The sequence below is a fragment of the Trichomycterus rosablanca genome, chromosome 15 (assembly GCF_030014385.1).
Source record: "Trichomycterus rosablanca isolate fTriRos1 chromosome 15, fTriRos1.hap1, whole genome shotgun sequence".
NCBI lineage: Eukaryota > Metazoa > Chordata > Actinopteri > Siluriformes > Trichomycteridae > Trichomycterus > Trichomycterus rosablanca.
Genome location: NC_086002.1, coordinates 22,653,894 through 22,796,362, shown reverse-complemented (window position 1 = coordinate 22,796,362; position 142,469 = coordinate 22,653,894). Strand labels below are relative to the sequence as shown.

The following is a 142,469-nucleotide window of genomic DNA, read 5'->3' as shown; positions in this document are numbered from 1 at the left end:
GAACGGCGTTGATATCTCGAACTTTCAAAAAATGAATGGAAGTGAATGGAGCCGAAAACCGGGCGTGGCAGGTGGGCGTGGGTTCGAATCCCCATGCTGTACCGAAGTCGGGGTTACATCAGTGGGCTTTAAGATATAGAGTTGGAACAGCGTTGATATCTCAAACTTTCAAAAAATGAATGGAAGTGAATGAGGCTAAAATACGGGCGTGGCAGGTGGGTGTGGGTTCGAATCCCCATGCTGTACCTGAGTCGGGGTTACATTTTTTTTTTTTTAAGTGAGACAATTCTACGTTGCTGTGGCCGTTTAAGATCCTATCAGCAACATGTCAGGAGTTTCTCTTATTTTGTTGAGGCAATTCTTTGTTGCTGTGGCCGTTTAAGATCCTATCAGCAACATGTCAGGAGTTTCTCTTTTTTTGGTTAGCTTTGTATTAACATTTTGACCTAAGCTATTTCCCACCCTCCCAGAACTTTTCTTCACACTTTTATTTGGGTTGCTGGCGTCGTTTACAGTGTCATTAGGAACAATTTCAGTTGTTAAACTTTAAAGAGTTTTTGTTTTTTCGTTGCTGTGGCCGTTTAAGATCCTATCAGGAACATGTGAAACATTTTTAACAATCTTTCACAATGGCAAATATTGGGCTGTGGTAGCTGTAATATGATTTTAATGATCCTGATGAAAAGCACTTATCAGGCTGTGAGATAAAGATAAGATCCAGAGTTGTATTTTTTTCTGTGGTAGCTTCTTTTATCATCTGGGTGTATCCTCTTCTTGAAAATAATTCATTGATGGGCTTCGCATTGGTTGAAGTAGAGTCTTCATTGAAATCCCCACAGATGATAACAAGTTCTTCGACCATCATGTCGATGGCATCCAAAAGATTTCTGAGGTTTAATAAAAAGTTTTCCTTGTTGTAGCTTGGTGGTCTATAAATAGCAGCTACTACAGCTTGTACTGGATCACTGACTTTGAGAGCAAGGAACTCCATATCAGTGACTCCCAAAACATATTGTAGAACCTGGGCATTTAGATGGTTCTTTGCATATATTGCAACACCACCACCCTTCTGGTTTGCCAACTGAGGAAAGCTGCTATAAGACACTTGCCTGTTCCGTCTATACATGCTGTATCCTTCCAGTTGAAGCTCCCGTGGAAGAGCTGATCCGAACGTGTGTTTCAGTGAAGCACAAAATATCTCCCAAAGATATTTCATGATGTTTTCTCATGTCATCGAAATGACAGTGTAAACCTTCAACGTTATGATGAATGACAGTTAGGCTTTTATTGACCGTGCTTTTAGTATGCACCAGAAGTGGCATGACAAAGCTAATGTTTGCTTTTGCCATGTTTTCCAGTGACAACAAAACTTCTTCATTACAGAAAATCTTATTTTTGTTGAAGTCAATGATGTGAAGTCCTTGCAATGAGGTGGTTCTGCTGAGGGCTACATAAGCCATACCAGGTTCAAAAACCCGCCTCAGAGATACCACGGCTGATGATGAGGTCATGCCTTGTACTTTATGTGAAGTGCACGCAAATGCAAGTTTCAAAGGAAACTGGCACCGTACCAGTCCCTTTTTCTTGCATCGCTCTTCCACTCTCTCGATAAAAACAATTTTGTCAGCACCACATCTCTTGACTCCAGCAGTAGGGTTATCCAGCTCTAATCCAACTAACTCCACATACGCATTGCCTTTATGGTCAGTCTTACTGATGATTCGTGAGACTTTTCCAAAAGTCCCATTAACCAAACTATCTGCTGTATCCAAATTCCGTGTTATGACCACACGTGCACCCTCTGACAACAATAACGAATCCGGTAGATCTCCTTTGCGTCCTTGAAATGAAGCTGTTTGCCTTACCATTCTTCCTGTTCTATCGTCCTTTATATGGTTTTCTGCATCAATCCGAATTACAATAGAACTAAAGGCAAACAGGGTGTTATTGTTGTGATTATCCACTTCCTTGTTTGTGGCAAAGATGTGTAACACATCTGAGGGGCAATCATCCTTGCTGAAAAAAGTGCGTGAAGCTAGGAGGGCTCTATCACAATCAAGCAGTGGCTCAGCTTTCTTCTTAATTCTAAGCCTATTAAGCATTTCAGCGAATGCTTTGTCCTCTTTTTGCCTCATTATTTCTGTTAGGCTAATAATCTGAAAGCGATCTTGCCAAATATCCATTGTGTTGTCTTCATAGACACACAATGGCTTAGCCTTTCCCACTGGTGGCAATTGAAAAAAGTCTCCAACGGCAAGCACCGATACTCCTCCAAAGGTTTTCTTGCTACCTTTGACCTGTTGAAGTCTCAGGTCCACATATGCAAAAAGCTCTTTAGAAACCATGGATATTTCATCAATAACCATGATTTGCACATGTGAGAGAATGATCCTCATCTCATCCAAGGAATTTCCAAGTCCTTGGTATGGTGGCTTCAAGTTTTTTGGCAGCTTCAATATTGAATGCAAAGTGTTGCCAGAAATGTTAAACGATGCTGTTCCGGTGAAAGACGTTAAAAGAACAGTTGGCCTTGATATGCCATCCTGCTCATCTATAGTGGGCAATCTTCTCAAAATCTTCGTCACTTCATGGTAGATACACTTGATGAGATGGGATTTGCCAGTGCCAGCTCCACCAGTAACAAAGTAAAAGAACTGATCAGGCTGTTCACCATTTACAAGGCGTAAGCTCCAGTCCCTTACTTTATAAAACACAGCTGCTTGTGTTTGATTTAGCGATTGATACATCTGTCGAAGGACCTTAGAGCTTACTACTGGGCAGTGCAGCTGTTTTGTCAGCCTTTCTTTTGTACTCTGGCACATCATCTTGCTCATTTTCTTCAGCTGGATCTACTGGTTGACGGTCTGCAATTGCCTCGATTCGGATGAGCTCTGTATTTGGAGCGAAACTGGCCCATGCGTCCTCAATGGGTCCAGTTTTTACAAAATCCTCAATTGCACGGTCAATAGCTTCACTGTCATTTTCATGCCGTTTCCGGTTATCCTTCACAATATCAAACATCCTTCACAATGTCAATATCTCTGAACCAGGGAGCTTGATACAAGCACTAACATAGAAGGACTGGTAAGAATTGAATGGCGCTATCTTAAGTTGACATTCACTCCTGTATGGAAGGTAAATCTTCAGTAGAGTTCCATAAAACTTTTCAGGCTCCTTCTTCTGTGAAAAACCTGCATACCTGATGACTGCAGGTTTGCCTCTTGTCCTCTTCTGAATAAATCCCATTTTGTCTTGAAGCGGGATAACATTTTTACTATTCTTTTCTCTTCCATAGACAACTCTGTAATTTGATGCAAAGTCAGCCATGCACATTATTTCAAATTCAGTAGTCTGAGGCCTGGCTTTATACTTTTCTAGCAAGCCAGTCATCCACACTTGGTCTGAATCTGGGTCTTTCATTTCCAGATTTTTTAATGGCAGACTCATCTTCAGTGCATCATCGTCCGTGGGAATGAAGATTACATTGCGTGAGCAAGACTTGAGTTTTAAACTGCACACACAGGTGACAGCCTCTTGCACACTGACCTCACGGTTTTTGGAGTATGCTTGCATGATCTTTTTCATTTGGTCAAGGTCCGATGAATTGTCATGGCTTGATTCTGTCACAATCCGCTTGAGATAGTCACTCATCTCATGCTCTGCCTTAGTTATGTATGACAGCATGTACATTATGCAGCTATAGGCATCCAGCACATACTGAATGTCCATATTTGCATTCCATGCTCTCAACAAGTGCGGATTGTAGCCATTGACCCAACAGTCCTTGGGGTCACGTTTCATCATTACAGCAGTTTTATCTGTCATCGTCTCAAGATAACGGAGGAAGTTGTCGTAGGTTAAATTGCACTTCGCAAGGATTTCATCAATACTTCCAAATGAAGCTGCTGGGTCATGCAGCAAGTCCCAAACAGGTTTAAGCTTGGCTCTTGACTGTTGTTTCGGGCTTGGCTCATCATGTTCTGATGGCCTTGGTCTACTAATAAAAGTAGACTTCACTGGTGGCTTGGGAAACCCAAAGCGGCAATGTTTCTTTCCTTTTCTGCATGACTTTGTGTGACTTTTGCTGTGGGACTGAACTTCCTTCACAATGCTGAACAATTCAGGGTCTGTTTTTTCATCAGGCAGCTGACAGGATATGTACTTATCAATAAAAGCTGCAACGGTTTTATCTGGATCATCCTCAAACTTTGGTGCATCCTTAATCCAAAAAAGGCAATGTATATGGCCTGATCCTCTAGCCTGGAACTCCACCCTATAAAACCAGTCCACTACTTCACCTATAGGTTGAGCAGGTGATAAAATCAAATCTTTCATTAGGGCCTCCACCCTCTTTTCGAATAGTCTTATCACTGTCACGGGGTTGCTTCGCAGGATGTCACATTTAGTGGTCCAGTCCAACTTAGAGAAATTCACAGTTTCTCCCTGTTGCCTCTTGATTGCTCCAATAACTTCTGGCCATCTCATCTCAGCAGCACTGAAAGTGCAAAAAAATGTGGGCAAGCCTAATTGTCTTAAACAGGCAAAGAGGTCCTTCATTGTTTTCTCCCAAAAAGCAGGTGTCCCTCTTAGTGGCTGCATGAATCTTGTGGCCTCCCCATGTCTAACGAGTTTCTTAACCTCATGCTGGTCTTGCAATAATCTTGTTGTAATTCTTCATCCATCCTTGGTGAACACTTTGCCTTTGCGCAGCTGAATGGACATACTTGACATAGCAAGGTACATCTCAGTCACAAACTGTGCAAAGAATATATAATTAGTGTCCATGGCAAAACGATTGTCAGCACTGAACAGCCTTGCATTAAAATACCTGCTTGGGGAGATCTTTTTGGGTCTGTCTGATTCATCAAGTGTGTTCCTGCCAGTGTTAAACTGCACAGGAAATGCCATGGACTCCAATTTGGGAGTTTTGAAAAAGCTGACTGGTTGATTTCCTTCTGCTGGGGCAATTGAGTAAATATTGTCTCCAAATGACAATATTTCTTGGCCAACATCGGCTGGCTGCAGACAGGAATCAAAAGCAATGCCGTAGTTTTGAGCAACGCTGACCTCTTGTTCTTCAGGTGGGTTTCCAGAGTCAGAATCACCCTCTGGACAGAAATCTTCATTTCTGTGGTCAACATTGTCTGCATTATGCCCCCCTGGTGCACATTCCAGGTACTCAGCTTCTGCATCCTCTCTTAAACATATGTCTCTGTACTCTGAATGAATTTCTTTTAATTTCAGTAAGGCAGTTCTTACCTTGTTCATGTACAGATTCTGAAACTGAAAATGTCCTTTGTACTGTAAACGACGCTTCAGCTTTACTCTAAGAAATTGTGATTCTGAAGATGGTCTGGGCAAACACTGAACTGTTGACTCGACCTCAGATGGAACACATACCACTGCTCCATGAATTGCACGCTGTTGTCCCTTTGGAAGTGAGATAATCTTAGCAAAAGGTATGAATTTAGCAATGACGTGTCTCTCAAGTACATTCAGCCCTTGCAATTCATCTGGGACTGAGTCAAGCTTTTGTTTTTTTTGTTTTTTCTGGAACGCTGGGTCATTTCTGTAACGATCCTTAACGTGTTTTTTTTGTTTTTCCTGGAACGCTGGGTCATTTCTGTAATGATCCTTAACGTGTTTTTTTTTGTTTTTCCTGGAACGCTGGGTCATTTCTGTAATGACCCTTAACGTGTTTTTTTTTTGTTTTTCCTGGAATGCTGGGTCATTTCTGTATCGGTCCTTAAAGTGGGTTTTTTTGTTTTTGCTGGAATGCTGGGTCATCTCTGTATCGGTCCTTCATGTGGGTTTTTTGTTTTTGCTGGAACACTGGGTCATCTCTGTATCGGTCCTTAATGTACTGTTTTTGTCTTATTTGAAAAACAGGATCATTAAGATATCGGCTTCTGATGCTGGCCCTCTTTTTAGATGAACATAGTCTATATTGATTCTTACCAGCATCACTTTTCCTCAGCTGTTTTATTTTGCTTGTTTCAGTGGGTGACTTTTGGTTCCCTTTGGACATCTGTCTCTTTAGCTTCTTTGCAATTTTTTCTCGTCTACGTTTGTTCAGTTTAATTGTGACCTTAGACAGAAAAGAGGCTTGTTGCGAAACCTTACTTTGTTCACTCTCTGATGCACTTACTTCCTGGTCTTCAGATCTTACTGTTTCAAAGCAGACTGGTAGGAGATTATATTGTTGATCTGCATCTAGTTCCAATGAACAGTAGAAGAGCTGTATTAGTCGCTTTGCCAGATCAGACACAGTTTGAAAAGTAACCATCACAGCCTTCCCATTTTCCTCACAACACTGGCATTACGAGAATGTGGATAAAAAAAACCATAACGGCCATGTCGATCTTGAAAAACACTTACGCACAAAGCACCTATAATCAACAATGCTTGTGAATATCTGGTTCCAAGACCTTCAAGTTGGAGTGATAGATTTAAAAAGTCTTCCCAGTCTTGAGGTGCATCTTGCAGTAACATCCCACACAGGATCAGATTTCTTCACGATGTTGGAGCCTCTGTCAGATTGAATAGTGTCCGGTAACTCATCAAAATTCAAATGCACAGAAACAAACCTTTTCTCCTTCTCCAGTCTGCTTTGTATCAGACGATACAATCGGTCTCCTTTTGTTAAAACACAATCTAAACTTTTACTGTCCATTTGTTCTGTGTCCTGCAGGTGGGCTAGAAACATTAGTGAATTAGCCACACATTGGCTTCCTCTGCTATACTCTGAAAACCTGCAATCAGATTGGCTGAAAGAGGCGCTCACTGAAATCTCATTTGCTTCCTTATTGCTTCCTCTTTCATAACATGCAACCAGCATGTTAACATTGTCAGAAGCTTCCTTAACCACACACTGGCTTCCTCTGCTGTGCTCCTGTTATTAGACTTGCTGTTTGAGGCGCTCGCTGAAATAGTTTCTTCAGATTCAAAGTTACTGCTCACAGCTCTATCATCATCAACCACATGTTTTTCTGAAGCAAAACGTGATTTCCACTGTTCTTTTTTTGCACAGGCTTTTTTGTTTTTACGAGGCATTTTGGTAGGGGTTACGTTCTGAGCGTTGGTACAGAGAACAGCAAAAGGATCAAAGAACCTAAACTGAGTAAACAGATAACCTAGATATTTATAATGCTTACCAATATACTTACTGCAGCAAACTATAGTCTGTGAACAGCTAGGCCATACAATAAAACAACTTTGCAGTAAGGTTAGCACTCACCAATATGTATCCGACGGTACCACCCTAGTGGAAAAAAAGTGCATTAGTGTATTTAAAATATACTGTGATTTGTCTAAATATACTATAAATGAACTAGCATGTCTGTGCTTCTTATAAACATCTTAAAAATATCATACTTAAATCAAATAATTGCAATTACAATTTTAAAATACTTTTCAAATATTATCAAAAAGTATATTTTTAATAAATACTTTACCATTAAGTACACATGAAGTTAAATTAAATTTGGTTTAATTTAATATACTTCTTAACTACATGTTTTTAAGTAGATGTTTGGTATATTTTTGCAAAGTAGCTTAAATAACTGCTGTAGTAATTCAGGTAATTAAGGTACACTTTTAACACGTTATGCAAAGGTTTACTTAAGTGTGTTTTTTTCATAAATTTACTTTCATGATGAAAAAGGTACACTTGAGTATACTAATCTTTAATTTACTACAGTGCACTACAGGGTATTGATAAACTAATGATCATTACAATAAAAATGTGCTAAAATGGAGCTTATTATTATTCTTTATTTGTACATACATAATACAAAAGCTCAACTTAGTTGTATTAATTAGTTGTATTAAGTGAACTAAACTGTACTAAATTTACACAATTGTAACTATACAGTATTTAATTTAACTTTAGTATACTACAGCATATGAATTTACCTCCATGTTTCACACTCAAAGTAAAATTAAATCACATTTAACCAGTATTCCAAGTGAGTACATTTGAGTACATTAAAATATTTTTAAAATAGACTTTAAATATATTCATTTCCTGTCTTTCTAGACCTGATTCTTTGTAGTAGTTACCAATATATTTATTAATATATTTATTAATGAGTGCTGTAATAATGTATGTAGTAATATCCACCTTATATAGGTATACTTGTAAATATACTTTTAATATTTAATATACTTGTAGTAAATATACTTGTAATAATTACTTTTAATTAAGTTTCATTAAATTGAATGTAGTTCTCAAATACTTGTTTTCAAATAGATGTTTAGTATTTTTTGCAAAGTATGTTAATCAACTGCTGTAGTAATTCACTTAAGGAGCAAAATTTGTACAAAAGTTTACTTAAGTGTGTTTTTTCATAAACTGACATGTAAAATGTTTTTACAATTTTTGTTATATTCAAATATAAAAATTGTGTACATTTCAGTCTTAATTCTAATATGGAAAATATAATAATCATGTTAAAGAACACTTTTAAATACTATGTTACGTATTTTAACTTTGCATGTAATTAATAGATTTAATTTGATGCTGTAATTATTATGCTTGCAAAGAATTCACTACATAAATATTCATTTGGTGTAGTTGAAATAGTAACCTGTATGAACCTCATTAGATAAATGCTTTTAAAAAATAAAACCTATTATGTGTTTCCCTGCGTTTAACCCAATAAACTCCTGATTAAACTTTAGCACCTACATGATCCTAATTATGATAAGAAACTGATTAATGAACGAGTTAAAATATACACAGCTCACAGTAATGCTAAACAGTTCATGTAACATACACCGTCAGTATTATACAGATCAAATGAAGCAGATGTTAAAAACATTTACTTTAATAACAGACTGGTATTACTGCACATGCGATTACAGCGTTGTGGTGTGCTTTGGTAAACATGACGACGTAAGAACTGACATGTTAAACTCGTGCGCTCGAATTACGTCCCAGCTAGCACAATCATCTGGCCCAGTTCCCACTTTTCTATCGGCACAGTCGGCTGAGTGTCAGAATCGGCCAGAATCAATGTAGCCAGATCCAGCCCAGTTGTTACCACAGCTGGGTTTGGCTGGTGCTCGTAGAAACGCGTGCGCGCCGACGCTGGTTGTCCGGCTGTGGCCCAGCGACCAGTCTCTGATTCAGCGCCGGCAGAACAGCGTCACCATAGCAACAGTGCGACGCGAGCCGTTAAAAAAGAGGACTCGTTCGTTCGTGTGAGGTAAATAAACATTTAATCTTAACAACTTTTTACTTAGCGAAAAGTAAGCAGAAAGTATATTAATGAGTTTTGGATTAAGATAGAGAGCAATTTGGAAATTAAACTGTTAGGTAATGTTATCTAGTGAGTTTCAGGTTAACTGGTAGTCTGAACTGAAACACTTCAGGTAACGTTAGCTAAAAGGCTAACAGTTTCTAGCATTAGACAACAGCTGCTAAATAATTGAAGCTCATTGAATACTGTAGCTACAATAAGCAATAATAATAATAATAAAATAATAATAATAATAATAACACAATAATAAGCAACAGACAGAGGTGGAAAGTAACGAATTACATTTACTCGAGTTACTGTAATTAAATAGTTTTTTGTGTACTTGTACTTTTTAAAGTAGATTTTACAACCAATAATTTTACTTTTACTTAAGTATGTTTTGTATTAGGAATTGTAATTCGCTACATTTTAAATAACATCCGTTACTGAGTAAAATAAACGCTTTAAAGAAATCGCGTCTGGGGAAACTGCTGCAGTAAATTCTGCGATGGCGAGTCGGATCTTTTGGCTCGGTTCCTTTTAAAGAGCCGTTCAAAAAAATGGCTCTTAATTCTTTTGTTCAGGCAGCGAGAGGCGCTACTGTAACTATAATCTTCTTCTTCTTCTTTCGGCTTTTCCCTTTTTCAGGGGTCGCCACAGCGAGTCATTCTCATGATCGCTCATTGATTTTTTTTTTACGCCGGATGCCCTTCCTGACACAACCCTCCCTAATTTATCCGGGCTTGGGACCGGCACTACAATGCACTAGTGCATCTAGCGGCTAGGTATCTATAGGACAATTCAGTGTTTCCAATTAACCTGGTGGCATGTTTTTGGACTGTGGGAGGAAACCGGAGTACCCGGGGGAAACCCACGTGGACACGGGGAGAACATGCAAACTCCGCACAGAAAGGACCCGGACCGCCCCACCTGGGGATCGAACCCAGGACCTTCTTGTTGTGAGGCGACAGTGCTACCCACTAAAAAAAGATGTTGTCAAAAGCATACAAACTAGTGGTTATACAGTTTAAAAAAGATTTAAGTTCTGGTCTGTACTAAAAAAAAAACTACACATCCCTAAATGTTGTAAATGTTGTATCAACATGTTTTTTCTATTATATTTGAATAAAAAAAAACAACTATTGTGAGATTTATATCCACTTGTCACCCTCTCCTGTTAAAAAAGTAACGTTTACTCTGAGTACAATTTAAATGAGTTACTTTTTACTGCAGTAGATTTTTAGACTAGTAATTTTACTCGTACTTAAGTAAAAGTTCATTAAAGTAATAGTACTTTTACTTGAGTACAATATTTTAGTACTCTTTCCACCTCTGGCAACAGACGACCTACCATCTCTGACTGTACATCCACAAGGTGGACCAACAAAGCAGGTGTGTATAATAGAGTGGACAGTAAGTGGACTAACTTTAAAAAGTCCAGCAACACTGCTGTGTGTAATCCTTTTAAACCAGCACAACACACACTAGCACACCACCACCACGTTAGTGTCACTGCAGTGCTGAGAATGATCCACCACCTATAATACCTGCTCTGAGGTGGTCCTGTAGAGGTCCTGACCATTTAAGAATAAGATAAAAGGGGGGCTAACAAAGTATGCAGAGGAAATGATGGATGACAGTCTGCAACTGTAGAGCTACTATGGTTAGTGGAGCTGATAGAAAAAGAGTATACATACAAGGAGGTGGTTTTAATGTTATGGCTGATCGTATATAATTTTATAAGTTTATAAATTTCAAGTGTCCACTACCACCACTGAGCCACATTTGCTTATGTGTAGTCTTCACCATTGGCTTCCATTGCTCGTATTCACATCTCAAACATGAGTGAAAACTATGAACACTACTCTGCAGCATCTAACATCTGGCGTAGATCATCAGCCAAGGTCACAAAATTGCTACAAGCAGTCCAGGACGAGAAAAGACATATTTTGAACTCCTCTCAGTCTAATTGTTATACAGAGGTGAATGTTGAAATGGATGCCTCTTCAGGAGATAAAATGGAGGTTTCTGACCTAGATAAAATAGAGGATTCATCAGACAACAGCAATGAATTTGTTGGTTTTGTTTTTGATGATAGTGAACATGATTTCAGTGATGACGAGGATTCAGGTGCAAATGAAAAAACTGAGGAACATGAGGGTAAATGTCTGAAGTCCTGTTTAGTTGACTGGGCACTTGAATTTGGTGTAACCCTAGTGGCACTAACAGCACTGCTTTCCATTTTAAGAATTCACCATCCAGATTTGCCAAATGATGCCAGAACCCTTCTCAATACTAGAAGAAGTTACAACATTGAGAAGAGGGTTGCCGGAGGCACTTTTCATTATTTTGGAATTTTGAATTATGTTTCTAGAATGTATGAAAGACTGTGGGACAAAATACCAGATCGGCACACACTGAAATTACAATTGAATTTTGATGGTCTTCCCCTCTTCAAATCTTCAGGTGAACAATTGTGGCCTATATTAGGGTTATTTCAGGGCCTCAACATGAAACAACCCTTCTTGATAGCTGTTTTCAGTGGAATTTCCAAGCCAAATTCACTAGCTGCATACCTTAAAGATTTGGTAGACGAGATAAAAGTACTGAAATCAGGTTTCACAGTGAAAGAAAAGAGGTTGTTCCTTAATGTGACCTCATAAATATGTGATGCTCCTGTAATATGTGATGCTCCTGCCCATGCCTTTATCAAGGGTATCAAATCTCACACTGGCTACGCTGGGTGTGATAAATGTGTTGTTCATGGTGAGCGTGTTAACTATAAGATGACCTTTCCAGAAATGAATTGCTCCTTAAGAACTGATGCTAGTTTTATTTTGCAGTCAGATGAGGACCATCATAAAGAAACATCCCCCCTTTGTGATACTGGAATTGGCATGGTTTCTGCATTCCCATATGACTACATGCATCTTATCTGCTTAGGGGTAATGAGAAAATTACTTGAACTCTGGACAGGAAGTATAGGTCCACTGAAAAGCTGTTTGTCAGGTCATTTAACATCACAATTATCTAAAAAGCTTTGTGCTTTGTATGGGTTCATTCCTGCTGAATCTGCAGAAAAAGCCAAGAGCTGTTGAGGAGCGAAACAGATGAAAGGCCACTGAGTTTAGACAGTTTTTGCTATACACAGGACCAGTGGTTCTTATTGACATTTTGAATGAATCTGTATAGAATTGTATCAGAATTTCATGCTGCTGTCAGTTGCAATGTCCATTCTTGCATCTCCCACCCCTAGTGGACAAATGTGTGATTTTGCTAAAACTCTCTTAGTAGCATTTGTTAAACATTTTAGCCAACTTTATGGTAAGGAACATGTAGTTTATAATGTTCATGGTCTTATACACCTAAGTGACGATGTAAAGCTGCATGGAGAACTTGACTCCATCTCTGGGTTTCCATATGAAAATGATCTAGAACAGCTGAAGAAGTTCATTTGGAGACCACAGTTAACGTGCACAAATTGTACGACGCAAATCAGAACTTGACTCTAATCTGAAAGTCATTTAAGACACGTTATCCCCAGATGAAAAAAAGCCCACTCCGGAGGTCCTCTACCACCCTCTGTAAATGGCCCAGTTCAAGAATTTAAGGAAATTTATTTTCCAAAATTTAAAATTGCAGTTTCAAGAGGGGATGACTGTGTCAAGGTAAATGACAGCATTGGCTTAGTCAGAAATATAATCTTATATGAGGAAGTGCCACATGTTGTTTATAATGCTTTTACTTCAGTGTCAAGCTTTTACACCTATCCAGTGGACTCAAGTGAGCTAGGAGTTTTCTGTCTTGGAGGTTTGTCAGCAGAGTTAGTTTGTGCCAAGGATGATGACAAAATGTCATTCACAGACAACATTATTGGCATGTCAATACTTCATCTTACTAAAAGTTCTCAAACGTCAGTTTGGTTTTTACAATATGTAATAAAATGTACATACACAGAAAATTGAATTGTAAAACAATATATACTCTTATTTTTTTCTGATTCTTTTCTTTTTCTGCGTTCTGTTAGGGATTTAGCACTATATAATACAGTTCACTTTTGCTTTTTTCCATTGTCTACATATTTAGTAGGTCATACATCAGAAAATGAAATTTGACAGTGATTAGTTGATATTAGGTTTATTACCAAGGACCTTGATGTTATTTTTTGCACATCCTCTGTCTTTCTTGCAGACATCCATACCTTATTTTTCCTGCACTCCTTTACACAGTTACAGTCCTTATTGTCCTCTTTTCTGTCTTTGTTTTGATCATTTTTCAAGGTTGGTGGTAGATGATGTTACACCTATATTATATGTATGTATATAGTATAGTATACAGTATGTATACTGTCATGTTAATGCATTGATTTCTATTTACAGCAATAATTTTTTGATTATATTAAATACATAATGAGTATTACGTCTATGGTAATATTTGGTTTCATAAATGGAAGTTCATATTCTTTTAATAAATCAATCCACTGTTTAAAAACATTTTGGTCTTTTAGTCTTGTAAATTTGTTTTGTGCTCTGATACATACCAGTGTGACAAATGCAAAAACAGAGAAAATTGGAAAATGAGGTAAATACTTTTTCACAGCACTGCATTACTTCATGAAGGTAAAGTAATTAAGAATACATGCTCCACACGAAATATTCCCCCCCAAAAAATTAACAGTAGTTTCAGTCATTAAAGGTAACACAAACACAAGGTTCATTCAAAATCTCACTCATAATGTATTAGTGTTATTATTATTGCGATTATTACAGTCAGTAATAGAACTGCACACTTAATGTCCCTTTTCTCAAATATTTACAGTATCATCATCTTCCACTTTTCATCACATCATTAATTCAATCATCACTTTGTTTCTTACCATTTTGATCTATTGTGGTTTATTGCTTTAATTAGTTAGTTGGTTAGAATGTACAGTAAATAGAAGTGATTCATAATTTTGCATATAAAAGACTGCATTATAGATCAACCACCTCAGGAACCTCTACTGTTTGATGTCTATTTAGGTCTGTTCTGACTACACAACAAGGTCCCTTGGAGAGTTCCAGGATGAGAATCATACAGAAGAGACTTTCTTCAGCCAGTCCTCTAAACAAATTCTGGTTATGTAGAAAGACGTTCTGACCTCATTAACGTCTGTAATTTTCCAGCCTAACTCCTTTGAGATTCTCTGGCCATTCCAGACAGAATCTCAACATCTCCAGTAGCTTTAAACTTCATCATTACAGGCCAGATAGTGAACAGCATGCTAATCAGAACCTGTAGAAGAGATCAGACATGTTTTGGAGAGATGTTTTAGTCACCTATCAGACTCGACACAATCATAACCAGTATAAACACCAGCTCACACACACACCAGATTGAACAATGATAGTGCTTTTCCAGCAAAAGAAGGTTCTTAAAGTGGTTCTGTTCAGGTTTCTTTGAACCTTGGTGTTTTGTAGAGAACTGACTCGCGTTTCCACCAGTTTTTGGGAACCAAGCCAGGCGTTACACAACGAATGTAAATAGTAGTAATGTGATGGCAAAGTGTGTAGATTACCTGTGAGCATTTCTGCTGTTTGTCGCCATTGTTGCTTTAGTTCTTTGTCATGAGAAGCGTTCTGTGCTTCACTCTCACCGCGACCCTCGGCGCAAATAGCCGATATGCTCAGCTCTCGACTTGAGCGATAAAACATCACTAAAGTTTTCCTCAACACGAACATTCATTTGTGTGAAGTAACCATCAAATCTACTCTAAAACTGTCCACACGTATCTGTGTTTAGTTGGATTTACTTCACTGAGGTTCTGCAGCTCTGGGTTCTGAACATTGGATTCACGGGAGAGTTGTAAAAGCTTAATGTAAAAAAAGAGTAATGCGGCTGAATGTACTAAAAGTATGACATAGAAACACTACATTTCCTCTCTGCTATTACTGGTATTAAGTGCTCTGTACTGCCCAAATTAATCGCTTGTTGTTTTAGTACAACAAGTCATGTTAAGCTTTATTTTAACATGCTTTTTTACTGTCCAGGTAACTTTTACCACATCATATAACACAGTTCATCGCTATGAAAATATTAGATTAGAACTCTAGTTTTCTGTCTGGAACCTCTGTTTTTTTTGGTGGAAACATCAAGATCTCGAACCAAAACAAAGCTGGATCCACGTCGGTGGAAAAGGGGTATGATAGAACATTTTACATGATTCATTGTTCACTGAAGAACCCTGATACAGATAAAATTCTGCTAATGAGCAGTTCTGATTTCACAATAAGATAGACAAACTATTGCATACTATTACTATTATGTGTGTGTTTAAGTGTGTCTGTGTATAAATCAACAGTAAGTTACCTTAGTTTCTTTAGGTTACATTGTGGATCCACCTGTAGATCTTTGAGCAGTTTTACTCCTGATTCTCCTCGATCATTGCAGCTCAGATGCAGTTTTCTCAGACGTGATGATGGATTTGATTTCAGAGCTGAAGCCAGAGCAGTAAAACCTTCATCTGTAATACTGCAGCAATTTAACCTGCAGAAGAAAATCATTTTCACTCATCAACAATCGAAATAATTTATCATCATCCTCCACCTGCTCCTCCATCTCCTCCTTCCCCACCTCCTCCTCCATTTCCATTCAGACCCACAGCATCACTGAGAAATCTTCAACATGTAAAACTATTTTATTATATTAATGATAAAGTGTTTTATCTTGTGTGGGGTAAAATATCAAACTCATACACACATCAATAACAGTTTCTGTTTGATTGTTTATTGGGATTTTAACATCATTTAACTAGGTTATATCGAACATGGTCTTGGACAATTCAGTGTCCCCAATTCACCTCACTTGCATGTCTTTGGACTGTAACCGAAGCACCCAGAGTAAATCCAAGCAGACACAGGGAGAACATGCAAACTCCACACAGAAAGGACCCAGACCGCCCCACCTGGGGATCGAACTTAGGACCTTCTTGCTGTGAGGTAACAGTGCTACCCACTTAGCCACCGTGCCACCCGTTTCTGTATCTACAGTGTGAAAGTGAAGATCTTACTCCAGTATCTCCAGTTTACAGTGTGGATTCTCCAGTCCAGCAGAGAGCAGCTTCACTCCTGAATCCTTCAGTTTATTGTTACCCAGGTTCAGATGTTTCAGACTGGAGGAGTTTAAACTGAGAACTGAGGACAGAACTTCACAAATTTCCTCTGTTAGCTTACAACCAGCCAACCTAAAAAAAAAAAAATCACATCAAGTAGAGAAATAAAAGACGTCATCGTGCAGCAGTAGGTGGAATGCAAGTAGCAGATCTGATAATATTACCCAGACTGCAGTGCAGATGAAAGTTAAAGCAGTTGAATTGTTGATGCTGAAGCAACAATCATACCAACATGAGTGTAAAATGTGATTTCAGACTTAAAGTGGATTCCACATTTTAAGGTTTTCAGAGTTTAAATGTGGGATCTTCAGTAGATCTTTGTTAGCTAGTAGATCTTTTAACAACAATCACACTACGACATCTACACATTCAAATCCAAAAACCCTCCCAAACACCAACCAATGGAACCTGGGATTTCAGTTCTAGTTTAATTAATGATGCTTCATAATCAGACAGGAGTCTGAATCATTATCAGATGTTTTCATAGTGGTGTTCAAACTCCTAATATATCAGGATGGTGGGTGGAGCAGCTGGTAGAGCGAGTACTGCACTGCAACACAGCTCCTTAGCTCCTAGGTTCAATTACCATTTTTAGTTATTGTCTTTGAAGAGTTTTGCATGGTCTTTCAATGGTTTCCTGCATTTTGTGTCTAAAAGAGAGAGTGTGTGTGTGCACATGAAAGAAGACACACTCCCAGCTTTCAGGTGGTGAGGGTTTTATAGGAAAAGCAAATTTTCCACCAGAAGGCACCACATAAACCCCCTGTGTAATCAGAAGCTGAAGTCGGACAAATTGAAATGAATGATGATGCAACATAAACTGTACAAGTTTTGATGTAATCACTTTTTCCAACATGGCCAAACAATTCATCAAGTGTAGATATCAAATAATAATAATAATAATGTACAATATGTATGTTAATACAGTAAGTCAGGTGAATGAGTTTCACTTCTCAGAAATCTACTGCCAGACAGTGTTGCCAACTTAACTTTTTTTCAAAAAATCGACTAGCGACAAATCTAACGACCTTTTCTGGTGTTATTGGAGACTTTTGGAGACTCGGACGTGAAAGCACATATCGTTCTGCAGTTACTGTCCTCAACGAGCAGCAAGTGGTGCCATGACCCCCTTCCCCAATACCAAAGCACTTACAGGTGGTCACAACTCGCGTTTCCACCAGTTTTTGGGAACCAAGCGTGCGTCATAAACGGTGGGCGATACAAAGTAACACAAAAGAGTAGTAATGTGATGGTGGAGCGTGTAGGTTACCTTCAAGCATTTGTGTTGTTGTTACAGATGTTTATTTTTATGCAAAAAGCTTCGATTAACTATTGGTGATAAATGTGTTTGTTGCAGTTGATGTTTTCTTTGGTTCACTTTTTCCACCTCATATCACACAGTTCATTTCTTTGAATATATCAGCAAATATCAGAGGCAAACTGGCTCAAAATTTAATCAGATGAACTTTTTAAATATGAAAGAGCAGCGCAAAAGGGTTTCACAGTTTCTTGTGAAAGCATCCAAACCTCTACACTGTGACACGCCACAGGGTGTCACGGCCCGCGCTGAATACTTATGCAAAGGCGATGACGTCATTTAGCGACCTCTAGCAACTTTTAGGACAGCCAATAGCTACTTTCCTTACTGAGGAGTTGGCAACACTGCTGCCAGACTTCACTAGTAGTCTTTAGTCTACAAAGATCTTCTGTATCTACAGTGTGAAAGTGAAGATCTTACCCCAGTATCTCCAGTTGACAGTGTGGATTCTCCAGTCCAGCAGAGAGCAGCTTCACTCCTGAATCCTTCAGGTTATTGTAACTCAGGTTCAGATGTTTCAGACTGGAGGAGTTTAAACTGAGAACTGAGGACAGACCTTCACAACTTTCCTCTGTTAGATTACACTTCCACAACCTGGAGAGAAATAATAGATCAGTATTTTCTCTTTATTAATTACAAACACAAAACTGCAGTTTCAGCTCTGTATAATGTTTAAAATGCTCACTCTATACTGTAGAGTCTAATATGGAAGAAACACATTAAGTTGTTTTATTTATTTACATGTCAATCATGAATTCATTAAATAATTCTGAATCTTTCCATTGTTCACTGTACCCCAAGCAACCAAACATATGTAATATTGAACAATTATTTTTTTTAAAAAGGTTTCACTAACTGTGGCAAAATCATTTTATTTCTGAAAAGAAAAGAAAGTAAAAGAAACAATCCCACTGAGATGTGATGAAGCTAGAGTCCTAAACAACGTCCGCTAAATTCATCTTCTGAACAGATCTTCTGTATCTCCAGTGTAAAAATAAAGATCTCACTCCAGTATCTCCAGTTTACAGTGTGGATTCTCCAGTCCAGCAGAGAGCAGCTTCACTCCTGAATCATTCAGGAAATTATTACTCAGGTTCAGATGTTTCAGACTGGAGGAGTTTAAACTGAGAACTGAGGACAGAACTTCACAACTTTCTTCTGTTATCTTACAAGTAGCCAACCTGAAGAAAATGATCAGATGAATCAAAGAAATATGATGTCACCCTGCCGCAGCAGGTAGAATTCAAGTGTTAGGAACTTCTGGTTCAGTTGGGAGTATGCTGTGCACTTCTTGCTGCCACTTCTCATCAGCTTTCATCTTTCCTCCATTTTTTCTCCAGTTTCTATTTATTTGTTTTAGAACAGAGAATTTATATCTTTTTCCGTTGTTTGTCATTCCCGCTGTGTTAGACTTTTTTACGGACTTTCTCTGGCTTTCACTGGACTGCACCCGCTGTCTGCTTCGTCTGATGCTCCAATGCCAGTATATTTGCTTTCAAGCTACTGACTGTTCATTATTTATACATAAGTTGCTAATCGTTGATAGATCTGCCAGTGAGATTAAAGGACTCAGCTCCCATTCAGCTGGATTCTGAAACTCATCTCATCACTCGGTATCCTCCGTCGTCCGCGGTACATCCATAGATCTAAGTGGCGACCCATATTCCCCTGAAGGACTGCATCGGCTGCTCGCGGAATTAATCATGGCTTTCTCTGTCCACTGCATCTAATCTCTACTGTGACTCCACCTAATACCACTTTCACCACATACCGATATCAGTCTGGCTCTTCTGAACTGTCACTCTAAAACCGATAAAGGACTATTGATCTAAGATATTATCCATCACAGAAATCTGGATTTTATACTACTCACTGAAACCTGGCAACGGCTTGGCAATGTCTTTCATTTGAATTCTCTGGTTCCTAATGTGTCCAAACCCCGCTCTACAGGAAAGGGTGGTGGGCTGGCTATTGTACTACGCTTAGCTGGATCCATCACCATGCTCCTGCTTCTAGTATATCATGCTGGAAATTTTATGTCTGATCTTCATGACCTGCTAACTTTGGCCTCACCACACTGTTCTGCCATGGTTTTATTTGGTGACTTTAATATTCACATGGATACTGAGTTTCCGGCAGTGTTGGACTGTTTTAATCTTACATTAGACCATTCTTTGGACTTGATATGTTCAACTGGCTTTAAGGACGTTCCTACTTCCTCTACTCCTGTTGGTTTTTCTGATCATTACCTTGTTGAATGTAATGTCAGTGCTACCATGGTTAGGGGTCAGATAAACATTTTAATTCCTTTCGTAATCTTAATCTAACTGATCCTCATCTGTTCTCAGCCTCTCTCCAGACCTCCTTTTCTGACTCTTTCCTGACACCATGGTATCATATTAGAACTATTTTATGCTTCACAAGCTGAAAATCCTCAGCGGACATCTTAAACATTTGTCTAAAGAAAAAAAAAAACTGGCCTCACCATCAATCCAACTTTGTATAAAACATAAAACAGCACATCTTCAAGTACAGAGATGCCCTTGCTGCTCATTCTGCTTATTTCTCAGCTATTATTAAGAAAGCCTTCACCCACTGTTAGGAACCTCTGAGATATGTTCGATTCCCATCTTTTCTTTGAATCTCACATCAGTTCCATAACCAAGTCTGCATTTTTCCATATCTGCAACATTGCACGATTGTGTTCTATACTCTCCATTACTGATGCTAATACCCTGGTTCATGCCTTTTACCTCATACCTTTTTTTCAAGCATCGATTACTGTAATACTGTACATAGGTTTTCCAACTAAACTCATCAAAAAGCTTAAGTACATTCAAAACTCAGAAGCGAGGGTCCTCACTCAGAACAAAAAATCTGCCCACCTCACCCCCATTCCTAATAAACTGCACTGGCTTCTGATCACATCACACATAAAATTCAAAATTATGCTTCCTACATTCAAAGCTCTCCATGGTCTGGAGAGAGTGTGTATAAAACTTTGTGAAAGTGAAGATGTTACCCCAGTATTTCCAGTTTACAGTGTGGATTCTTTAGTCCAGCAGAGAGCAGCTTCACTCCTGAATCCTTTAGTTTATTGTTACCCAGGTTCAGATGTTTCAGACTGGAGGAGTTTAAACTGAGAACTGAGGACAAAACTTCACAACTTTCTTCTGTGAGATTACAACCCCACAACCTGGAGAGAAATAATTAGACTGCATTGCAGATAAAAGTGAAAGCAGTTGAACTGATGAATCAACCAATAGCAGCACTGCTCTACTGTACTGATTTACAAAGGGGCAGAGCTTCACATTTCTACACAGTCCAAAATAGTGGAAGCGCTAACTATAGCAGTGCAGCGACTGAGAATTAGAGTAACTCTGTCCGTTGACATCCATTCCTGCATTTCAGACCTGCAACACATTCCAAAAAAAAGTGGGGACAGTAATGCTTGGCAAAGGTTTGCCAAAGTAATCCCTTGCCCATGTGGTTATATCAGCTATTGTAAAGTGGTGGTTCTTGATGCAGTGCTTAAGCTTGCGCCTTTGGCCTTTACGCACTGAAATTCCTCCCGATTCATAAAATCATTTAATATGCAAATCCCTTTTAATATTTCTTTGTAGTTCATTGTTTGTAAACATTTCAATAATTCTCTCACGCATTTGTTGATAAACTGGAGATCCTCTCATCATCTTTGCTCATCAAAGACTCAGCCTTTCCTGGATGCTGCTTTTGTACCAAACTGTTGTTTTGTATCACCTGTTGACATCACCTGTTTGGAATCAATCATATCGTTTTTTTTACCTCATTACTAGTGCTAAATTGCCCCGTCCCAATTTTTTTGGAATGTGTTGCAGGTCTGAAATGCAGGGATAGAGTTACATTAACAAATGAAATGAAGTGCAGCAAACAAAACATGAAATATTTCAGATTTAAACTGTCTGCAATCAAACAAGTCCAAGTAAATGTAAGGAATGCTGAATTTTCCATATTGTCCCAGCTTTTTCTGATTTGGGGTTGTAGATTATAGTGACTGTGTGTGTGCGCATCACCAGAGTTTGTACCTACTTCCTTGAAAATGTTTTCAAGTAGCACTGGATCCACCATGGTCCTGACCAGTATAAAATGGTCCAATCATTTTATCTAAATTAAATTCATTCCATAATTACTCACTATTTAACTCTGTAAAGGTTTCACTCTCACTGCTGTATTACTGCACAGCACGACTGGAAATTTTGGGATCAGACTGCAACACTTTAGTTCTTCACCTTCTCAGTAAATCTGATCATTAGTGTTTTAAGTGATGAATCCAACATTTATCAATGAATTACTTACTCAGCTCTTCTAGAAGCTTTCACCACTGGCAGCATCTTCAGAAGACCTTCATGTGATGGATAATATTTCCTCAAATCAAACATATCTAGCTCCTGATCTGAGTTCAGCAACACAAACACCAGAGCCGACCACTGAGCAGGAGACAGACAGAGTTCATCATGATGAATGGAACCTTTTCTGTTCAGGTAATGTTGGACTTCCTGCACTAGAGAATCATCGTTCAGTTCATTCAGACAGTGGAACAGATTGATGGATTTCTCTGGAGAGTGATTCTCACTGATCTTCTCCTTGATGTATGTGACTGTTTCCTCTTTGTTGTAAAAGCTACTTTCTTTTTGTGGTAGTAGGCATTGTAAGAGAGTCTGATTGGACTCCAGTGAGAGACCCAGGAGGAAGCGAAGGAAAACATCCAGGTGTCCATTCTCACTTTGTAGGGCCTTGTCCACTGCACTCTTCAGAAAGTCATACATGTTTGTTTTGTGGAAAAGATCAGACAAATAAGACGTTTGGTTTTCTGTTTTATTTTTGCTGATGAAGGTGAGAAATACATATAAAGCAGCCAGAAACTCCTGAACGCTCAGGTGCACAAAGCTGAAGACCTGACCCAGGTAGAGACCAGCCTGCTCTCTAAAAATTTGGGTGCAGACTCCTGAGTACACTGATATGTTTTTGACATCAATGCCACATTCTGTCAGGTCTTCTTCATAGAAGATCAGGTTTCCTTTCTCCAGCTGTTGGAAGGCCAGTTTTCCCAGTGCCAGTATCGTCTCTCTGGTCTGGTGTGGATCAGGGTCAGATTTCCTATGGTACTTTTGTTCCTTGTGTTTTATCTGAAAGGTCAGAAAGTAAGTGAACATTTGAGTCAGAGTTTTGGGGAACTCTTTCCCCTCGATTCCATCCAGAATTCTCTCTAAAACAGAGGCTGAGATCCAGCAGAAAACTGGAATGTGACACATGATGTAGAGGCTTCTTGATGACTATGTGTTTGATGATTTTACTAGCCAGGTTCTCATCACTGACCCTCTTCCTGAAGTACTCCTCTTTCTGAGGGTCACTGAACCCTCGTACCTCTGTTACCTGTTCTACACACTCAGGAGGGATCTGATTGGCTGCTCCTGGTCGAGTGGTGATCCAGAGGTGAGCAGAGGGAAGCAGGTTCCCCTTGATGAGGTTTGTCAGCAGCACATCCACTGAGGCTGATTCTGTTACATCACAGAAAAACTTATTCTTCTGAAAATCTAGAGGAAGTCGACACTCATCCAAACCATCAAAGATGAACAAAACTTTATAAGCATCACAGTCTAATGATGGCAGACCTTTTACTTCTGGGAAAAACTGATGAAGAAGTTCCATCAGACTGAGGTTTTCCTGCTTCATCAAGTTCAGCTCTCTAAAAGGCAGTGGAAATATGAAGATGACATCCTGGTTTGCTTTTTCTTCAGCACAGTCCAGAATGAACTTCTGCACTGAGACTGTTTTTTCAATTCCAGCGATTCCTTTAGTCAGCACAGTTCTGATGGACGTGTCTTTAAAGAGGTCGTTGCATTTGATGGGTTTCTCCTGTGTTGCCGGTCTCCTGGATGCTGCTTCAATCTGTCTGACCTCATGTTCATTATTGACGTCTCCACTCCAACCCTCTGTGATGTAGAGCTCTGTGTAGATCTCATTCAGAAGTACTGAGCTTCTATGCTGGGAGATTCCTTCACTGATTCTTTTAAATTTCTCTCTCAGGTTTGATTTGAGTTTTTTTTTGATATATCAGTTCTAGTAAACAGAAAGTTACTGCATGATCAGTAAACACAGTATATAATTTAAGATTTTATTAAAGAGCAGATTCATGAGCTGATGTGGCCCAATGATTACAGCCATGTTGTTGGTAACAGACTGCCAGACTTATAGGGGTTGAAATCCTGGGCTGGGCTTACAAATACAGAAAATGTTACTTGAATCTAGCATTTGGAGGACACATATCATTGCACCCTTAATACCAGCCCAAATAAATAGGAGGGTTGCATTAGGAAAAGCATTCAGCATAAAAAAAACTTGGCTAAATTAATAATGTGGAGATAATTATGATTAAATTACAGGTTTATCTTGGAATTATTTTCTATTTGTAGAGATGTAGCAGTGGCAAACCACCAGAGCCATCTAGTCCCTCTACAAGGGACAAATATAAATCTAAACAAATAACTTGTCCATGCGGATTTATATGTGTTTGTTCTATTTGCTTTTGAATGTGAAGCACTGGGTACAAAGAAAGTTAGGCCAGTGATAACATCTCACAGGCTTTGCCATGTCTTTTTCTATTAGAGACCAATTTCAAATGACAATAAAATTGAACAATCATCTTCCCCCAAAAGGGTGGCCATTAAAGAGTCACATTTCACTACTGATATGTAGCGATCTAAACAATAGTTACAATTCTCATCACCTGGTACTCTTTATCCATTAAAATCTGATAGGCTGAGAGTTAATAAACATGATTTCATGGTTTAAATCTCTTACTGTTCTGCAGGGTGTCAGCGACGTCTCTCTGGTTCATGATCTTCAAAACTTTCAGTGTGATCTTTAACACTCCCTCTCTGAAACTCCTTAAATGCTCTTCAATCTCCAGTTCCTTCACAGAGGATTCCGGGTAATCATAATTTAGTAGCTGTTTGAACTTGTTTAGCTCATTCTTTAGTATGGTATGACTTTAAGCTCCAGTTCCTGTTGAGGAATTCTATAAATTTTATTCCTGTACTTGAATAACTAGAACACAGTAATTAATTCAATTATTTAAAAAAAAAGTTTGTTAAGTTTTTTTTATTATTATTGTGACAACCTTTTAAAAACATATAAACTAGTTTCTACACCACCAACTTAATCATGTGTAATATTATTTAACTTAATTGGCATGGCTTACTAATTCCTCATTTGGTCATTGTCATGGACTTCACTGAATTTCATTTACTTTGTAATTGATTCAGTCAATCTAGCCCTTTAATTTCTTCTTTTGTTGTCTGTAAATAAAAAGACAAACAAACAATTGTGCAGCTTTTTAGTCTTTGTTATACAACATCAATTAATATACAGAACAGTCCATCATCCAGTTATTAAGACAGTTTCTAGCTGATTATTATTTATATAGATGAAATGATTAGTTGAGTAATAAACTTGATGAGTATGATCAGGTAAAACTGGAAGCACATGAACATGAAATTATACACAGTTGGGTTCGGGTGAATCTGGTCTTGTACCCTCCATCACACTTAGGTACAAGTAAAACCAAACATTAATAAACTATATAAATATATATATATATATATATATAAAGAACGTGTGTGTGTAGTATTTTGTCCACCGCCTGCATGTACAGTACAGGCCAAAAGTTTGGACACACCAGTCAAAAGTTTGGACACACCTTCTCTTCAATTTTTTTTCTTGATTATTTTTATTTTCTACATTGTAGATTAATACTGAAGACATCCAAACTATGAAGAATTATGTAGTGAACCAAAAAGTGTTAAACAAACCAGAATATGTTTTATATTTTACCAACTCTGCCTCTGCACAACCCAACTGATGGTCTCAAACACATTAAAAAAGCAACAAATTCCAAAAATTCACTCTAGACAAGGCACAAACATTCATTGAAAACCATTCCAGGTGGATACCTAATAAAGCTGGTTGAGAAAATTTCAAAGAGTGTGCAAATCTGTCATTAAAGCAAAAGATGCTACTTTGAAGAATCTAAAATATAAAACATATTCTGGTTTGTTTAACACTTTTTTGTTTACTACATAATTCCATATGTGTTCCTTCATAGTTTGGATGTCTTTAGTGTTAATCTACAATGTAGAAAATTTAAAAAAATTAAGAAAAAACACAGGAATGAGAAGGTGTGTCCAAACTTTTGGCCTGTACTGTATGTAAACACAAGCGCGCTGACGTCATAACATGGGTGTAAAGTTACATTTTAGTATCCAGACGAAAACAATGAAGCAGTTTTCAGAAATCTCTTTATCCTGTTTTCATTAATCGTGAGTTTGTGAGTTCGTGTAAATGAGAGAAAAACACAGAAGACTAAAGTGTAAAAACATCCGTATTGTTGTGGACACGCCTAAATAACGACGTTAAATGTGACATCTAATTTCTGACAGTTCAGAAAAGGTACAGAAAAAAGTATCAGGTAGTAAAAAGTAATCCTAAACATTTCTTCATGACATACAAGTTTATAACATTCACATGTTACAGTTTTACATTTAGATGCTCACCGCGATTCTCTCTGAAACCTCTTTACGTTTCTCTCCTCCACACTGAATGATCTCACTTTTACTATAACCAAATCGAGTTCAATGCCGCATTCAACTGCTCCTCCAAATCTCTCACCTTCTGAGTTCAAAACCGCGAGTACAATGGGAATCTACACGAGAGGATTTTGTGCTGCCTACTTCGCGTCTTTGTCGCTATACTTTGAGAGAATTCAGACCCCTCTAGAGACTCTTTTTTTTAAAGACAAAAAATAATGGAGATACCTCTGTACGTCTTTTATGCCACCGACTATAGGATAAACACAGTGTTAAGTGTGAACGCTGCATTTCTCTACAGTATTGTTGATTTATCTGATCTTCCAAAGCGCCCGGAGTCCCTGAGGCAGCACAATAAAAAAGACACAATTTCATACAACAGTAGAAGTAAAAATGACTGAAACATTTTAGTTAAGCTCAGTGTTTCACCATGTTTACCTGAAATACATTCATGGTCTGTTCATCCAGATGCAGTTCATCTGAGTAAGTCTGTACTGAGTCTAAATCAAATAGAGTATCAATCAACTGAGTATTTTCTCATCTAAATGTAGTTATACATAAGGAATGAATCACCTGCATTCTGTCCCTAACAATATCAGGGTTTTGAATTAGTAAGCTTGTTTAAAAGGTGCTTTTTTATTTAATGATAATAAAAGCTGTTTGCATGTATAAATAAATAAAGCTTTTTGTTCGTGTAGTTAAATACACGTATTATTAGAAAACTGTTTTATTACTTTAACGTTCATTGTAATAAACCGTGTTGTATTAAGCTATATAATATGTATTTAGTGAACACACCGTTTATATTTTGGTTACCTTCAGGATGAGTCTGGATCACTTCATCCTCCATCATTTTTTCTCCACTGCTGATCGGTGAAGCTGTTATGGAAATAATAAACTCCTGCAGTGTCAGTAGCGGCTCCGGCCACGAACAGCAGGGGCGCAAGTTCACCTCCCTCAGTCCAGCGGAGAGATTCCACATAAACACCTTCATATTTAATATAATAAATATAGTTTTAAGAGAGAGAAAGAAAACACAGTAAACGCTGCGGGGGGTCTCAACACAACTGATCCTTCACCCCTCTTACTCCCCGCTTTATAGAACACCTTACTGTGACGTCACAAAGCTGCTGTTTAAATATGAGCTCCTGAGTTTTAACTGTAATGCAGATCAGATGTTACTAACCTACCACTACTAGAGTTATCTGCTGACTTCACTCAACTTCTGCTGAGAGGTTTGCTTGTTTTTCATTTTACTTTTATTTATAAGGCCTTTTGATAATATTTTATATGAATATTGATAGTAGTACTTACTATTATTATTATTAATATTATTATGAATTATGATTCAAACCCATTTACAGAGGTGTGGACTTTTCAAAAAATACAATTATAAACTGAAAAAAACAATTCTTTGAATTGACTTGATTTTAATGTGTACAGAATATGGCCAACCTTGTCAAGCCAAAATATTTAATTCACATTTAAACTATTTAATCATGTTGATGCAATATATTATTTCTCATTACTGTAAAATCAAGTTATTGTGTAATGTTAAAGCAATTTCATCATGTCACAGGTACAAGAATTTAACTGTAATGTCAGCTACATTTTTATTGCCATTATTTAAAGGTATTATGTAACTCTGGAGCAATTTCATTGTGTCCATGGTACCATAATCAGGTCTGAAAATCTAACTTGTTTAATTAAAATGAACTCATTTGACCGTTTCATGATTGAGCTATGCCAAACCTGTAAAGGGCATGCTTGTCAGGTGCATTTCTACAGTATTTTTTGTTTGTTTGTTTTGTTTTGTAGATCAATATTAGATTATCATTCGTTCTTCTGTTTTGGTTGAACCAACTGTTTGGTTTTTTTTTTATGTTTTTATTTTTTATATATATTTTTAATGTTCAGGCGAATGTGGGTGTGGTGGTTTTGATGTAGCAGAATAGCAGCGTTTGTGTTGGGTGAGGTTTGTGCTGGTGTGATGAGTAGACGAGTGGAGTCACCGTGAGTTTGAACGGTGTGTGATTCGCAAGGTTATAATAGTTTTGGATTTTTCATTATAGTTTAGTTTTATTTCGTTTTGACTTTTTTTTCTCTAATTCAGTTAGTTTTAATTAGTTTTTAGAGTGGGTTTGCTAGTTTTTATTAGTTTTTATTATTTGTTTAATGCTTAGTTTTAATTTAGTTTTTATTAGTTTTAGTATTAGTTTTAGTTTTTTCATACTTTGGGTTATTTTTCAGGTGCAGGATTCAAAAAGGGCAGAGTAAGTATTGTGTAATAAAAACTCAACAAAAGATACCATTTAAAAAATTTATTCAATTACTGTTGAACAACCAACTGTCCACAAAAACTGTAACAGTCCACAAGATAGCAGCCTTAGGTGCAAAATGTGTGCAATACTGCTGCTGAAAAGGACACACATGAACATAATAATTAGGGCTGTCACGCGATAAATAATGTTGGGCCCCCTAAACAAATTGCAGATGCTGATAGCTGATCAGAATAAAGGTCCAAATTCCTGCCTCTGGTATTTTTACTGCACAGTTTCAGTTCTTTTAATTTTACTTAACGAAAATATTGTAATATAATAATAACGACCTGGCGAGTGCAGCCAGTGGGGGGGCAGTGAGGTGAGTGGTTGAGTTCATGTTGTGGAGGACCCCCTGCCATGGGCCCCAGTGCACCTTTTGTATCTGCCGTAGTTTTTCCTGCACTTGTAATTTACACAAGAACAATTCTTTCTAAGAAAATGAATGTTGTTTTCTAACATCTCACTGGTCATCACTGATGGTCTGTAACGCGTTACTTAGTAACGCGTTACTCTAATCTGACCACATTTTTCAGTAACGAGTAATCTAACGCGTTACTATTTCCAATCCAGTAATCAGATTAAAGTTACTTATCCAAGTTACTGTGCGTTACTATTTTTGTCATTTTCCTTAGTGAAAAGATATTTTTGCTTTCTTCTTGGCAGGGGCGGAGCCAGGGGGTGGCCAGTGGTTGCCATGGCCACCATAAAGTAATCTTCGGCCACCCCTCTGGCCCCCCCACCAATTTTTTTGCGGAAGCATTTCTGCATGCAGGAGCAGCGCACCTCAGATAAGTAGTTCTTCACCAAAACAGTGCAGTAATACACTCAACATAAATGTCAACCACCAACACCATTACAGAAGAAGTAGTACTATTTAGTGCTACTAGTACTATTATTACTATTTAGTAGTATTCATGGCGCGCTACGAGTAAAAGCGCCAGCTGGCTCTGCGCATTCCAGTGTTGCCAGATTGGGCGATTATCCGCCAAATTGGGCGGATTTTGTTGGAAAACAATTTAATAGCAGGTAAATAACACTTCTATTTAAAAGAAAATCTTCCGTTTTAAGAAGCTCCAGCATTGTAGAAGGCTATTAAAAGTAAAGTCAATTTTCATTGCTGATTTAGCGTAATAGTGTTGGTCAGTCTGTATCATATTCTTGAAAGAAAATTAAAATTTGTTTTCCATGCATTCATGCTAGCATGTTCTGGGATTCAATTGAGTCTCATCAGTACACACAAGTTGGCAGTCAAATAATAAAGTATTGCAAAGGAATATCTTTGAAATATTCCTCATTATATAACTAATAAAGTAACTTGTAATCTAACTTAGTTACTTTTAAAATCAAGTAATCCATAAAGTAACTAAGTTACTTTTTAAAGGAGTAATCAGTAATCAGATTACTTTTTCAAAGTAACTAAGCCATCACTGCTGGTCATGTAATGTGAATTACAAATATATTTTCTGGTCTTTTAAGAATGTTAAGTGTACTATAGGGCACAGGGAGCAAGTGTGTAGGGAAGGTCTCAGAATTGACCGTATCCGCCTGTGCTTATTTTTACATTTTCAGCATTTAGCAGACGCTTTTATACAAAGCAACTTACACGATGAGCGGAACACAATGAGCAATTGAGGATTAAGGGCCTTGCTCAAGGACCCAACAGTGACAACTTGGTGGTGGCGGGGCTTGAACCAGCAACTTTCTGTTTACTAGACCAGTACCTTAACCACTGAGCTATCACTGGCCATTATATTGTTCTTAATCAGCGTTCTGCTTCATGCACGTTTAAGAAATGCAATTAACCACAAAGACACACATTTACGTGGCACAAAGAGCCCAATAAAAATAGTTTGATTAAAATGTTTCATCTTGAGAATTTTTTTTTAATCGCGATTAAAAATTTAACGCGTTAATCGCGATTATGACAGCCCTAATAATAATATAAAATAATTAATGAGACACACATTAGGGAGCTCAATCTGAGAAAAACATGAACTTAACTTTTGCTGTGGTAATTTTGCAGCGTGGTGAGCAGAAAAAGAAACAGTCTTTTTGTAAACACGAAGTGCCGTCAGGGAGCAGCTCCCCAATCTCAATCCGCTCCTTACTCACTCCCCCTCTCCACTCCGCCTCCGTTTGCGCGTTCACGTGGAGGGTCCCTCTGTAGTGGAGTGTTAGTGAGGAGAGAGCGGATTGGGAAAGACCGGTAGCTAACGTAAAACTGCTCAAGTGGAAATAATCGATTTCATATCAGTTCACAATGCTCATAAATAGACAAACACGAAAACGAAGGATATTTTATCTATAATTTTAGTACGTTTTAGTTAGTTTTGTAAACGCAAAATGCAGTTTCAGTTAGTTATCGTTTTTTCTTTTAATTACCGTTTTTATTTATTTCAGTTAACGAAAATGTTTTTTCAATTTCAGTTTTCGTTATTTCGTTCGTTTTCGTTAACGATAATAACCCTGGTGATTCGGTGTCTCTGGTCGGCGGACCTCATACTTACCTGGCATACTTACCTTTAACACACACCAAAATCTACAAGCTCTTTCTTCACCAGCACAGAAATCAGGAGAGAGCAGAACGCAGTCCCCCACTATCAGAAATTATACAGTCGAGATTCCCACATTTGGGGAATTCGCAGGGGTCAGTACAACCGGAGTGTAATGACTGAGCCTCGCCCTGGGTGAACCACCTTCTTGATCATGGTCTCGCTCCTGCCAGGTAAGTATGAGTTCCAGAAGCACCGCCGAACAGAGACACCGAATCACACACCGTTCACACTCACGGTGACTCCACTCGTCTACTCATCACACCAGCACAAACCTCACCGAACACAAACCCGCTATTCTGCAACATCAAACCCACCACGCCCACATTCACCTGACAAAAGAAAAAGAAACACCAGTCGATTTAACCAAAGTCAAAGAAAAAACATTTCACTGTAAAAATACACCCGCAAGCATGCAAGTGCCAAGGAAAATATTCCCTAAAATTACAAGGAAGAAACATTGAGAAGAACCAAACTGAACATGAACTTGTCCTCTTTGGGTGGTTTGGAGGATAATTTGAATGAATCGGAATTAAACAATCCATACATATAATAATTAAGTTAAAAACAAGTGAAATGCATGAATAATTTGATTAGAGATTAGAGAGATTCAGTTCAGTCTGTGGTAAAGTCTAATAGTGAGTTCTGGACATTGAGTGCAGATTCTCATCTTATTCAGCAGAAATGGCATTGTTGCCATGGCAGCCTCAAACGTGAAGGCTTGGTTTGATTTAGTTTAGTTATTAATTCAAGCTTTTCTTCTGCTGTTAATGGCTTTAGTTGAAGCTCAAATATGTTTTTGTAAAGCTAATGTAGCAGACTCTGTTATTAGACCAGTGACACATTTAATGACTACAAATTTAATGACTACAATGAGAAATCATACTGAAACAATGTTCATGATGGTTCTTAATTAAGCTCGTTAGATGAGATCACTCTATACTCATTGTACTTAAGAAAACTAAGCCCATACTTAGTGTGCCATCTACAGACCATTCTTGGTATTACAGGTCTAACTCGGTTAAACTTGTAGCCTGTACACTGTAAAAAATGAATCAGTGATCCAGTAGATTTCATACAAATGTTTTGTGTTAAATTTATTTAATGGAATTGAGTTCTTGAATTTATGGCTATTATTTGAGTAAATTTTACTTATTAAAAATGCTATAAAATCTACTTATTTTATTCGTGTGAATATAAAAATAATAAGTTATATAAATACGTTGATTTCAATTTACAAGCACTTCCGGTCTGTGCTCGCGCGTGTTTGTTTTTTCTCATCTAATCCTCACTGGTTCTGAAGAGCCTCAACAACGGAATCCAGACTGCACAGTTTGTGAGCAAATGAACTAAGGTAAATAATTCTGTTCTATTAATCTGTATAGTTACCACAGTTTATTACTGTAAACTTAGTATTAGTTTTAAGTTGAACGTGAAACTGTGTGTTGTTACATTTGCTTCAAATAACAGCATTACATGTTAGAGATGCTGAAGTATTCTTGTAGTTTTATTAATTACAACCTCTCACTTTTCTCATTTGAAAATAGGTTGAACTGTTCTTTAGGCTAGTCATTTTGTGAACTGAGCTATTTAGGTGGTTCATTTTGGCCTTTTTTTGTAACTTAGCAAATATCTCTGTTGGCTGAGGTAAGTTAGCTAGCTAATAAAAACTTTTCTCATTGGAATGCTTAGAGGAAACCACTTTAACCCAGCGTTGAGAGCGAAGTTAAAACATGATAACATACAGATGGTTCATCTGACATTTGATGTCTGCGTGTTGCATTTCCAAAAATGTAATGTTTATTAACTGCATGTTTTGACAAGACAAATTAAAGTATTAACAAATTACTTTTGACACTTTTCATACTATAATAATTGATGTTGCAGGACCCTGAAGGTTTAGAACTGGACCAGCTCTCATCGTCAGTAGTTATGTTGAGGAACATGGGAGCTTCTGCAGGTGACACACCAAAGGACATCATGATTATTATTGAGAAAGTACATGTCATCACAGGACTAAAAGATAATGCTATGGCTCATGCTGCCTTCCTTGGCTTGACCCATGTGCTAAACCTCAGTTATCCCAGCCGGCAGGCATTACAAAGGCATGGCTGTGGAAGAAAAGGGTCAAGTATTGGACCGGCCTACCAGAGAGAATGTGTGGAGAATTTTGTAAGAAATACGTGACTATGATAACTCTGTACTTTTGCACATCTTAAGACAAGTTTTCAGGAAGAATGGTACAAAATACACTGGAACACTTCATTCACCGTGCCAAAACATCTTTGTGTTGAGACAGAATGGCAACATTACAAAGTGGTAAATGCTTTACCATCCCAACTTTTTTTGGAAGGTGTTGCAGCCCTGGGGGGTATTCCAGAAAGCGGGTTAAGTGATTAAACCAAGTAAGTTAACACAGAATTAACGAAAACTCTGGGTTTTCCATTCCAGAAACCGAGATTAAAGAGAGCCTGTGTCAGTTACTATAACAACTTACGCTCTGAAGCTAACCTGCTCGCTGGCAGGTTAACTTAAACCTAAACCCGGGGTTACACTCACTTTTCTATTGTAAACCTGCCGTGTTCTTTCCTCCAGGATCCAGTGGATACAGACGCACTAATTATTCAAAGAGATCTTAGTCGGAAACGAGTCATTAACCTCAGATTCTTGTTTATCTGTAATAAACATCAAAGATGAATGCCACAGAATAGCAGGTTTGTCTTTAATAATAAAGATAAAAACTGAAAAGTAATATAAAATAGCTCTGCACCATCTTAAGGATTCCCAAGGGTTAGTGGCTGCATGGATGGAGCTCACATTCCCATTAAAGCACCAGCAGAAAATGAAAAGGATTAGGTGAACAGCAGACAGAATATCCCTCCACATACAGGTAGTGACCATTATCTTAAAAAATAAACAAATGTTTTATATAAAACAGTGTAACATTTAATACACATTCTGCAACTTACTGTTCTCCATCAAGATCTTATGTGATGCTACCCACATTACAAATATTGAAGCCAAATTGTCAGGCTCTGCGCATGATCACTGAAAATAAAACAATTCAACGAGTTAAATTCCTTGTCCTTATTCTTTAGTAAGAACATTTATATTTATACACCCTTAGCACCGACACCCATCTTAAATTCAAGCAACTAAATTTTTTGCCTTGTCTGTTTTATATGCTCCACCTGAGGATCACACTTTGCAGTTTGTTTCTCCAGATGGACCTTGTATTGATCATTTACACCCAACTTGAAAGAAAGAGGCAAAAATAGCATGTTTCGATCAAACAGCTTTTTGTGTTCTCAATATTTCAGATATTTGGTAAGACATTTTTACTGTTCTAAGCTGAGCTTTGGATGTGGATGGTCCCTCATCTGATTCGGGACTGCCCATCACATTCTGTTAGAGGACAGTCATACACATTACCATGGTAGATCAAATGAAATGCCATGCTCTATGTTCAACATATCCTGTACCTCTATAGGCCTGCCAGTATCATCCCACCTTGAGGCAGAGGAGATGGTTTCTCTATCATCATTCAACAGTGTTTTTTTTTTTTTTTTTTTTTTGTATTAAAGAACATTATTTATACTCATCAGGATCTAGGGACATTTCGATCACTAACAATTGCAGGAGGCTCAAAACCACCAATCACAGGAGAGACGGCAATAAAAAGTGTTCAGACTGTACCAATGCAGTTCTTAATGTTCCACAGTTTATGCTCTACAAATTGATGATTTACATGTAATGAACATGCCTTGAACATAGACAGTTTTTGTATTTTATTTTTATCTGCTGCTATGAGCATCTGATTCCACTTGGATTACGCCTAGATTGATTAAATGAAAGGGAAAAAACTAGGGCTGTCGAAGTTAACGCGATAATAACGCATTAACGCGACCTCAATTTAACGCGATTAAAAAAATTAGTGCCATTAACGCAAATTCTAGTTCATGTTGACACTTGACTGGTAGAACAAACGTTTTAATGTCGGACTTGCCACCGTTTTTCATTTGCGGTTTGTTAACATAATGTAACCGATCGTGGTAGTGATGCACTTGCATAATAAAGAAATAAATACACGCTATATTCACAAGTTGTCGGGAGCAGAACACTTTATTACACTTAATTAACTTCTTCTTCTGTACCGAATACCGGAAAGCTGAGTCGAGCACGTTAGTTCATGAACTATGGAAGCCCCAAAGGGTCAAAACACACTCACTTCGTGTAGAAACGTCCATCAAACCATCGTCACGATACAACCACAGACAAGTCTGTTACAATAACTACGCCTTATCCCACCTAAAGCACCGCTGATCTACAATGTTTGCTGATGGAGAAATTCTAACCTACAATCTGACATTTACTGCCTAGTATGTGAGTGAATAAAACTCCCTTACAGTTTTCTCTTGTCCCAGCAGTTTTTAACATCAGTACATTTAGCATAAAATGTGTTCACCATTTTAATTGTAACATTTCACTTAAAAATCCTTGTTTTCTATAACATTTACACAGATTTTTTTTAATGCGATTAATCGCGATTAACTATATGAAATTCTGAGATTAATCGCGATTAAAATTTTTAATCGTTTGACAGCCCTAGAAAAAACATGTAAAATCGTGACAAACTGACATATTAAACATTTTGCCCTAGCTTTCTGCTAAATGTTGAATTATGTTTCAACAAGTTTTTTTTATTGAATTTAAACTCACACATTAACTCACATTTAACTAACTTTTTTTTTTGCCATTTGCGACATCTTTTTTTACGGACACTGCTGTATTACTTTTACATTTAAAATATTTTCATGATCTGCACACGCAAACATTAAAATGAACAGTTCTGTTGGTGTAAAATATGACGCACTACTTTTTCTTTCATTCACGTCCATGATGAATCCATTTATCGCCACTCCATTGAGAATGCCTGTTTATAGTTAACCGTGAACGCGCTTCTGCTGGGTTCAATCTACTCAGAGTTGAGTAATCTAACACTGATCCGCTTTTCTGGAACAGAAAACTCCGGCTATGACACGGTGAGATCAGTCAACTCGGAGTTCAGGTTTAAGTTTGAAGTTTGTTAAACCCACTTTCTGGAATACCCCCCTGGTCTGCTATGTGTGATGATGGCTTTCTCTCTGATGTTTACCCTGATATCCTTTATGCTTATCTTTACTTATTTTCAGATAAATGCAGAATTCAAAAGAATCACCACCATCACACCTCCACTACACCTTTAAGGTTATCCAAAAGACTGGATGGAGCTACACTGTTAACAATTGGCCATAATTGTTTTGACTCAATTGATGATTCAAAGTAAATTCTAAAAATTTCTGCTGAATTTTGTATTTGTGGGTTTGAATCCCTATTACCAAAGCTTATACAGGGTTTACTTATTTATTTGTGAGTGTTGTCCAGCACATAGATACATACGAGAGATCTTCAAATAGTTTCCACACATTTAATTTATACTGAAAACAGTGTGGGAGGAGTAGTAATCAGTCGTGTCTGCAAGACTGAGAGATGCTTATAGTCTGGATTTAGCACCATCTGATTTCCATCTTTTTGGACACTCAAAGAAGCTTTAAGAGGAAGCGGATTTTCATGTGATGAAGTGAAAGCAGCGCTGCATCAGTGGCTACACACTGAACCAAAAACATTTTTTGCTGATGGCATTAAAAAGTTGCTACGACGCTGGGAAAAATGCATCAGAAGGTGACTGTAGAAAAGTGATGTTATTTGTTTTTTTATATTTTAAATAAATACAGTTTTAAAAAGTGCAGAAACTTTTTGAAGAACCCTTTTACATACAGACACACACTTGATTCTGTTAAAATACGGCTCAGATATAAAGTTCCATGAGCTGGTGGAGCTTGGTGTGTAAAGATGTTAAGTAACTGTAACATTTAGGGTGCAGGGTTGGATTGTAACAGATAGTATTGTGTATGTTCATGTTCTGCTTGGTATTGCAGGTGTGAACAGTTTAACTGCTCATGGATAAAAACTGTTCTTAAATCTGGTGGTTCTGGCTCGGATGTTACGGTACCTCTCTCCAGATGACAGTGGCTGAAACAGGAGGTGGCTGGGGTGTGTGGGGTCAGAGGATATATTGCTGGCTTCCCTCACACATCTCTTGTTGGAAATAATAATGAGTGAGTATTATGGAGTAATAATGAGTATGAGTGAGTATTAATGAATGAGTGAGTATTACATTTTCAGCATTTAGCAGATGCTTTTATCCAAAGCGACTTACACAATGAGCAATTGAGGTTTAAGGGCCTTGCTCAGGGACCCAACAGTGGCAACTTGGTGGTGGCGGGGCTTGAACCGGCAACCTTCTGTTTACTAGTCCAGTACCTTAACCACTGAGCTATCACTGACCCATTATTAGTGGAGTAATAATAAGTATAAGTGAGTATTACTGGAGTAATACTGAGTATGAGTGAGTATTAGTAGAGTAATAATGAGTATGAGTGAGTATTAGTAGAGTGAAAATGAGTATGGATGAGTATTAGTGGAGAAATAATAAATATGAGTATTAGTAGAGTAATAATGAGTATGAGTGAGTGTTACTGGATTAATAATGAGTATGTATTAGTGGAGTAATAATGAGTATTAGTGGAGTAATAATGAGCATGAGTGAGTATTAGTAGAGTCATAATGAGTATGAGTGAGTATTAGTAGATAAGCATAAAAGAGTTACTGTAAATGGCCAGAAAGCATGTGAGAGACTTCACTGATCACTGGTAGATGTGAAATAGGAACAGAGGAGGAGGATCCTCCAGCATCACACAGCTCGTATCCAGAATTAGCTGCAATCTCCCCGGGTAATGCAACTACTCTGATTGGTCAGAATCGGACAATTTGGAACTGGTAGTGGTAAAGCACCATTTCTGGGAGGGATTCAGATGAAACCAGTAACAATCTTATTGTTTAAGGTACAGAAAAGAGGAGGTGAAATTAAGGAAACTAGAACAGAGATCAGCCATATTATTATCAGGAATTTACCAGGAATTTACAACAGCAAAGCTAGACTGAACAATTCATGGTTAAAACACACAACCTATATACATTTAAGAAGAACGATATATGGACTTCCTACGTTAGCCTTTTTAGGAGTTTCCTGTATCAGATGTGTATTACCCCAAAAGCAGTGCAGACAAGATGGAACTGTCACCTCAATCCTAATTGTTCTAATTGTCTTTAACACTATAATGACTATGCTTGCACTTTTTTGCTTGCGCTTTTTTTTCCACTTTCATGTCTAGGCCGATTCCCTCTGTGATGGTTGTTGAATACTCATTATAATAATCCCTTTCAAGTTGGTTAGAACCTGTGAGAACTGTCTCTGCTGTTCTTGTTTCATGTGCTAAACTAAGCCAGGTGGTCCCCAACTTCAGGAAGAGACAACCTGGTATACACGTTTGATTATGATAATAATGCCATTGAGTGCAGTGGGGTTAACTAGTTATCATTGGGTCCATGTTGTAATTCTTACAGTCACCCCTTTGATGCTTTTGGCCCTGAAGCATCACAACTGCTTACCACACACACTTGCCCTGAGTGGCACTCAGTGGTCGACACCCTCCTGCCTTAGGTTGCCCCTCATTGGCCTTGAGAAGTCTTACCCATCTATGGAGAAGTGCCTCAAAACACACTGGTATCCACTCTCTCAACAGTCAAAATCATCATAACGGTTCCTGTACAAGAACAATCAAATAAACAACAAGGTTTCTTGGAGTCTTGTTCAACAACCATCACATCCAACGGGAATGCCTAAATTAAGTGTTTGAAAAATATTATAATGTGGCATTTCAACACGGACCACATACAGTGCAACATGACACAATATAAGTAAAACTTTTGTACAATGAAACATGTTCAATCAGTCACTTACAGTAAATACAAAAAAAAAAAAAACAGATGCAGAAATTGCATAAATTGTTTAACCCTCCTATTACCTTCAAATTTACTAACATCTTTTATCCTTGGGGTCAGTTTGACCCCAGCAATTTAAACCTCCATAAAATGATTATAATTAAAATTGTTACCCAAGTTTATGTCACATACTTGTTCACTGACAACTTTAATAGCCTCCACCCCCCCTCATACATCCAGAATACCTGTTGCGCGACTATGGAGAAATATGCAGATCACTATAAAATCTCATTGACTGACCTAAAATTGGACATAGAGATCTTTTTGATTTTTTAATGGCTTTATATAATTTCTAACATATTTTTGTTATCTATAACATTTGGTAGTAGTAACATGTATTGTGTAGTAACAATTTAAAACATTTAGAAGGATTTTATTTGTAAAACAGATCATCATCATCGGCATGTATTGTCTGAAGGGACAGAGCCCATGAAATGCAACCAGACCTTCATCCACAGTCACATGGGGGCCTGGATTGTAAAGAACGGGTAATCGCTGAACCCACTTGTCCCATACATCCCATATTGCTGCAAGTTTGTCACGCTCTCGTCGACCCTGCCTTGTTTCTCTGTCATCAAAGCATATGCCAAGGGAGAAAACATGGAATGTGTTTAGAGACATGGTGGCTGGAAATATTGCCCTTCCAGTGTCAGCAGCCCAAAGGCTTGATGTTGTTTCGCCTTTTGACTTGTACACTCTTGCCAAAATGAGCAACCCAGTGTAGGCTTACAGGTGGGTCACATCCAAGTCTTTCCAACTGTCCACATACACACACCTCCCCTTTAAATTTGTCATCTCAAGTATATCCTTTTCATTGATGGTGTTATGAAGAGCCCAAATGCTGATTATGCTGATACAGCGTATTTGGTGGGGCCTGGAACCATTTTGATGACATTAGCAGCACTAAGTCTACCCTGTTGTTCAAGTGGGGAGACAAACCATAATAACTTTTCATTTTTGGAAGGTAGTGTGTTTGCTGGTGGTTGAGAGACAAAAGAAGGGTCAACACTGAGGGTCTCATTCTCATCAGAGGAGGATGCCTCATAATCAGGGTCCTCCTCAACATTATTCTCTGTCTCTATTTGCAGGAACCATATTTTCCTGTCTCCACAGCATGGGAAATATAAAAAATCTCACGAGGATGATGTTTTCCCCTCCCCAATGTTGTGTAAACTATCAGTGGTTCTCGCACTGCTACAGTTATGGTTATGTTAGGTTAGGGCCTTAAAGTTTTTAAAAAATTTTAAATTGCATATCATAGTGACCTCAATATCATCCAAAACATCCAAAACAAATGTGTATAAGACAACATGTGTACAGGACACTGAAAACATATCATCATGTTAATTTTATGTTTACCCAGTTGTCCCCATTAAATTAGGAAAAGTCATTAAATATGAAGCAAAAAAAAAAAAAATGATGTCAATCATTTATTTAAAGACGTTAAACATTGAATGGGGTCAAATTGACCCCAAAGGTAATAGGAGAGTTTTAATTTGGCTTGTATTTTTTACTTGTTAATTTTATTTTACTTATATTGTAAAATATAAGCTTGGCTCATAAGAAACAGCATGCTAAAAAAGTTTGTTAGTTTGGCGAACCTAAGAGCAGCTAAGGAAGCATGTTCTAAAAATATTCTGATGATATGGTGATAAAGCGTAAAGATTTGAGCGACAGTTTGACAAGGGCAAATTGTGATGACCGGGTCAGTCTGCAGTGGTCAGTATCTATCAAAAGTGGTTCAAGGAAGGAACAGTGGTTTAATTCCATAATTAATTCCAGTCATAATTACCATCACTAATATCTAGCATGTGAAATATCTGGATCTGAGTCGCCCAACTGGCAGTGAGTGCTATGTCGAACAGCCAATGAGAATGCAAGATACGGTGTGAGGGGAAACGCAGGGGAGGAGTGTAAACAGGTGTTTTTACGCTGCACATCAGCACACAAACTTTGATCGCTCACTACTTGTTGACGTGCATGTTTGTTGTTCCTCATTCTCAGGTTTCTTCTAGGTCTAGTTCCACAACCTGCAAACCAATTAATTAAGTGAGGTTACAGTTCATCATAGAATTTACTAATTTTCACTCTAAAAGTTTAAAATTTTCTTAGTTTTGAAATTTTGCTTTTTGACTTTATATTAGTTAACAGATACAATAAACAATGTAAAAAATTTCAGACTGGTTCATAGAAGGTTGTTAAAGCAATAAGCCACGAGAGGCCGTACGTTACTGTGATTTTAGCACGGGGATGACGTTTTTGGCACGACTCGAAGCGGAGTGCCTAAAACTTCTTTCCCCGTGCTAAAATCATAACAGTAACGTACGATCTCGAGTGGCTTATTGCTTTTATAAAACGACGGTCAACATAAAATACAATAAATACAACAATTTTTAATCATAAATGTATTTATTGTGTATAAACTTACAATACAGCATTCTTCCGTGACGCAAGGTAATCCGATTAACAGTGTTGCTAGGCAACATGAGGGCGAAAATAACATTAACTTTTTCTATTCAGTGGCGTATTAATATGGAATAATGTGAGGTGGTCCTAGGTGTGCATTTATCGGGGATTTTACAACGGCTTCGAACGCAGCTCAGCCAATCAGATTTTAGGACCGGAACTATCCGTTTTATAAATTTCATTTTTATTAACCACTTTGTCCTGGTGAGAGCTGCAGCAGGTCTGGTTTCACAGACAGGACACAAATCTATCACAGGGCTCCCTATCCCCCTAACCCCAGACATAGCCAATCATGTCATTGTACATGCACGGCCAGCCGGTAGCACTAATGAGACTAAACAGATCTCAGTAGTGGTGGGCTAACATAATGAATTGCTCTGCTACCTGAGCAATACCTCTGGTTTTAAATTATGTGATCATGTGTTGAATGTTTGTCCATGCCAATGAGCTTTAATTTGTTAAGGCTTTGTTCATACATAAAATCACTTGCATAAATCTAAAGATCATTTACCATGAAATATTATGTTAAAGTTTCTGTGAATTATGCAACTTCACCTACTATTGGCCTTGTTGGAACTTTATGTATTATGTAAAAATGCCACATATAAAAAGTACTAATTGTCAGAGCTGATTTGAACTGGTACAACATATGACGTTAAATAGTAATCAATCTCTCAGGCTTTATTATACTGCAGTTACTGCTGATAATTAACTTTAGCTAGTCTCTTACTAATTACACATGTCTCTTAAGACATGCCTGTGTTTATTTATGTCGGTTTATTTGGAACATACCTTAAAGAATGAGGTAAATGATCACCAACCACACTAAAAGGGGGGAGGAGATTAAACAAGTTAAATGTACATCCTGCAAAAGAAACTAAATAAAAAAGCATAACGATTTTATACTTACTGATGTGAACTGTAAATGTGGATGCTGCTGAAACTATTTCTAGACAGAGAACAGAAAATAAAATATTTGATCTTTAGAATCCTTAGAACCTTTCAAGCCATTAACAAGAACAATACATTTCTCTAAATGTTGCAACCTTTATTAATTTAGCTGTAAATTATGACCTACAAAGGAAGTTAAAGGATTACATGAGTGACATGGCAGTCTTGAGATTTCAAAAACACCTCTAGCATTTTTTGTAGTGCAGATTAGGAATACATTCACATCTGATTTTCATTTCTTACTTCTCTAATAACAGTGGTGTCCAAACTTTTTTCTAGGAGGGCCAGATTTGATAATCTGAAAGTGCCCGAGGGCCAACAGTCCCTGAGGACATTATTTAAACAATAAAATATGCATATAATATGCTGTTATTTAATCATTTTATTTTTACACAGCGAAATTATTATTTTTGTCACCGTACTTACCCACCATCTGGTAAAAAAAGGGAATTACATCTTGAACTAGTATAATTTTTTTTCTGTTTGTCTGTGTTGGCGGGCCACAACTTATGCAATTTAAGAATGGGCTTTTATAATAGCAGATACATTTTTTCTCTCTCACTTATCAACATAATGTATGCATTTGGAAATATGCATGTCTTTAACATGCAGGAGGTGGTGCTGGGTTAAAATCTCAGCAGTGCAGTCAGCTGGCTGAGTGCCTACACTGAACCGAGGGGGGTCCTGAGTTTAATCTCGCCCATAAAACTAAACCTGTGGCGACTTTGACCAGGATAAAGCAGGCACCAACAGGTCTAAATATTTAGCATGATAGATATTTTTCTTGAGTCTGTGAGGGAGCAGCAAGCGATTACCCAGTCACTAGTCAAGTCGTTGTTCACACACAGCCCAGAGCAAACGTCAATTTGCCTCCAAGCACATCTGCCGGCAAACAAAAATGATGTTTGTTTGTATTTTAATGTCATGTTTAACACCCTACGACAGAAACGGTAGTTACAGTAATCCCTCACTATATCGCGCTTCGACTTTCGCAACTTCACTCTGTCACGGATTTTATATGCTAACATATCTACATATATATCACGGATTTTCCGCTGGTTTGTGGATTTCTGCGGACAAGGAGTCTTTTTCTTTCTGGTACATGCTTCCTCAGTTGGTTTGCTCAGTTGATTTCATACACAGGACACTATTGGCGGATGGCTGAGAAGATACCCAATCAGTTAAGTATCCTGGGTGCTTATTGGCTCAGCGAAGGAGCGCAGCATTAGATTCCGCTTTATGCTGTATAACTGTACGGGAAATGTTTGAGTGTGGGAGAGTTTATAAGGGCTTAAAATGTATAAAAATAACCATATAAACACATGGTTTTTACATCACAGATTTTCACCTTTCGCGGGGGGTTCTGGAACACAACCCCCACGAACGAGGAGGGATTACTGTACTCATTACACAAGATTAATCAGTTCACAGGGTTATATCAAACACAGTCATGGATAATTTTCTATCTCCAATTACCTCACTTGCATGACTTTTGGTACTGATACCCATTAATTATTAATATTGAAAAAAGAGTCCCAAAACAAGCCTGCAGTTTCAGGCACTCCAATCCCAAGAGCTCTACCCTGAAAAGAGTCCCCTGTGTCAGCTGGTCCAGAGACTGACCACCACACTGACCCCCAGCACTGCTTCCCAAACACCAATCAGAATCACCCAAATGATAAAAACACCCAGAGAGGAGAGACTGTGTGGTCACTGCAGGACAGGTGAGGTTGAGACAGAGGTGCACATCCTTCTAAAGTGCCCAAAGTACACACAGATTAGAAATAAATATTTGAATCAGTTTGAAAGAGAAGTGTGGCCATTATATTAGGAGATGGTGCATTAGCCTCCACTGCAGCCAGATATGTACACAAGTGTCACACAAGGTAGGAAAATATGCAGGGTTGCAAAACCTGCATGACTGATTATTTTATCACTGACAATAATGGAATACAGGAATCCTATACACATGCACAATTACTGTTTGTTTGTTGCATTTAATGGGGTCTACGCAGAACATGTATGTGCAAAATGCCTGTAATTATTTTTTTTTTTTAAATAGCATTTTGGTTGTATGGTTAATTTTTTAATTTTGCTCTGCTTTACAGAGTGTGGCTTAAATAACATGTCATACTTGAATTTCTTGTTACTTAATAAAGCCTATTTAGCCCAATGAATATTGTTTTTGAGCTGTCCCAATGTAAATATACTGTATTTATATAACAAGTTGGCCAGTGCCTCCTCCAAAACATGTAAAGGACTACTGTCAAGAGTAACCACTGCAGAGTGGTGAGAATTTGGCCCCATGTGTAGTAAAACAGAAAAACAAAATGTTGTAGAACAGGGGTGCTTATAACGAGTCAAATATTACTGTACCTTTAGGTGTTGAATGGGAGGCACTTGTACCTGCAATAACAAGTGCACAATGTTAAGTCATTATTAACACAAAACTAATAGGAGTCTTGGTGTGGTTCCAGATCTTTGTTCTACCTAAAAACAATGACATTAATAGCACATTTCAAAACATTTGTAAATTAACAGCTTGACATTGTTTTTATAAAAGTGCACTAAAATCAAACTACTTACATGAGCACTGAAGTGTCTCGATGAACTGCAACACAAAATGAATAAATCACAAAATCAATCATAAGAATAAAAGTAGCACTATGTATAGAGGACATTTATGAAAACATTTCTTTGCTAACTGTTATATCTTTGCTAACTAAGTGTCTCTGTCCACACCAACACGAGTCATTTTAAAAAATGTAGGATTTTTGTGTTTGCTCTGCATTTTTTCCCAATTTTCCTCCCAATCTGGTCGTATCCAATTACCCGATTGCATTGTGCTTCCTCTCTACTGATGCTGATCCCTACTTCTGATTGAGGTGAGCAGGACTCTCACACGCCCCCTCCGATTCGTGTGCAGTAGCCGACTGCATCTATTCACCTGCACGAGGTGAGATCCACACCCCATCCACATTAACCCTTGACTCTGTGCAGGCACCATCTACCAGTAATGAGGTCCCAATCCAGCTGTATGAACAACAAGCCATTGTTCATATAGCGAGCTGAGTTATCTTTTGTGTTGTCCCATATTTTAAGATACACACTAGAAAGTATTGTGCTGCATTTGTGACACAACCAGTGTTGTTCTTGCTTTGTCTCTGAATTCATTTTACTTGCTCACAGCCGATCTTGGACTGTGAGTTTTGCATAGACACATGGAATTTTAGATTTTCATTTTTTTTTTTTTTTGCATTTTAGTTTATTATTACTGTCTCTTATTAACTAAATTGCAGTCTGATAGGTTGTCATGTTCACATGTTTTGCCAGGTTTTTCTCCAGGTATATTATTTCAAGTATGATATACCTGGTATATGTTAGGCTGGTTTAGTTTTTCCTTTGTTTTTGAAGCTGTTTTGATGTATTTGATGGGTTTTTTTTTTTTATTAAAAAATGTGTTTGTTTGGGCTGTTATAATAAACCTACATCAGACTCAGTGCAGGTGAGGTCAAAGCTCAGGTCATGGCATCCATTTAGATTGACTGTATCAGAGGTGGCCGAGGTGACTGAGTTGACAATAGTGATGTTCTGTTTGTAATAATTGACCAGAACAGTCTTGCCCTAAAGGGAAAACAGAAACAGGGAGAAGAAATGAAGAAAATATTTGTACAAAATGGCAAGTACTGGATTGGTTATTATAAATAATAGCCAACTAAATAAATAGTGTATGGTGCCATGCAATGTATGTTGTTCCTGGTGTATTTCCACATTACTGTGTTTCCAGGTAGATTCTGGACCCACCTTGAATAAAGCAATTACTGCAACTAAATAAATTACTGGCATGTTTTCCTGTCTTTGGAAATAAATATAAGATGTGGTTATTTCAGTTTTCTCAGAAAAGTAGTAAACACTCCTTCAAACCAATCTAGCTATTATCTAAATCTATCTAGTTTCTAAACATTTGAACTTTGCACAGATGATTTTTATGCTATAGTTGCTTCTAGATAGGCACAAATGGAATTAAACGATACCCATTAGACCTCGTGGCCCAATGGATAAGGCATCTGACATTAAATCAGAAGATTGCAGGTTCAAGTCCTGCCAGGGTCGAATTTATTAAAATTAATCGAGTCAATGTTATAAAGACGATAAACTGCATGACAGAGTTAAAACCCTACCATGAAAGCAAATGAATAAAACCATTTATGATATTGCTCCACTGGGCCTCACAGCTGGTGTCATTCATTGCTTTTTTGAATAAAGAAGGCAGGTTGTAGCGAACATGACCGCCCGGCAGAACCGTGACTTTACACTGAATGTCAGCAGTGGGTGCAGCAAGTGACGGAAGGATCCATGGCAGCATAACCAGAACTAAAACAGAAACACACACGAAACACACATTTAACTTAAATCTACACTGTTTACACTTCATACTAATACTTTACATTTAATTAGCATTTTACATCAATTTCAGTGGATACTGTTGTGAGGGGAGATTAATATCCACTAGATGGCGCAAGTTTCACTTAGCCACAAGGTTGAATCAGTTCATCTGGACAAACTTGTGTGGATTTGTGTACCTGGATTATTGAGCATGCATCAACAAGTTTCACTTAGGTTGGAATTGCTGAGCTGCCACACCGCACAATATTGTCACAACAACGGATAAGTTTTACACTTACTTACTTGGCCTATAAACATTAGAACCAGCCTTTATCCAGAGCTTACAGCTGTGTCTGAATAAGACTAAAGTAATAGAGGGTTAAGGGCCTCCTCCAGAACCCAACAGTGGTGGTTTGGCAGTAGTAGTAGGGTTTGAACAAGCAAACGTCTGTCTATAACTAGTCACTAGTCCATAACCGTCTCTGACACTACCACCATAATGTATGACTGTTAGCGTGATACTTTATTGTGGAATGTTTTGCTAGAAATTTTAAGAGCCTTTCCAAAAGGTTTGCTTTTAACTTTTGAATGCACAGAACATAATGCCAGGTGTTTGTTTCTTTTCTTTTTTTTTTTTTTTTTGGTTAACAGTGTTTTTTTTACCCTGCATATCTTCCTTGCATTCCATCTTTTCCCAATCAAATCAGAAATAGTAAAATCAGAAAAAGTAAGGCCTGCATTTTCTTAGAATTTCTTTTATGATACAACGAATAAGTAATTTTGAACTGGCCCCATCGATTATTCCAGCGATTAGTCGAGTAATCGGATAAGAAACACTTTTGCTTTAATAAAGAGCAAAAATAAATACAAAATGATAAAATAAGGCAGCTCTTTTTTAAAAAATCAAATTTTTATTCTTTGCATACAGGACAGTTAAAAAAACCCATTTTGAACTGCAAAAACAAATACATCAAAATAAATTAAATTACTTTTAATTGAAATAATAATAAACAATAATGCATAAACATAAGCCTCTAATTTGTGCAACTTTCAGAACTAAAAGTTTCAGCTACAGCTGTTTTGTATAAGACCCTCTAGTAGCAAGTGGCTAATAATAGCGGTAAAGTGCCGCAATAACGGAAGTAAAAACAAAACAATAATTAGTAAGTAAATAAAATAACTTAAAAACAATGAAATATCAGAATACATGTCATCAAAATGCACAGTGAGTGTACAGCAAAGGATTTTGTTACATTATGTTAAATGTTACTATTACTTTACTATACAGCGGTGAAAATAAGTATTAAACGCATCAACATTTTTCTCAGTAAATATATATCTGATGTGGCTTTTGACATTTTGACATTTTGACAATTTTCACAAGATGTTGGAAACAACCCAAGTAATGCACACATACAAAGGAATTTAAACACAAGTCCATAAATTAAGTTATGTGTAATAAGGTGAATGACACAGGGAAAAAGTATTGAACACGCTTACTGAAATGTATTTAAATACTTAGTAAAAAAGCCTTTGTTGGTAATGACAGCTTCAAGATGTCTTCTGTATGGAGAAACTAGTCACATGCATTGTTCAGGTGTGATTTTGGCCCATTCTTCCACACAAACTGTCTTCAAATCTTGAAGGTTCTGGGGGCCTCTTCTATGAACTCTGATCTTCAGTTCTTTCCATAGATTTTCAATTAGATTCAAGTCAGGTGATTGACTGGGCTTTTATAGCAGCTTTAGTTTCTTTCTCTAAATCCACTTGAGAGTTTCTTGGCTTGGTATGGTGTTTTTGGGGTGATGTGCAGTGCCCTTTCTCATTCAAACATGGTGTGTGCTATGACATCCAAAGAGTTGAATTTTGGTGTCCAAATGTTGTGCAGTAAATTTTAAACAAGCTTTAACATGCTTTTTCTTCAGCAATGGATTCTTGCGCGGTGAGTGTACATAAAGGCCATGGCGGTTGAGTGCATTGTACTTATTGTTTTCTTCTAAACAACTGTACATGCTAATTCCAGGTCTTTCTGAAGCTTTCTGTGGGTGGCTCTTGGACAACTCTTCTGATTATTCTTTTGACTCCTCTGTCAGAAATCTTGCGAGGAGCACCTGGTCGTGGCTGGTTTATGGTGAAATTATGTTCTCTCCACCTCCGGATAATGGCCCCAAAAATGCTCACTGGAACATTTATAAGTTTAGAAATACGTCTACAACCAATACCATCAGTATGTTTTGCAACAATAAGGTTGTAAAGGTCTTAAGAGAGCTCTTGAGTGACACCTTGGTAATGAGAAACCTTTTTATAGGCCATCAATTAGGATTGCACTGATAGGGGCAGGATTGCTTCTAAATACTGACAGATTTCAGCTGGTGTTTTGGCTTTTCATGTCTTTTTGCTTTCCACACCTTTTCTTTATGTGTTCAATACTTTTTTCCTGTCTCATTCCATTTTATTACACATAACTTAATTACACATTAAGAAAAATGTTGATGCATTCAATACTTATTTGCCCCGCTGTATATATACAGGGGCGGCTCGTTCCTTAGGGCGAACGGGCGATGCACCACCAAAGGACAAAAGGAAATAAATTTTTCTATCACATATAACCAGTGTTAAACTAGCTGTGACTGTTCTGGACAGTCTGTCTTGCCTCTGAATTTCACAGTCCAATCAGCGTCGAGTTGTGTTCCATACAGTACCGCCCCTTTTGGTCATTTCAGTCTGATTGAAAATAGACTCTCATATTAAGGCTTTTTTTTTTTTTACTGTAAGCACTGCAATACAATCTGTATGGGTTCCAGGATGGCGCGCCACATGTATCCTGGTGTTTTATTGCATAAAATAAGTATTTGATACAATGGAAAAACAGAACTGGTACAGAAACCTTAACAGAGGTCAGATGTTTCCTGTAGTTCTTGACCAAGTTTGCACACACTGCAGCAGGGATTTTGGCCCACTCCTGCATACAGATCTTCTCCAGATCTTTCAGGTTTCGGGGCTGTCGCTGGGCAACAATGAGTTTCAGCTTCCTCTATTTTCTATTGAAGATTTTCTATTGGGTTCAGTTCTGGAGACTGGCTAGGCCACTCCAGGACCTTGAAATGCTTCTTATGGAGCCACTCCTTAGTTGCCCTGGCTGTATGTTTTGGGTCATTGTTATGCTCGAAGACCCAGCCACTGAGGGAAGGAGGTTGTTGGCCAAAATCTCGCTATATATGACCCCATCCATCCTCCCTTCAATACGGTGCAGTCGTCCTGCCCCCTTTGCAGAAAAGCACCCCCAAAGTATGATGTTTCCACCTTGATGCTTCATTGTTGGGACTCTTCCTCCAAACATGGCGAGTGGAGTTGATACCAAAAAGCTCTATTTTGGTCTCATCTGACCATATGACCTTCTCCCATGCCTCCTATGAATCATCCAGATGGTCATTGGCGAACTTCAAACAGGCCTGGACATGTGCTGGCATAAGCAGGGGGACCTTGTAAAAGTGTAAAACATGATGTTAAAATCAACAAACAAACAAACATTTCTGTACTAACTCACACACACACACACACACACGCCCGTGTACACCCATTTATCTCGTCACTCCATACCATACTTAAACCACGTGCACACATCTATTTCCTGAAGCATGTATGGACTTTTCCTTTGCAAGACCAGAGCACTGCATTTCTAGAGCACATTTTATACAGTATGATGCAACACTGAGATCGAGTTCCATCAAGTATCTTTTTGAAGGAAGTGGCTATGACGAAGTACGTTACCATAAAAAATAAATAAACCCATTAAAAATATTTGTCAACACAACACTTTGTTTCCAATCTATTCATATTATTATACATATTCTGTTTCCATACGGAAACTTAAGAAACTGGACAAAATGGTACGGGTTTTTAAAAATATGTCTTTTAGCACACCCTGGGATTAAACGGCTTTTGTTTCACTGTTATTTTGGAAGGTGTCTGTGACAATTTGTGCCTATTTAGTAAAAAAATGCATTAGTAAGGTCAAGAACTGATGTTAGACAAGGAGGTCCAACTCACAGAGGGTCATATACAATATGTGCATAACAATGCAAAACATTTACTCATTACATTTGTTTTTAAAAATTTACTCAATACAGACAAGGCATTTTTTTTCCCCAAATTATGGAATAAACTTTCCTTAGGTATCTACACTGCTTTATCTTTGGCTGTCATTAAAAAACAACTAAAAGTCCAATTAACACTACAATTACCACTAACCTAACTTCACTACCTTTTAAGAAGGTTTTAGCCAAAATGTATTTCTCAACTGCTTTTTAATTGCATTAAACATGGATAATTAAAAAATAACACATGTACAGTGTTGTTTATAATACAATTTGACCCTACTATGTGGAGTAGAAATAACAATTTCATAAATCAAACATGTTTAGGTTTTGAAAGCCTCTTCTTGGCTGAATGGAGTGAAACATGGTTTGGTTCTCTTTTGGTGTAGACCATATGCCTCAGGTGCTTTCTAAAATGTTTTTCTGCTTCCCATGATTGTAAAATGTGAGAAGAGAATTTGAGTTATATTAGCCTTCAAGTGTGCTTCAACCTGTGTGGCCATTCTCCTCTGACCTCAAGTGTTAATAGGGCATTCAAGTCACTTAATGATGTGTAATTTTGCCAGATAGTAGCACTTTTAAGCATGAACTGTCCATTTAAGGCCAAATGTAATAGGCTAAAGGTGTAGGTGAAAGGCCTAGACTCATTGTGTTACACTGGAGTTCCTCCACACTAAACGAATTCCTTAATAACCACTGTGCACATTTTTTTGTCATAAAGTTTTTGTTTTTTAGGAAGGTGATGTTGCCGTATATAGAACCAGTTTTTAAGGCAAATTGGCTAAATTTATCTTTTTTGTGCACGCAAAGTTCAAGTTAAGAGGTACTTAGTGAATTACGAATGGGTTAGACTACTCGTAATATACGAACGATTTTAAATACTATGTTAGGCTTGACTAGAAAAGTAATGCCATTTTTTCTGATCTCAATGCCAGGTCTTTTGTGAGCACAACGAGCCCTGATGTTGCTGGCAATACCCTCTTTTCTTTTTTTATTTCTTTATTTGTTGAAATTCCCAGTGCTTTGCTTTTTTTTTTTTTTCATCGAGCATTTGGAGTTCTTCTTGCAAAAAATGAACAAAAATGAACAAATAAATAAATAAATGTAAAAAAGTTATTAATAATTATTATAATTGTATGTACATGTTTTATTTATTTTAACCTTGTATTAATTTGTGCATATGTTCTTATTTTTTGTCACACTGTATCTAAAATCTATACAACTGTAAATAAAAAAACAAAATTGACAAAAGTAAATAAACGAAAGGACAAACCCAGGATAAAATGTACTGTGAAGTATTACAGTAAAACTGTTAAGTTTACAGATGAACCATAATAGTTCATTGTTTTACTGTCACACAACTGTGAACTCTTATGTTACTATGAAATTTATGGTAACCTCTTCCAGTGTTTAATAATATTGACTGTGAAGTTTACGGTTCAACTGTAAACATGATATTGTTGAACTGTGAAATTTAGTTACAGTTTAACTACACTGTCGCCTCACAGCAAGAAGGTCCTGGGTTCGAACCCCAGGTGGGGCGGTCCGGGTCCTTTCTGTGTGGAGTTTGCATGTTCTCCCTGTGTCTGCGTGGGTTTACTCCGGGTGCTCCGGTTTCCTCCCACAGTCCAAAGACATGCAAGTGAGGTGAATTGAAGATACTAAATTGTCCAAGACTGTGCTTGATATGGACTTGTGAACTGATGATCCTTGTGTAATGAATGACTACCGTTCCTGTCATGAATGTAACCAAAAAGTGTAAAAACATGACGTTAAAATTTTAATAAACATAAACAAACATTACAGTTTAACTAAGAATAGTTCATAGTCAGCTCTTCTAATGTTTGATGTTTACAGTAGTTTACAGTTCAACTACGATCATAGGTAGATAGAGGTAAATGACAAGATACAAATATGAAAGGCAAGAGAATATTAATGTATACAATATGCGTGTATTTATTTCAAGGAGGTATGTGAATGAGGGGTGTACGTGTGTGTGGGGGTGGGGGTGGGGGGTAAGTAAGTGAATTACTTAAAAAAGAAAATAAAAAGGATTCTAGATGAAGTTTATCAATCACCTCAATTGAGTACAAGGGTTTTCTTTACTCACGCCTTGATGCCCCAGCCTGCAGAAGGATGCTCAGACTGATGAAAAGTTCCGCTCACAGGAGTTAGTGAAGAGCTGGTGTGTGTGTGTGTGTCCTCTCACTGCCGTAACAACAGTCCCTCATTAACAAGCTCAGTCAACTAAATACCAACGAACGTCTGACTGTTCTAGTCAACTTGTGTTTTTACACTGAAACACACTAGCTTACAAACTGGAAAGCTAGGATACTCACGGGCAAAAAATACAGCAAATAAACACTAAACTACTGTACTGAACTAAAAAGTACTATAAAAGTAAAAGTACTGTAAAGTAATGAACTGCTTAAAGGTTATCTAGCCGACAACATTTGGCAGATACAATTGTTATCAACCCAGCACTAATAATTAGTTATCATACCGACAACTTAGGGCTGGTGTTTTAACTTAATTTACTCTAAACACCTTGTTATCATCGTATCTGTTACAGTACAGTTCCCGTTCCACACACACACACTTTCTCCGTACACACCCAGCTGCTTCTCCTCCTCCCGCCCCCTCACTGAGAACCAATCATAACGGGCTACTCCAGCCTGAACATTAACCCTTCCAATCAAGTGAGACATTATAGGGTTATAGACAGGCAAAAGGTACAATAAGCTCACTTTAAACAAGAATTCAAAAATAAACTTTATCAAAAATAAAATAACCAAAACAACTTCTGAATATCTATTTAATTAAAGCTTAATGATTAGAACTTATTGTTTATTTGCTATTACTTATTTAAGGGGCTACACGTGTATATGCCTCCATCTTTACTTTCGTTTTTATTTGAAAAACTGTTTAAAACAATTCTAATAAACCGTATTACTTGTGGACACAATGTTAAAACGCGTAATATACCAGAAAGTGTAATACATTCTAAATGTTTAATCATTCATTATTTTACGCAAACGAACTATTTTTAAATTTGCAAGCTCTTTAAACACTGACTGTTCTATTTTACTTTTTACAAGCTGAACAAAAATGTTGTGTGTATGTGAACTGGGTCATACATTTTTTGCTAGCTGGGATGTTGTATTTTAAGTAAATACTTCTGAAGTGAAATAAAAGGAAAATAATTTTATTATTCTGTCTGTTTTTCTATAAACATTTCTAATTAATATTTAAAATGTAATTAACATGAAAACTAAAAAGAAATCGATTTTTTTTTTTCAATTGAGCTCAAGATAATGAGTGGAATTATTGGGAAAAGCAGTTGGTACCAGAAAAAAAGAAAGTTTAATCAACTTACCTTTTAAGTGTAATAACTTAATGTTTTAAGTGATGCTAACTCAAACTTTCATTATACATTACTTTTTGTCCAGAGGTGGAAAGAGTACTAAAATATTGTACTCAAGTAAAAGTACTATTACTTCAATGAATTTTTACTTAAGTACGAGTAAAATTACTAGTCTAAAAATCTACTCAAGTAAAAAGTATCTTATTTAGAATTTACTCAGAGTAAACGTTACTTAGTAACAGAAAGAGGAGAATGCAAACAGGCAGAATATAAATCTCACAATAGTTATTTTTCATTAAAATATAATAGAAAAACATGTTGATACAACATTTAAAACATTTAGGGATGTGTAATGTGTCATTTTAGTACAGAACATCCCATAAAACTTTTTCAAACTGTATAACCACTGAAGTTGGCAATAATTGTGGATTTTATAGACCAGCCTTCTTTTCATCACCAACAAATACCAAACAACATCATACTGCAAATATCATAACTCAAAACAAGTCAAGGTTACAAGTGTTGTGACTTTCACTAAATGACCTAAAGAAAACCTTCGAGATGTAAGACAAAACTTCCATTCCTTGACATCAGACTATGTTATCAAATAACGAAACATCAAACTCCAAACATGTTAAACTGTTAAAATCACTCTTCCCTCCCTATTCTATACCTAGATTACAGCTCCTTTATTTTAGCACCAGTTTATTTTCCATCGCATAATTTACTGCAGCAGTTTCACAGATGTGATTTTTTAGCGTTTTATTTACTCAGTAATGGATGTTATTTAAAATGTAGCGAATTACAATTCTTAATGCAAAACATACTTAAGTAAAAGTAAAATTACTGATTGTAAAATCTACTTTTAAAAGTACAAGTACACAAAAAACTACTTAATTACAGTAACGCGAGTAAATGTAATTCGTTACTTTCCATCTATGTTTTTAACGCAAACGGTTTCCACAATTTTTTTTAAGTTAATTGAACTTATCCGGGCTTACAGTGTAATCAATTTAAACCACTAATTATTTTAGCTTACTAACCTATGTGTCTGTTAAAGGTATTCTATATTAATCCATAACATTTTATCCATAATGTTATAATTAATGTTATAACAAGCCTTTTTATTAATATTGTGATTATTGTGATCAATAGTGTTGCAACCGTCCCCACTCTCCCCGAGTTGACTGACTGTGGAAAGGTTCGCGGAGAAATTCATCGGCAGGATGTCTAATCTGAGTTTAATGACTCGTTCCCAACTAAGATCTCTTCGAATAATTAGCGCGTCTGTATCCACTGGATCCTGGAGTAAAAGACCCGCCAGGTTTGCATGAAAAAAGTGTGTGTAACCCCGGGTTTAGGTTTAAGTTAACCTGCCAACAAGCAGCTTAGCTTCGGAGCGTAAATTGCTATAGTAACTGACACAGGCTCTCTTTAACCTCGGTTTCTGGAACGGAAAACTTCAAGTTTTCGTTAATTCTGAGTTAACTTACCCAGTTTAATCACTTAACCCGCTTTCTGGAATACCCCCCAGCTGTATACTATACAGTAGCTCCGCCCTATTCCTCCTCTGTTGAATAAACCAGAACAATCCGGTTCGAGTGAAAATAGCAGTGCTGTTTACTGAAAAGAGGAATATAAAATTGTTCAGAAGAAAATCCCAGTAATAAACTGAATTCACTGATGTAATGTGTGAATGTTATAATTCTAAACTTCATAAAGAAGAATTCTGTTGTGCTGCACTGTTTCTCTACATGTGTGAGCAGGTAAAGCTTCAATCTGCCTGAAGAGACATGAGCGCTAAAATGAATCTTTCTGAGAGACTGAGAAAAGTCCTGAGGTGAGTGAATTTATTGATTAAAGTTCTCACTAAACTCTATTACTGATCTGAACTGAAAGAATTTACTGTGAAGCTTTTCAACAGGCAGCTCTAGTAATAATTAATAACCAGCTTAATAATAACAATAATACAAATAATAATAGTGTTACCTTGAAACTCACTGTCAGTTGGTTCTGGGAGTGGCGTTGAGTTTAAAAGGTGTGGGTTTCAAGGTATTTTTCCCATAAGGATGTATGGAAAATCAATTAATGTGTTCCATGGTCATTTTAGGGTAATGTAAAATAATGGGGTTGTTTTTGACACTTATCCACTAATAATAACACACATATAATATAAAAAAAACACTGAAATACAATAAAAACAGTAAAAAAAAAATACAATAAAACCTGCTTATTAGCTTTACTTCTCTATTGTTTTCTTATGCTTATTAGTGGACAGAACTTATGAGCAGTAATATAAGAGAAGTTTCTGTGTTGTTCTTTTTAGACGTTAAGTCACATTAAGCTTTAACTATACATGTTTTAGACTCTTGGAAAAGCTGATTCTCACAATTTCTCTGAACCTCGAGCTGTAACAAGTTTAAAAGTGAAACTGAGGAAAATTCAGATAAACACAGATACATGTGGAGCTTAGTCGTAGCTTATCAGTATAACTTCTTCATTGACAGTTCTATTGGCTCTATACAAAAATCTACTGTAAATAATATTGAAAAGGATTCAGGAAATCCAAAGAACTTTCAGTTCATGTAGGGCAAGGCTGGAAACCATGTGGACCCCTTAGACAGTTCTGCATACTTTGATAAATATAGTCACATCAGTTCTGTGCCAAAATATCTGTGAGTTTTTTGACCTAAGCTCAACTCAGATGAGCAGAAAGACAGTACATATTTGTGCTGTAGTCAGATAAGTTCACACATGTCGGATTAGTCAGAGAAGTTTACACAATGAGTTTACTATGCAAAGGAGGGGCGAAAGGGCTGCAACTCCAAAGCCATGTTGAGGCTTTGGGATGATTAGTTAATAGTCTTTTTACCATATAGTGTAAACCCCCATGAAGTCGATAATAAGACTCCTTTATTGATCCCCATGGGGGAAATTTGAGAAAATTTTGGCTTCATATTAAATACATTTCATATTTATAATAAATAATAAAATATAAATTTCATGCCTGTATTATGTTAATAATAAAACACGTATAATAAGAATAAAATTAAGCAAATGGTTGAAAATGGGCATTTCAAGTTTATAGTTCTCCAGATATTTTGTGTTTGATGTTGCACTTGTCAGTGGCTCTGTGGAGTTTAAGAGTGGCTTTATTGTCATTCAGCTATATACAAGTACATACTGTACGTTGCAAACAACGTTTTTCCAGGACCAGTGTGCAACATAGAACAAAAGTGCAAGACAATACAATATACACAGTGCAGATAAACAACAGTACAATAAATACAAAAGACATTTCAAAGGTTAAATTTGGTTTAATTATATTATTACTCAACTTATACTTTGAAGCTTGTAGTTTGTATCTGATCTTCACAGTGATGTCATCAGATTATTATTAGAGAGGTGAAAGTAAAACTGTAATATAACAGAAAGCCTGCAGAACAGAAATTCTTCATTTTTTTGTTGTATTTCAGTCTGATTCAGGGTGAGGTATCAGACTCACCTGAACCGAGCTGTGTGTCCATGAAGAGTGATCGGTCAATGGAAGATCCGCCAAATTTCAGTGATCGAGACCATTCTACTGATCTCAGGTGAGAATCATTTTAGGAAATGTGACTCATATTCCTTATCCCAAATGTAGGGGTTACTTGATCAGGTTTTACTGTTTTAATAAAGCTCTTGCCATTACAATTTCCACATGATTTCAATATTATATGCAATATAAGTTTGATAATCACATTTTAAACTTCAGTGATTGTTCTTCTTTGATTTAGATTGGTGGACAGTAAAAGATCAGACTCACCTGAACCCAGCTGTGTGTCTATGAAGAGTGATCGGTCAATGGAAGACCCACCAAATTTCAGAGACCGTTCTACTGATATGAGGTAAGAATCATTTTAGGAAATGTGACTCTGAAAAACTCATATTCCTTATTCCAAATGTAGGGTCAGGTTTTGAACAGCATTATGATGATGTTAAACTGCTGCAGGACATTTATTGCCGTTTGCTGTGCAAATGTATTTACATTAAACTTGATGCTTTTGTTTACAGAAACCAAGAGAAATTAAAGAAATCACAAAGAAGCAGCAGAACTGAGTTGGATTCCATATTTAAGGTGTGTATCTGAGTCTTTGTTTGAATTGGTGTGTGATGAGGCACATCTACAAAAATTCATTTGTCTTGATATTGCAGGAACTTCCACATTCATACTAGTAGCAGTGATGTGATAATTAATCAACAGTTTATCTATTGTAATAAACAATTACTCATCAGCCATCTACAGTCTGTGCCAAAATCATTAGACCATAATTTATTTGTGGTTAATCAGCTAGATCTTATGTAAAATGAATGTGAAGAAATGTATTTGTTATCCTAAAATATATTTAAAATATATTAAAAAAGCTTGAAGTATATATTTCATAAAATGGGACGAAATATGGTACACAGCTTCATTACCATGCTGATTCTATACCCAAGAGCCAAAAATCTGAAAAATGTTAGAGGCCAAAGAAAGCCAAAGGAAACAAATATTAGTTGCACTTAATTAAAACCAAACTATAAAGAAAGAATCTAATGACCGAAGGCAGAATGATTATACAATAGCTCTACAGTGTGAGTTAGAAAACACTACAAGTTGTTTAAAGTGACAAACGAGATCAGTCATCTTAAACATGTGTAAACTATTGAGATGAGAGTGCTTTGTTGGAACTGTGATCAAATATGATAGATCAGTTACTTGATCCACCAACACAATCTATCAATTCTTCTCTTTCTAAACCTAACTAGTTAATCGACTCTTGAAATCGATTCAGTGTTTCATTTAATGTTTGAATTTGTAACGCAGCTGGTTATTAATTTAGGGCAGAGATGTTCACAAGTCACAAAATACGAGTCCGAGTCAAGTCACAGGTCAATATTATATACACAAAACATATATTGAAAATGTAGGTAGAAATAAACAAATAATCTGTATGTTTAGATATAAAAACAACAACAGATTAGCGGTTGTATTTTGCCATTTTACTTAGTGCCTTTACTTTCTTAGTCATTGTGCAAATTAATGTAATTTCCATAACAAGAAGGTACCAGTTAAAAGCTTAAACTGATACGTTTTGTGTTCTTGCAAAATAAAAGTGTGCAATAAATCACGGCACAGCGGCCAAAATCCAAAACACAGCGAAAAAAATCATAACCACTGCTTACCTTAGCTTCTGTTCTTCCAAATGCTATTAAATTTATAAGCGTGTGTCCCATCAGGAATAGAATCTGTTATTTTGTAAATGTGCTTATAATTAAAAACCTCCAAACTTCTCCTGGTTGTGAAGTAAAACGCGAACTCATTAGAAAGCCAATCCAGCGTTTCATTGACACATCATCTTTGTGACTAAATTTGTGATCTTACTAAAAATTCAAATCAGAAGGTCTGATTGGTTCAGATTGTCTTTCAGCCATTAGCCCCAATTCTGTAAGAGCATTCCATTCACCCCAGTTGTTCTTGTGAAGTGCACTGCAGATGGTATTTCACCATTTTAAGTGAGATTACAATGTTCAAATGAAGTGAACTTCAAACTGTGTAGGGCATAGGGAGCGATACTTCATCACTACGCTGAAAGCTAGCAGTAACATTTACCCATTGTGTGCATTGCAGGTATATAAACATTTAAATAAGTGTTTGTGCCACTTTAAACATACGTCACTGTGGTAATTTGCGCTGCTTTAACACAGCAACTTTAACTATGAGACAAAATGAGAAAAAAAAAAATCCAGGAAATCACATTGTAGGATTTTTAAAGAATTTATTTGTAAATTATGGTGGAAAATAAGTATTTGGTCAATAACAAAAGTTCAACTCAATACTTTGTAACATAACCTTTGTTGGCAATGACAGAGGTCAAACGTTTCCTGTAAGTCTTCACCAGGTTTGCACACACTGTAGCTGGTATTTTGGCCCATTCCTCCATGCAGATCTCCTCTAGAGCAGTGATGTTTTGGGGCTGTCGCTGGGCAACACGGACTTTCAACTCCCTTCACAAATTTTCTATGGGGTTGAGGTCTGGAGACTGGCTAGGCCACTCCAGGACCTTGAAATTTTTTTACGGAGCCACTCCTTCGTTGCCCGAGCGGTGTGTTTGGGATCATTGTCATGCTGGAAGACCCAGCCACGTTCCATTGTCAATGCTGTCACTGATGGAAGGAGGTTTTGGCTTAAAATCTCACGATACATGGCCCCGTTCATTCTTCCCTTAACACGGATCAGTCGTCCTGTCCCCTTTGCAGAAAAACAGCCCCAAAGCATGATGTTTCCACCCCCATGCTTCACAGTAGGTATGGTGTTCTTGGGATGCAACTCAGCATTCTTCTTCCTCCAAACACGACGAGTTGAGTTTTTACCAAAAAGTTCCATTTTGGTTTCATCTGACCACATGACATTCTCCCAATCCTCTTCTGGATCATCCATATGCTCTCTGGCAAACTTCAGATGGGCCTGGACATGTACTGGCTTAAGCAGGGGGACACGCCTGGCACTGCAGGATTTGAGTCCCTCTCGGCGTAGTGTGTTACTGATGGTAGCCTTTGTTACTTTGGTCCCAGTTCTCTGCAGGTCATTCATCAGGTCCCTCCATGTAGTTCTGGGATTTTTGCTCACCGTTCTCATGATCATTTTGACCCCACGAGATGAGATCTTGACCCCAAGGGTGATTATCAATGGTCTTGTATGTCTTCCATTTTCTTACAATTGCTCCCACAGTTGATTTATTCACACCAACCTGCTTGCCTATTGTAGATTCACTCTTCCCAGCCTGGTGCAAGTCTACAATTTTCTTCCTGGTGTCCTTCGACAGCTCTTTGGTCTTGGCCATGGTTGAGTTTTGAGTCTGACTGTTTGAGGCTGTGGACAGGTGTCTTTTATACAGATAACAAGGTCAAACAGGTGCCATTAATACAGGTAACGAGTGGAGGACAGAAGAGCTTCTTAAAGAAGAAGTTACAGGTCTGTGAGAGCCAGAAATCTTGCTTGTTTGTGGGTGACCAAATACTTATTTTCCACCATAATTTACAAATAAATTCTTTAAAAATCCTACAATGTGATTTCCTGGATTTTTTTTCTCTCATTTTGTCTCTCATAGTTGAAGTGTACCTATGATGAAAATTACAGACCTCTCTCATCTTTCTAAGTAGGAGAACTTGCACAATCAGTGGCTGACTAAATACTTTTTGGCCCCACTGTACGTGTGGCATCTAGAAATGGTTCATATTAGTACCATGAGCACCTGTTTTTAGTTGCAGGGTTATGATCCTCACTTTTGCCAGATAATGTGAACAGACTTGTCATTTTAAATAACTGGCTGAAAGATGGGTAGCTGTTAACAACTGTATATAGGCATTGGCTGGCTTTCTAAAAATAATGTATATTTAATAATTGTATCATAATTTAAATTTTTTATTGGTAAACATGTTCTTGCAATAACAATGTGCATAACTATTCAAATTTACCTTAGTTATTTAGTTAATTTTGCAGTCGATTAATCACAATTAATCTCGATTAATGTGTGTATATATATTAGGGCTGTTACACAAATAAAATTTTTAATCAAGATTATTCACGATTATATATATAGTTTGGACTCCACCAATCCACAGTCAGACAGATTGTATACAAATGGAGGAAATGTAAGACCATTGTTACCCTCCCCAAGAGTGGTCGACCAACAAAGATCACTCCAAGAGCAAGGCGTGTAATAGTCGGCAAGCTCACAAAAAACCCCAGGGTAACTTCCAAGCATCTGAAGGCCTCTCTCACATTGGCTAATGTTAATGTTCATGAGTCCACCATCAGGAGAACACTGAACAACAATGGTGTGCATGGCAGGGTTGCAAGGAGAAAGCCACTGCTCTCCATAAAAAACATTGCTGCCCATCTGCAGTTTGCTACAGATCACGTGGACGAGCCAGAAGGCTACTGGAAAAATGTTTTGTGGACGGATGAGACCAAAACAGAACTTTTTGGTTTAAATGAAAAGCGTTATGTTTGGAGAAAGGAAAACACTGCATTCCAGCATAAGAACCTTATCCCATCTGTGAAACATGGTGGTGGTAGTATCATGGTTTGGGCCTGTTTTGCTGCATCTGGGCCAGGACAGCTTGCCATCATTGATGGAACAATGAATTCTGAATTATATCAGAGAATTCTAAAGGAAAATGTCAGGACATCTGTCCATGAACTGAATCTCAAGAGAAGGTGGGTCATGCAGCAAGACGACGACCCTAAGCACACAATTCGTTCTACAAAGAATGGTTAAAGAAGAATAAAGTTAATGTTTTGGAATGGCCAAGTCAAAGTCCTGACCTTAATCCAATCAAACTGTTGTGGAAGGACCTGAATCGAGCAGTTAATGTGCGGAAACCCACCAACATCCCAGAGTTGAAGTTGTTCTGTACGGAGGAATGGGCTAAAATTCCTGCGAGCCGGTGTGCAGGACTGATCAACAGTTACCGGAAATGTTTAGTTGCAGTTATTGCTGCACAGGGGGGTCACACCAGATACTGAAAGCAAATATGTAATATTGGATCATTTTCCTCAATAAATAAATGACCAAGTATAATGTTTTTGTCTCATTTGTTTAACTGGGTTCTCTTTATCTACTTTAAGGACTTGTGTGAAAATCTGATGATGTTTTAGGTCATATTTATGCAGAAATATAGAAAATTCTAAAGGGTTCACAAACTTTCAAGCACCACTGTATATATGTGTGTGTGTTTGTGTGTGTGTTACCCATAACTAATGTTAACACATGCTGACGCTAGGGACTGTTGTTTACAAAGTTATTTTTTTGCGAGTCTGAAGTTACTGTGTGTGCGACTTGTGTGCGACTTACGTGCGACCACATCTCTGATCTAGAGAGCTTTCTCAGAAACAAATAAAGCCAAATAGCACCTTCCATCTACATTACCAGCTGTGTCACGCATCAAGCAAATTCAGCTGAAGTGCATTAGTTCTAAGAAGTGTGAGAGACCCTAAAACAATTACTACTAGTGGTCCTGCGCACCTCCACACTGGTGGAAAAGAGGCAGATTTGTTAAAAGTATTTTACTTTAGGTTAGCACTTTTTTTTTTTTTTAAATGCATTTTCTTCCCTTTTTTTCCCCCTTTAGTGCGTCCAATTGCCCAGTTTGCATGACACATCCTCTCTGCCTCTGCCGATCTCTGCCCTGACCGAGGAGATCGAAGCTAACCCACATTCCCTCCGACACATGAGCAGCAAGCCATATGCATCTTGCCACCCACACATTGAAGAGTGTGGCGCCAGCTAGCGTTGCGTGTGGAGAGACACAACCTAAGAGCACTCCTACCTCATCTCCATGTAGGTGCCTCTAATCAGCCAGCAGAGGTTGTAACTGCACCATTCTGACAGAGAGCGACCCACTTCCAACCTTAGTCCCACCCATCTGACCAACAGGCCAATCGTTGTCCATCTAGCTGCTCAGCCCTGGCCGGTGAGGCAGAGCTGGATTCGATACGACGTACTTGAGATCCAGCTCCGGTTGAGGTTAGCACTTTTAAAAATCCACAGATGTTCCAATTTTATTTATTTTTTTATTGTACAGTGGAAGCTCGACTTACGAGTGACCCAACTTACGAATTTTTCGAGATACGAGCTGTCACTTGGTGGATTTTTTGCTTTGTGATACGAGCCGAGATCTGAGTTACGAGCTCAGCTGAGTTCAGTTCACCTGGTTATCTTGCCATACAAGCAAGTCAAAAAGAGGAAAATGTGACGAAAAAGCCAAAAAAGTAGGTGAAGAATAAGATTAAGTGAAGTAAAAAAATTATATAGAGCGTTATAACTGTAGATTATAGCGCGGGTTGCTTACTGAACGGTAGCAACTGGCGTAATGACGCTCGTGGCTTTGTCTCGCGATAGGTAAACAAGAGTAGCGCGTGGTGTCGTGACCCGTACAAGTTCTAGCACGCGAGACATATTCCAAATAAAGGTCGTATACCAAGCTAAATTTTTCACATCCAAACAGGACGTATACCAAGTTGGACTTATACCAAAGCTGACGTATACCAAGGTTCCACTGTATATTGTAGCATTAAGTGTGTAGCGAGTAAGTTAAGTGATAGAGCACGAAATGAAACACTCCCCCAACTTCCTCTGCCAATCTCCACCTCCGCCAGCATCTTCGTCTGATTTTTAAGGTAAATACACGTAATAAAACCAGTTTATTTCTTTACATTCTCTTTTATTATGTATTATTATTATTTTATACATTATTTGTTATTTATAAAGTACATTTTTCTTATTTAAAAACATGTAACAAAAAAAATCTGTGTGGTTTTTGGGGGGCTGGAACGGATTAATAGCGTTTCAATTCATTTCAATGGGAAAATTTGATTTGATATACGAGCAAATTGAGTTACGAGCTTGGTCACGGAACGAATTAAACTCGTAAGTCAAGGTTCCACTGTACTTGATGTTTAAATTCTTTTGTTTGACTGTGGTATAAATATACAGTTCTCTGACCTGAAGCCCCCCCCCCCCCAAAAAAAAAATACTGTAAGGTAAGCAGAAGAAGAGAATCCACAAGAGAGTAACTCACAACCTGGAGAATCTGGATCTTTTCACCTATTTCTATCCATGGTGCCAATCATTTTGGAGCTGACTGTACCAATGTAGGTTTAACATTTTTATATCCAATCTCTGTCAGGAGCTGGAGCAGAAAATCATCACTCTGTTGAAAAATGAGCTAAATAAATATAAGAAGATACTGAGTCCAGATTACCCAGAATGTTCTAAGGTGAAGGAGGAGGAGAATCAATGTAACTTCAGGGAGGAGGCACTGAAGATCACACTACATGTCTTGAAGAAGATGAACCAGACAGATTTAGCCAACACACTGCAGACCAGTAAGTGCTGCTGGTTTTTATTCCATCTTTTCATTTGAGAAGAACTACAATATGTTATTTTAATTACAACTACAGTAATTTTCTTTTAAATTAGATGTAGCTGAATAATAGTAGAGTGTGTTTTGCTGTTAGTTGTTCCATATTCAGTTTAGTTTAGATTTTTCTAATACTAATGAAAACATCTGCTATCAGTACTCTGACATTAAATCTGTTTAGAAAAACTATTAGAGTTTATATTCTGGTTCATCCAGTGATTTACAGGTCCTTCTCAAAAAATTAGCATATTGTGATAAAGTTCATTATTTTCCATAATGTAATGATAAAAATTAAACTTTCATATATTTTAGATTCATTGCACACCAACTGAAATATTTCAGGTCTTTTATTGTTTTAATACTGATGATTTTGGCATACAGCTCATGAAAACCCAAAATTCCTATCTCAAAAAATTAGCATATTTCATCCGACCAATAAAAGAAAAGTGTTTTTAATACAAAAAAAGTCAACCTTCAAATAATTATGTTCAGTTATGCACTCAATACTTGGTCGGGAATCCTTTTGCAGAAATGACTGCTTCAATGCGGCGTGGCATGGAGGCAATCAGCCTGTGGCACTGCTGAGGTGTTATGGAGGCCCAGGATGCTTCGATAGCGGCCTTAAGCTCATCCAGAGTGTTGGGTCTTGTGTCTCTCAACTTTCTCTTCACAATATCCCACAGATTCTCTATGGGGTTCAGGTCAGGAGAGTTGGCAGGCCAATTGAGCACAGTAATACCATGGTCAGTAAACCATTCACCAGTGGTTTTGGCACTGTGAGCAGGTGCCAGGTCGTGCTGAAAAATGAAATCTTCATCTCCATAAAGCTTTTCAGCAGATGGAAGCATGAAGTGCTCCAAAATCTCCTGATAGCTAGCTGCATTGACCCTGCCCTTGATAAAACACAGTGGACCAACACCAGCAGCTGACATGGCACCCCAGACCATCACTGACTGTGGGTACTTGACACTGGACTTCAGGCATTTTGGCATTTCCTTCTCCCCAGTCTTCCTCCAGACTCTGGCACCTTGATTTCCGAAAACAGTACTTTGGGCCACTGAGCAACAGTCCAGTGCTGCTTCTCTGTAGCCCAGGTCAGGCGCTTCTGCCGCTGTTTCTGGTTCAAAAGTGGCTTGACCTGGGGAATGCAGCACCTGTAGCCCATTTCCTGCACACGCCTGTGCACGGTGGCTCTGGATGTTTCTACTCCAGACTCAGTCCACTGCTTCCGCAGGTCCCCTAAGGTCTGGAATCGGCCCTTCTCCACATTCTTCCTCAGGGTCCGGTCACCTCTTCTCGTTGTGCAGCGTTTTCTGCCACACTTTTTCCTTCCCACAGACTTCCCACTGAGGTGCCTTGATACAGCACTCTGGGAACAGCCTATTCGTTCAGAAATTTCTTTCTGTGTCTTACCCTCTTGCTTGAGGGTGTCAATGATGGCCTTCTGGACAGCAGTCAGGTCGGCAGTCTTACCCATGATTGCAGTTTTGAGTAATGAACCAGGCTGGGAGTTTTTAAAAGCCTCAGGAATCTTTTGCAGGTGTTTAGAGTTAATTCGTTGATTCAGATGATTAGGTTAATAGCTCGTTTAGAGAACCTTTTCATGATATGCTAATTTTTTGAGATAGGAATTTTGGGTTTTCATGAGCTGTATGCCAAAATCATCAGTATTAAAACAATAAAATACCTGAAATATTTCAGTTGGTGTGCAATGAATCTAAAATATATGAAAGTTTAATTTTTATCATTACATTATGGAAAATAATGAACTTTATCACAATATGCTAATTTTTTGAGAAGGACCTGTATTTATCTTCATATTTCTCTTTTTATTAGAGCTGGTCCCTGTTCATCAGAGGAACCTCAAAACCAAACTGATTGAAAAACATAAACGAATTAATGAAGGAATCTCACAGCATAAATCACCATTTATTTTGAATGAGATCTTCACAGAGCTCTACATCACAGAGGGTTGGAGTGGAGACATCAATAATGAACATGAGGTCAGACAGATTGAAGCAGCTTTCAGGAGACCAGCAACACAGGAGAAACCCATTGAATGCAACAACCTCTTTAAAGACACGTCTATCAGAACTGTGCTGACTAAAGGAATCGCTGGAATTGGAAAAACAGTCTCAGTGCAGAAGTTCATTCTGGACTGGGCTGAAGGAAAAGCAAATCAGGATGTCATCTTCATATTTCCACTTCCTTTTAGAGAGCTGAACTTGATGAAGAAGAAAAATCTTAGTCTGATGGATCTTCTTCATTATCTTTTTCCAGAACTGAAGAAATTACAATTTGTAAGTTGCAGCACCCACAAGATGATTTTCATATTTGATGGTCTGGATGAGTGTCGACTTCCTTTAAATTTCCAGGACAATGGGATTGTGTGTGATGTAACAGAATCAGTCTCAGTGGATGTGCTGCTGACAAACCTTATCAAGGGAAACCTGCTTTCCTCTGCTCACCTCTGGATCACCTCTCGACCAGGAGCAGCCAATCAGATCCCTCCTGAGTGTGTAGACCAGGTAACAGAGGTGCGAGGGTTCAGTGACCCTCAGAAAGAGGAGTACTTCAGGAAGAGGATCAGTGATGAGAACCTGGCTAGTAAAATTATCAAACACATAAAGTCATCAAGAAGCCTCTACATCATGTGTCACATTCCAGTGTTCTGCTGGATCTCAGCCTCTGTTCTAGAGAGAATTCTGGATGGAGCCGAGGGGAAAGAGATCCCCAAAACTCTGACTCAAATGTTCACTTACTTTCTGATATTTCAGATTAAACACAGGGAACAAAAGTACCATGGGAAATCTGACCCTGATCCACACCAGACCAGAGAGATGATACTGGCACTGGGAAAACTGGCCTTCATACAGCTGGATAAAGGAAACCTGATCTTCTATGAGGAAGACCTGACAGAGTGCGGCATTGATGTCAAAAACACATTAGTGTACTCAGGGGTCTGCACTCAAATCTTCAAAAAAGAGGCTGGACTGCACCTGGGTCAGGTCTTCAGCTTTGTGCACCTGAGTGTTCAGGAGTTTCTGGCTGCTTTATATGTATTTCTCACCTTCATCAACAAAAACAGAAATGTGCAGGTGATGCAAAACACTGGATTTTTTAACATTTTTAGAAACTCTATGTCTGACTTTCTGAAGAGTGCAGTGGACAAGGCCTTACAGAGTAAGAATGGACACCTGGATCTTTTCCTCCGCTTCCTCCTGGGTCTCTCACTGGATTCCAATCAAACTCTTTTACGAGGCCTACTGTCACAAACAGAAAGTAGCTCTTACAACAAAGAGGAAACAGTCAGGTACATCAAGGAGAAGATTAGTGAGAATCTCTCTACAGAGAAATCCATCAATCTGTTCCACTGTCTGAATGAACTGAACGATGATTCTCTAGTGCGGGAAGTCCAACAATACCTGAACAGAAAAGTTTATGTTGATCACAATAGACTCCATCTGTCTCCTGCTCAGTGGTCGGCTCTGGTGTTTGTGTTGCTGAACTCAGATCAGGAGCTGGATGTGTTTGATTTGAGGAAATATTATCCATCACATAAAGGTCTTCTGAAGATGCTGCCAGTGGTAAAAGTTTCTAAAAGAGCTGAGTGAGTAATTTATTAATAAATGTTTGATTCAAGGGTTCATCACTTAAACACTAAAGATTAGATTTATGAAACTGAGAAGGTGCAGAACTACAGTGTTGCAGTCTGATTTATATAAAGTGAAGTAATAAAGAGAGAAATGTGTTAATAATAAACAATCTTTTTAAATAAAGACACTCATGTTAGCATGAATACTGTAGGGCGCTTAGATGATTCTGCTGTAAAGTACGCTAGCTTTTGCTGAGATCTGAGGATGTTAGTGTCAAGATGGGGGGCTTAGGACAAGACAGAGGGGCGGACACACACACACAGAGATGGGCAAAACTATAGGTTTATTAATTACAAAAGACAGTACAAACAGAAACCAACATGACTAAACAAGGAGAAACACAGCTAAACAAAACTAACAAAACTGAACAAGGCTAATCAAGGCTAAACAGGGCAAACTAGACTAAACCGGGGAAACTAGACTAAACCGGGGAAACTATACTAAACAGGGCAAACAAGGCAAACTAGGCAAACATGGCTTAACATGACAAACATGGCTTAACCAAACCTGGTACCAGATACCCAGAAGCCAGAACCAGAATCCCTACAGAGCCAAACAAAAGTCAAATAGTTCCTTAAGTCTGTGCTCCAGCACACCTCCTAAATAGAGGGCAGTTGGAGCTAATTAGTCATGGGGAATCTATCGTGAAAGGGGGTGTGGCAGGAGACTGAGGTGAGAAGGGTGTGGCACACTGGAGCACAGGAGCACACAGAGGCTCAAAGTGTTACAGTACCCCCTCCCAAAAGGCACGCCTCGTGAATTGGCTACAAAGAACCCAAAACAGAGGTCAAGGACCCTGAGGGGCAAATTTGAAGTCATTAAGGAAGTTCCAAGGCAGGCATGACATAAGTGCTGTAACGCGGGCTGCCGACGGAAATCCAGAAGCGCCGTCGGGGGGCACCAACGAGAGTTCAGAAACGCCCTCTGGGGGTACCGACGAGGATCCTGAGGCACCAACTTGAGGTGCCGACTTGAGACCTGAAGCGCCCTCTGGGAGCGCAGACTTGAGACCTGAAGCGCCCTCTGGGAGCGCCGACTTGAGACATGAGGTGCCCTCTAAGGGTGCCAACTGGAGACCAGAAGCGCCATTGTGGGGCACCAACGAGAGTTCAAAAGTGCCATCGGAGGGCGCCAATGAGAGTTCAGAAGAGTTATTTTTTTAATTATCTATTTTTTCCCACTTTTCCCCCCAATTTTTATCCCTATTCCAGTCATGTCCAATTACCCTGATTGTGTCCTCTATACTGATTCGACCCTTTGCCGCCGACTGAGGACGCCACTCAACTGACTTGCGCCCCCTCCGGCACGCAATCAGTACAGCCTGCATTTTTCACCTGCACAAGCCGAGTTCATACACCGAGAGACACTGCGCACGGAGGGTCACACCCACCTCAATGTTATTCCTCAGCCCTGTGCAGGCGTCGTCAGTCAACCAGCAGGGGCCGCAGTTCTATCAGTTATGAGGACCTATGCTCCGATTCTACCCCTAAACCCCTGAACAACAGCCAAAATTTTTTCATACTGCCACCCAACCCAGTCGGAAAGGCAGAGCTGAGTTTCGATACGATGTTTCTAGAAACCCAACTCTGGTGCACTAGCGTACTTTACCGCTGCGCCACCTGAGTGGCCGGGGGCGCCGACTTGAGAGCAGAAGCACCATCTGGGGCGCCAATGAGAGTTCAGAAGCTCCCTCTTGAGGTGCCGGCCTGAGAGCAGAAGCGCCATCAGGGGCGCCAACTTGAAAACAGAAGCGCCATCGGGGGCGCAAACTCTGGAACAAAAGCGCCATCGGGGGGCGCAAACTCGGGAACAGAAGCACCGTCAGGGAGCGCCAACGTGAAGACTGGAATCCCATCTAGAGGTGCAGACGTGGAACCTGACAAAGAGGCATCTGGAGTCATCTGCATGAAGCCTGGCGAAGAGGTTTCGGGAGTCAGCTGTGTGGACCCTGGAGAGGTGTCCGGAATCAGCTGCGAGAACCATTAAGAAGAGGCGTCCGGAATTAGCTGCGAGGACCCTTAAGAAGAGGCATCCGGAGTCAGCTGCGAGGACCCTTAAGAAGAGGCATCCGGAGTCAGCTGCGAGGACCCTTGAGAAGAGGCGTCCGGAGTCGGGTGCGAGGACCCTTGAGAAGAGGCGTCCGGAGTCAGCTGCTTGGAACCTGGGGAGGCTTCTTGAATCAGCTGCTTGGAACCTGGTGAGGCTTCTTGAATCAGCTACTTGGAACCTGGTAAGGCGTGCTGAATCAGCTGCTCTCTGCTTTGAAGAGTTAACTAGAGACAACTTGGCACTACTTGACTCTGCCTGGGCGGCAGGAGGGACCGACAGAGACAGACGAACACAGAACAGGACTAGAAAAACTAGAACTCATGGGACCTGACAAACACAGGACAGACTTGGACAGACAGACCAGGACAAGACATGACAGACTGCCTGACTGGACAAGACAACAAAACAGATGAAACCGGCAGAGAACTGACCCGAACCTGAGTACATGGAACTGGAGCCGGCAAACAGACAGAAGGACCCCTGGAGCCTTTGGAGTCATTACAAGGAGCATTACTAAACAAATGATCCTGACTGGCTCCTAACATGGACGTGGGGCGGTCACGAGCATTGGTAGTGGGCACTGGCACCCGGACCACATCAGCAGTGGGCACAGGGGGAAATTTAACATCCCCAGTGGGCACTGGATGCCGGGTATAAGCTGCAGTGGGTGCTTTGCTGCGTGGAGCGTCACCAATGGGTACAGGAGGTTTCGCAAACTTCCCTATACTAAAATCATAGGGGTTCCCTCCTGTAAATTTGGCTCTCATGAGGCCCTCAAAGACCTTAACCGAGTTCAGCTCAACTCCCTTCTTAGACCAGAGCTGCCTAGCCCATTCTCGAGCAGAACCTTGTGTGTTTCAGTTGGCTGAGGGTCAAGAAGGTTTTGCAGGTAGAGCTGGCTCTGAAGAAGGAAGCCTTCGACCCAAGGATCACTTCCATCATAGGGAGCTGGCCTACTGAGCGGGAAGGTCTGAGGGGACCTCATGGAGTCAAAATCGGGGAAGCATGGAACATAAACCATCTCGCTGTGTCCTTTAGAGAGGAAGTATTATGTCACGATGGGGGGCTTAGGACGAGACAGAGGGGCGGACACACACACAGAGATGGGCAAAACTAAAGACAGTACAAACAGAAACCAACAGGACTAAACAAGGAGAAACACAGCTAAACAAAACTAACAAAACTGAACAAGGCTAATCAAGGCTAAACAGGGCAAACTAGACTAAACAGGGTAAACTATACTAAACAGGGCAAACTAGGCAGACATGACAAACTAGGCATAACATGGCAAACATGGCTTAACATGATAAACATGGCTTAACCCAGTGGTTCTCAAACTTTTTCTGTCACGCCCCCCCTTGGAAGATGAAAATCTGTCATGCACCCCCCCCCCCACCCCCCCCAAAAAAAAAAATCCTGAAAAAATAGGCCGATTTTAACTGTGTTGAAATAACTTCAAACCATGTTTGACATGTCACTGAACTGCTCCTTCAATCAGTCTGCTGTTTCAAAAATAAAATAAAATTTGCAAACACTACAAAAAAAGATAACAAAGTTGAATATGTCTCAAAAAACTAATTTGTGAGAGTTTAAGTCTTATCACTGTATTAGTGGCTGTTTTTCTTTTTATCCCTGTCAAATACCTCTCTGTTCTGTACATCTAGACCAGGGGTTTACACACTTTCATGGCTTGAGATCTACTGTTTCAGTCTACAGGTCACCACCATCTACATTTTAAGGTCGGACTCATTATTAAAAAAAAAAAAAAAAAAAGCTTTGAAGCTTTTTAAATGCGCTTCAGTTCCTGTATTGATATTCAGCTTTACAGAGCAAGTGACTGAATCACACTGACCTTATTCTGATGATTTGCTCAGGAGCCGCTGATGCTCAAGCAGTTTTTGAGGTGTTCATCAGTAAGGATGGACCCATATTTAGACTTCATTATTTTCATGTGGGAAGTAGGTTGATGCGAAAAAGCTGTCAAATATGTGGCAGTCACATATGTGGAAGTTCCAAATTGTCCAGCAGGGACCCTTGACCATATGAATAAAGGTTAAAATTTCTCCATCAGAAAACGTTGAACAGGGTGGGCCATAAGTTTCCATACATTTATATAATATGCTCTACATGACTGCCATTGTTTTGAAAACACATTTCAATTCGTTGCTCTTTATTTAAACTCATTTGTTTTAGGGTATCTGAAATACAGGGTGGGCCATAAGTTTCCATAAGCGTTTTTTTAACATTTTATTTTTTATATTTCAGATACCCTAAAAATGCGTTTGAATTAAGAGCAACGAATTAAAATGTGTTTTCAAAGCGATGGCAGTCATGTAGAGCATATTATATAAATAAAAATGTTTTTTATAAATATATATATTTTTTTCTTATGTATGGAAACGTATGACCCACCCTGTAGATCAGCGCTGCTTTAGGTGGGCTGAGGCGTAGTCATGGTAACAAACCGCAAACAAAATAAACCGTGAGCACATGTCATGTCAGTCCCGCTGAGCTGTGTGTATGAGCAGCGCTGTACTGTACTGTACTGTACTGTACCAGCGTGTACTGAGTGTGATCGAGCGCTCCTGATCTAGACTCTCTGTTAGAATGAATACTGACACACCTGAAAACACGGTTTGTTTATAGTCCACCGTAAAAAATATTCCGACGTTAGAACATTGTTTCCGCACTTAATTTCAGTCGGGCGCGCCCCCCCAGTCATGCCTCTGCGCCCCCCAGGGGGGGTGCGCCCCACACTTTGAGAAACGCTGGCTTAACCAAACCTGGTACCAGAAGCCAGAACCAGAACCCCTACAGAGCCAAACAAAAGTCAAATAGTTCCTAAAGTCTGTGCTCCAGCACACCTCTTAAATAGAGGGCAGTTGGAGCTAATTAGTCATGGGGAACCTATCGTGAGAGGGGTTGTGGCAGGAGACTGAGAAGAGAAGGGCGTGGCACACTGGAGCACAGGAGCACACAGAGGCTCAAAGTGTGACAGTTAGCATGGAGTGAATTGATCTGACTGATGTGTAATCATGTTTTAGGAGAATAAATTTTACTTGATGAAAACACTGTGTAATAATAAACAGAGCTCAGTTTACATAAACATGACGTGTAAATTACATGTTTAGACTTGTGCACTAGTTTTATACAGAATGTAGAATTTCACCTTTGTATTTGTACTTCTAACCCTGAATTTTAGTGACAGCAGTTTCTACGACATTTCCAAAGAAGTAGGAACACACACTGGTGACACACACACACACACACACACACACACACACACACACACACACACACACTCATCTATCACTCTCATCTAATTTAGGATGGAGATGAAAATCAAGTTGTCATTTATAATCGATGGGTAACATTATATTAATTCTCAGTTGCTACATGGCTATAGTTAGTGCTTCCACTATTTTGGACTGTGTAGAAATGTGAAGCTCCGCCCCTTTGTAAATCAGTACAGTAGAGCAGTCCTGCTATTGGTTGATTCATCAGTTCAAATGCTTTCACTTTTATCTGCAATGCAGTCTGATCTGATTATTTCTCTCCAGGTTGAGGAATTGTAATCTAACAGAGGAAAGTTGTGAAGTTCTGTCCTCAGTTCTCAGTTTAAACTCCTCCAGTCTGAAACATCTGAACCTGAGTTACAATAAACTGAAGGATTCAGGTGTGAAGCTGCTCTCTGCTGGACTAGAGAATCCACACTGTAAACTGGAGATACTGGAGTAAGATCTTCACTTTCACAAAGTTCACACATTCATTCAGTTACACTAATCACTTCATCCTGAGAAACAATCAGTGTACACAAATAAACCATCTCTGTGACACACACACACAGTCACTACATGGCAGAGGAAATAATACAAAACATGAAACTACCCACCGCAATGAATACGGCAATCATTTCACTTCATTTAAAACCTGATAAGGACCCTAGCTTACTTTCCAGTTACCAACCATTATCACTCATCAATACAGACACAAAAATAAATAGCAAAACCTTAGCCATTAGACTAGAAGCAAATATCTCATCACTGATACACCTGGACCAAACTGGCTTTATAAAAGGAAGACATTCATCCACTAATATGTGCAGGCTACTTAATTTAATACGTCACACATCACGTAATAAATTGGATACTGCTATAGTCATGCTAGACGAAAAGAAGGCTTTTGATAAGGTAAACTGGAAATGTCTACTAGCCACATTACGTAAATTAACACTAATGGACTAATATCACAAAGTTTCATATTACACAAAGGTACCAGGCAAGGTTGCCCACTTTCTCCTCTCTTATTTTCAATGTTTATAAAACTATTAGCTGCTGCTATTCACCAAAACAAAAATATCAAGGGTATCCAGCCACTAAACCTAGAACATAAAATCAGCTTATACGCAGATGACACTCTACTCTTCCTTCATAACCCTATCTTTTCAGTTCAAGAAATTATCCAAACAATCAAGAAATTTTCCAAAATATCTGATTATTAATAACTGGGCTAAATCAGTAATCCTTTTACTTAACATGAAGGAATTGGACACCACTGCCCAGACTTTGCCAATCCCCCTGAACACGAAGCACATAACTTACCTGCAGTGGTGTATAAAGTACCTGAAGTCCATACTTGAGTAAAAGTACAAGTATCTTACCAGAAATTTACTTCGATAGACGTAAAAGTCACCTTTTAAAATATTACTTCAGTAAAAGTCTAAAAGTATCTGATGTTTAATGTACTTAAGTATTAAAAGTAGAAGTAAATGTAAATGCTGTTAGTATAAACTGAAGCGGTCAAAATTTTGAAAAATATGAAGATTGTTCTTTTAAGCCTGTAAACCACATAACAGTGGAGTCGACCTTCCATCTACAGAAAATCCAGGTCTTCACAACATAAGAATTTATAGAATTAAATACATTTTATTCCTTTATCTGAACATGATTTGTGCCAAATCATGATTATAATCAGCTGTTGACATTACCTGGTTGAAATCACGTCATTTTATTTTTTTACTTTATTACTAGCCCTAAATTGCCCTGTTCCAACTTTTTTGGAATGTGTTGTAGCTTAAAATGTATGTTTATGTATGTTAAGTGTTTAAATGAAGTTAACCAGACAAAACATGAAATATTTTGGGTTATGATGGAATAAGAGTCGATGTAAATGTAAGAAACACTGTATTCATTTCATTTGCATTTCCTATACTGTAATGTGTGTAACCACCGATCTAACTTTCAAGCGCAGATTCGCCAAACCTGCTGCAGTCTGTCACACATCTCACATCATTTAGCTTATTTATTATTATTATTTTGTAGTAACGAGTAACGAATATGCATACGTCAAATGTATCGGAGTAAAAGTACAAATTTTTTTTTTAAAATGTAGTGGAGTAAAAGTGAAAGTTGCTGAACATTTTTATACTCCAGTAAAGTACACATACTCCAAAAAACTACTTAAGTACTGTAACGAAGTATTAATACTTTGTTACTATACACCACTGCTTACCTGGGCATTAAAGTTTCCACACAGCTGTGAGTTATATAACAAACTTTAAACCACTTCTCAAAACTATAACAGATGACCTCCAATGTTGGATTAACCTCACACTTTCTTTAATTGACAGAATATTCACCATCAAAATGAAAATTCTACAAAAACTAAATGATTTATTCGCTATGATTTCTATCCAGCCCCCTTTGACCTGGTTCAAATCATTAGACTAAATTACCTCCAAATTCTATTGGAAAAACAAACCACCTAGAATTAAATGATCTACATTACAAAACCCCAAAACTCAAGAAGGCTTTGAAGCTCCTAATTTTCAATACTATCTTCTAACTAATCAGTTACAGTATATTATTAAATTGATGAAGCCCAATGAATTAGATCAGCCTTTGTGTGACATAGAACAAACTCTAAGCAGTGAAAAAAATTTCAGACTTACCGTTTATCAGTACAGCACTAAAAAAAACACCCATTTTATAAAAATCCCATAATAGCAGCTACTCTGACAGCTTGGTGGAAACTACACACAATTACTAAATCTCCATTATCTACCACAAAATACACACATACAGTGCCTTGCAAAAGCACCCCCCCCCCCCCCCCCCCTTGGCTTTTTACAAATTTTGTTAAATTAAAACCTGTTATTAATTTTTATAAATTAGAATTTTATATAATACATCTAAACAAAATAGTTAAGTTGGTGAGGTGAAGTGAAATGAGAAAAAAAAAGTATAAATATAAAAAAAATATAAAAATAATAAACTGGAAATTGGAGTGTGCGTATGTATTAACCCCCTTTGCTATGAAGCTCCTCTAAATGTCACATGATCTGTCAGTATATATACATTTTTTCTGAAAGGCCCCAGAGGCTGCAATACCACTAAACAAGAAGCACCACTAACCAAACAACACCATGAAGACCAAGGAGCTCTCCAAACAAGTTAGGGACAAAGTTGTTGAGAAGTACAAGTCAGAGTTGGGTTATAAAAACTATCCAAATCTTTGATGATTTCTCGGAGCATAATCAAATGGAAAGAACATGGTACCCCAAACAAACCTGCCAAGAGGGGGCCATCCAGCACAACTCACAGAGCCGGCAAGAAGGGCAATAATCAGAGAGGCAGCACAGAGACCACAGGTAACCCTGAAAGAGCTTCAGAGTTCCACAGCAGACTGGAGTATCTGTCCATAGGACCACAATAAGCCGTACACTCCACAGAGCTGGGCTTTATGAAAGGGTGGCCAGAAAAAATAGGAAATAACATTTTGAGTTTGCCAAAAAGCATGTGGAAGACGCCCCAAATGTATGGAGGAAGGTGCTCTGGTCATATGAGACTAAAATTGAACTTTTTGGCCACCAAGGAAAATGCTATGTCTGGCACAAACCCAACACATATCACCTCAAAAACACTTTCCCACAGTGAAATGTGGCAGCATCATGCTGTGGGGATGTTTCTCAGCAGCAGGGACTGAGAATCTGGTCAGAATTGAGGGAAAGATGGATGGTGCTAAATACAGGGATATTATTGAGCAAAACCTGTTTCAGTCTGCCAGTGATTTGAGACTGGGACGGAGGTTCACCTTTCAGCAGGACAATGACTCTAAGCATACTGCAAAAGCAACACTCGAGTGGTTTAAGAGGAAACATTTAAATGCGTTGGAATGGCCTAGTCAAAGCCCAGACCTCAATCCAATTGAGAATCTGTAGTTAGACTTCAAGATTGCTGTTCACCAGTGGAAACCATCCAGCTTGAAAGAGCTGAAGCAGTTCTGCCTTAAGGAATGGGCAAAAATCCAAGTGGCTAGATGTGGCAAGCTCATACAGACTGATCTAAAGTGACTTGCAGCTATAATTGCTGCAAAAGGTGGCTCTACAAAGTACTGACATTAGGGGGGTGAAGAGTTATGTACATTGAAGATTTCTGTTATTTTGTCCTATTTGTTGTTTGCTTCACAATAAAAAACTAGTTCACATCACATCTTCAAAGTTGTAGGCCTGTTCTGTAAATGAAATGATGCAAACCTTCAAACAATACATTTTAATTTCACGTTGTGAGCCAACAAAACATGAAAAATGCCGGGGGGGGGGGGGGTGAATACTTTTGCAAGGCACTGTATATGGCACAACCCTGATTTCCCATCCACAAAAAAGGCCCAGATGGATAGAAAAAGGTGTAACACGTTTCAAGCATATCTTAAAGAATAAAATAAAATCATTGTCACATCTAACTAAGACACATAGCATTAGGAGTAACCAATACCTGGAATATCTACAGCGCAAATCAATTATATCCTTAAAAAACAAGCAAAAAATACAAACATATCACCTTTCCCCCATAATCTTAGACTTTATTAACATGTCATCTACAAATAAAATCTTAGCTAAAATCTGTAGATTAATATCCAAATCGGACCCGACAATAACTATACCCTTTGGGAAATGGGAAGAAGATCTCTCAATTAACCCTACCTCTGACTGACACACACACACACACACACACACCTAAACAAATAACGGTGTTACAATCAGATTTTATATTAATAATCAATATCCTCTATCCTTCTGTCTCCCTCACCTTTCCCTCTTGAATTATCATCATCATCTATTTTCTCTTGTTCTTCTTTTTGTTACCCTCCCTTGAGAAGGAAAGGCCTTGAGAAGGGGAGGGGGGGGGGGGGGGGAGTAGTGAGTAAAAAAAAAAACACACCTTTGATTTTTTTCTCTCCAGGTTGTGTCTATGTGATCTTACAGAGAAAAGTTGTGAAGTTCTGTCCTCAGTTCTCAGTTTAAACTCCTCCAGTCTGAGAGTTCTGGACCTGAGTAACAATGAACTGAAGGATTCAGGAGTGAAGCTGCTTTCTGTTGGACTGGAGAATCCACAATGTAAACTGGAGATATTGTGGTAAGATCTTCACTTTCACACTGTAAGCTGCGTCCGGAATCGCATACTTCCATACTCAATAGTTCGCGAAATGAGGACGTGAGAGCGGTTAGTATGTCTGAATACACAGTATACACAAAGAGGTACGCGAGAAGTACCTGAATGGCCTACTTATTGGGCAGCCATGTTTGAGTATGCAAACAATGCACGCTTGCGGTCCGCTAATGTATCCCATAATGCAACTGGAGCTGCGTAGGCGATCAAAGTGGAATAAGAAACAAAAAAGTCCTCTGTTCACAAGTGTAAGTAAGATAAATTAAAAAAATTTTTTAAAGGCGAATAAATAACAAAAAGACAATAAATATCCAAAATTTTGGTGAATGAGTCTGTAACTATGGTGATATACGTCATCGCGTCCCCACGTCATCACTTGACGTTGGTAAGATGGCAGACGTAGTATGTACGGGTGTTGTGTGCATACTGCATACTTCTGTACTGAAAGTATGTACTTCTTTACCGGCCGAGTAGTGCATACTTCCTCCAATCTAGTACGTACTCTGTAAGTATGCGATTTCGAACACAGCTCTAATCCACTCTGATGCATCATTCTAATAATAACAGAAGCTTAAGATGTTTTATGAAATTTGTCATCATATCCTATCATGATTGTTTCTTTACTGTAGCTCACTAACTTACCTGAGATTAGATCCTAAACTAGCAGCACCTGAGTTTCTGGTGCTGAATCTGCTGTAGGAATTTATCATGGATGAAGAAAAATGTGATTCAGCTTCAAAAAGTGCTATTATAACTGCTATTTTTATCTTCTCAGTGTTCTTCTATACAGGAATAAAATGATTTTTGTGGATTAGCTCTTTAGTTAGTGAGGTGTCTTCCGTAGCGATGGTGTAGATGAGGAATGAAAACTTCGTTGACACAGCTTATTTGTACTTAGGAAGTTTATTACATAATAAAAGCAGTGTCGAGCGTGAGCGTGTGTTCGGATCTTCTCTCTGACTCCAATGAAATTTGCTTCTCCTTAAATACTTGAATATCCATACAAAAAACATATGGAATGTATTGGGTGTGTCATTTTCTTAAAACTCAGTAGAGGTTCCCACAGTTCTGCTGACAGCTAGGCCTCTGTGTGATTGATATTTCTTCTATAGAATAACAGAACTGTTTGCATTAAGAATGGATCCCAGATGTGGATTTGTAACAGAATATCACCCTTGCCTTCTTCTGGAATGTGGCCCACCATCTCTAAAATATACATTGAAAACAGTTCTCACGAAAGTGTGGGAACGCTCAATGAGGCCTCCTTCTACAAAACGCATTCTACACAATAACCCATATATGAGATTATGAAAAAGGGATATCTGAATAAAATATTTTGTGTGTAACTTCCAGATACATCATTAGCAACATTCACAGAGAAAACAGTGACATTTTAGCAACAAACCAGTAATGACCAGTTTATATTCATCAATTCAACAGCAGCATGAGAACCAGAAAACTTCTACTGCTGGTTCAGGATCCTGAGACTGATAGTGCTTTCCCACCAAAATAACCATGGTTCTTGAACTGGTTCTGTTTTGGTTTCTTAGAACCTTGGTGTTCTGTAGAGAACCAACCCGCGTTTCCACCAGTTTTTGAGAACTATGTCTGCGTCATCAACGGTGGGCATTGCTTAACGAAAGTAAAGAGCACTAACATGATGGCGAAGTGTGTAGATTATGTGCGAGCATTTGTGCTTTTGTTACAGATGTTCATTTTTATGCAAAAAGCATCGATCAGCTATTGGTAATAAGAAGACGTAGACGTGTTTGTCGCAGTTGTTGTTTTCTTTAGTTCACTGACATTTTTTACATTTTTACATTTTCAGCATTTAGCAGTCGCTTTTATCCAAAGCGACTTACACAATGAGCAGAACACGATGAGCAATTGAGGGTTAAGGGCCTTGCTCAGGGACCCAACAGTGGCAACTTGGTGGTGGTGGGGCTTGAACCGGCAACCTTCTGTTTACTAGTCCAGTACCTTAACCACTGAGCTATCACTGGCCCCTAAGACATAAGAAGCGTTTTGTGCTTTGCTCTCACCGCGGCGCAGCGATAAAACATTTCTAAAGTTCCACAACACGAACATCCATCTGTGTGAATTAACCATCAAATCCAGTCTAAAAGCTCCACATGTATCTGTGTTTAACTGTATTTACTTCACGTGTGTTTATGCAGCTCCGGGTTTTGAATCTTTTTGGGAGAGTCGAAAAAGCTTCACGTAAAATACAAAGCATAATGTGGCTGAATGTACTGAAAGTACGACATAGAAACACTACATTTCTCACTGTTATTACTGGTTATAAGTGCTCTGTACTGCCCAAATTCATCAGTCATTGTTTTAATACAAGAAGCCACGTTAAGCTTTATTTTTCACGTTAAGTGTTTTTCATACTGTCCGGGTCGCTTCTACTGCATTATATCACACAGTAAATTTTTTTTTAAGGCACTTTGAAAATATCAGCGGCAAACTGGCTCAAAATTTAATCTGGTGAACTTTAAAAGATAAAAAATGCAGCGACAAGCTCCATACGAAACCCCAGCACAGTGGTTTAGCAAAGCACCCAAACCTCTACACTTTGACACGCCCACCGATTATGTCACGGTTCACGCTGAAAAACCATGTATTCTGTGGTGCCAGATTGGCCCGCTAGTTCGCTGTCTGGAACCTCTTTTTTTGGTGGAAAACGGGTATGAGAGATTTTAACCAGAAATCATCAGTTCACACCACATCACAATCACTTGTGGGTCAGTCAGCAACTTAGCTTTGACTTAGCAATTTAGCTCTGACTTTGCATCTTCTTCTTCTTCTTTCGGCTTTTCCCTTCTCAGGGGTTGCCACAGCGAGTCATCCTCCTCCATCTCACTCTGTCCACTGCGTCCTCTGTCCTCACCCCAACTACTTCCATGTCCTCTCTAACTGCATCCATATATCTCCTCTTTGGTCTTCCTCTTTGTCTTTTTCCTGGCAGCTGCATATCTAACATCCTTCTACCAATATACTCGCTGTCCCTCCTCTTGACATGTCCAAACCATCTCAGTCTGGCCTCTCTAACTTTATCTCCTAGTTGTTTAACCTGTGCTGTACCTCTGATTATCTCATTCCTAACCTTATCCATCCTTGTCACTCCCAAGGAGAACCTCAACATCTTCATTTCTGCCACTTCCAGTTCTTTCTCCTGTCTTTTTGTCAATGCCACTGTCTCCAAACCATACAACATACAGTGGGGCCAAAAAGTATTTAGTCAGCCACTGATTGTGCAGGTTCTCCTACTTAGAAAGATGAGAGAGGTCTGTAATTTTCATCATAGGTACACTTCAACTATGAGAGACAAAATGATAAAAAAAAATCCAGGAAATAACATTGTAGGATTTTTAAAGAATTTATTTGTAAATTATGGTGGAAAATAAGTATTTGGTCAATAACAAAAGTTCAACTCAATACTTTGTAACATAACCTTTGTTGGCAATGACAGAGGTCAAACGTTTCCTGTAAGTCTTCACCAGGTTTGCACACACTGTAGCTGGTATTTTGGCCCATTCCTCCATGCAGATCTCCTCTAGAGCAGTGATGTTTTGGGGAAACACAGACTTTCAACTCCCTCCACAAATTTTCTATGGGGTTGAGGTCTGGAGACTGGCTAGGCCACTCCAGGACCTTGAAATGCTTTTTACGGAGCCACTCCTTTGTTGCCCGAGCGGTGTGTTTGGGATCATTGTCATGCTGGAAGACCCGGCCACGTTCCATCTTCAATGCTCTCACTGATGGCTTAAAATCTCACGATACATGGCCCCGTTCATTCTTCCCTTAACACGAATCAGTCGTCTTCAATGCTCTCACTGGTGGAAGGAGGTTTTGGCTTAAAATCTTATGATACATGGCCCCGTTCATTCTTCCCTTAACACGAATCAGTCGTCCTGTCCCCTTTGCAGAAAAACAGCCCCAAAGCATGATGTTTCCATCACCATGCTTCACAGTAAGTATGGTGTTGTTGGGATGCAACTCAGCCTCCAAACACGACGAGTTGAGTTTTTACCAAAAAGTTCCATTTTGGTTTCATCTTCATTTGAGTCCCTCTCGGCGTAGTGTGTTACTGATGGTAGCTTTGTTACTTTGGTCCCAGCTCTCTGCAGGTCATTCATCAGGTCCCTCCGTGTAGTTCTGGGATTTTTGCTCACCGTTCTCATGATCATTTTGACACCACGGGATGAGACCTTGACCCAAAGGGAGATTATCAACGGTCTTGTATGTCTTCCATTTTCTTACAATTGCTCCCACAGTTCATTTATTCACACCAACCTGCTTGCCTATTGTAGATTCACTCTTCCCAGCCTGGTGCAGGTCTACAATTTTCTTCCTGGTGTCCTGCGACAGCTCTTTGGTCTTGGCCATGGTTAAGTTTGGAGTCTGACTGTTTGAGGACAGGTGTCTTTTATACAGATAACGAGGTCCAACAGGTGCCATTAATACAGGTAACGAGTGGAGGACAGAAGAGCTTCTTAAAGAAAAAGTTACAGGTCTGTGAGAGCCAGAAATCTTGCTTGTTTGTGGGTGACCAAATACTTATTTTCCACCATAATTTACAAATAAATTCTTTAAAAATCCTACAATGTGATTTCCTGGATTTTTTTTTTTATCATTTTGTCTCTCATAGTTGAAGTGTACCTATGATGAAAATTACAGACCTCTCTCATCTTTCTAAGTAGGAGAACTTGCACAATCAGTGGCTGACTAAATACTTTTTGGCCCCACTGTATATACTTAATATATAGTTTACATGGTTCACACATATAAGAACCCACAAAACCTTTTAGATGTGTATTAAGAAAGTCTGAACATAAGAAATGACTAGACAGTGATGTCTGAAGTAGGACTGAGATCTTGGATCATTAAAATAACATGAAACTGCTGCATTTCTGGTGCAATAACAACCAAATTCAGTTTAGGAGCTGCTTATTTTTACAGATCTTCACTGAAAGTGTGCAGAATCTCAAATGGTTGTTGTGCTGCCATGCAGCTGGTTGAATGGAGTTAGTGTAGAATTATGTACAAAGATCTAACGCAAACAGCTGAACTGGCCGGTTAGCTCAGTTGGTTAGAGCGTGGTGCTAATAACGCCAAGGTCGTGGGTTCGATCCCTGTATGGGCCACACACCCCTTAACGATTAAAGGCGGCATGGTTGAGAGAGAGTCAGGTGAGCATGTGCCGTGTATCAGGACTTTCTAACCTGAGTAATTTAATCACTGCGAGTAAGAATATCATCCTGTTCTTCTGCTGGCTTCATTTCACCTAATGAACGTGGCATGGCCTTTATAAATGCTTACAATCATTTACAAATGGCAAAAATAAATAAAAAAATTAATAAATAAATAAAAAGAGAACTGCTGTGTAATTTAGTGAATTCTTGCACTGCACATGGCAGAAGACTATAAGAAATGTAGACCGTGTAGAATAAAAGTATTAGGAAAGTATGAGGTTAAAAGCATCAGCTTTTATTTATTCTTGAATCATAACAGTTGACCAGATAAAACATGAAATATCTTGAGTTCATATCTTACATTTACAGCATTTAGCAGACGCCTTTATCCAAAGCGACTTACATTACAGTATACCATCTGAGCAACTGAGGATTAAGGGCCTTGCTCAAGGGCCCAACAGCAACAACCCAGCAGTGGTAGGGCTTGAACCAGCAACCTTTGGATTACTAGTCCTGTGCCTTAACCACTATAGTGCTTTCTTTATAATCACACACAGCGTGGACACATTAGCAGTAATGAATTCCAACCTTTCTTCAGTAAAGTTTGAACTCTTGATGTAATCCTCTCATACATGTTTATTATTTGATGTTTTATGTTTATTATTGATTGTGTGTTTCTGTTATTTTCTCCACCGCCTGCATGTATGTATATACCAGCGCGCTGACGTCACAACATCTGTGTAAAGTTACATTTTAGTATCCAGACGAAAACAAAGAAGCAGTTTTCAGAAATCTCTTTATCCTGTTTTCATTAATCATGGGTTTGTGAGTTCGTGTGGATGAGAGAAAAACACAGAAGACTAAAGTGTAAAAAAATCTCCGTGTTGTTGTTGAGGCCTAAATAACGGTGTTAAATCCTTACCGAAAAAATATCAGGTAATAAAATAAATCCTAAACATATCTCCATCAAATACAGATTAATAACATTTACATATTACAAGTTTATATTCACAAACTCACCGTGATTTTCTAGAAAACTTTATATTTCTCTCCACAAAAACCGAAGAGCTCACTTTCACGTTAACTTGATGTAGCCTTCAACTGCTCCTCCAAATCTCTCACTTTCTGAGTTCAAAGTCGCGATTGTAATCTGAAGCTACAAAAGAGAGGATTTTAGTTTTTTAACAGTTAGACATACAGAATCAGACAGTAATAAAACTAATATTTATGTTCTGTGTGAATGATAATAATAAACTGCCTTTATGTGTTACTAAAGAAGAAAAGAAACGCAATATTTATTACATCAAACACACTTTAGCTGGTATTTTGGCCCATTCCTCCATGCAGATCTCCTCTAGAGCAGTGATGTTTTGGGGCTGTCGCTGGGCAACACGGTCTCCACAAATTTTCTATGGGGTTGAGGTCTGGAGACTGGCTAGGCCACTCCAGGACCTTGAAATGCTTTTTACGGCGTCACTCCTTCGTTGCCCGAGCGGTGTGTTTGGGATCATTGTCATGCTGGAAGACCCAGCCACGTTCCATCTTCAATGCTCTCACTGATGGAAGGAGTTTTTGGCTTAAAATCTCACGATACATGGCCCTGTTCATTCTTCCCTTAACACGAATCAGTCGTCCTGTCCCCTTTGCAGAAAAACAGCCCCAAAGCATGATGTTTCCACCCCCATGCTTCACAGTAGGTATGGTGTTCTTGGGTTCTTCTTCTTCCTCCAAACACGACGAGTTGAGTTTTTACCAAAAAGTTCCATTTTGGTTTTATCTGACCACATGATATTCTCCCAATCCTCTTCTGGATCATCCATATGCTCTCTGGCAAACTTCAGACGAGCCTGGACATGTACTGGCTTAAGCAGGGGGACACGCCTGGCACTGCAGGATTTGAGTCCCTCTCGGCGTAGTGTGTTACTGATGGTAGCCTTTGTTACTTTGGTCCCAGCTCTCTGCAGGTCATTCATCAGGTCCCTCCGTGTAGTTCTGGGATTTTTGCTCACCGTTCTCATGAGCATTTTGACCCCACGGGATGAGATCTTGACCCCAAGGGAGATTATCAATGGTCTTGTATGTCTTCCATTTTCTTACAATTGCTCCCACAGTTGATTTATTCACACCAACCTGCTTGCCTATTGTAGATTCACTCTTCCCAGCCTGGTGCAGGTCTACAATTTTCTTCCTGGTGTCCTTCGACAGCTCTTTGGTCTTGGCCATGGTTGAGTTTGGAGTCTGACTGTTTGAGGCTGTGGACAGGTGTCTTTTATACAGATAACAAGGTCAAACAGGTGCCATTAATACAGGTAACGAGTGGAGGACAGAAGAGCTTCTTAAAGAAGAAGTTACAGGTCTGTGAGAACCAGAAATCTTGCTTGTTTGTTATTGACCAAATACTTATTTTCCATACTTATACTGTAGCTGGTCTCACCACTGTCTTGTAAACTTTTCCTTTGACCTTTGCTGTCACCCTTTTGTCACAAATCACTCCTGAAACTTTTCTCCATCCACTCCATCCTGCCTGGACTCTCTTCTTGACCTCTTTACCACACTCCCCATTTTCCTGGACAGTCGACCCTAAGTACTTGAAGTCCTTCACCTTTGTGACTTCTGCTCCTTGTAGCCTCACTGTTCCACCTGTCTCTCTCCCATTCACACACATGTACTCTGTCTTGCTACGGCTGACTTTTATTCCTTTTCTTTCAAGTGCATATCTCCACCTCTCCAAGTTATCTTCCACCTGTTCCCTGTTCTCACCACAGATCACAATATCATCTGCAAACATCATAGTTCATGGGGATTCCTGCCTGACCTCATCTGTTAGTCGGTCCATCACCAAAGCAAATAAGAAGGGGCTCAGAGCCGATCCTTGATGTAGTCCCACCTCCACCTTGAAGCTATCTGTCACTCCTACAGCACATCTCACCACTGTCCTGCTGTCCTCAAAGATGTCCTGTACCAGTCTGACATACTTCTCTCCTACTCCAGATTTCCTCATACAACACCACAGCTCCTCCCTTGGTACTCTGTCATACGCTTTTTCTAAATCAACAAAGACACAATGAAGTTCTTTCTGACCCTCTCTGTACTTCTCCATCAGCATCCTCAAAGCAAAGATGGCATCTGTGGTACTCTTTCTTGGCATGAAACCATACTGCTGCTCACAAATAGTTACCTCTTGTCTCAAATAGTTACCTCAAGTCTAGCTTCCACAACTCTCTCCCAGATCTTCATTGTGTGGCTCATCAACTTAATTCCCCTGTAGTTGTTACAACTCTGTACATCACCCTTGTTCTTAAAAATGGGCACCAGCACACTTCTCCTCCATTCCACTGGCATTTTCTCACTCTCAACAATGCCATTGAATAATTGAGTCAAAAACCTCACTGCCATCTCACCTAGACATTTCCATACTTCCACTGGTATGTTATCAGGTCCAACTGCCTTCCCTTTCTTCATCCTCTTCAAAGCTTTCCAAACTTCATTCTCATTGATCTTTCCTACCTCCTGATCCACCGTTCCTATGACCTCTACTCTTCTTTTTCTTTCATTCTCTTCATTCATTAGCTCCTCAAAGTACTCCTTCCATCTTCCCATCACACTCTCCTCACTTGTTAGAACATTACCATTCCTATCTTTGACAAGTCTAACCTGCTGCACATCCTTTCCAACCTGATTCCTCTGTCTGGCCAATCTATACAAGTCCTTCTCTCCTTCCTTAGTGTCCAACCTCTCACACAACTCCTCACATGCCTTCTGCTTTGCCTTTGCTACCTCTCTTTTTGCCTTACGTTTCCTCATACTTCCGGTTGTAGGGTACGCTGTGCGCGTTTTGTGCTGCCGCTCCTGCCGCTGCTCTTGGATCTTCTTTCTTTTGTTTTATGTGCTTTATTTATTTATTTTTGGCTTTGTATTGGACTGTTTTTCTGGATTTTCTACTCTGAATCCTTGCTTTTTTCTGGATCTTGACTAACACTAAGCTTTCCACTTTTTAACCGGCTGCTATGTGCTTGTGTGCGAGCTCTCTTCTCATAGCCCGTTCCGCTAGCTTCAACATGGGTGAGTGAACTTCATTTCTTTTAATCTGTTGTTTACTACCAGTCCGGCTTTAGTTATGTCCATTGCTGAATGCCGGTCTGTGGTTCGGGTTGTGTCTCGGGCTAACGCAGCCTAGCGTTTAGCTACCCGGTATTTTTGTGGTGACTGTGTCTCGGGCTAACGCAGCCTAGCTTTTAGTTACCCGGTATTTTTGTGGTGACTGTTTGGTAAGCGGTTGGATACATGTAGGTCTTCTGCTTGAGTGAGCCTACTTGTACCTGTACGATTTCCTGGATCTGTGATGTTACCTTATGTCTGGATCACTTACCTGTGGATTATTCGCCCAGTCATGTGGCAGCTGCCGGATTCTAAAGAAATCTCTCAGCGTGTTTACTCCTTCGCTGAACTTTATCATCTACGCTCTTCATATCGTCTTGACTCCACAACTTACAAGTTATGTCATTCCATTGGCATTACACGTCGACCATACTACATCCACCGTGGCAACAGACATCAACACCTTGTGCATTCGTCATCTGTCTCGAGTATTCCTGTGATTTGCGGCTTGGTCCCTGGGCCCAGGAGCTACCCATCGATGTTCCAGCGAGGAGTGGACTTTAGTGTTTTAAGTGAAATCCCACGATCCAAGGTCTTGCCCACTTTTGTTCAAACCTCATCTGCTCAATGTCGCCAGCTAAACCTGGCCCTGTTCAACTGCCGCTCCATGTCTCATAAAGCCGTCCTCCTTAACGACCTCATCGGACATCATCACCTGGACCTGCTCTTCCTGACTGAAACCTGGCAATCACAAGGCGACTTCTTTCATCTAAACGCGGCCAACCCACCTGGCTTTAAATATCTCTGTGCTCCTAGGCTGAGTGGTCGTGGTGGGGGTCTAGCCGTCTTTTTCAGCAGTAAATTAAAATTAGCTATGGGTAAAGATGCAGGAAACTGCTCATTTTGAGTACATGGCTCTCAGGATCTTGGGCCCCTGTCCAACTGTTGTGTTGTTAGTTTACTGGCCTCCTAGCAGTTCCATCTCTGATTTCTTACTTGAACTCGGTGAGGTCCTAACCACTGTCAGTTCTCTGTCAAAGTCATTGGTCATCCTTGGTGACTTTAATATTCATATTGACTCCGTATCTCCTGGTTCTACTGGTTTTTTGTCACTCTTAAACTGCTTTGATCTGTATCAACATGTGGATTTCTCAACTCATAAACATGGTCACATTTTGGACTTGATTTGCTCCTCAGCCGGAACGATCACTAATGTATCAGGTCATGATATTGGCATATCCGATCATCTGTTTATTACATCATGTATTTCACTACATACTGCTAACCCCCTTCTAAGACCCTTCTCTCTTACCGCAATATCTCCTCTGTTGATCCGTTAGCTTTCTCCTCTGTCTTGGAATCTTCCAGTTTACCTCTTATTACCTCACTACGCGACAGTGATGAGGCCATCTCTGTTTACAATCAGTCTATGGCCGATACCCTCAACACCCTTGCTCCAGTCAAAACTCGGTCTGTGCCCTCCTTACTACTGTGAATAAACTTTTACATCCCCCCTCAGACTCCCTAGCTCCATCAGTGGATTTATGTAATGCATTTCTTTACTTTTTCAAGGACAAAGTGTCAAACATCTATCAAGATATACTGAATGATCAGACATGTAAATCACTGCTCTCATTCCCAATCTCTTTCGGTACTTCATCTCCTTTGCACACTTTCTCGTCTTTTGCATCTGTCAATCTTGCCTGCGTCACTAGAATTATAACAGGATCCAAGACCACTACCTCACTCCTTGATCCTGCTCCTACAGTTCTTCTCAAGCAAGTTATTTCTTCTCTGTTGCCCTCTATTTGTCACCTTGTCAACCTTTCTCTTGAATCCGGTCATGTCCCGTAACTTTGAAAACTTCAGCAGTTGTTACTCCCATAATTAAAAAACCTGATTTAGATAGCTCCATATTAAGTAATTACAGACCAATATCTAATCTCCCATTTATTGCAAAAATCCTGGAACGTGTCGTGGCCTCCCAGCTATTAGACTACATGAATTCTAACAATCTTTTTGACGCTTTTCAATCTGGTTTTCGTGCCCGTCATAGCACAGAGACTGCTCTTTTGTGTGTACTCAATGGCCTTCTTCTTTCCTCTGATAAAGGTCTTGCTTCTATCCTTTTACTCCTTGATCTTACTGCTGCTTTTGACACGGTTAACCATGAAATCCTCATAACCCAGCTCTCTGACATTGGTTTTTCCGGTATAGTTCTGACTTGGTTTAAATCCTATCTATCTGATAGGCATCACTTCGTTGGCATAGGTAAACACACATCTGATGTTGCTTCTGTTAAGCAGGGTGTTCCCCAGGGCTCAGTATTGGGACCGTTGCTGTTTCTTATTTACATCCTGCCCCTTGGTGAAATGTTTTGCCACCATGGGTTAAATTTTCACTGCTACGCTGACGACACCCAGGTTTATCTAAACCTTATACCATCTGATCCTTTTCCACCACCATCCCTCACCGAGTGCATCTGTGATCTTAACTCATGGCTGTGTGCAAACTTTCTTCTATTAAATGCCCATAAGACGGAGTATCTCATTATTGGCTCCAAATTGGCTGTCTCTTCTCTTACTAACACATCCCTCACTATTGCTGGTATCTCTGTTCAGTCATCGTCTAAGGCACGTAATCTCGGGGTGCTGCTTGATCCTCCCCTGTCATTGGAGCCACATATCAATTCATTGGCAAAGTCTGCCTTCTTCCAGCTTCGAAAGGTCACCCGTTTGCGTCCGTTCCTTTCGTTTAAAGCTGCTGAGACCCTGGTACATGCCTTTGTCACTTCCAAACTTGACTATTGCAATTCTCTCCTTTATGGACTTCCGTCAAAATCCCTCCGACCCTTGCAGATTGCTCAGAATGCTGCTGCCCGAGTGCTGACCCGGTCAAAAAAACATGAACATATCACCCCGGTACTTGAACAACTCCATTGGCTTCCTGTCAAAAAATGGATCCAATATAAAATTTTATTCTAACAATCTTTTTGACGCTTTTCAATCTGGTTTTCGTGCCCGTCATAGCACAGAGACTGCTCTTTTGTGTGTACTCAATGGCCTTCTTCTTTCCTCTGATAAAGGTCTTGCTTCTATCCTTTTACTCCTTGATCTTACTGCTGCTTTTGACACGGTTAACCATGAAATCCTCATAACCCGGCTCTCTGACATTGGTTTTTCCGGTATAGTTCTGACTTGGTTTAAATCCTATCTATCTGATAGGCATCACTTCGTTGGCATAGGTAAACACACATCTGATGTTGCTTCTGTTAAGCAGGGTGTTCCCCAGGGCTCAGTATTGGGACCGTTGCTGTTTCTTATTTACATCCTGCCCCTTGGTGAAATTTTTTGCCACCATGGGTTAAATTTTCACTGCTACGCTGACGACACCCAGGTTTATCTAAACCTTATACCATCTGATCCTTTTCCACCACCATCCCTCACCGAGTGCATCTGTGATCTTAACTCATGGCTGTGTGCAAACTTTCTTCTATTAAATGCCCATAAGACGGAGTATCTCATTATTGGCTCCAAATTGGCTGTCTCTTCTCTTACTAACACATCCCTCACTATTGCTGGTATCTCTGTTCAGTCATCGTCTAAGGCACGTAATCTCGGGGTGCTGCTTGATCCTCCCCTGTCATTGGAGCCACATATCAATTCATTGGCAAAGTCTGCCTTCTTCCAGCTTCGAAAGGTCACCCGTTTGCGTCCGTTCCTTTCGTTTAAAGCTGCTGAGACCCTGGTACATGCCTTTGTCACTTCCAAACTTGACTATTGCAATTCTCTCCTTTATGGACTTCCGTCAAAATCCCTCCGACCCTTGCAGATTGCTCAGAATGCTGCTGCCCGAGTGCTGACCCGGTCAAAAAAACATGAACATATCACCCCGGTACTTGAACAACTCCATTGGCTTCCTGTCAAAAAATGGATCCAATATAAAATTTTATTCTAACAATCTTTTTGACGCTTTTCAATCTGGTTTTCGTGCCCGTCATAGCACAGAGACTGCTCTTTTGTGTGTACTCAATGGCCTTCTTCTTTCCTCTGATAAAGGTCTTGCTTCTATCCTTTTACTCCTTGATCTTACTGCTGCTTTTGACACGGTTAACCATGAAATCCTCATAACCCGGCTCTCTGACATTGGTTTTTCCGGTATAGTTCTGACTTGGTTTAAATCCTATCTATCTGATAGGCATCACTTCGTTGGCATAGGTAAACACACATCTGATGTTGCTTCTGTTAAGCAGGGTGTTCCCCAGGGCTCAGTATTGGGACCGTTGCTGTTTCTTATTTACATCCTGCCCCTTGGTGAAATGTTTTGCCACCATGGGTTAAATTTTCACTGCTACGCTGACGACACCCAGGTTTATCTAAACCTTATACCATCTGATCCTTTTCCACCACCATCCCTCACCGAGTGCATCTGTGATCTTAACTCATGGCTGTGTGCAAACTTTCTTCTATTAAATGCCCATAAGACGGAGTATCTCATTATTGGCTCCAAATTGGCTGTCTCTTCTCTTACTAACACATCCCTCACTATTGCTGGTATCTCTGTTCAGTCATCGTCTAAGGCACGTAATCTCGGGGTGCTGCTTGATCCTCCCCTGTCATTGGAGCCACATATCAATTCATTGGCAAAGTCTGCCTTCTTCCAGCTTCGAAAGGTCACCCGTTTGCGTCCGTTCCTTTCGTTTAAAGCTGCTGAGACCCTGGTACATGCCTTTGTCACTTCCAAACTTGACTATTGCAATTCTCTCCTTTATGGACTTCCGTCAAAATCCCTCCGACCCTTGCAGATTGCTCAGAATGCTGCTGCCCGAGTGCTGACCCGGTCAAAAAAACATGAACATATCACCCCGGTACTTGAACAACTCCATTGGCTTCCTGTCAAAAAATGGATCCAATATAAAATTTTAGTGCTCACTTTCAAGGCACTTCATGGTCTGACTCCCTTGTATCTGGCTAATCTTTTACATCGCTATGTCCCCTCCCGCAGGCTTAGATCGTTTGATGCTGGTCTCCTTGTTACACCCAGGTTTAGGTTGACCACCATGGATGGTAGATCATTTAGTGTTGCTGCCCCGACACTGTGGAACTCTCTTCCTCTCCCTCTTCGTCTCTCTTCCTCTCTCTCTGAATTTAAATCTCTTCTTAAAACGTTTTTGTTTACTCAACACTTTCTCGTGTTTTCATTTGATTGTTATTCTTGATTGTAATTACTCTGTGAAGCGTCTTTGGGTATTATGAAAGGCGCTATATAAGTCGAATGTATTATTATTATTATTATTATCTCCTTATATTCCTCTCTACTTTCGTCAGTCTTGTCAATGTCCCATTTCTTCTTGGCTAACCTCTTCCTTTGAATCGCTTCCTGCACTTCACTATTCCACCACCAGGTTTCCTTATCATCTTTTCTCTGTCTAGATGCCACACCAAGTACCTTCCTACCTGTCTCTCTACTCACTGTTGCTGTAGTAGCCCAGTCATCTGGAAGCTCTTTCTTACCACCCAGAGCCTTTAACAGCTCCTCTCTGAACTCTTCACCACATTCCTCCTTCCTCAGCCTCCACCATTTGGTCTTTTTCTCTAATTTGACACTTTTTCTTTTCTTCACAACAACATTCTACACACCACCATCCGATGCTGTCTGGCCACGCTCTCCCCTGCCACAACCTTACAGTCCCCAATCTCCGTCAGGTTTCCTCTTCTACACAGAATGTAGTCTACTTGTGAACTCCTTCCTCCACTCTTATAGGTCACCCTATGTTCCTCCCGTTTTTGGAAATAAGTGTTGACTACAGCCATTTCCATCCTCTTGGCAAAATCCACCACCATCTGTCCTTCCTGGTTCCTTTCCTTGACACCAAACCTACCCATCACTTCCTCATCTCCTCTGTTTCCTTCACCAACATGTCCATTTAGGTCTGCTCCTATCACCACTCTCTCCTCCCTGGGAATACTCTCTATCACTTCATCTAGATCCTTCCAGAACTTCTCTTTTTCCTCTTTCTCACAACCAACCTGTGGAGCATAACCACTGACAACATTCAACATCAGACCTTCTACCTCTACCTTCAGACCCATCACCCTATCTGACACTCTTTTCACCTCTATTATGTTCTTTGCTAACTCCTCTTTCAAGACCACCCCTACTCCATTTCTCTTTCTATCCACACCATGGTAAAACAGTTTAAACCCTGCTCCAATGCTGTAAGCCTTGCTGCCCTTCCACTTGGTCTCTTGAACACATAAAACATCTACCTTCCTTCTCTGCATCATGTCAGCCAGCTCTCTACCTTTGCCTGTCATTGTCCCCACATTTAGAGTTGCCACCCTCAGTCCTACACTCTTGACTTTCCTCCTCTCTTTCTGTCTCCTGACACGTTTCCCTCCTCGTGGTCTTCGACTAACAGTAGCACAATTTCCACCGGCACCCTGTTTGTCAACAGCACCAGTGGCGGTCGTTGTTAACCCGGGCCTCGACCGATCTGGTATGGTATCTCTTAGATGAACTCGCATGTTAGTTTTGGCAAGTGTTTTACGTCGGATGCCCTTCCTGACACAACCCTCACCATTTACCCGGGCTTGAGACCGGCACAAAAGGTACACTGGCTTGTGTTCCCTAGTGGCTTTATGAACAACGATTGGCTGTTGTTCAGGGTAGAGGGTAAGTAAGTCGTATCATAGGTCCTCATAATTGGTGCGACTGTGGCCCTTGCTGGCTGGCTGATGGCGCCTGCACAAGGCTGAGGAATAATGCTGATGGGGGTGTGGCCCTCTGTACACAGTGCCCGTCAAGTGTATGAACTTGACTCGTGCAGGTGAAAAATGCTGTACTGACTGTGTGTACCGGAGGGGGCGCATGCCAGTTGAGAGGCGTCCTTAGTCAGTGGTGAAGGGTCGAATCAGTATAGAGGACGCATTCAGGGTAATTGGACACGACTAGACCAAGGGATAAAAAGATAGTGATTGGGAAAAAAAAGGTTCTGAAATCAAATCAGGTTTTTCAGGATTACAAATTTTATACATCAGGACTCACTCATTTACTTACATTAACCACTTCCTGGTCAGGGGCGTGGTGGGAAATAATCTGAGTATAGTGGAAACACACCCTGGAGTGATGCTGGTTCTAAGTTCAAGTCAGGCATTAGGTTTCTGTGAGATGAAACTCGTTCACCTAACTTACTGTTATAATTAACATACAAATTGTACATTATTATTTAATATCTACATTTGATGAATTGTTCAGCCATGTTGGAAAAAGCGTTTACATCACAACTCTTTTATGTTGCATTATCATAAATTTAAATTTGTCCGACTTCAGCTTCTGACTATACAAGGGTTCATGTGGTGCCTCCTGGTGGAAAATGAGCTTTTCCCATAAGACCGACAACACTTAAAAGCAGGGAGTGTCTTCTTTCATGCGCACACACACTTTTAGATTCAATAACTCACACCAGGACCAACTTGTAGCAGCTACTTTACACTCTCTGTGTTTGAAGAAAAAGAAAAAATGGAGGGACCCATAAAATAATAGTTTGGTGGTGATCAACGTCATTTGTTCAAGTTACTGTTAGCTAAGCTAAGACTGTAAAAAACACCACTATGAAATAAAACAATAAAAACACCACGATATAAAACAATAAAAACACCACTATGAACTTAAGCAATAAAAACACCACTATAAAAAAAAATAATAAACACTACTATAAAATAAAACAATAAAAACATCACTATAAAATAAAATAATAAAAACACCACTATGAAGTAAAACAACAAAAACACCAGTAAAAAATAAAACAATGAAATCACAACTATGAAATAAAACAATAAAAACACCATTATAAAATAAAACAATAAAAACACCACTATGAACTTAAGCAATAAAAACACCACTATAAAATAAAACAATAAAAAACACCACTATAAATAAAATTATAAAAACACCTTAAAATAAAACAATGAAATCACCACTCTGAAATAAAACAATAAAAACACCACTATGAACTTAAGCAATAAAAACACTACTATAAAATAAAACAATAAAAACACCACTATAAAATAAAACAATAAAAACACCACTACAAAATGAAACAATAAAAACACCTCTATGAAATAAAACAATAGACACCACTATAAAAAAAAAAAAAACATCACTATAAAATAAAACAATAAAAACACCACTACAAAATTAAACAATAAAAATACCACTATGAAATAAAACAATAAAAACCCCACTACAAAATAAAATAAAAAAAACACCACTATAAAATACAACAATAAAAACACCACTATGAAAGGAAACTATAAAAACACCACTATGAAATAAAACAATTAAAACACTACTATGAAATATAACAATGAAAACACCATAATGAAATAAAACAAACAATAAAAACACCACAATGAAATGTAACAATAAAAACACCACTGTGAAATAAAACAAGGAAAACACCACTATGAAATAAAACAATAAAAACACCACTATGAAATAAAACAATAGACACCACTATAAAATAAAAAAAACATCACTATAAAATAAAACAATAAAAACACCACTACAAAATAAACAATAAAAATACCGCTATGAAATAAAACAATAAAAACCCCACTACAAAATAAAATAAAAAAAACTCCACTATAAAATACAACAATAAAAACACCACTATGAAAGGAAACTATAAGAACACCACTATGAAATAAAACAATTAAAACACTACTATGAAATATAACAATGAAAACACCATAATGAAATAAAACAAATAATAAAAACACCACAATGAAATGTAACAATAAAAACACCACTGTGAAATAAAACAATAAAAACACCACTATGAAATAAAACAATAAAAACACCACTATGAAATGTAACAATGAAAATACCACTACGATATAAAACAATAAAAACACCACTATGAAATAAAACAATAAAAACACCACTATAAAATAAAGCAATAAAAACTCCATTATGAATCTCAATCATTGTAAAGCCTGCCATAACTAACTCTGAAGTTCACTTTTGATGCTGTTTCAACCTGAAGAAGGCCAAGCAGTAAAGAGGACTGCACGTGCGCACATCCCTCGTTGATTCCAGAAAAAATACATAGCTGGTGTCACAGAGGAATCATCATAGCTGCTGGAGCAATATGAAACAAACGGTGTGTTCGAAAAGCTAGCTCTCTCTCTCTACATAGGCAGCATTTTATGTCATCCTGTGCGCACTCCCGTGAAGGAGGCTGTTTGAAATCCTAGATGCCTTAATAACCTAACTACTGAGGCATCTTAATATTTCAATGTTATGTTGGCTCAAGAACGAGTGAGCATCCGACGCTGCCTTAGTGATCAAAGCAATCCCAGAATTCATTGCGGGTCGGATGCTCTTCTCTCACAGAAAAATAAACATGGCTGACGGTGTGGACAAACGAATGGAGTTATTTTCAAACAAATAACATATTACTGATTTTTAACTTGTATAAACTTATACCGAGTGTTTTATTTGCAAGTTCGGGCTAGTCAGGAAATGTAACCGTTATCGATACATGAAGGGAGGCTATATTGACATGTTAGCGTGCTGTGCTACCTCAATCCATTGGTTTTTAATGGCAAGATGCTGAATGCTAAACCCGTCGGAATCGCTGTCTAAGTAGTGCGTTCGAATAAACTGCCTTATAAGTCATTGACTTATTAGAATCCTCTCTACTTAGGCAGCTGCCTATGTAGACAGTAAGACAGCAAGGCTAGGTTTACGAACACACCCAAAGTTTGAAAAGGACCCATTTTCAGATACTACTTATGAACTACGAGAAGCACTCATTGAACTACTGGGAAAGGAGTGGCAGAGAACCTGGCAAGACCTCATAGAAAACACCAACATGTCTCAGAACTGCAAAAAAGCCTGGTCCACCATCCGTAAATTAAGTGGAGATAAGACCACACCACCAACCATATTATGTATCACACCAAACCAGGTTGGGAGCCATCTATTCTAGTCTAGGCGCCGTCGTGAGCGGCAGTCTCTCCACTAGCTCCGTCAGTGTTTTACTTTTTCAGCGTTTCTGTTGTGTTTTTTCTTTTATTCTTTATTTTGTGTCACGTCTTTTTCTCACTTTTTCTATCATGAATACAAATTTTCACAAGAGGGCGGCAAAAAACATACTTATTCAATGGAACAACTACTCTCCTTAAGGACGAGATGGAATGCTGGTATCGTCCACAACATACCGGAGGAGTTAAGACGCAGGTACTGTGGACGCAGAGCCGGTGCTAAGCTAAAGGCTAAGCTAACGGAGAAGTGACGGAGGTACAACCCAGCAATTCCATCAGTAGTGATGGGGAATGTAAACTCTACCTAACAAGACAGACGAGTTGGCAGCCCTGACAATGAACAACAGGACCTTTAAAGAGTGCAGTTTAATGTGCTTTACAGAGACATGGCTAAACGGCGACATTCCAGAGGATAATGTGGATATACCGGGATTTACTACAGTGAGAGCGGACAGGGACACAGAGCACAGCAGCAAACATAAAGGCGGAGGACTTGCACTCTTCATCAACATCAGATGGTGCAACCCAGGACATGTAACCATTAAAGAGATTATCTGCAGACGGGACATTGAACTGTTAGTGGTGAGTCTCCGACCGTATTACATGCCTAGAGAGTTCTCGCACATCATTATTGTTTGTGTTTATGTTCCTCTGCGAGTGCACACTGAGACTGCGTGTGACATAATTCACCTCACTATAGCGAGGTTACAAACACAACACCCGGACGTGTTTGTGATGATTTCTGGTGATTTCAATCATGCCACATAAGACTCTACTCTCCCGACTTTTCAACAGTCTGTAAATTGCCATACAAGGAAAGACAAGACAATAGACTTACTGTATTTCAATAATTTCCTTTGGGATAAATCTATCTATCTGTCTGTCTGTCTGTCTGGTAGCCAATGGGAAACGAGTAGCCGGTGACGGGCTAAAGGATACCATCACTCGACAATCATCCCAGGAAAACAACAGAACATGTCTATACTAACCAAGCCTTTCACTATGGAAGAGTTTGAAGCAGGACTTGGCACGATGAAGCTGGACAAAATGGCGGGTCCTGACGACATAATGACTGAGATGATAACTCACCTAGGCCCAGTTACCAAATGATGGCTTTTGAATATGTTTAACATATACCTTCAGACCCAGTACATCCCAGCTCACTGGAGAAAAGATATCACCAAGATATCATCGCCCTTCTAAAACCAGGGAAAGCTCCAACCTCCCAAAAAGCTACCAGCCCATCTCCCTGCTATGCATCACCTAAAAGCTGTTTGAGAGACTGCTCCTCACACGTCTATCCTCACAGATAGATGCCCAGCTAATCGACGACCAGGTTGGCTTTTGACCCAGAAAGTCATACACAGGACAATTACTGAACCTAACCCAATACATTGAAGACAGATATCAAAAGAAATTGATAACTGCTGTCGCCTTTGTCAATCTGGCAGCAGCCTATGACACTGTACAACACAGGCAGCTGATACTATATGACATGACAGGCGATGCTAAACTATGCAGTGTAATCAGATGCTTCCTGGGCAACCGAATGTTCTATGTCACACTTAATAACAAGAAAAGCAGATGGTTCCACTAGACTAATGGGCTGCCACAGCGTAGTGTCTTGGCACCTCTCCTCTTCAATGTGTACACCAATGATTAGCCCCTACTGGAAGGATATAGCGGGTTTATCTATGTGGATGACCTGGCCCTGACAACACAGCAGTATGGCTTCCCAGAAGCTGAGTCAACCCTGGAAAAAGGCCTCTCGGATATATCAACATACTATCTGCAAAACCACCTGCACCCAAATCCTGGGAAGACCCAAATCTCCAGCTTCCACCTCAAAAACAGGGAAGCAAAACGGGAGCTTAACGTAACCTGGGACGGCATGAGGCTAGAAAACAACCAGTATCCAGTATAACTAGGAGTAACTTTAGATTGTACCCTGAGTTACAGAGAACACATTAGGAAGACAAGAGCCAAGGTCTCCACCAGAAACAGCCTACTACGACGACTAACAAGCTCTAAGTGGGGGGCCCATCCAAGCACACTGCGAACAACAGCAGTGTTGTTTTTCACCACTGAGTACGCCTGTCCAGTATGGAGCAGATCCCGTCATGCACGCAGAATCAACCCTATCCTCAATAAGACCTGTATGATAGTGACTGGGTGTACTAAAACTACTCCAGTACCCTGTCTCAATGCTCTCTCAGGCATTGCTCCCCCCTACATCTGGAGAGCAATTACCACCCGAGCTGAGACAACAAGCAAGCCAATGACACCCGGCACCTACTCCATGCACATTATGCCGCCCACAAACGACTTGGCTCCAGGAGCAGCTTTTATGAGCTTTTTCATGATATAGATGATGGCTGGACACGAAGAAGAAGAACCACTATAAAATAAAACAATAAGAACACCACTATGAAATAAAACAATAAAAACACCACTATAAAATAAAACAATAAAACACCACTATGAAATAAAACAATAAAAACACCACTATGAAAACATCTGATAATGATTATGAAGCATCATTAATTGAACAAGAACTGAGATCCCAGTTTCCATTGGTTGGTGATTGGGAGGGTTTTTGGTTTTGAATGTGTAGATGTTGTAGTTTGATTGTTGCTAAATTGCTTACCAGCTAACAAATATTTACAGAAGATTTTTGGTTTCTCTGATTGATCTGATTATTTCTCTCCAGGTTGTGGGATTGTGATCTAACAGAGCAAAGTTGTGAAGTTCTGTCCTCAGTTCTCAGTTTAAACTCCTCCAGTCTGAAACATCTGGACCTGGGTAACAATAAACTGAAGGATTCAGGAGTGAAGCTGCTCTCTGCTGGACTGGAGAATCCACACTGTAAACTGAAGATACTGTGGTAAGATCTTTATTTTCACACTTAGCGCTTTTCCACCATCAAATCCAGTCTAAAAGCTCCACATTTATCTGTGTTTAGCTGTATTAACCTCACGTGTGGTGGTTCTGCAGCTCGGGGTTCTGCATCAGCTTCTCGGCAGGAACGTAACGTGGCTTAATGTACTAAAAGTACGACACAGAAACACTATATTTCTTTCTGTTATTACTGGTTATAAGTGCTCTGTACTGCTGAAATTTATTGGTCATTGTTTTAGTACAACAAGCCACATTACACTTAATTTTTTTACGTTAAGCGTCCGGGTCACTTTTACCATGTCATATCACACAGTTCATCGCTTTGAAAATATCAGTGAATATTAGCGGTAAACTAGATACAATTTTAATCTGGTGAACTTAAAAAGATGAAAGTGCAGCACAACTTTCTCGTGTAAAAGCACCCAAACCTCTACACATTAACACGCCCACTGATGACTTCACGGTTTGCACGGAAAAACCAAGTATTCTGTGGTGGGAGAAGATGATGTATGATTTTTGTTAAATGATTTTCTTCTGCAGGTTAAATAGCTGCAGTATCACAGATGAAGGTTTTACTGCTCTGGCTTCAGCTCTGAAATCAAATCCATCATCACGTCTGAGAGAACTGCATCTGAACCAGAATCATCCAGGAGAATCAGGAGTAAAACTGCTCAAAGATCTACAGGTGGATCCACAATGTAACCTAGAAAAACTAAGGTAACTCTCTGTTGCTTTATACACAGACACACCTAAACACACACACTTAGACACACACACACATACATACAATGGGGCCAAAAAGTATTTAGTCAGCCACTGACTGTACAAGTTCTCCTACTTAGAAAGATGAGAGAGGTCTGTAATTTTCATCATAGGTACACTTCAACTATGAGAGACAAAATGGGAAAAAAAAATCCAGGATTTTTAAAGAATGAAAATAAGTGGAAAATAAGTACAGTGGAACCTTGACTTACGAGTTTAATTCGTTCCGTGACCAAGCTCGTAACTCAATTTGCTCGTATATCAAATCAAATTTTCCCATTGAAATGAATTGAAACACTATTAATCCGTTCCAGCCCCCCAAAAACCACACCGATTTTTTTGTTACGTGTTTTTAAATAAGAAAAATGTACTTTATAAATAACAAATAATGTATAAAATAATAATAATACATAATAAAAGAGAATGTAAAGAAATAGACTGGTTTTATTACGTGTATTTACCTTAAAAATCAGACGGAGATGCTGGCGGAGGTGGAGACTGGCGGAGGAAGTGTTTCATTTCGTGCTCTATCATTTAACTTACTCGCTGCACACTTAATGCTACAATAAATAGTGGCACCTCGGTATACGTCAGCTTTGGTATAAGTCCAACTTGGTATACGTCCTGATTGGATGTGAAAATTTAGCTTGGTATACGAACTTTATTTAATCAGTCACGACACCACGCGCTACTCTTGTTTACCTATCGCGAGACAAATCCACGAGCGTCATTACGCCAGTTGCTACCGTTCAGTAAGCAACCCGCGCTATAATCTACACCTATAACGCTCTATATAATTTTTTTACTTCACTTAATCTTATTCTTCACCGACTTTTGGCTTTTTCGTCACATTTTCCTCTTTTTTACTTGTTTGTACAGCAAGATAACCAGGTGAACTGAACTCAGCTGAGCTCGTAACTCAGATCTCGGCTCGTATCACAAAGCAAAAAATCCACCAAGTGACAGCTCGTATCTCGAAACATTCGTAAGTTGGGTCACTCGTAAGTCGAGGTTCCACTGTATTTGGTCAATAACAAAAGTTAAACTCAATACTTTGTAACATAACCTTTTTTGGCAATGACAGAGGTCAAACGTTTCCTGTAAGTCTTCACCAGGTTTGCACACACTGTAGCTGGTATTTTGGCCCATTCCTCCATGCAGATCTCCCCTAGAGCAGTGATGTTTTGGGGCTGTCACTGGGCAACATGGACTTTTAACTCCCTCCACAAATTTTCTATGGGGTTGAAGTCTGGAGACTGGCTAGGCCACTCCAGGTAATTATGTGGAAAGGAGGAGGACTCAAAAATGCAGATTAAAATAAAATTTATTTATTTTAAATACAAAAACTAAAGAAAAAAAAGGTAAACAACTAAAACAAAAAACAATTGGGCGAACTCCGATTGACGCCGCCGATTACCGCTGGCAAGAGAAACTGAAACAGAGAAAAAACTCAAGTCAAGACGCAAACCCCGGTCGCATAATTGCAAGGCGGTTGCGCTCACCATGCACCACACTGGCGATAATGAAAAGGAAAGTTTGGCGCGCTTATGAAGCGCTGATTCGGAGAAAAAGTGAAACTAAAAAATATTTTCAGTGAAGAAGGACCCGGACACCGAAAGCGCAGGCGGGTCTAGGTAAGATCGTCTCGTCCCACCACGAGACTTGTTGGTAACAGGGAGAGACGATCTGAAAAAGAGAGAAGAAGAGAATAATTAGTTACACCTCAAAGGGCAGATTCGAACCGGGGACGCCGGTGTCAGAGGCAAGCAAAGCCCATCTGCGCCACCCGGGGAGTAGCGACCTGCAAAGCCTTGAGTAATTATAAAGACCAGCGAAACCAGCAAAATGGCCGCCGCTAGACTCCTGTGGTTGCGAGCATCTTGCTCAGGTCTTGAATGAGTCTTTCTGATTGCCCGTTGGACAGGATGGTAACCTGAGGATAAGCTGACCGTTGCACCAATAAGTTGACAAAAGGCCCGCCAGCACTGGCTAACAAACTGCGGGCCCCGATCAGACACAATGTCTGAGGGGACCCCATGCGCTCTCACCACATGTTGCAGAATGATCTGCGCAGTGCTCATGGCGGATGGCAGCTTGGGCAAAGGAACAAAAAGACAAGATTTGGTAAACCGATCGACAATTACCAGTACCGCCGTGAATCCCCTGGACTTTGGCAAACCTGTCACAAAGTCCAGTGCTATATGGGACCACGGTCTAGATGGTACTGGCAACGGATGGAGTAGTCCCCGAGGACGCTCTCTGGGGCCATACACACTGTGCAGGTACGGACAAAGTCCCTTACCTGACTCTCCATCCCCGGCCACCAGAATCTTCTTGGGCCAGTGATAGCTCAGTGGTTAAGGTACTGGACTAATAAGCAGAAGGTTGCCGGTTCAAGCCCCGCCACCACCAAGTTGCCACTGTTGGGTCCCTGAGCAAGGCCCTTAACCCTCAATTGCTCATTGTGTAAGTCGCTTTGGATAAAAGCGTCTGCTAAATGCTGAAAATGTAAATCTTCGGCGCATCAAGACCAGGGTTTTAGTGACTCCTGGGTGCGCCGCAAAAGGGGACGCATGGGCCCACTCAAAAACCTGACGCCGAACTGTAGAGGGAACATACAGTCGGTCAGCCGGTCTTCCTCCAGGGTCGAGTTTTGCCTTTTGGGCATCCCGAATGACCTTGGAAATGCCCCAGGTCACTGGGGCTACAATCTGGGTCGAGGGAATTATGGGATCAGGCTCGGTCTCTGGTCTGGTGGGCTCCCACTGCCTAGACAGGGCGTCCGGCTTGCCGTTTTTGGACCCCGGCCTATAAGACAGTGTGAATTGGAACCTTCCAAAAAATAAGGACCACCGAGCCTAACGTGAGTTCATCCGCTTCGCTTGCTGGATGAACGACAAGTTTTTGTGGTCAGTCCAAACAAGGAAGGGATGTTTAGCTCCCTCGAGCCAGTGTCGCCACTCATCGAGTGCCAATTTAATGGCTAAGAGTTCCCTGTCTCCCACCGGGTAATTACGCTCAGCAGGAGTCAGGTGGTGCGAAAAGAAGGCACAAGGGTGCATCTTCTTTTCAGGGCCCCCTCTCTGGGACAGCACTGCCCCAACCCAACTGCAAGACAGGAGCAGTGGTGAGGAGAGATTTAAGCCTATCGAAGGCTTGTTGGGCCTGCACCGTCCATCTAAATGGAGCCTTGCCTGTTAGATTTGTTAAGGGAACGGCAACAGTACTAAAGTTCTGAATAAATCGCCTAAAAAAGTTTGCAAAGCCCAAAAACCTTTGCACTTGGCGAACGGAACTCGGAGTTGGCCAGTTCTCCACCGATTTTATTTTAGCCGGATCCATGCGGTGGACGCCCTGTGAAACGATGAACCCCAAGAATGAAACAGAGGGGGAATGGAAGACGGACTTCTCCAGCTTGACGAAAAAATGGTGTTCGAGCAGAAGCTGGAGAACTCGTCGGACGTGCCTCACGTGTTCGTCGATGGATCGGCTAAAAATCAAAATGTCGTCTAGATAAACGTAGACGTACTTGTCGAGAGCCTCCCGTAGGGCCTCATTGATGAAAAGCTGGAAGATGGCGGGTGCGTTCATTAACCCAAAGGGCATCACTAGGTATTCATAGTGGCTGGTGGGTGTACTCGTCCCCCTGCCTGATCCGGATCAAATTGTACGCGCTGCGTAAATCAAGCTTGGTAAAAATGGATGCTCACTGAAGGGCTTCAAAAGCCGTGGCCATCAGCGGCAGCGGGTACCGATCCTTGATCGTGATGACATTTAGACTGCGATAATCGACACAGGGGCGTAAACTACCGTCCTTCTTTCCTACAAAAAAGAATCCCACCCCGGCCGGGGAGGAAGAAGGACAGATGAACGGTCTATGGGAGGGGGGCAAGTCCCGTGCCCTGGACTTGCTAAAAACTTCCTTAAGGTCATAGTATACTGAGGGGACCTGGGTTAAATCCGGGACCGCCATCATAGGTACTGACGGAGTGTGGGATGTGCCAGCCTGCAGCAAACAGGAATCCCTACACCGTGTTCCCCAGAGGAATATGGAACCGGTTACCCAGTCAACTTGAGGGTTATGCCGTAGTAACCACGAGTAGCCCAGAACAACTAGAAAGTGAGGGACACGGGTCACCAAAAAGGTGATCCGTTCCTCGTGGTCACCAAGACGCAGCGTAAGAGGCTTGGTCTGATGGGTTATAGGGCTGCCTGCCACGGCCCTACCATTAATGGCATAAACCAATATAGGGGTCGGTAGCAAGTGGATTTCTATCCCCAACCTCAGTACCAATTTGCTGTCCATGAAACAGTCTACAGCTCCAGAATCAACGCAAACCTTAAGGGTAGTATTCCTAGAACCCCAACGCAACCCTGCTTGCAAAAATAAACCCTGGCCAGGGATTACAGGTCGGCTCACTCTCGACTCCCTGCCTCGAGAGCGGCCTATTCGTTTGACCGAGGTTGGGATCTGGGAGCCAGACCAGAAGATGGAGGGGCAACAGCTCTTGCTGACCCCAACTGCATGGGTTCTGGGTCAGGGGACATCGGTCTAGGGTTGCCCTGAAATAGAGGGCGATGTGGACGGGAACCTCTCTCCCGCGACCGTTGACAGAGGCGGGTATCAATAGAGTTGGCCAGTTGGTGAAAGGCCTTAAGGGAGGTAGGTAGCTTGCGAGTGGCCAGCTCGTCTTTTATCCTCTCTCCCAAACCCCGATGAAAAATAGCTGTTAAGCTCTTCCCACCCGCACTCAGCTGCTAGTGTCCTAAATTCAATAACGTAATCGGCCATCGAGCGCCCACCTTGGGCCAGCTCAAGCAGCCGAGGTCAAGCCTCCCTACCCCCAGTGGGATGAAAAAAGGTGTCCATAAGGGCATCCTTAAAGGCCTGCTCTGAAAAGCACTCGGGTGCGTTTTGCTCCCACAGGGAAGTGGACCATTTTAAGGCTCTCCCTGTTAGCAGGGAAATAACATATGCCACCTTAGAACGTTCGGTGGGGTATCGGGATGGTTGTAACTCGAACGCCAGCAAGCACTGAAGAAGGAAACCTGAGAATCGTTTGGGAGGGGGAATGGGAGTTTTACTGCCCGCAGATGTTCCGGGGCGACCAGGAGTGTGGGCTAAGATGTCAGAGTGGAGCTCCAACGTTGGAACACGCTGGGTGAGTTCAGCTACCCGTTGTGCCAACTCGTTAATAGCCAGCTCATGCCTGCCCAAAGCCACCCCCTGGTGGCGCAGCATGTCTGAGACCGGCGGGTTTTCTGCTGAGTCCATTCTATGGTCGCACCTTTCTGTTACGTGGAAAGGAGGAGGACTCAAAAATGCAGATTAAAATAAAATTTATTTATTTTAAATACAAAAACTAAAGAAAAAAAAGGTGAAAAACTAAAACAAAAAACAATCGGGCGAACCCCGATTGACGCCGCCGATCACTGCTGGCAAGAGAAACTGAAAAAGAGAAAAAACACAAAAGTCGAGACGCGAACCCCAGTCGCATAATTGCGAGGCGGTTGCGCTCACCATGCACCACACTGGCGATAATTAAAAGGAAAGATCAGCGCGCTTATGAAGCGCTGATTCGGAGAAAAAGTGAAACTAAAAAATAGTTTCAGTGAAGAAGGACCCGGATCTAGGCAAGATCGTCTCGTCCCACCACGAGACTTGTTGGTAACAGGGAGAGACGATCTGAAAAAGAGAGAAGAAGAGAATAATTAGTTACACCTCAAAGGGCAGATTCGAACCGGGGAAGCTGGTGTCAGAGGCAAGCAAAGCCTATCTGTGCCACCCGGGGATTAGCAAACTGTAGTGCCCTGAGTTATTACAAAGACCGGTGAAACCAGCAAAATGGCCGCCGCTAGACTCCTGTGGTTGCTACAGGAGAACGCTAGCAGGTTTGCGTTAAAAACAAACTGAGCTCGAGGGCTGAACGGAGTCGCACCGCACTTTCCCTGCCAGAAGTAAAAGAAATACCTATTTTACCTCAGCCTTTCAGCCTACACACCCAACCGACCTACAAGTCACCTGGGGTAACCGGCTTGCCCTGAAAAAGTGAGTGGAGACCGCTAACATGCCACAAACAAAAGCCAAAGGTGCGACGCCCGCTGCTGCACTGCGCAGGCTTAAATAAGCTGGCTGCAGCTGCGGGTCGTCAGCCCTAATTACAAGGCCTTTTTTTTAAGGCCTTTTGTTTGGTTGGTCTGTAACGCCTGCTTCGCTGGGAACCCGGGGTAAGTTCACCAGCTACCGCAGGCACCCTAATACCAGGACCTTGAAATGCTTTTTACGGAGCCACTCCTTCGTTGCGGTGTTTTTGGGATCATTGTCATGCTGGAAGACCCAGCCACGTTCCATCTTCAATGCTCTCACTGATGAAAGAAGGTTTTGGCTTAAAATCTCACAATACATGGCCCCGTTCATTCTTCCCTTAACACGGATCAGTCGTTATGTTCCCTTTTCAGAAAAACAGCCCCAAAGCATGATGTTTCCACCCCCATGCTTCACAGTAGGTATGGTGCAACTCAGCATTCTGCTTCCTCCAAACATGACGAGTTGAGTTTTTACCAAAAAGTTCCATTTTGGTTTCATCTGACCATATGATATTCTCCCAATCCTCTTCTGGATCATCCATATGCTCTCTGGCAAACTTCAGACGGGCCTGGACATGTACTGGCTTAAGCAGGGGGACACGCCTGGCACTGCAGAATTTGAGTCCCTCTCGGCGTAGTGTGTTACTGATGGTAGCCTTTGTTACTTTGGTCCCAGCTCTCTGCAGGTCATTCATCAGGTCCCTCCGTGTAGTTCTGGGATTTTTGCTCACCGTTCTCATGATCATTTTGACCCCACGGGATGAGATCTTGCGTGGGGCACCAGATCGAGGGAGATTATCAATGGTCTTGTATGCCTTCCATTTTCTTACAATTGCTCCCACAGTTGATTTATTCACACCAACCTGCTTGCCTATTGTAGATTTACTCTTCCCAGCCTAGTGCAGGTCTACAATTTTCTTCCTGGTGTCCTTCGACAGCTCTTTGGTCTTGGCCATGGTTGAGTTTTGAGTCTGACTGTTTGAGGCTGTGGACAGGTGTCTTTTATACAGATAATGAGGTCAAACTGGTGCCATTAATACAGGTAACCAGTGGAGGACAGAAGAGCTTCTTAAAGAAGAAGTTACAGGTCTGTGAGAGCCAGAAATCTTGCTTGTTTGTGGGTGACCAAATACTTATTTTCCACCATAATTTACAAATAAATTCTTTAAAAATCCTACAATGTGATTTCCTGGATTTTTTTTTTCTCATTTTGTCTCTCATAGTTGAAGTGTAGCTATGATGAACATTACAGACCTCTCTCATCTTTCTAAGTAGGAGAAATTGCACAATCAGTGGCTGACTAAATACTTTTTGGCCCCACTGTACACACACACACACACACACACACATGCAATGGTATTGTGGATTCAGAGCTTTGAGCATCAACCGGAAGATTGGGGGTTCAAATCCAAGCTCTGCTATGCAGCCACTGTTGGGTCCTTGAGCAAGGCCCTTAACCCTGTCTGCTCCAGGGGCGCCGTAGGATGGCTGACCCTGCGCTCTGACCCCAGCTTCCAAACAAGCTGGGATATGCGAAGAAAGAATTTCATTGTACTGTACATCTGTATATGTGTATATGACAAATAAAGTATATCTTCTTCTTTTTCTTTATTCTGCTTCTGATTAGTTGAGTCTGATAAGTTACAAACATTTGTCTGATCTCTTCTACAGGTTCTGATTCTAATACACATTGAATTATGAGATGAAGAGCAGTGAAGATAAACACCATCTACTCTTCACACTGGGATTCTATATGGTGACGCTTCTTACTGCTCAAATCTGTAAACATGCTTTCTGTATAACTGTGTGCATGACATCACTCTCAAACCCCTGATGGACCTTCATCTCCTCTTTTTATACATCAGTATTGAAGTAATGTGATTGGAGAGTCCATCAGGTTACTGGTACCATATGTATTAATCTGGTACACTGAGGACCTGGTGCATGTGAGTTAGAAGCTGCAAAACAAGGCAATGGTCCATGTGGAATGCTTTAAAAAAAAACCTGCATTAGCATGCTGTTCACTATCTGGCCTGTAATGCAGAAGTTTAAAGCTACTGAAGGTGTTGACATTCTGCCTGAAAGAGAACATGAGGAGGATTACTTGAGACGTTAGTGAGGTCTTGAGGTTAGAACGTCTTCCTACATAACCACAAGATGTTTAGAGGGCTGACTCATCATGCATCATTTTTATTTCCATTTACATATTTGGCATTTAGCAGAGACTTTTATCCAAAGTGACTTACAGTACTGTGACAGTATACTGTCTAAGCAATTGAGGGTTAAGGGCCTTGCTCAGGGGCCCAATAGTGGCAGCCTGGCAGTGGTGGGGCTTGAACCAGCAATCTTTCGAATACTAGTCCAGTTCATTAACCACTAGGCTATTTAACCGTTCATTTTATCCAACTAACTGATTAAAGCAATAAACTACAATAGAGTAAAATGATGATAAACAAAGTGATGATTCTTATTAATGTTGTGTAGAGCTATTTAAATTGTTATTGTTTGATTGGTTAGTTGCAAAAGCTGAAAGTTTTGCTAATAAACCTTATTTGCAATGAGGGTTTAATAATTTTGATTGCAACTGTACATATACTTTTAATGAGACCCTATGCTTTAAGATTGTTACACATTTTCTTATTGTTTAATTTATTTATTTTACTAAAATGTTCAGGAGCAATATGTATAATGATACATTTTATTTGTTGGCGCCTTTCATGACACTCAAGGTCACCTTACATCAACTAAAACAAGAATTAAAACATACAATCAGTTATTACAACTACAACAAACAAATTATCACAACACACAAGCATAAAACAAAAGTACAAGATATGTTAGAGTGAATAAGCCAGTTTAAAAATATGAGTTTTAAGAGCAGTTTTAAATTCTGTGATGAAATGCAATGTTCAAATATGGGTGGGGAGTGTGTTCCAGAGTTTGGGTGCAACATTGGAGAAAGCCCTGGCACCAATTGTGCTAAGGTTAATAGCTGGTTCTGCCAAAAAACCTGCTGATGAAGATCGCAAAGAGCGGGAAGAAGTGTAAAACTGTAGAAGGTCTATAAGATATGCAGGGGATAAATTATGAAGTGCCTTGAATGTCAGTAATAAAATTTTAAAATTGATCCATTGTGATACTGGGAGCCAATGCAGTTGGATCAGCAGGGGTGTGAAACGCACAGTGGACTTGGTGCGTGTAATTATCTGTGCTGCTGAGTTCTGGATATGTTGAAGTCTTTGAATAAGTTTGTTTGGAATGCTAGCCAGAATTGTATTGCAGTAGTCAATCCGTGATGTGACTAATGCATTGACTAAGAATTCCGTGGAATGCTGTGATAAGACGGGCCTCAGTCTGGAGATATTTCGCAGGTGGAAAAAAGCAATCCGGGAGACATTATTTATGTGAGTTAAAAAAGAGGGAGTACTGTCCAAGATAACACCAAGGCTCTTAACATGGGTGGACACAGGTATGATATCCTCGGCAATGAAAAATTAACTAATATTATTTTTCGAAAGTGCGGCCTTAGATCCAGTAAGAATCTCGATTTTACTACTATTAAGTTTTAAAAAGTTGTTTGTCGTCTATGTATGTACATCACAGAGACAAGCAATAAAAGTAATCAAAGTAGTAGTAGAAGTTGGCTTAGTGGATACATAAAATGAACCTGAATGTGAATGATCTGCTCTTACAAGATGATTTATACGGCAGGACTCGGCGATCGTGAACCACCACTGCTGGATCTCTGACCCTTGTACTACACATACAAAGCATTGTCTGAGCTGCACTGACTCTTAAACAAACACAAAAGCATAGATTAGTAGTTATAAACTGGATGATACGTTTGTGTTACGGCTGCAACACTGCAACATATTTGAATACCTCAGACTGAGAACGGTGACGTTCAGTAGAGAGGAACCGGATGGTTCTGGATGTGCTCTGCAGTTCGCAGTTGCCAGAATGCTGTAAAATGACGGCACAGAGATCAGAAATCTTTCTTTTCAAAACAGTTTCATAGCACACATCAAACAATCTAAACAATACAAATTAGAGATGAGAGGGGTTCCTGACCCATCACTGGGAATTGACTGATTTTTGAATTCATGGCCATTTAGGGCCTCCCATTAAACCACAATGATTTCATTCACTAATAATGTGTCAGATGTAATGACCATGACATCTCTCCCATCCCTAATCTAAAATACAAGAAATACTACCAGAAGCACGGGTTCCTCTGTGGGCAGCGGGTCAGTGGCCACCAGTTGCCAGTTTCGCATGTCAACCTTAAAAATTAACACATGTACACACAAAAAAATAAATATAAAGCGATACAATGTAAGTGTAGTGTTACAGTTTTATCCTAAATTAGACATACCTGAAGATCACTGGTCTCATCCAGTCTTTCTTTATAGTCTATAATAAAATAATAAATAAATTCATATTGTTATTGTATTAATTTATTTGTGGTAAGTGCACAGACATTGTTAAAGCAAGTGGAGAATTTATATAGATTCATAATGTATGATCTAAATAATGTGTGTTCTGAAATAGGGCGTGTCTAGAAATCGACTGTACAGTGTGCGACATTGGGTGTGTTTTGAAACACTTCGTGTTTATGTTACAATCTGGATACAAAGTTGCTATTTACAGCAAATCACTCATTTATTCATTAACTTATTAGTTCATTAATACATTTATCTATCAGTGTCCAGTACAGAAGTGACTCCAGCCAACCAAAGTGCACAAAGCTTATAAGATAGATAAGATAAGATTCCTTTATTGATCCCCATGGGGGAAATTTGAGTGAAACAGCAGCTCCAGTAAAGTGTAAGTACAGTAAGTAGAGTAAATAAAAATAGAATAAAAAAGAAAAAAAATAAGGAAAGAAATTTGCTATGCAATGCAATTACTATTATACATCAGTATGACAATTACTACAATATAATACAAACACTATATATTCTAATATATACATATGTGTAAATAATGAAACAGAGTCCAGTGCTGGGCAAAAGGGTATGGGGGAAGCTGGCTCATTAGTGTGGGGACAGTCTGTGTATTCTGCTATTGTTATGCAGTCTGATGGCGGTTGGCACAAAAGAACGTCTGAAGCACTCCGTCCTGCTTTTTGGTGGAATTAGTCTATGACTAAAAGAACTACCCAGTCGCCATAGTTCCTCATTAAGAGGGTGAGAAGGGTTATTCAGGATGGCCCTGATTTTGTCTTTTGTTCTTTTCTCACATACCACCTCCAGACTGTCCAGCTGTAGACCCACAACAGAACTGGCTTTCCTGACCAGCTTATTTAGTTTATTGGCATCTCCAGCCTTGATGCCACCACCCCAGCACACCACAGCAAAAAAGAGGGTGCTGGCAACCACAGACTGATAGAAAGCTTTCAGCAGTCTGTTGCACACATGAAAGACCTCAGCCTTGTTATGAGGCAGAAAGGACCCAAGGTGCAGAATCTTAAAAATTAAACTTTATTTATTTTTTGAAACAAAAAACAAAGCAAAAGACAAAAACCAGAACAAAAAAAGCAATCGGGAGAACCCCGATTGCGCCGCAGGCTCAGCAGGCAACTGAAAAGGATAAGGCAAAATAATAAATGAATGCGAAGCGCGAACCTTGGTCGCTCCAGTGCTGGGCGTTCGCGCGACAGTCTCGCCAACTTGAGGATGACAACAGCCCTGCCAAAAGCGCTAAAAAGGCGCTGGGGGACTGAAAAAGAAAAAGCAAAATAATAAATGAAAGCAAGGCACGAACCCCGGTTGCTCCAGTGCTGGGCGTTCGCGCTACAGTCTCACCAACTGGAGAATGACAACAGCCCTGCCAAAAGCGCTAAAAAGGCGCTGGGTGACTGAAAAAGAAAAAGCAAAATAATAAATGAATGCGAGGTGCGAACTCCGGTCGCTCCGGGGTTCGGCATTCGCGCTACAGTCTCGCCAACTGGAGGATAGAGAGCACTAGGCACAAGCTAAAGATAAGCGTCTGGACGAGGCGTGGCAACAGACGCTGAAATCCTGCTATTAGCAACAGGGGAGCTAGCACAAAGCTAGAAACAAACAGACAGCGCGAGGGCTGAGCGAAATCGCACCACTTTCCCTAGGATGAAGGAAAACAAAGGTCTATACCTCCACACAGCACGGCCTAAAAACCGTGCGGGCTACCGTCTTTCCCTGCAAAAAGGGGACGAGAAGACGTTCTCGCCACCGGGCTAAACAGGCCAACACAAACAAAAGGTGCGACGCCCACTGCTGCACACAGGCGGATTAAATAGGCCAGGTGCAGCTGCAGGCAATCGCCCTAATTAGCAGCCCTCCTACTTAAGGCCTCACTGGGTTTGGGTCTGTAACGCCTGCTTCGCCGGGAACCCGGGGTGAGTTCGCCAGGTACCGCAGGCACCCTAACAAGCCTCCTCAGAAAAAAACAGTCTACTTTGTCTTTTCCTATAGATGGCATCAGTGTTATGTGTCCAGTCCAGTTTGTTATTTATATGTACCCCAAGGTACTTGTAGGAGTCCACCCTCTCCACCTCCTTTCCATGGATGAAGACTGGAACAGGGGTGCTTCTGTTCCTCTGGTAGTCTACCACAATCTCTTTAGTCTTGCTGATGTTGAGCTTCAGGTGATTTTTACTGCACCATGCAGTGAAGCTCTCAATCAGTCCTCTGTACTCCTCCTCGTTGTTCCTGGTGATACATCCAACAATGGAGGAGTCATCGGAGAACTTCTGGAGGTGGCAGGAACCAGGGTTGAATCGGAAATCCAAGGTGTATACCGTGAAGAGGAATGGTGCTAGTACAGTTCCTTGGGGTGCACCGGTGTTGCAGATCACAGACTCAGAAACACAGCCATTGTTAGCTAATGGCTAATAGCTAACTGACCGGGGGGCCGGCTGATAGCGTTTTTCCACCATGGTTCTTGAACTGGTTCTGTTCAGGTTTCTTAGAACCTTGGTGTTGTAGAGAACCGACGCACGTTTCCACCAGTTTTTGAGAACTAAGCCTGTGTCATCAACGGTGGGCGTTGCTTACGAAAGTTAAGAGTAGTAATATGCGCGAGCATTTGTACTGTTGTTACAGATGTTTATTTTTATTCAAAAAGCACAGATCAGCTATCAATGATAAGAAGACGTAGACGTGTTTGTCGCAGTTGTTTTCTTTAGTTCATTGACGTGAGAAACGTTTTGCGTTTTGCTTTCACCGCGATTCTCGGCGGAAATTACCAGTCACTTCACCATGCCTCTTATTGGTGTCAGTGGAGAACAGTCTACAGCTAATCAGCAGCCACTTGTACTTCTGATGCCCAGTCAATCCACCATATCTCTCATTGTTTGCAGTGAAGAACAAGCTGCAACCAATCAGCAGCCACTTGTACTGCAAAAGGCCAGAAAGACAGAAAGAGAGAACAACACAAATACAAGAAAACAGAAAAAAAAACACGTGTCTCTAAGGCAGTAGTTCCCAAACTTTTTCTGTCACGCCCCCCTTTGGAAGATAAAAATCTGTCAACCGTGCCTCTCGTCATGCTTCTGCGCCCCACACTTTGGGAACCGCTGCAGTATTTCATTATATCAGGACATGTACATGGTAAACAGTTTTGTATTACACTATGTAATATGTACATGTGTGTGGGTGCTTGTGTGTGTGATCATGTTGTTTTATTTAGTGAACACACTGTTTATACTTTGGTTACCTTCAGGATGAGTCTGGGTTGCTTCATCCTCCATCATGTTCCTCCGCTGCTGATCGGTGAAGCTGTTATAGAAATAATAAACTCCTGCGGTGACAGTAGCGGCTCCGGCCACGAACAGCAGGGGCGCAAGTTCACCTCCCTCAGTCCAGCGGAGAGATTCCACATAAACGCTTCATATTTAATATAATAAATATTGTTTTAAGAGAGAGAAAGAAAAAACAGTGAACGCTGCAGGGGGTCTCAACACAACTGATCCTTCACCCCTCTTACTCCATGCTTTATAGAACACCTTACTGTGACACAGGGCTGGACTGGGAACAAAATTCAGCCCTGGACTTTTTTCTTGACCAGCCCACTACAAGCAAATCACACCACACATATCACCCCTGATCAAATGTTAGATGATTGATATTGATAGTTTTCATCTATCTTAACACAAAAGTTAATAACTCACTATAATAAAAATAAAAATAATGAAAAATAACTACAAACAAATTATATATATATATATATATATATATATATATATTTATACAACAGGTAGTTCCGACCTTACAATCTGATTGGTTGAGAAGCGTTCTAACTGTGCTGATATTTCGTGATAACAGCACAGGCTTTTCACATCACAACGGTATTACTCCGCTGACGCGTTGCCAGTAACGACACGCTTCATGCACACTGTTGTAATACGCCTTTAAGACGTTAAAGGGTTAACACGGAATACGGAGTTACGCTTGATGCGCATGCGTGGGTTCAGTTTAAGGATGTAATAAAACAAAGCTCTACTGAACAGTTTATCTCCTGTATTTCTTTACAATAATACTTAACACACAAACGTGCACGCAGGCGACACAGCTCCCGGTCACGTTTTAAATCCGTGACAAGCTTCATGCCTTTTTTTTTAGCCTACTGTACAGGTAGAGAATGTTTACCGTTGCATAGCAACTCATTCGCTGTGGAACTACTTTTTGGCGGAAGGTATTGTTAATATTAAAGCATAATTAATATGAAATTCAGGGCTTCGTTGATTTATTTTCTTTCTTTATTTTGTAAAAACTGTTGTATAAAAGCAATAGAACACTCGAGGTCGTGTGTTATCGCGAATAACATCACGGCTGTGATGGTCTACGGCACTCGCCTTCGGCTCGTGCCTGCGACCGAATCACAGCCGTGATGTTATTTCGCGATAACACACTCCCTCTCGTGTTCTATTGCTTAAATATATATATATATATATATATATATATATATATATATATATATATATATATACACACACTTTCTTTTGGGATTAATAGTTCTAATAGTATCTATCACACACAATTACAAATTCTACAATATTTCTTAAAATTTACAGTTTCTTAAATGGTTCTATTGGATTCCCCCATCCTGTCTCATTAAACCGCAAGAAATAAAACCTTTAACAGGTAAATATGCTTTTTTCGCACTTTTATTCACACGTGATTCACATTTGTTCCAAATCAGCGCATTGCTCTAATGAGCAAAGAAATAAATCGCATGTGTAAATACTTTATATGTTGACAAAGGAAATTAACCATGTGAGCTGTGCACATAATCACTCTAAAAAATTTCCTGAACATCTGCATTTTCCTTTCTGTATTATAGAGGACAAGATAGTGTTTACTTTTTCTGAGGAGCAGAGACTAATGGTACCATCTCAAATTATATCCACCGCCCTATGTAGTGCACTATGTTGGACATGACATAATAGAACTTTCACAAAAATAGTTCTTAAAACGGCTGGTTTAAAGCCCCTGGTATCCAACAGTAGCTTAGATAACTACTTATTAATCATTCAGTGACTGTTAAAAGAAATGTTTTGTACTGTTAGGAAGTACCGTAAGTAGGGCATAGGCGACATTTGAGATGGTCCCACAGTCTCTTCTTAAACATCGATACTAACGAAGCAGAGGCGCTGGACTCTAACTTTTCCTTTTCTGCTCTCTGGCTGTGCTGTAGTTCCTCACTGTCAAACAGGTTGTCCAGTTTCCTGCACTTTTCTGCATCTGCTTGCAGCTTCTTCTTTTTTAATCACGGGCTTTTTCTGCACCTCCTTTATGCTTTTTTGACCCTTTCTCCATCTCGCACTCATTCACTATGTATTTTTTGAACCGGTGGTTGTAATTACAGTTTATCCTGGGGGGAGGGACATTTCTGTGATTGGCCAATGGACATGCAGTGAGGATACTGTGGTGGGCATGTGCACACTTCAGGATTATTATTCAGGAATATTTAAAACAGAATTTATTTTTCACTCTCTCAGCGGCCCACATACAGAGCGGCCCACCGGGAAAACTCCCGACCCTCCCGATGGCCAGTCCATCCCTGCTGTGACATCACAAAGCTGCTGTTTAAATGTGAGCTCCTGAGTTTTAACTGTAATGCAGATCAGATGTTACTAACTTACCACTACTAGAGTTATCTGCTGACTTCACTCAACTTCTGCTGATAGGTTTGTTATATTTTCTCTGTTTACTTTTATATGTTAGACCTTTTAAGGTCTGAAAAAATATTATTTTATATGAATATTACTACTACTTACTATTATTAATATTGATATTGTCAATTATTTTAATTCAAACCCATTAACAGAAGTATGGACAAATTGCAAAAATGCAATTATACACTGAATTTACTTGATATTAATGTGTACATCGCTCCCACACAATCAGAATATGGCCAACTGATATCATTTTCCTTGTCAAGCCAAAATATTTAATTCACATTTAAAATATTTAAATGAATCATGTTGATGTAAGACATTATTTCTCATTACTGTAAAATCAAGTTATTGTGTAACGCTAAAGCAATTTTATCATGTCACTGGTACAAGATTTTAATTATAATGCCACCTACATTTTTATTGCCATTATTTAAAGGTATTATGTAACTCTGAAGCAATTTCATTATGTTCATGGTAAAATAATCAGGTCTGAAAGTCTAACTTATTTATTAAAATGAACTCCATTCAATCTGCCACAGCAGCTTCTCTGCAGCTTCTACAGATCCACTGTGAAGAGCATCCTGACAAGCTGCATCACAGTCTGGTACGGCAGCACCACTGCTGCTGAACACAAGACCCTTCAGAGAGTGGTGAAAACTGCCCAGCACATCACAGCAACTGCACTCCCAACCATACTGGACATTTACAACAAGAGATGTGTGAGGGAAGCCAGCAATATATCCTCTGACCCCACACACCGCAGCCACTTCCTGTTTCAGCCACTGCCATCTGGAGAGAGGTACCGTAACATCAGAGCCAGAACCATTTATGAACAGATTTATCCACGTGCAGTTAAACTCTTCACACCTGCAATATTAACCAGAACATGAACATACACTGATACTGACTGACTGACTGAACAGATACTGACTGTTACAATCCAACTCTGCACCCTAAACGTTACAGCTCATGAAACTTTATATCTTTATATATCACGTCAATAATTAAAACGTATCTAAGTTTCTCGGACGGCACGGTGGGGGTAACACTGTCACTTCACAGCAAGAAGGTCCTTGGTTTGATCACCAGGTAGGGTGGTCCAGGTCCTTTCTGTGTGGAGTTTGCATGTTCTCCCCATGCCTGCATGGGTTTACTCCGGGTGCAAGTGAGGTGAATTGGAGATACTAAATTGTCTATGACTGTGTTTGATATAACCTTGAGAAGTTACTACCATTTCCTGTCATGAATGTAACCAAAAGTGTAAAACATGATGTTAAAATCCTAATAAACAAACAAACAATCTAGGTTTGTCATGACTGTAAATCACTTACATTTGCCGTTTGATCAATGATTGTTCTAAGCCTCTCTCTAGTTGTCCTCCTTTCTGTCAGAACAGCTGCATCAGACTGTCAGAGTGCAGGTCCAGCTGAGACAGAAGCTTAGACTGAAGTGGGAGGGTGGTGATTCTTTTGAATTCTGCATTTATCTGAAAACAGATATATCAGCCCACTGGGATATATCTCAGTATACCTGATGGCCAGTTCATCCCTGTGACAGCCACTTCAGAATCTTAAAGGACTTCTTCTGAAACCAAGCCTTGGTAGACTTTGAGGTATGCCAAGGATCACTGGCCTGTTGAAAGGTCCAATGATGCCCAAGCCTCAGCTTCTTCAGAGAAGGCATAACATTTGCATCTAGGTTTTCCTGATGCTTGATTGAAGCCATCTTGCCCCCTACACACTGCAGATTTCCAGTGCCAGAAGAAGCAAAACAGCCCCAGAACATCACAGATCCACCACCATGCTTCACTGTAGGCAGGTTGCCCATTTAGCGAATCCCTCATTGTTTCTCCTCCAGACATACTGCTGATCTAAAGGCCCAAAACGTTACAGTTGTGTTTCATCACTCCACAGAAAAGTATCCAGAAACTTCTGTGGATTATTTACATGTTTTTTTTTTTTTTATCATATTGTGCCAACTTACCAGCCAGCCGACTGAGGGACAGCACCATTCACCAGGCTGTCAGGATGCTCAACGCTCTTCCTGTTCTGCCCCCCCTGTATTTACTAACTTAGGATCCTGCACACACATCTCAGGAACCTAGTCCCCCCCCCCCCCCCTAAAAAACCCAACCTTACATCCCCTGGATGTATTTAATGCACATCCATCACTTTAAACTGTCTATAGATCATTCAGTTTGCACTGCTGTTATAATTGCACTGGTTTGACACACAGACTTTTAATCTGCATTGTCACTTTACTGTATAGGTTGTTAATATTGGGACTTTTATTTTTCAAACTTTCATATTTTAGTATATATTTTTCATACTTTTGTGTGTTAGTGTAAATATATTTGCGCTTTAGTGTGTTTATTCTATTTTATATTGTTTATACATATATTCTAGGTTTATTGTTTAATTAATGTTTAGTGTTGCACCACGGATCTGAGAGTAACGCAATTTCAATCTCTGTATGTCCTGTACATATTGCAGTATTGACAATGAAGCAACTTTGACAACTTTTCTTGTGCTTTTGGGTGACTAGAAGTGAACAGTTTGGGGTTTAGACATGGAGCATTTGGTGATGAATTTGGTTTAGACATGGAGCATTTAGTGATGAATATAGTGTGGCGCTGGGAAGGAGAGTGTCGGGGCCGCGAGGGAGTTGCCTTTGGCAGTTCACACAGTGGTTTTGGACAGACACTCATTCATACACAGACATGCATACAGCAGACAAACAAATAGCTGCTTATCCAGCCCTTACCGCAGCCACCCCACGCATCTCCAACACTGGGCTACACGGCTATGGTAAGCCTGGATACCACTGCCACAAGGCTTTCTGGGTAAAAGCCTGTGCCGGCCCCCCAATGGTGACGCTACACTAGTAATGAAAATTACACTGCAAACTAAAACCTCAGTGTGTTATGATGGCAGTATAAGGTGGAACCTCGGGGTTTTAGAACCAATGTGCAACGGTACACAAAAGATCAGAGCCGGTATATAGTTCAAAAGTGCAGTTTATTTACACAAGTGTTTGTGTGGATGTGCGCAATTGTCCTTTCGGGGTTCTGGGGGGTATTCCAGAAAGCGGGTTAAGTGATTAAACCGGGTAAATTAACTCAGAATTAAGGAAAACTTGAAGTTTTCCGTTCCAGAAACCGAGATTAAAGAGAGCCTGTGTCAGTTACTATAGCAACTTACGCTCCGAAGCTAAGCTGCTCGCTGGCAGGTTAACTTAAACCTAACCCGGGGTTACACACACTTTTCTCATGTAAACCTGGCGTGTTCTTTACTCCAGGATCCAGTGGATCCCGACGCGCTAATTATTCGAAGAGATCTTAATCGGAAACGAGTCATTAAACTCAGATTAGTCATTTCCTGATTAATTTCTCTACGAACCTTTCCGTTTTTATCAGTCAGTCAATTCGGGGAGAGTGGGGACGGTTGCAACATTATTAATCAGAATATTAATAAAAAGGCTTGTTATAGCATAAATCATAACATTATGAATGGAATGTTATGGATTAATATAGAATACCTTTAACACACACACAGTTTAGTAAACTAAAATAATTTGTGGTTCAAATTAATTGTAGTAATTAACCACAGTCACATTAATGAATGAAAACCCTATCTGTACACAAGAAAGTCTTTGCAGAATTATGTCAAAGAATGATTTTACTACATATTGATGAATGTTGCAACTGCCCTGTTATGGGTCTATTCAAGTATTATTTTTTACACATTTGCAATATTACACTTTGTGGATCAGCCCTCACTTCTTTGCAGACTTTATGCATTGCTCTCCATTTTTTGTATGTTGGTCCATCCGAAAAGTATGCCTAGCTTTGAAACTCTTGTTTGTCTGTAATAAACATCATAGATGAATGCCACAGAATACCAGGTTTGTCTTTAATAATAAAGATAAAAACTGAAAAGTAATTAAAAAAAAGTATTCCCAAGGGTTAGTGGCTGCATGGATGGAGCCCACATTCCCATTAAAGCACCAGCAGAAAATGAAAAGGATTAGGTGAACAGCAGACAGAATATCCCTCCACGTACAGGTAGTGACCATTATCTTAAAAAAATAAACAAATGTTTTAAATAAAACAGTGTAACATTTAATACACATTCTGCAACTTACTGTTCTCCATCAAGATCTTATGTGATGCTACCCACATTATAAATATTGAAGCTAAATGACCAGGCTCTGTGCATGATCACTGAAAATAAAACAGTGCAACGAGTTAAATTCCTTGTCCTTATTCTTTAGTAAGAACATTTATATTTATACACCCGTTGCACTGACACCCATCTTAAATTCAAATGCTCCACCTGAGGATCACACTTTGCAATTTGTTTCTCCAGATGGACCTTGTATAGATCATTTACACCCAACTTGAAAGAAAGAGACAAAAATAGCATGCTATATAATCAAACATAGCTTTTTGTGTTCTCAATATTTCAGATATTTGGTAAGACATTTTTACTGTTCTAAGCTGAGCTTTGGATGTGGATGGTCCCTCATTTGATTTGGAACTGCCCATCACATTCTGTTAGAGGACAGTCATACACATTACCATGGTAGATCAAATGAAATGCCATGCTCTATGTTCAACATATCCTGTACCTCTATAGGCCTCCCAGTATCATCCCACCTTGAGGCAGAGGAGATGGTTTCTCTATCATCCGTCAACAGTGTTTGTTTGTTTGTTTGTTTTTTTTGGATTAAAGAACATTATTTATACTCATCAGGATCTAGAGACATTTAAATCACTAACAATTGCAGGAGGCTCAAAACCACACCACCAATCACTGGAGAGATGGCAATAAAAAGTGTTCAGACTGTACCAATGCAGTTCTTAATATTCCACAGTTTATGCTCTACAGACTAATGATTTACATGTAATAAACATGCCTTGAACATAGACAGTTTTTGTATTTTATTTTTATCTGCTGCCATGTGCATCTGATTCCACTTGGATTACACCTAGATTGAGTAAATGAAAGGGAAAACAAAACGTGTAAAATCGTGACAAACTGACATATTAAACATTTTGCCCTATCCTTCTGCTAAATGTTGAATTATGTTTCAACAAGTTTTTTTTATTGAATTTAAACTCACGCATTAACTCACATTTAACTAACTTTTTTTTGCCATTTGCGACATCTTTTTTTACGGACGATGCTGTATGTTTTACATTTAAAACATTTTATGCACATGCAAACATTAAAATAAACAGTTCTATTGGTGTAAAATATTACGGACTACTTTTTCTTTCATTCACATCCATGGTGAATCCATTTATCGCCACTCCATTGAGAATGTCTGTTTATAGGTAACCGTGAACGCTCTTCTGCTGGGTTCAATCTACTCGCTTTTCTGGAACAGAAAACTCCGGCTATGACACGGCGAGATAAGTCAACTCGGAGTTCAGGGTTAAGTTTGAAGTTTGTTAAACCCGCTTTCTGGAATACCCCCCTGGTGCAGTGGCTGGCGAGTGGTGGCGATCCGGTGCGAGACGTCCAAGCGAGGCACGCTGTGATTATCCGAGCCGGGGGTATTCCAGAAAGCGGGTTTAACAAACTTCAAACTTAAACCTGAACTCCGAGTTGACTTATCTCACGTGTCATAGCCGCAGTTTTCTGTTCCAGTAAAGCGGATCAGTGTTAGATTACTCAAGTCTGAGTAGACTGAACCCAGCAGAAGCGCGTTCACGGTTAACTATAAACAGACATTCTCAATGGAGTGGTGATAAATGGATTCACCATGGATGTGAATGAAAGAAAAAGTCCGTCATATTTTACACCAATAGAAGTGTTTATTTTAATGTTTGCATGTGCAGATCATGAAAATGTTTTAGACGTGAAAGTAATACAGCAGCATACCTAAAAAAAGATGTCGCAAATGGCAAAAAAAAAAGCTTACAGAGTTAATGCGTGAGTTTAAATTAATAAAAAAAACGTAACCATTATTCAACATTTAGCAGAAGGATAGGGTAAAATTGTTTAATATGTCAGTTGTAATATTTGTCTCAATTTTACATGTTTTTTTCTTTCATTTACTCAATCTAGGTGTAATCCAAGTGGAATCAGATGCACATGGCAGCAGATAAAAATGAAATACAAAAACTGTCTATGTTTAAGGCATGTTTATTACATGTAAATCATTAGTTTGTATTGCATAAACTGTGGAATATTAAGAACTGCATTGGTACAGTCTGAACACTTTTTATTGCCATCTCTCCAGTGATTGGTGGTTTTGAGCCTCCTGCAATTGTTAGTGATCTAAATGTTCCTATAGATCCTATTAAATATAAATAATGTTCTTTAATACAAAAAAAAAACACTGTTGAAGGACGATAAAGAAACCATCTCCGCTGCCTCAGCGTGGGATGATACTGGGAGGCCTATAGAGGTACAGGATATGTTGAACATAGAGCATGGCATTTCATTTGATCTACCATGATAATGTGTGTGACTGTCCTCTAACAGAATGTAATGGGCAGTTCCCAATCAGATGAGGGACCATCCACCTCCAAACCTCAGCTTAGAACAGTAAAAATGTCTTACCAAATATCTGAAATATTTAGACACAAAAAGCTATGTTTGATCATAACATGCTATTTTTGTCTCTTTTAAGTTGGGTGTAAATAAGATGGATTATACAAGGTCCATCTGAAGAAACAAACTGCAAAGTGTGATCCTCAGGTGGAGCATAAAACAGACAAGGCTAGAAATTCAGTTGCTTGAATTTAAGATGGGTGTCTGTGCTAAGGGTGTATAAATATAAATGTTCTCACTAAAGAATAAGGACAAGGAACTTAACTTGTTGCATTGTTTTATTTTCAGTGATCATGCACAGAGCCTGACCATTTGGCTTTAATATTTTTGGCAGTTGCAACATTCATCGATATGTAGTAAAATCATTATTTAACATAAATTTGCAGACTTTTTTTATTTGTGTACAGATAGGGTTTTCACTCATTAATGTGGCTGTAAAAATACTACTAGTAAAATGATATATACAGGGGTTGGACAAAATAACTGAAACACCTGGTTTTAGACCACAATAATTTATTAGTTTGGTGTAGGGCCTCCTTTTGCGGCCAATACAGCGTCAATTCGTCTTGGAAATGACATATACAAGTCCTGCACAGTGCTCATAGGGATTTTAAGCCATTCTTCTTGCAGGATAGTGGCCAGGTCACTACGTGATGCTGGTGGAGGAAAACGTTTCCTGGCTCGCTTCTCCAAAACACCCCAAAGTGGCTCAATAATATTTAGATCTGGTGACTGTGCAGGCCATGGGAGATGTTCAACTTCACTTTCATGTTCATCAAACCAATCTTTCACCAGTCTTGCTGTGTGTATTGGTGCATTGTCATCCTGATACACGGCACCGCCATTGGATGCACATGGTCCTCCAGAATGGTTCGGTAGTCCTTGGCAGTGACGCGCCCATCTAGCACAAGTATTGGGCCAAGGGAATGCCATGATATGGCAGCCCAAACCATCACTGATCCACCCCCATGCTTCACTCTGGGCATGCAACAGTCTGGGTGGTACGCTTCTTTGGGGCTTCTCCACACCGTAACTCTACCGGATGTGGGGGAAACAGTAAAGGTGGACTCATCAGAGAACAATACATGTTTCACATTGTCCACAGCCCAAGATTTGCACCATTGAAACCGATGTTTGGCATTGGCACGAGTGACCAAAGGTTTGGCTATAACAGCCCGGCCGTGTATATTGACCCTGTGGAGCTCCCGACGGACAGTTCTGGTGGAAACAGGAGAGTTGAGGTGCACATTTAATTCTGCAGTGATTTGGGCAGCCGTGGTTTTATGTTTTTTGGATACAATCCGGGTTAGCACCCGAACATCCCTTTCAGACAGCTTCCTCTTGCGTCCACAGTTAATCCTGTTGGATGTGGTTTGTCCTTCTTGGTGGTATGCTGACATTACCCTGGATACCGTGGCTCTTGATACATCACAAAGACTTGCTGTCTTGGTCACAGATGCGCCAGCAAGACGTGCACCAACAATTTGTCCTCTTTTGAACTCTGGTATGTCACCCATAATGTTGTGTGCATTGCAATATTTTGAGCAAAACTGTGCTCTTACCCTGCTAATTGAACCTTCACACTCTGCTGTTACTGGTGCAATGTGCAATTAATGAAGATTGGCCACCAGACTGGTCCAATTTAGCCATGAAACCTCCCACACTAAAATGACAGGTGTTTCAGCTATTTTGTCCAACCCCTGTATATATTCGTGTGTGTGTGTGTGTGTGTGTGTGTGTGTGTGTGTTTAAAAAATAAGTATTATTTTAACATATGTAACAATCATGTTTGGGGTTAATTACTACAGTTAATTTAAAACACAAATTATTTTAGCTTACTAAACCGTGTGTGTGTTAAAGGTATTCTATATTAATCCATAACATTCCATCCATAATGTTATAATTAATGTTATAACAAGCCTTTTAATTAATATTGTGATTAATAATGTTGCAACTGTCCCCACTCTCCCCTAATTGACTAACTGTGATAAAAACGGAAAAGTTTGCGAAGAAATTCATCGGTAAATGACTAATTTGAGATTAATAACTCGTTCCTGACAAAGCTCTCTTTGAATACTTAGCGCGTCTGTATCCACTGGATCCTGTGGGGTATTCCAGAAAGCGGGTTAAGTGATTAAACCGGGTAAGTTAACTCAGAATTAATGAAAACTCTGGGTTTTTCGTTCCAGAAACCGAGATTAAAGAGAGCCTGTGTCAGTTACTATAGCAACTTACGCTCTGAAGCTAAGCCGCTCGCTGGCAGGTTAACCTAAACCTAAACCCGGGGTTACTCGCACTTTTCTCATGTAAACCTGGCGTGTTCTTTACTCCAGGATCCAGTGGATCCCGACGCGCTAATTATTCGAAGAGATCTTAGTTGGGAACGAGTCATTAAACTTAGTTTAGTCATTTCCGGATGAATTCATTCGCAAACCTTTCCGTTTATATCAGTCAGTCAATTCGGGGAGAGTGGGAACTGTTGCCACAAGGGGCAGCCTCAACATTATTAATCACAATAATCACAATATTAAAAAAAAGTCTTGTTACAACATTAATTATAACATTATGGATAAAATGTTATGGATTAATATAGAATACCTTTACCACACACAGTTTAGTAAGCTAAAATCATTTGATTGAATTAAATTGATTAACCCCAAACATGATTGTTACTTAAAAAAATGGCACACACACACACGCATATACTGTATATATATATATGTATGTATACAGTGGGGCCAAAAAGTATTTAGTCAGCCACTGATTGTGCAGGTTCTCCTACTTAGAAAGATGAGAGAGGTCTGTAATTTTCATCATAGCTACACTTCAACTATGAGAGACAAAATGAGAAAAAAAATCCAGGAAATCACATTGTAGGATTTTTAAAGAATTTATTTGTAAATTATGGTGGAAAATAAGTATTTGGTCAATAACAAAAGTTCAACTCAATACTTTGTAACATAACCTTTGTTGGCAATGACAGAGGTCAAACAATTCCTGTAAGTCTTCACCAGGTTTGCACACACTGTAGCTAGTATTTTGGCCCATTCCTCCATGCAGATCTAGAGCAGGGATGTTTTGGGGCAACATGGACTTTCAACTCCCTCCACAAATTTTCTATGGGGTTGAGGTCTGGAGACTGGCTAGGCCACTCCAGGACCTTGAAATGCTTTTTACCGAGCCACTCCTTCGTTGCCAGAGCGGTGTGTTTGGGATCATTGTCATGCTGGAAGACTCAGCCATGTTCCATCTTTAATGCTCTCACTGATGAAAGAAGGTTTTGGCTTAAAATCTCACGATACATGGCCCCGTTCATTCTTGCCTTAACACGGATCAGTCGTCCTGTCCCCTTTTCAGAAAAACAGCCCCAAAGCATGATGTTTCCACCCCCATGCTTCACAGTAGGTATGGTGCAACTCAGCATTCTTCTTCCTCCAAACACAACGAATTGAGTTTTTACCAAAAAGTTCCATTTTGGTTTCATCTGACCACATATTCTCCCAATCCTCTTCTGGATCATCCATATGCTCTCTGGCAAACTTCAGACGGGCCTGGACATGTACTGGCTTAAGCAGGGGGACACGCCTGGCACTGCAGGATTTTAGTCCCTCTCGGCGTAGTGTGTTACTGATAGTAGCCTTTGTTACTTTGGTCCCAGCTCTCTGCAGGTCATTCATCAGGTCCCTCAGTGTAGTTCTGGGATTTTTGCTCACCGTTTTCATGATCATTTTGACCCCACGGGATGAGCCCCAGATGGAGGGAGATTATCAATGGTCTTGTATGTCTTCCATTTTCTTACAATTGCTCCCACAGTTGATTTATTCACACCAACCTGCTTGCCTATTGTAGATTTACTCTTCCCAGCCTGGTGCAGGTCTACAATTTTCTTTGGTCTTGGCCATGGTTGAGTTTGGAGTCTGACTGTTTGAGGCTGTAGACAGGTGTCTTTTATACAGATAACGAGGTCAAACAGGTGCCATTAATACAGGTGCCATTAATACAGTGGAGGACAGAAGAGCTTCTTAAAGAAGAAGTTACAGGCCTGTGAGAGCCAGAAATCTTGCTTGTTTGTGGGTGACCAAATAGTTATTTTCCACCATAATTTACAAATAAATTCTTTAAAAATTCTACAATGTGATTTCCTGGATTTGTTTTCCTCATTTTGTCTCTCATAGTTGAAGTGTACCTATGATTAAAATTAGTAGGAGAACTTGCACAGTCAGTGGCTGACTAAATACTTTTTGGCCCCACTATATATATATATATATATATATATATATATATATATATATATATATATATATATTAGGGCTGTCGAAGTTAACGCGATAATAACGCATTAACGCGATCTCAATTTAACGCGATTAAAAAGAATAGTGCCGTTAAGGCAAATTCTAGTTCATGTTGAGACTTGACTGGTAGAACCAACGTTTTAATGTCGGACTTGCCAACGTTGTTTATTTGCGGCTTGTTAAAATAATATAACCAAGCGTTGTAGTGATGCACTTGAATAATAAAGAAATAAATACACGCTATATTCACAAGTTGTCGGGAGCAAAACACTTTATTACTTCTGTTATTCTACCGAATACCGGACAGCTGAGTCAAGCACGCTAGTCCATGAACTATGGAAGCCCCAAAGGGTCAAAACACACTCACTTCGTGGAGAAACGTCCATACTACAGTATATACTGTATACAGTATATGTATGTATTTGCATATGTGTACTTGAGTATGTGTGTATGTATTTGCATATGTGAATATGTATGTATATGGGTATATACAGGGGTTGGACAAAATAACTGAAACACCTGGTTTTAGACCACAATAATTTATTAGTATGGTGTAGGGCCTCCTTTTGCGGCCAATACAGCGTCAATTCGTCTTGGGAATGACATATACAAGTCCTGCACAGTGGTCAGAGGGATTTTAACCCATTCTTCTTGCAGGATAGTGGCCAGGTCACTACGTGATGCTGGTGGAGGAAAACGTTTCCTGACTCGCTTCTCCAAAACACCCCAAAGTGGCTCAATAATATTTAGATCTGGTGACTGTTCAGGCCATGGGAGATGTTCAACTTCACTTTCATGTTCATCAAACCAATCTTTCACCAGTCTTGCTGTGTGTATTGGTGCATTGTCATCCTGATACACGGCACCGCCATTGGATGCACATGGTCCTCCAGAATGGTTCGGTAGTCCTTGGCAGTGACGCGCCCATCTAGCACAAGTATTGGGCCAAGGGAATGCCATGATATGGCAGCCCAAACCATCACTGATCCACCCCCATGCTTCACTCTGGGCATGCAACAGTCTGGGTGGTACGCTTCTTTGGGGCTTCTCCACACCGTAACTCTCCCGGATGTGGGGAAAACAGTAAAGGTGGACTCATCAGAGAACAATACATGTTTCACATTGTCCACAGCCCAAGATTTGTGCTCCTTGCACCATTGAAACCGACGTTTGGCATCGGCACGAGTGACCAAAGGTTTGGCTATAGCAGCCCGGCCGTGTATATTGACCCTGTGGAGCTCCCGACGGACAGTTCTGGTGGAAACAGGAGAGTTGAGGTGCACATTTAATTCTGCCGTGATTTGGGCAGCCGTGGTTTTATGTTTTTTGGATACAATCCGGGTTAGCACCCGAACATCCCTTTCAGACAGCTTCCTCTTGCGTCCACAGTTAATCCTGTTGGATGTGGTTTGTCCTTCTTGGTGGTATGCTGACATTACCCTGGATACCGTGGCTCTTGATACATCACAAAGACTTGCTGTCTTGGTCACAGATGCGCCAGCAAGACGTGCACCAACAATTTATCCTCTTTTGAACTCTGGTATGTCACCCATAATGTTGTGTGCATTGCAATATTTTGAGCAAAACTGTGCTCTTACCCTGCTAATTGAACCTTCACACTCTGCTCTTACTGGTGCAATGTGCAATTAATGAAGATTGGCCACCAGACTGGTCCAATTTAGCCATGAAACCTCCCACACTAAAATGACAGGTGTTTCAGTTATTTTGTCTAACCCCTGTATGTGCATGTACTGTATATATGTGGCTATATTGGCCTAATTGTGCAATATTCACATGTCACTTTACTATGTAATAATCTGATAGTTTAATTACTATTCAATTTTCACACTAGCAATATACCTCATGCATCATTACAGTTATTCATTTTATGTAAATAACAAGAAAGACTCGGTTCTATTCTTTTCTGTTTACTTTTGTTTTGGTACTGTTAATTATTTGTTGTATTATGCTACTGGGGCTTTAATTTCCTTCAGGATCTATCTATCTATCTATCTATCTATCTATCTATCTATCTATCTATCTATCTATCTATCTATCTATCTATCTATCTATCTATCTAATCTAATCTAATCTAATCTAATCTATCTATCTATTCAAACCATTGTCACGATACAACCACAGAAAAGTCTGTTACAAAAACTCCCTTACAGTTTCTCTTGTCCCAGCAGTTTTTAACATAAGTACACTTAGCATAAAATGTGTTCACCATTTTAATTGTAACATTTCACTTAAAAATCCTTCTTTTCTATAACATTTACACAGATTTTTTTTTAATGCGATTAATCGCGATTAACTACATGAAATTCTGAGATTAATCGTGATTAAAAAATTTAATCGTTTGACAGCCCTAATATATATATATATATATATATATATATATATATATATATATATATATATATATATATATATATATATATATATATATACTGTATATATAGCTACTGGTAGCTGTATTTTTACAGCCACAGTGATGAGTGGAAACCCTATCTGTACAAAAAAGTCTTTGCAAAATTATGTTAAAGAATGATTTTATTACATATCAATGAATGTTGCAACTGCCCTGTTATGGGTCTATTCAATTATTTTTTACACATATTATCATATGTATATACTGTATGTGCTAATGAGTGATCTGAGAGTGTGTTATTTTAATACGTGTCTTAATATGAATTGTATGCTCACTGTGGTGTCAGCGTGTAGAGTCTAGTGTTATGGTTGTCCTCTTACTCCATTTTTATCTCTGGGTTTAAGCCAGTATGCTGTTTTTATCGGCTTAATAAAGTTTTCTACTGTGTGAATAATTCCATATATTCGCCTGGTCATTATCGTGATTTACCAGACCTTCCTGGGTTAACAAAGGTGGTGGCAGCACTACGCTACGGTATTAGAAGGTTCACCAGAGACATTACACTATACATGGAAATGTCCAGATTAATATAAACAGTAATCCTGATCATTAAGCGGGTGTTTCATCCAAGAAATAGTGTAATAGTTTGCGAATGTTATGTTCGCCCTCATGTGGCCTAGCAACAAAAATGTACGCAAATAAACACAAAATCACGTGAAAAATCAGAGTTATAGCGTGAGTTGTTCACTGAACTGTAGCAACTTGCGTAATGACGCTCGTGGCTTTGTCTCGCGAGAGGTGAACAAGGGTCGCGCGTGGTGTCATGACTCATTTTGACCCATACAAGTTCTAGCACGCGAGTCCTATTCCAAACAAAGGTCGTATACCAAGTACAATTTTTCGGGTCCAGACAGGACGTATACCAAGTTGGATTTATTCCAAAGCGGAAGTGTACCGAGGTACCACAGTAAATGACAATTGTATCGAAATAAAGTATATTTTTGTTATGAGAACATTTTTTTTTTACTGTAAATGAATCGATTAAATGACATTTACATCGAAATCAATTGTATTTTCATTGTCAGCCGCACACTTTTTTAATGTAAACGACTCAATGAAATGACATTTATATCGAAATAAATTATATTTTTGTTATCATAACATTTATTTACTGTAAATGAATCGATTAAATGACATTTACATCGAAATCAATTGTATTGTCGTTATCAGCACTTTTTTAACGTAAACGACTCGATGAAATGACATTTACATCGAAATAAAGTATATTTTTGTTATCATAACACTTCTTTTACTGTAAATGAATCGATTGAATGACATTTACATCGAAATAAAGTATATTTTTGTTATCATAACATTTCTTTTACTGTAAATGAATCGATTGAATGACATGGTTTGATATTAACAGGCTATCATTGAATTTAAACAAAACAAAATTTATACTTTTTGGAAATCGAAAAATTAAGAATGAAGTTAAAATTATGATCAATGATATTGAAATAGAAAGGGTGTATGAAAATAAATTTTTGGGCGTAATAATTGATCATAAATTATGTTGGAAACAACACATAAGTAATGTGAAAACAAAAATGTCTAAAACTATTGCAATATTGTATAAAACCAAAGACATTTTGAATAAACAATCACTTTATTTATTGTATTGTTCTTTCATAGTTCCATATATGACTTACTGTGTGGAGGTATGGGGAAACACATACAAAACCAATATTAAACCAATATTCATGTTACAGAAAAAAGCTTTAAGAATTATAAATCGATTGGATTATTATGCACCAACCAAGCAACTATTTATCAAATTGCAGGTTTTAAAATTCAGTGATCTAGTCGATTTTAATATTGCACAGATAATGTACAAAGCACAAAATAATTTACTTCCAAACTCTATTCAGGGGCTGTTTGAAATAAAAGAGAGCAAATATGGACTTAAGAGAACAGGTATATTTAAAAAAATAAGAGTAAGGACAAATCTAAAAGATAGGTGTATATCTGTTAAAGGGGTTCAGTTGTGGAATAGCTTTGATAAAGATTTAAGAACGTGTTGCTCACTCTGCAAATTTTAAAAAATGTTTAAAAATAAGGTGGTCAGTACTTATCAAATTGAGGATTGATTATTATTATGTATGAAATAGTTTTTGAAATGTTGATTTGTTATTATTATTACATTTCTTATTTTTATTTATATGTATGGGTGTATGTGGGTATATGTATATGGATATGTGTGTGTGTGTGTGTGTGTGTGTGTGTGTGTGTGTGTGTGTGTGTGTGTGTGTGTGTGTGCGTGTGTGTGTGTATGTATGTGTATATGTATGTATATACACTGTGTTCCAAATTATTATGCAAAAAGTGTTTAGGAGTTATAAGGTAAGAATTTTTTTGTTTGTCAGTTAAACTCATTGATGGTGATGTGTGTCAGGGCTCTTTATATCACTGAAAGCAATTGCAGACACCTGTGCTAATTAGTTTGGCAGGTGTGTCCAATTAAAGGCAAGACTACTTAAGAAGGCTGTCCCACATTATTAAGCAGCCTACATTTTCAGCCAAAATGGGAAAGAAAAAGGATGTGTCGGCTGCTGAGAAGCAACAAATTGTGGAGTGTTTAGGTCAAGGCATGACTACAATCAACATTGCCAAGACACTTCATCGTGATCATCGCACAATCAAGAAGTATGTAGCTGATTCAGAGCACACACGTGTGCGTGCTGATAAGGGAAAATTGAGGACTCTTTCCAACAGGCAATTACGTCAGGTTAAAAGAGCAGCTGCAAAAATGCCTTGTCATAGCAGCAGACAAGTTTTTGAAGCTGCTGGTGCCTCCAACGTCCCCCGAACAACAAGATGCAGGGTCCTTCAGAGGTTTGCAGCTGTGCATAAGCCATCCTGTCGACCTCCTCTATCCACTGCACACAAGCAGAAACGGCTCCAGTGGGCCAAACAATACATGAAGACTGACTTCAAAACTGTTTTGTTCACCGATGAGTGCCGTGCAACGCTCAATGGTCCAGATGGATGGAGTGGAGGATGGCTGGTTGATGGACACCCCATGCAAACAAGGCTACGGAGGAGGTGGAGTAATGTTTTGGGCTGGAATCATGGGGAGAGAGATTGTCGGCCCCTTTAGGATCCCTGAAGGGGTAAAGATGACCTCCATAATGTATGTGGAGTTTCTCAAACAGCACTTCCCGCCATGGTTCAAGAAGAAGAACCGTGCATTCCGCAGCAAGATCATTTTCATGCATGATAATGCACCGTCTCATGCTGCAAAGAACACATCTGCATCTCTGGCTGCTATGGGCATAAAAGGGGACAAACTTATGGTGTGGCCCCCATGCTCCCCTGACCTCAACCCCATTGAGAACCTCTGGAGCATCATCAAAAGGAGTGTCTATGATGGCGGGAGGCAGTTCACATCTAAGCAACAGCTCTGGGAGGGTATTCTGTTCTCATGCAAAACAATTGAAGCAGATACCATCCAAAACCTGACAAATTCAATGGACGAGAGTTCAGAAGCTCCTCTCGAACAAGGGGTCCTATGTGCAAATGTAACATCACCTAGAATAAAGTTGTGACTTGAAAACTGTTTGATTTCAGTTTGTAATAACTTGCTAATGCTTATAATTTCACAAATGACCATTTTTTTGTTCTTTATAAAAATGAAAAGGTTGAAAACTCTGCTGTGCATAATAATTTGGAACATGCATTTTGAGTGCATTTTGAGTGTTTTATTTTTTTTTTTAAATATACTGTTATCATTGGCAGTTTGTTCAAAAACCTTTCAATTGTACTCTAATAGTTGATGACTGGAAAATTACAATGACTGCAATTCATATAGGTAATTTTGGAAAATCTAAGAAAATATTATTTGCATAATAATTTGGAACACAGTGTATATATATGTATGTATATGTATGTATGTGTATATGTATATATATATTTATATTTGATAACTATTTGTGTTGCTTATAAACAGAAATGAAATAATTGTATAAGTATTAAAAAGGGTAGTCAAAATAAGCTAAAGCTTCAGACTACACCTTTTCGGTTAGTACAAATATGGATGTAAAGACAACATGGATGTATAAATGTTGAAAAAGGAAAAAATCTAAATAAAATGAAATGAATGAATGAATTTACATCGAAATGAAGTTTATTTTCGTTATCAGCACACTTTTTAATGTAAATGAATCGATTAAATGACATTTACATCGAAATAAAGTATATTTTTGTTATCAGAACATTTTTTTACTGTAAATGAATCGATTAAATGACATTTACATCGAAATAAAGTATATTTTTGTTATCAGAACATTTTTTTACTGTAAATGAATCGATTAAATGACATTTACATCGAAATAAAGTATATTTTTATTATCAGAACATTTTGTTACTGTAAATGAATCGATTAAATGACATTTACATCGAAATAAAGTATATTTTTGTTATCAGAACATTTTTTTACTGTAAATGAATCGATTAAATGACATTTACATCGAAATAAAGTATATTTTTGTTATCAGAACATTTTTTTTACTGTAAATGAATCGATTAAATGACATTTACATCGAAATAAAGTATATTTTTGTTATCAGAACATTTTTTTACTGTAAATGAATCGATTAAATGACATTTACATCGAAATAAAGTATATTTTTGTTATCAGAACATTTATTTTACTGTAAATGAATCGATTGAATGACATTTACATCGAAATGAAGTTTATTTTCGTTATCAGCACACTTTTTAATGTAAATGAATCGATTAAATGACATTTACATCGAAATAAAGTATATTTTTGTTATAACATTTCTTTTACTGTAAATGAATCGATTAAATGACATTTACATCGAAATAAAGTATATTTTTATTATCAGAACATTTTTTTACTGTAAATGAATCGATTAAATGACATTTACATCGAAAGAAAGTATATTTTTGTTATCATAACATTTCTTTTACTGTAAATGAATCGATTAAATGACATTTACATCGAAAGAAAGTATATTTTTGTTATCAGAACATTTTTTTTTACTGTAAATGAATCAATTAAATGACATTTACATCGAAATAAAGTATATTTTTGTTATCAGAACATTTTTTTTTACTGTAAATGAATCGATTGAATTACATTTACATCGAAATCAATTGTATTTTCGTTATCATCACACTTTTTTAACGTAAACGACTCGATTAAATGACATTTACATCAAAATAAAGTATATTTTTGTTATCAGAACATTTTTTTACTGTAAATGAATCGATGAAATGACATTTACATCGAAATCAATTGTATTTGCATTATCAGCACACTTTTTTAACGTAAACGACTCGATGAAATGACATTTACATCGAAATAAAGTACATTTTTGTTATCATAACATTTCTTTTACTGTAAATGAATCGATTGAATGACATTTACATCGAAATCAATTGTATTTTTGTTATCAGCACACTTGTTTACTGTAAATGAATCGATTAAATGACATTTACATCGAAATAAAGTTTTTTTTTGTTATCAGAACATTTTTTTACTGTAAATGAATCGATGAAATGACATTTACATCGAAATAAAGTATATTTTTGTAATCAGAACATTTTTTTACTGTAAATGAATCGATTAAATGACATTTACATCGAAATAAAGTATATTTTTGTTATCAGAACATTTATTTTACTGTAAATGAATCGATTGAATGACATTTACATCGAAATGAAGTTTATTTTCGTTATCAGCACACTTTTTAATGTAAATGAATCGATTAAATGACATTTACATCGAAATAAAGTATATTTTTGTTATAACATTTCTTTTACTGTAAATGAATCGATTAAATGACATTTACATCGAAATAAAGTATATTTTTATTATCAGAACATTTTTTTACTGTAAATGAATCGATTAAATGACATTTACATCGAAAGAAAGTATATTTTTGTTATCAGAACATTTTTTTACTGTAAATGAATCGATTAAATGACATTTACATCGAAATAAAGTATATTTTTGTTATCAGAACATTTATTTTACTGTAAATGAATCGATTGAATTACATTTACATCGAAATCAATTGTATTTTCGTTATCATCACACTTTTTTAACATAAACGACTCGATTAAATGACATTTACATCGAAATGAAGTTTATTTTCGTTATCAGCACACTTTTTTAATGTAAATGAATCGATTAAATGACATTTACATCGAAAGAAAGTATATTTTTGTTATCAGAACATTTTTTTTACTGTAAATGAATCAATTAAATGACATTTACATCGAAATAAAGTATATTTTTGTTATCAGAAAATTTTTTTTACTGTAAATGAATCGATTGAATTATATTTACATCGAAATCAATTGTATTTTCGTTATCATCACACTTTTTTAACGTAAACGACTCGATTAAATGACATTTACATCAAAATAAAGTATATTTTTGTTATCAGAACATTTTTTTACTGTAAATGAATCGATTAAATGAGATTTACATCGAAATAAATTATATTTTTGTTATCAGAACATTTTTTTTTACTGTAAATGAATCGATTGAATGACATTTACATCGAAATCAATTGTATTTTCGTTATCAGCACACTTTTTTAACGTAAACGACTCGATTAAATGACATTTACATCGAAATAAAGTATATTTTTGTTATCATAACATTTTTTTACTGTAAATGAATCGATGAAATGACATTTACATCGAAATCAATTTTATTTTTGTTATCAGCACACTTTTTTAATGTAAATGAATCGATTAAATAACATTTACATCGAAATAAAGTATATTTTTGTTATCAGAACATTTTTTTACTGTAAATGAATCGATTAAATGAGATTTACATCGAAATAAATTATATTTTTGTTATCAGAACATTTTTCTTTACTGTAAATGAATCGATTGAATGACATTTACATCGAAATAAAGTATAATTTTGTTATCATAATATTTTTTTACTGTAAATGAATCGATGAAATGACATTTACATCGAAATCAATTTTATTTTTGTTATCAGCACACTTTTTTAATGTAAATGAATCGATTAAATAACATTTACATCGAAATAAAGTATATTTTTGTTATCAGAACATTTTTTTACTGTAAATGAATCGATTAAATGAGATTTACATCGAAATAAATTATATTTTTGTTATCAGAACATTTTTTTACTGTAAATGAATCGATTGAATGACATTTACATCGAAATCAATTGTATTTTTGTTATCAGCACACTTTTTTAAAGTAGACTCGATGAAATGACATTTACATCGAAATAAAGTATATTTTTGTTATCATAAAATTTTTTTAATGTAAATGAATCGATGAAATGACATTTACATCGAAATGAAGTTTATTCTCGTTATCATCACACTTTGTGTGGAACAGCTTTATAAAACGAAATTATACAATTTATGCTTAATAAAATGGATAAAACGGCAATTGTAAACACATGTACAATTGTTCATTCGCGATTTACATATAAAGAGATATTCACGGTTAGTCACGATGCACTTATTATCATTTTATAATAATATAGAAATTATGAAATTATTGTAATTTTTTCATAAAAGTGAAGAACTAAAAAATCGCACCACGCTGGGTTCCAACAGATGTTTCCGAAAGGCATTTCTGCAAGCCACACCATGACACGTGCGCACTGGTCTTACAGGAGCCCATTGCGCATCTGCAAGTCACACCGCAACGTGTACGCGCTGACGAGAACACATTGTTTAAGTTCCAGGTGAGTGTATGGGTTAGAAAGATTATGTTTCGATGTTGTGCGCTTAGAGTAGTACTTCAGCGTCAGTTTGGCGCAGTTTGTGGAGTGGAAAGTTGCGTGTTTCACAGAGGGCCCCATGTTGGAAGTGACACTTAGGTGATCCAATGACAACATGCTTATCCTAGTTTCAGAAACACTGAGTTTTAGGGTCTGGGCGAGGTGTAATTGCGGGTGAATGTTTTTCATCGGTCTTTGAGTGGTCTTGTATGTTCTCTATTTTTTTTGTCACTTCTAGATGCCGTCTCGACAACAGAGATGCCCTGTGTGTGGGGTAGTGTGTTGTAATTTACCCCAGCACTTGCAGAAATACCATCTTCTTGCGAACGCGGAAGAGAAGACCCTGCTGCTGCAGCTGGCAAGTGGGCGGTAAAACTGAGCTTGATTAAGTAAAGTTAATTAAAAATTCATCAAAATCATAAGTATTTGGACGCATCGTATCAAACCACAAAGACATTTTTTTTGTATTTTCTTTCTATCTATTTAGCATAAGGGCCAACTTCAGCTGTTGCGTGCCCGGGTGCATGTCCAAAACCGTGAAGCGGTTGGACAGGCACAACGCCACGGTGCATGGCAACCTTGAGGTAACCTTTCGTGTTTGTTGGACATGGAATTTTATTGTAAAAGACTGTGATTCATTACAAAAGGACAACGACGGGTGAAAAGCTATCGTTTGGTTCTGTTTCTGTCTTTCAGTTGGCCGAGAGAGAGCATTATGCGCAGAAGGCCAAGACTCAGTACATCTTGTGCCAGCTGGCGAAACTGAGGGCCAGCCACCCCGAAGTGCCGATGGTGACCACTCTGGACATCGGTCACACGGGGAGGCTGTACCCTCGTGCCGCCGATGACCCCGCACCCGCCGCCGCTTCCCAGGCGACGCCTGTGGTGGAAGTGGAGGTCGGTGTCGGGGAGCAGACGGACGAGGAACAGCCAGGCACCAGCACTGAGTGCCGTAACCCCACCTGCTTGGCCATGGCCAATCGGCTGAGGGTGCTCGAGTCCAGGTTGAATCTGGTGCGTCACGGCACGTGCACCAGAAAGGACTGCCAGGACCACGTGTATGAGCTTGGCCGCCTGCAGAGGCTCCTTTTCCTCAGCCCCAAAAAGAGCATAAGGAAGAAGTTCTCTCGAAGGGACACCTTCTCTAGGAAGGACTCTCCCGTCTACGGTGAGTACATCGATGTTCGTCATATGCAATGACACTCTCGAGGCATCGTTTTGATGATCGATTCCGTTGTCTTCACAGAAAAGGTACTCCTTGAGTTCTTGGAGTCTTTTGTCGGGTCCAACCCGTCCAAAAAAAAGATCGAGAACTCAAAGGGGTGTGTGAGCCATGTGAGGAGGTTCATGGTCTTTGCCGGTGAGGGCGACCTCCTCAAGGGCAACTTCACATTCTTGAAGAAGAGGTCTTTAATCAGAGTGTAAGTGTTAGACACATTCTCATATTGGTCTATTGCTGTGTATGACCGTTCATCACCGCTAATGTGCGTGTGTGTGTTTGTTTTGTGCTTTCACATTTGTTTTTCAGTTGGGTTGAAGTGTTGATGGCTGATAAGCTGAAGCCTACTATGGTGAGGACGCACCTCTTGAGTCTCAAAAAATTTTTTTCAAAAAAAGTTCTTGCGGTACTTCCCACGGAGGACCACCAAGTTGTCGGGCTTGGATTTAATTTGGCTCAGCAACGAGCTGAGCAGAAGGATAAAAGACTTGCAGAGAGATGTCACCTGTCACAGACATGAGGACTCTTCCGAAGAGGACTCTTCGGAAGAGCACGCGTCATATAGGCGCAAGTGCGCGCGAGTCGTCCGGGACGATTCCTCGGACTCCGAGGAACCGTTGGTCCCCTGGATGCCCAGGAAGTCTCACGTCCGACCGGTAAGACATCGCGTCGAGTGTCGTAGGTGACGGTGACAGTGAACATCGGCGTTGTCTCATTTCTTTCTTTGTTTATCTCTTCATATCCCACTAGGGTTTCGACATCTTGGGAGGCGGGCCCTCTCCCGAGCACAATTATGTCTGCACCCCGGTCAAGGTGACACAGGACGGCATGAGGGCGCTTACACAGTCTGACAGGCCCGTTGTCAGACTGAACCCCATTTTGTTCTTGTCCAGTTCTTCGTCTTCGGAACATGGTGAAGAAGTTGAAGTGGAGGAGATGTCCATCAAGCCAAGTGCCACTTTTTAGAGGGCGGTACATTGAAGTTTTGCCCTTGGGTTTGTGTCAGGCTCGAGTTTGGACATTGGTTTTTCTTTTTCTTTTTTTTTTTTTTTTTTAACCATCGTTCTCCAGTTCCTGGGAACTCGGACGGACACGTACACCAGTACTTGACTCGGTCGCAGAACACGTTCCGCTCCGTGCACACGAGTCAATGTGCCCCGACCGCGGGTCGTTCGTGGGATTCTTGTCATGTTCTCGACAGTTTCTTCGTTTCTTTCGGTTCTCGTTTGTTCGTGTTGTAAATAAATGGTTTGTTGTTGTTCTTGAGAAAAATGTGTCTTTCTTCAACTCACCACATCACACACGTTTAGGGGTTAGTTAGGGTTACAGTCAGGGTTAGATCTAGATTTAAGGTTAGAATCAGTGTTAGGGTTACAGTCAGGGTTAGAACTAGATTTAAGGTTAGAATCAGTGTTAGGGTTACAGTCAGGGTTAGAACTAGAT

General features: G+C 39.3%; 1 protein-coding gene and 1 non-coding gene across 2 annotated transcripts; one reads left to right on the top strand and one right to left on the bottom strand.

The window, feature by feature from the left end:
• Positions 1–31,225: 31,225 nt before the first annotated feature.
• LOC134329699 (U1 spliceosomal RNA) lies at positions 31,226–31,388 on the bottom strand. The gene has a single exon (XR_010014923.1). It is a non-coding gene; the product is annotated as a U1 spliceosomal RNA (small nuclear RNA).
• A 24,820-nt stretch (positions 31,389–56,208) lies between these two features.
• On the top strand, positions 56,209–110,355 carry LOC134328718 (NACHT, LRR and PYD domains-containing protein 3-like). The gene is made up of 10 exons (XM_063009899.1): positions 56,209–56,255; positions 57,892–58,008; positions 58,192–58,302; positions 58,451–58,532; positions 65,129–65,327; positions 67,199–68,972; positions 74,628–74,801; positions 101,573–101,746; positions 102,301–102,477; positions 110,281–110,355. Exons 1-10 carry the CDS (start codon positions 56,209–56,211, stop codon positions 110,285–110,287), a joined length of 2,862 nt encoding a protein of 953 aa, XP_062865969.1. The 3' UTR covers positions 110,288–110,355.
• Positions 110,356–142,469: the final 32,114 nt, after the last annotated feature.

Bases quoted from the DNA above. Each gene is read 5' to 3' on its own strand.
- LOC134328718 (XM_063009899.1), top strand. From the start codon at position 56,209: ATGAGCGCTAAAATGAATCTTTCTGAGAGACTGAGAAAAGTCCTGAG. The intron at 56,256-57,891 runs GTGAGTGAATTT...GTTGTATTTCAG, and splicing joins AGACTGAGAAAAGTCCTGAG to TCTGATTCAGGGTGAGGTAT. The intron at 74,802-101,572 runs GTAAGATCTTCA...ATTTCTCTCCAG, and splicing joins TGTAAACTGGAGATACTGGA to GTTGTGGGATTGTGATCTAA.